A 105,207-nucleotide genomic window follows, 5' to 3' on the forward strand; every position below is an offset into this window, starting at 1 on the left:
CAGTCTGCTCTGCTGTTATTTTTTGTGGTAGAAGTGACTCATTTTACCTTTTGTGAGAGGCCGCTAGAGACTTGTTCAGGTTAAAAAGAGACCAAAGAGTCAAGCTTGTCAAATAAAGCAGAAACATATAGGAAATGTGGAAGGTGTAATTCCTTACAGACATACTTACTGTCAGTCCAGTTTTGTATTTCATTCTTGGTAAAAGAGGTGTTTGAATATAGATAGACAAGTAAGGATTAGCAGATGCAGTGCAGAAATGAACATGATCTGAAACTGTCTGGTTTTATAGCCTTGAGCAAATCATATAATCTCTCTGCTACTGTTTTCTGATCTATAATCCAAGGGCAGTAGTGCTTTCTTGCTTCTCAGTGGTGAATTAACAAATGCTTCCACAGTGTTTTACTGTGCCATATAAAAATATTACAATTACAAGGAAGCAAGCAGCATATGATATTAATGTCAAGCAGATACAGGGTAAACTTGGGACACTGGATAGCAGTGCACTGAGATACAACTGTAATGAGTTCATTAGTAATGCACGACTGGACTGATTAAGTAGTTGCCACTGTGTAAAGCCTTGTCTAGAGCTGATAGTTGATATATTGTTTTGACCTGTGACAGATGCTCAATGATCTTGCCTCTTAAGTTTTGGCAATGCCTGTCATGTCAATACAAATTATCGAGCCGAACTGCAAGAAAGAAGCTGTAGTTGCCACATGGATACCTTTTCTATATTCTCCTATATATAAAAACTGCAGCTTCCCAAACTGGATTTTTTATATAACCTTTCAGAAGCTCAGTTTGAAATAGCTTGTCTTCTTTTTTTCTTTCTTCCTGAGAATGTTTCTTCTTGCCATCATGATAAAAATGTACTGCTGTGACAAAACAACCATGTCCCACAATTTATCCTTTCCTATCACAATGGCAGCACATCCTGTATGGTTATGACACAGCACAGATATATCACCACATTGAGGTTACTTTTACATTGCCTGATACTGATAACTGTCATGTGAAGTGTTAGAAGATATAACATTTTTCTACACAAAAGAGTCACAGGAGGACTCAAACAGTCTTTGAGGATCTGGATATCCCACTGAGATTAGAGGTCTGGATGAGTCAGGGTAGTTGCATGCAGAAGCCTTTCAGCTCTAGGCTGGGGATGTGAAGGTGAACAGGATCTAGAAGAGGTTACCTATTCCTGCAGGTTTTGTTAGCTTATTTGAACTGGGATTCAACTGGGGATCCAGAGCCTTTTACTAGTAGGCTGATTATTACAGACTGGGAAGTTGGCACCAGCAGTGGTGGTAACTAATGCAGCACACCCCTCCATTCATCCAACCAGCCAGCCAGCCAGCCATCCGTCCATCCATTCACCCATTTTCCTTGCTGAAGTCTCCCTTCAGCCTTGTGTCCTTCCTAATTCCAAACTCCTTCTCATGGCTCCTGGGCTGTGCCTCGTGTGCTTTCACTGTCATTTTAGTGTGAGCTGAGGATTGCTAACCCCGTTTTAAGGCAGACTAACTGAGGCCTTCTGCAAATGGGAAGTGAGGCATAGCACTGTGAAATGATTTGCTAAAGGTTATCCAGCTGTGACTGAGAAAGTGCGCTCCGGTTCTGCCGCAAAAGATGCCACAAAAGTGTAAATGTTAATAGTAATAACTTTCTCTGTATGTGTTTCTGCTTTGCAAAATTATATCTCCACCAGGGGACTTGTTAATGTCAACGTCATTCAGTTTTCATGATCACCACTTGAAGTGATCAGTCAGCTGTGTGGATCTACAAATTGCTCCCTTGCAGCCAGCCTCTTAGTCTAATGCTCGGGTGACAGTCAGCTGTAAGGATCAGACTCGAAAAGATGCCTTTGATTTTCCTTTGATGTTTCTGAGCCAATGAAGAATTTCACACAGCCACTGGGTGGTAGGTGAAGATCCCTTCTGTTTGTGGGAAGCCAATTATAACGCGGCTGACCCGCTTTGACCTTAACATGACTGGCAGGACATCTGGGATGTCCTTGCGAGGCAGAGCTGGCTCACTGGATGTACCTAACTAAGGGCACAGACCGATTTGTTTGTCTGGATACAGCAAACATTCCAATACTATGATTATAATGGAGGCTGCACAAATTGATCCTGGTTGGACAGGGCGTATTTATTTGCTTGCACTTCGGTATCATCGCTGACATGTGAGGATGAACAGAGTTCACCTTTAGGATTTAATGATAATGAGTGGGAACAACTTACAAGAAAAACAGGTGCTAGTTTCTGAGCCTCTCTACCGGTTCACTCTTTCTCCTCTTTCATTATTTGTTGTGGTGAATAAGGGTATTCACCTCTTACTTCAGATGTGAGACCAGCTAAAGCTTTTAAAAACCTTGACAAACAAGCGTCGAGAAGGAGGCTATTTGCCATAACGCTTTCTGGAGTAAGGCACACGCTGGGAGAGAAGGAGAGAGGCACAAAGAACTAACCCCGGAGGGGAGGCCAGTGGGACGTGAGAGGAGAGCTGCAACTTTTTAACCTCTATTAAAACGAATTGGGCGGAGATTGCTTTGCGATTGCCGGCAGTAGTTTGGCGGGTTGATGGAGGGGTTTGCCGCCATGCGCGGGCTCCCTGTGCGAGCCGCACACTGCTCGGGAGGGAGGGATGAGCATCCCGCGGGCCGGACGGCCGGACTACAGCCCCCGTCATGCCGCGGCGCGGGCGGGCGGTGGCGGCGGAGCGCGCGTGCGCCGCCAGACGTGGCAGCAGCCGCAGCGGCGGCGGGTCCGGAGCGGTGCGGGCGGCGGCGGGATGGCACAGCCGGGGCAGGGCGCGGGGACTGCGCGGCGCCGCGGGCGCCTCCCGCCGCTGCTGCTGCTGCTGCTCGGCCTGGCGGTGAGTGGCGCCGGGGGGCGGCGGGGGCGGCGCGGGGTGTCCCCCCGTTCCCCGGGCCGGGGCGGGGGCGCGGCGCGGCCGCCGGAGTTGGGCGAAAAGTTGGGAGCGGGACGGGCCCCCCCCGGGCCGGGCGCGGAGGCTGCGCCCGCCGCCCGCACCCGCCGCCGCCGCGGGCGAGCTCGGCTGGGCTCGGCACAGCCCGGCATGGCCGGGCTCCGGCAGCGCTCCGCCCGGGTGTCTCCGCAGCCCTCAGCCCGCGTGCTGCGCTCCGGCTTCCCCGTCTCCCTTTCCCTCCGTCTCCCAAAAAGCCGCCCGGAGGAAGCGCACCCCGGCGTGCGGCGGTGTCTCCCCGAGCGGCTGCGGGCGGGGGCCCCCCGGCTGCCCCGGCCCCGGGGGCTCCGGCCGGCGGGCGCTTCGCTCCCAAGTTTCGCGTGGAAGGCTTGTGCGGCGGCAGAGGGTTTCCCGAGGGTTTCCCCGGCGGCGGCTGTGCCGCAGCGGAGCCGCCTCGCTCGGCTTTGTGCACCTGTGCGCCCCCCGCCCCCGGCACCCCCCCGCCCCTGCGCCCCTCGCATGTGGCGCTCTCCATCTCGGCGCATTCCGGAGGACCGGGGTATGTTCCATTGACATTACACTAAGTAGAGCACTGCTTACCTCAGGGAGGCTCCTCGACTTCCAGAAATATTTTAAAGTCTGATTTTTTTTTTTTTTTTTTAATCCACAGAATTTAGCATAAATAACTCAAAAGATTGGCGAAGCCGTGCTTTAAAGCGCTGCTTTATTCACATTATTGTCATGGACTACAGTTCATCCTTCTACCTGGACAAATGGAGTTAATAATTAATGAAAAATTACGATAATTTTTTTTAACGTGCAAGTGATTTGAAATGTATTTGGAAATGCATGACCGAGGAGTGCTCATCTAATTCATACAAATCAAGTGTGGAATTGCTAATTGTCCTATGCTTATTCTGTACTAATATTAGAATTGCCATTGTGGGACAGAAAGTACCAGCCCTGTCTGATGTAGCCTTTTGCCCCTGTCAGCTGTCGGCTACTTCAGGAGGAGGGAAAAGAAATGCTGTGCATCCTGAACAATTTTTGTTTTGTTTTAAGCTTCATCTAGAAGCACAGACCTCTGCTATATGCACATTATTGATTTTAAGTGAAACTGAAGTCAGGCTGAACTCTCCCTAAAATGTTGGAGAGGTCTTAGTGTAGCTTTTTTCCCCCATGGCTCATCGTTAATATACACAGTACTTTTCTCAATGGTACTTGTGGCAGTGCATTCCTCAGATTAAGTATATACTGTGGACCAAGCAGAGTTACAAGTAGACTGAATTTTCCCTTCATTCAAAATAACTAAACACATGGAGCTATTTCTGGTATTTCCTACCATAGCCACTGTGACTGTCAGACCTTATCTTACTGTAGCATTCATTTTATGTTCATGTAAATATTTTTCTGGTATTTCTTTTTGTAGATTAAAAGATTTTTTTTTCCCCAGCTTTCTTCATACAAATCTGTTGTTCCTAACTATTCCAGTTGCCCTCTTTGGACCTGTCATGTTGCAGAGCTGGTATCTTTGAGATGAGCAGAGCGGGCCTGCCGTTGTCAGTGAAATTATACAAAGCCATTTTAATTTATCCACGTTATTCTCTCTTACCTTTCTTAATTTGCCACAGCATTTTATTTGCTCTGTGATGCTGCATGCTGAGCAGATGTCTTCATTGAGCTGTTGATTCAGCTAATTCTTTCCCCTTTGCTGTGTACGAGTAGTTTAAATTATTTCTTCCAATTTGCATTATCTTGCACTTGAAGGTGCGATTTTTCATCTTGAAATATGTAACTTGCTGTACTCCAGGACTGAAAAACTAGCCTACAGCCGTGACATTGCAAAACCTGCTTTTAAATTTTTCTTGAGTCAATGTTTAAAAAGTCATAGAGGCTGTTAAATGAGGACATTTTCAGTGTGTAAAGTTAAAGTGAAGGTAATGCCAGCTGCTTGGTAGGTCAGTGAGAACATTCTTTCCTTCCAGCCGGTCCTTTTTCATGCACCCAAATGTGTTTTGTTTTTTGTTTGTTTGGGGTTTTTTCTGGAAGTGCTGAATACTTGCGGTGTACCTGAGACAGCAGCTAGAGTTGTGCAAGCATAGCACTCCTGAAAAATAGGGCTCATTTTTTGAAGCAAAATTGGAGGTAGCTTCGAAGAATTGAAATCCTTATCTCTGTAAGACTTCCTGCATATGGAAAAGGAAACCTACAAGGCTGGATGAAGAAAACATTTTGGTATCTTCTAATGGAAGATGTTTATTTGTTATCTGTAGCATCACTGTGGATATGTGACACACACATGAGGAAGAGGCTGCAGTGATCTCTGCCTGCTGTAACGTCTTATTTCTTGAATGAGTTGGAGAGTCACAAGGAAGTTGAAGGTTAACTTTACAGATACTTCCTTGTTTGGTATATCAAGTGGTTGACTGTATTTCATGCTCAAAGGACTGAATTTACTGTTCAAGGCATTGCGAAGGAGTTTTACGCCGCGGCAGATTTGCATTTCCTCTGATATATCAGGTACTGTCCTTTCCCTAGCAGAAAGCAGCCACTGCTTCCATCAGGATCATGCATCTAGGGTACGTTTGCTTTGCAAACACCGGTGAATATTATCTCATGCCAGCGTGGCAAAGATCAGTTTGTCTTCCGAGTGTTGGCTTAATGACAGAGAAACTGAGTCAAGAGTCTGACCGACAGCCTTTGGGAAGCAGGCTTCTTGACCTGCTGCCAGTCAAACCCAGTGCCTCCAAAGAAGGGCTTGGAGGGAACATTTGAGGCTTCCAGCTCCTCAAGTACTTCCTCTCTCCTTGCCAGTAAGGTACAGGAATGCAGTGGTGAGCACTGACACTGACTTGTGAACCCAGGCCTGCAGGGAGGGCTGAGGCACGATTCACTCTGTGTTGCAGGTGGCTCTGCAGCGTGGCAGCAGTGGCTTTGCCTCCAGTGGGTTTGCAGGCAGGGCGTGAGCACTGCTTCTCCACTGCAGTGCTCAGGTGTTGTTTCTCATGGTGACTTTTGGGCTTGAATTCAGGAGTGTCTCTTCCCATCCAGTTACTGTTTGAATCACAGGAGCCTCTTTGGAAAGTGTTTTGTGGCAGTCAGAGGGAGGGTATTGCAGAGAGAAATCCCTTACTTGCTGTCTTCTTGCCCCCTTCCTACTTTGTCTGTTCCTTCTTCAAAATACTAATTTGTAAAACGGTGACATGGGATATACTCTATCTCCTCAGATGCCCTTCCCAAATTAAACATTGGCTTTGTTACTCAACTCCATACCTTATGGAGTGATGTTTTCAATCCATTGACTTTTGTGCCGAAGTGCCTGTTTACTTCAGAGGCCCTGGGATATTGCCACAAGGGTGGTATGGTCATCAGAAATGGTCTTTCTGCCCAGCAGTGAGTTCATGGTGTCACAAGCAATTGGTGATGGAAGAGGTGCTTGTTCTATTGTTGACCATTTCTTTTGCTTTTTGGTGATGCAGTTCCTCTGTTTCAGTAAAACAGAGGTAGTGCGGCCTTTCTTCAAAGTTGTGGTTGGAGGTCTGAATGGAGAAGCTTGGTGATTCTGGTTCCAAATTACATTACACAAACTAGCATTGCCTTAAATTTCTTCATGCAGACAGGGTCACTTTGGAAGTAAGTTATTGTTTATCTTGATTCTACCACTTTTTCAAGCTTGTGAATGGCCAAAAGTTGTGATGACAGAGAAAGTGTTTAGTTCTGGCATTGTGCTAGCTGGTAGCATTGGTGGAGGGTGCTGTGACTTGTACACTGCAGAACACAGATAACAAAGGTAATCTCATTTGTGACTGCCTTGATGATGTCCTGTCTGTTGTCTGTGGGTTTAGAGTCATGCAGCCTGTTTGCTGGGTGACTGCAAATAGACTCTTTCTCTCCCCCTCCTCACTTTTGCAGGATATGGCACTCCATGACTGTGTGGTTGTGAGCTGCTCTAGGATCAGCTGTGTGCCAGTTCTGATGCTGCCTCCCTTTTGCCTCTTGCAGATCACTTCCTTTCTGTGTGAATCTCGCTCCAACTATTAAAATTAAGCTTCGTCTCCTAGCACCTGGCAGAAAAATGTGAGGATTAATTAGGTAACATTCGTGCAATGCTTTGAAGATAACAAGTGCCATATAAAATGCTAGGGGTTTTCAGGTGTCATTTTTTGCCCTCTCTTCCTTATAAGTCCCATTAATAGTGTTTTTGTCTTCTTTTTATAGTACCTCCTACGTGCTTCTTGAGTAGGTGGTACTTCTTTAAACTTCTTGAAAACCTAATTTTTAGTGGGGGATTATGTAGCATACGCTTTGCTCATGCCCTTAACTTCTGCAGTCAAATGTGCTCATTCAGAAGTGATATCTGAAACATTATTTCATCAACAGCTGGTTTAATATATGTATATTGCGCCAGTGCCTGGCTTGAAGAGAGAGCTTAACATTCATAATAAGGAGAAAGTTCTTTGTCAGCATTAGTAATTGACCCTATTACAGTCAGTTGTTACTTAGTAAATAGTTGCACGGGTTTTCCTTCACAGAGCATTTGAAATCCAGTGATAAACCATACAATTAATTTGCTACACAGAGCTCTTAAGAACATCCTTTAGTATAGACTATTATGCCCGTAGCTTAAAAGCCAGTGTTTAAGAACAATATGAACGGTAGAGTCTAGTCAAATCTTGACGTCTCCATGGTATTTTTCACTATCTTCTATATTTGGAAAGTGAACATAGCAGGCACCACGTTAAGTGGAATGCCTTATTTGTAGCAGTCTTCAGCCTAAGTTAAAGAGTACCAAGACACTGTTTCAGGGTTTTAATTTGCCTTTCTTTGAAAACAAAAGAAAATATGGCACTTGGCTCTTGGAGATATGACCCCCCACAACAAAATGTCAGTAGCGCTTCAGGTTTTTTGTTCCTGGAGTGGCTTGAGGTGAGAATTAACCGATCTGGGTTATGTACAGAATAGGACTGTTTCTTCCACAGAGCTTGTGGGAAATGAAAAAACTCAAGAAGTATCTGGTGGGCGTGTCTGCAAATGTAAATCTGTTGGGCAAAACCATGGTTTTCAAATGCTGTCAGTCTTCCAGTGCAGGAGTTGTTGATCTTCCGGTGTGTCTGCTAGAGTGCTCCTCACCTGGCCATCCCATGCTGCTGTAGGCATGGAAGTTACTGCTCCCCACTGAGACCGTGTATGGCTTTTTGGATCTGTGACACACAGCGCTCTGCAACCTTTGTGCTGGGGGTCCTCAGTGGGTTGCAGTTTGGGAACTCCTGCACAGGTGGCTGGGAGATGATGGTTTTGTGGTTTCAGTGGGATTGCAGAGGTTACTGCAGGGGCCACCTCAGTTGTGACCCCTGAAGTCTGAGACCCAAATGCTACCCTTTCTCTTCCCCCCTCCTTCAAATAATAATTTCTTACGAGGCTTCCTTGAGGTACCTTTGGGTAACAGAGATAACCCTCATCTGATTTGATTAAAACGTTTCTACAGCTATTTCAGATATTAATCATGAATGAAAAAAGGGGACTGTCCTACTTATCACTATCCATCTCGGAAAGCATTTGTTACAAATGGCTCAGTGATCAAAGCAGTACAACCCTGAATGTAAATAGCAGCAGAGGGAGGGCTTCTGAGTGAAAAGCAAGCAATTATGGCACAAGGTCAAGAGTGGTTTGTATGATGAACAAGGAAGATAAAACATCTGCAGTCAAACTGTGATTGTTGTAAACAAGGGGGCTTTGGATTTGAACATCTTGTATTTTTAAGTGAGAACGAATTGGGGGGAGGGAAGCAACGGGTCAGTTTCTCCTTGCGCTTGCCTGGAGATGACTTAGACCTGGTATTTTCAGTATGTGAATGCTGTCTGCACCACGGGACCTGGCTGTGCCACCGGCTGATCTGCAGGTTTACAAACTTCCATCACCACAAACAGACATGTTCTTTCAAATCTGCCTTCTGAAGTTAAGTCTGCATTCCACCACAGGGCTCATTTTGGGAACTGAGTAGGAAAGAGGAGGTGAGATTCTGTCTTCTTGTTGGGATTTCTTTCCTGTTCCTTCCCCCCTCATTTTAATGTGGCGGATGAGACCCTTGTTTAGAATGTGAACTAGTCCCCTCCTAAAGAAGTTAAGAATGAAATTAAATTCAGTCATCTCCATTACTGTTTGGAATTTTGAGCCAGGTTTCCTCTTCAACTATAGTCCTATAAAATACCTTGTCAGACACAATCTGTTTCATGTGCACAGGGTTGCTCATTGATCGTATTTACGGTGGGTTGAATGCTGTTGTCCCAAAATGAGAATGACACCAGTGGGCGGCAAAGCTAAGACAGAAATCAAAGTCAATGTCTTGTTTAAAAGTGGGCTTTCAAAATTGTGGTCGAGTGTAAGACTGCGTCCCTGCCAAGCAGCAGGTGTTCTGGAAACAGCGTTGTGTGCAAGTCAGCCCCAGCTATTCTTGATGAATAGCGTGCAAATTGTCTGCCTAATTATACATGTGTTAGTGTGCACATAAAAATTGTATGTTGACATATGGATTCGGGCACCTAAGCACTGTGTCAGCAGCATAAGCATTTGTATTTTTCATGCATAATTTGTGTCCAGGGAAATGTATATTTCATGCGCTTGAGCTGGAAGTAGGAGAAATAGGAAATAGTTTTTTCTGTCCGGTGTATAATGCTATGCTTCTGATAGTTCTTCCTTATTTAATTTTGATTTTTATTTTCTTTTTTTTTAAAAAATGTGTGTTTTCATTGCCCTTGATGTAAAATAAATAAATAAGCAATTCTCCAGACATGCTGCTTATCCTTAGCAAAAGACCATGCTGTCCTGAAGCCTTTGTGGGGAGCAACTCATAAATTGAACTGGGTTTCTGTGGGAACAGCAGTTAAGCATTTATCACATTTAATTTGAATAATAAATGTAAAATATGAAAATACATTCTTGTGGCTGTTTGAAAGATATTCCCTTTTTTCGTTCTAAAATGAGATTCAGAGAAGAGTAAAATTTGAAAAATAAACTCTGCTTTCTCAGATCCTCAATGATTTTGAGAAAACACAGCCTGAGGGATGACCACATTTTTCAATAGTGTCAGTCCTGGAAGTATAATTAGCAAATAGTTATTTGCCTGTAACTCTTTGCCTCTGGGTTTCTGAAAGCTCAGATGTTTCTTGGGTACCAGTTCTAAAGGATTAGGGTTGTGGGGTGTTTACTGCTCTTTAGCACTTGCATATGTTCAGCAACTCTGCAAGGAATTGTTAGAGAATAGTGAAAAAAAAGAAAATTAAACCTTTTTGACTGATCAGACTTCTCCCACCTAGCTTGCAAGATCATATATTTAAATACATACTTTGAAGAGCAGAGGCAGAGCTAGAACATGGGGGGGTTTGTACCTTCTACTTGAATAGCAGTGTCTCAGCAGTTTTGAATTGACTGTCTTGAGAGTTTGGATTCACTTATGTTTTACTTGAGAATCTTTCATGCATCTTAGACACTACAGTCACATGACTGATGTGTGACCAACACCATAAAAAATTCTGTGAAAATAAATTCAGATTGCAATCTTGAGCTGGGGGAAATCTACATACTGGAATTGCTATGAGATTTGCATTTCATAGTCTGCCACATGTAGTTTGCCTTTTTTCTGAATGTCTTTACCAAAGTTTTCTGTATCCAAGGACACCAGGTGACAGTCATGTTTGTTCCAGCTTACCAAGCCAGCCATGGATGAGGACCTGTTTTGCTAGGCACTGTGCACACACAGCATGAAATAAAATAGACCTTCCTTTAGTTCTATTGCAATTTCTCATTGGCATAACTGGCAAGGGTGACACAGATGTTGTACATGATTGTGTTAATATGCCTTATACTTTAGCAGGTACTGAGGTGGGCAGCTTCTTGAAAAAAATATTTCGAGTGTTTCTTAACTTTTCAACAGTGGTTGTGAATAGATTTTAAAGCTTTAGGATGCTCAAGTGACAAGAGAGTTTAGCTTGTTTCTTATTTATAGACTTCCATATGTGTGAATGTAGCACTTCCTGACGCATATGAAAAGAGGCTTCCTGCCCAGGAGGGACTGTCACCTTTCTTGACCTTTTCTTTTTTTAATATATGCTCGTCTCCTCTTGTGCCCTGGATTTAAACAAGAAGCAGTGTGCTCGATTGGGCAGTGCCTGGCTGGTGAGCTCTCCTGCAAAATGTCTGGAGTAAATCTACCTGACTCATATCTTAAAATTAAATTCATATAGCACAGTAGCTGCCAATTAGCTTCACCTTTACTGCTGCTTTACCTGTGGGCTGTGCAGGAATATGAGCCTGTTTTTCTGTGGAGAAGAAGAGTATAACTGCTTCTATAGGATTCTTTTTTCCCATGCTCTTAGTTTCATGTTGTAGACCCAACTAGTAGCTGTAGCCCTTGTGAGGCTGTAGCTGCTGGTACAGTCATGACAGCTTTGACTGTGGAGCAGGGCAAAGCAGCCCTGTGGCTGGGACTGGCATCTGGTGGAAATGACCGCTTGGCATCACTTGCCTTCAACGGAGCTGGTTCTTCTGGGGGTTTAACAATAAACCGGCCTCTCGTTTATTCCTGGATAGGGTCTTGATTAATTTCAGCAGGAGAAAGCTTTAGAGTTCGGAACTACTTAATTCTTATCAGTTTGCAAACACCATGTAGTGCAAATGCAAACTGGGAGGTGATGAACTTTCCTACTCAGCCAATATCCTCCCACTACTGCTGCGGCTGCCTTAGATGTGCAGGCAGGGCGTTTTTGTCCAGTTCTACCTTTGGCTTGGACCTTTTGGGTTTTATAACCAGGAAAGGCTGCCACATTAATCTTAATTAAAGGGAGATGATGATTTATTCGGCAGGGCTGACTGGCCTGCTCATATGCACAATGCCTTTCCCAGTGGGTTTTGGTCTAAACCATAGGAACAGAGAGAGCTGCTGTAGTAAAACTGTGGGAAAATGGGTAACATGTATTGATTTGATACCTGGAGAGGAATTGGGCAGAGTAGCAGTGGATATGTGCAATGTGACATGTGTCTCCCTCCAAGCACCTACTGTTCCACCAGCGCAGCAAGTTTTCTGTTAGTGACAACACTGACAAGGCAGTAGTTACAGCTGTCATTGTTTCCAGAATCCAATTTTTTGAGAAGTTTATAGCTCTGCCATTATAAGGAAAGGGGGAGGAAAAAAAAAAGAATAAAGAAAGTCACTGAAATTGGCAGAACAGCCTTTCCATCTGGAAAATGCCTGTACTTAGAACTGTAGAATGGTTTGGATTGGAAAGGGCCTTAAAGACCATCTAGTTCCAACGCCCCTCTTCTGACCTATCATTAAAAACTGGACAGATGCTTTAATTAAAGTTCATAATACCGTTTGGTGTCATGTTGAAAGTGGCTTTTGTGGCTTTTTTTACTCCAATTATTTCTTTTTAGCAGAGTTCATAAACTAGAGTATCCTTAATTGAGTCCAGTTCCTTAAACTACAGGCAACCTGTGTTCAGCCTTAGTTCAGTTAAGTCAAGGCATAAATAAAAATCTAATTTTTGTAACTATTCACTTGAATAGTTACAAAAAATTGAGGCAAAGGAAGAAGTTTTTAAATAAAGATTAAATTTATTATTATATAAATTATTTAGAATTAAATAGATCTGCCCATAAGTCAAAGTTAGATTAATTCCTCATATGGCTGAAGAAGGAAGGCTGAGCTCTGGACATCTGGAGTTAGAAGAATGTGAGTCTTCTGGTCAAAGTAAAGCATCAAGGATGTTTATGCTGAAAGTAGGGGCTGACTTGCAATTGTGTACTTTTCCTTCTCCCAGTTAGACCGTTTGGTCAGCAAGGCTCAGTGGTGGGAATCCTGCCTGTGGAGTGGGGTAACTTGTTCACTCCTAAATTTTATGTTACGGGTGTATTTTCTAGTAAATTTAAATAACCACATATGTCCTGGCTGTTTTGAGGATGACCTCCATTTCAGCTCAGCATCTTTGCATTGCCATGTGTGTCCCAGGACTCCCCTCACCCTGCTCTCTTTTCCACATGTAAAAACTTCTGGCACTTATAAAGTCTGTTTCGTAGGTGCAGGTTTTGTTTCTGTGCCTCAGTGATTGTGGTGTTTGCAAGTAGCTGTATTTGTAATGAAGTCTGTGCCTGGGGCTGCACTGTCCTGACTTTGATTGGCTTCGTCCCTTCTTTGAATGCTGCATATTGTAATATATGGGATGCAAGGAAAACAGCCTCTTACTTCTTCACATCCACCCTGGACACATTTTCCAGCCCATCTGGAGTGAGGCACGATCAAAATGAGTTCTGTAATTAAGAAAACCTTGAACCTCTTGTGTGTGTTAGGCAAATGAGCTAAAGCTTTTAGCCAAGCAATTAAGTGTTAAGGTTTTACTGTAAGGTGAATGGAAACTAGATAATTTCTCCAGCTAAGCTTCCCATAATCATTCCATTAGCATGACTTCAGTACAGTGTGGAACGGAGGCAGCATAGCCTGATGGATAAGATTATTAGTATTATTGTTATTATTTAATGTTATTGCAGTACGAATGAGCAGTAGAAGCCCCAGCTGACATTATGGTCATAATTTGATAGGAGTTTTACTTTATGACAGACAAACTTTGCTCTGGAAGAGTCGTGATTTAAATAGACCAAAAGATACAGTAAAAAATAATTTCTTTGCATAGATACAGAACTGAGATGCAGAGAGATTAAATGCCGTGTCTTCCATGTGGCCAGCGGAAGCCAAAGTTGATCTTGTGGCAAAGACACTGCTCTGTGTGTGTGATACAAGATGGACACTGGGAAACATAAGCCCCATTCCAGTTTGGGAGGGTGTGTGGGAGAGGGTTGTGCTTAGTGCTGTAATGTGGATGCTGGATTACTTGCATATTCTGTTCTTATTTCCTTTGTCTGCTCTGTGTCAGTGTGGGTTATTTTAGCTTCTTGGCTCTCACTGTCTTTAGTGGGATATCAAAGTACTCCACTGAGTTTGCAGTGTATTTTGAGATCTAGGGACAACAGTGCTCTTGAAGTGGCAATTTGCTACTTCTCTTGTTAGAGTATATTAAATTTATATAAGAATTTTTATCTGATTATCTGACTAGGGAAGAAACTTCTAAAGGGGATGGCATCAACTAAAACTGTATTTCTTGATGTTGTGTTTATCTCTCCACTTAAGGATGTGTGTTTGGAATGGTATTGGTCTAGTTTCAATAAATCATGTGCATGGCTCTTTTTTTTTTTGGCTTTTGCTGATCAAATCAATATGATAGTTTATTTAAGGCAGCGTGCCTCAAGATTATAGAAAAATGTTGAAGCAATTTGCAAAAGCAGTTTGTCTTTGTGTTTTGTTTCTTTGCATGGGAGCTGTTACTGATGTTTCTGGCTTTGTGTTTCTGTAGGCATTCTTGCCAGCATTCGTGTACTCCTTGAAGGTGTCTCCACTCATTGAAAAAATAAGTGATCACAAGGATTTTAAGAAGCTTCTCAGGACACGGAATAATGTACTAGTGCTGTATTCCAAATCTGGTAAGTCCTCTTCCTTTTTTGTTTTCTGTTTTGTTTTGTTTATTTTTTATGTCACAGCTTGTTGTGATACAAGCAAGGTGTGCACCAAGGGGCTTCTACGTGACTACAAGGGCTTCTTCAGGAATAGTGTCCTTTGTTTTAACTCAGAGGCTCCTGGTGTTTCAAGATTGGAGTCACCTTGATTCGGCCCTCTAATTGCTCTGTCACATTGGCAAAAATGTCCTTTATTCTGGCTTTGTCTCCAGAAATGGCTCCCTGTAATAAGAGCTTCCTAGTGTGTTTATCACAGTAGTTTGCAAGTTTTGATTTCCTGGTGACACTGAAAGGCTTAATGAATAGTTACAGTACTGAAATCAATCCATCTTTGCTTCTGACAGCTTTGAGTGTCCCATGGTTGTCTTTCAGCTTTAATTAACAAAATATAAAAATAAAAAATGAACTGTTGTGTAAGAGGGAGAAATGACTCATCTCCATGTTATGCCACCTGTCCCCTTGAATCTTTTGGTTGTCTTGTCTTTCCTTCAGGCTTTCCTTTCTGGCTGTTTACTTACTTGTTTGCTCTTCCTTTTGCTCTGCTCTGGCTATACTGTTGCCTTGTTTGTTTTGGTGTGTTGTTTTGTGTGACACCATGTAAAATAAATAAACTATCTTTAAACTTCATACACAAGTGCAGAATGGTATTGTGAATGTGGAAGTCATTGGAGAGCAAGAAGTAAAATGTGTCACTATGATTATTTTCTTTATTGTTTTTGTTGTTGCTTCCTTTTCCTTCCTGTAGGCAAGCTGTAGAAGATAATGCTTTGTTTGGGTATTGTGTCCTCCTTTTCTGACCTGTTGCAAAGGTCTTATCTAAATTAAACACAATGATGGTAGAGTTGCTCTGGGTTTATAGCGTATCAAATGGGAGCAGTATATGGTGACTAATATCCTCTTGTCCCCATTGCCCCAGTATCAGAGAATTTTGCAGACAAAGAGGTGCAGGAGCTGCAATAATTAACTTTGTTTCCTAAAGATTATTCTGAAACAGTTAAAATTATATGTGTGACTTATTATTTTGTTAAAAAATTGTGTTTTGCTATAGTGGGGAACTTTGAGCGCTTGAACTTGGCCAAATGGTTTTGTAGTAACAGGTTCAAAGTAAAAACCATAAAAGAGTTTCTAATACCTTTTGATTTTGAAAGGAACACTTTAGATAAAAAGACATCTGTATTATTCAGCTTCTTAAAGGGAAAATTTTCTTTTTACGCTTAATATTTTAAGTGGTGGTTGCTTTCATTTTTAGTAGCACAACCAGAACACTTCAGCTGTGACACTCATCTAATAAATGTTGCCCTATGGGCATTGTTCAAAAGCCATGTTATAGAGATTTCTTTTTTTTCTGTTTTTGTTATTTAATTGGTTGGTTTTAGCAATCTAAAGCATTGCATGCAGAGCTGACTGTGGGATTAATGTTCCTTCCTAGAACAGTGATCCTTGTACAATTAGAATTCTGTCACCCAGAAAGAGAGGAGAGGAAAAAAAGAGAGAGGAATTTGGAGGTGCAATTCTAATCCCAGATATGCATCCCCCAGCTGCAATGAGATGTTGGCCAGCATCTGATCATGCTACTGGAACAAAGTCTTTGCTTCCCAGCTGAGCAGAACTAGGTGACACTTTTTATCTCATTCAGAGAACTCATTGGTTAGGAGGTGTCCTCATCTGTAAATGTTTGGTTCACCTTACCAGCCAGGTGTCCTGCCAGGGCTGCTCAGCTACTGAGTTTTCTGGGACAAATGGGTCCCTGAATGCTTTTATTTTTAAAAGTATGTTTGAGGGGATATCCCTCAAATATCCCAATGTCTCTGCTTGTCTACTCTGGTATCTACAGGCCATCACTTTCTCAAATGCTGGAGGCAAGATATTGGTCTATAGGATCATTCGGCTTGACTCAATGTAGACATTCTTACATTCAGATTGTTGAAATAGTTATGGAGATCTGAAAGAGACTCTGGGTTTCTATTTTTTGTTCATCAAGGAAGGAAACAGTTCCTATTAGATTTTTGGGGGGACTGATACTTCTTTCTACCACTATATTTTTCTCTCTTCTGTATATTTTTAATACCATTTATAAGACTTCTATGGAATGGAAGTGTTTTGCAAAATCTACAAATGTGGCATGGCATTATAAAAATCTCTGTTGGGTATCTATAATACAGCCAGTTCTTGGAAGTACCTTTTCAGGGTGCTCCTCAGGACTGTTGTTTTGGGTGTCTCCAAGGGTTATTTGAGAATAAAGTGTGTTATTTTCTGTGTATGACAGGGGTAGAATTAGGGAGAGTTAGGCTGAATGCCTTGCCCTTACAGCTGATGAAAGTCCTAAATGAAATTGCTCTAATTAGCAGGCAGTGGCACAAACTGGTTCATGCCCAGCCACAGGGAAAAGGCAATGCTGGAATAGAAACTGGTTTGCAGGAGAAGACACAGTATAGCTCCATAAATGTAGCTCAGGGAGCATGCCTGGAGGTATGAATTTCTGTGTTGTTTTAAGGGGAGAGAGGAAAGGAGCCATGCAGCTTCAGCTGCAGCCAGCTTTCCTTCTAGTTTACAGAAGATTTTACTGATCCCTGTCATACTGGTTTCTTCAAATTAGATAAAGTGTTCTTCTGGTGCTTCAGAACAAAAAAGCACACCATTGTGTTCTACTATGTGGAGTAGTAATGCTGTTGTTCATTTATTTTTATTCTTTTATTTTGTCTTCCAGCTGCTGCTGCGGAAAGCTCACTCAGGTTATTGTCCAGCGTGGCCCAGGAGGTGAAAGGACGAGGTACTATAGGCTGGATAGACTGTGGGTATGTGTCACATTAGTTTTCTTCTTTTTTTCCCCTCTATCCTTTTGGCTTTTATTGCTGACTTAATGTTTTTGATGTCTCTGAAACTTTTTCCCTTTAACTGAACCCACATCATTCCGTGCAGTTTCTTCTGTAGGGAGCCTATATCTTATTCCCCTCTCTTCCTTTGGACTCGTGGTGGGGAATAATTCTTTTCCTTATGGCTGTTGTCACTTCTCTGACAGGATGTTTTTCACCCTGAAGCTGGAGACCCCAGCTAGCATCGCCTTTCATAGGGGACACTGTGGAAACACTGACTGCCCTGGCTTTTCCACAAGCAAAGGCAGGAGGAATCCCACATGTTGTGCCTCAGCTAGAGAGCGATGCAGTTCTGCTCCAACAGCAAATGTTGCATGAGCAGTAAGGCTGTTTGCTTGGTTTTGAAGCGTCCACTCCTTTGTGTTTCACAACAAGATGTGCTTTCTTTTAAAGACTTTCCTCTGTGCTTTCATAAGTTCCTGGCAGTTTTTAATGTGAAGGCAGGGAAACTTGTTTTTGTAAGTGGTTGTGTCTGTGGGGAGGAATGAACAGGTGTCTGCTTTCTGGCTTGCAGATGTGAAAGCCTCCACTGTGGTTCAGCCCAATAACACGTTGCTTTTGGTTTTAGCTTGTGTATCATAGTGCCTCTGCAGCTTTGAGAGATTTGCCTGCAGGTGGCAAGTTCCCCTTCCTGCACTGCAGAGGAACAGCTTGCTGCCTACCTGTGTGTTTGGGTGGATTGCCGTGATATGAACAGACTGTACACTGTACACAAATGTAAAGTCAGCTGTGTACATCATGTGGCTCCCTTAAAATTGTGCTTTGAAACTAACCCTCATCCATCAAGCAGTGACCCAGAATAAGTCATTGGTAAATCAAAGTTAACGTGTTTTTGTGCTTGGCTAACCTGTGTTGCTCTCCTCCTGCCACCAGGCAGGTATCTCTCCTGTGGAGTCCTCCGCTTCGGCCTTCTGTTTGCGTTCTGCTGGGCTCGTCCAAGTGCACACACACTTTCATCTCTGTCCAACTGATGGGCAAAGTGTTCCAAGTTATCCTCTGGCAGAAAGCAGGACTGTTCCTTGGAGGTCAGTGAAGCCTGTACCACTTCCCACCTGCTGAAAAGCCAGCAGGTAAATTGTATTGATCCTGATGAGGTGAAGGTTGTGTGGAGATCTGGCATACCTCTGAAATCCATGAAAGCCAATCTCCTTTTCTGACAAAAGCAGTGATTAATAATTTTTGGTTGTCAATAGTGAGGGCTAACAAATAGGATACTGAGCCAGCCTCTCGACTTCAGTTTCTAATCAGCCCCATTTCTGACTATGGAGTGGTCACCACCTTTTTGTGTCTTTGGTTTTAGGCTACTCTCTGTTGGCGGAGTTACTGTTCGCCATGTGTGTGTACCTGACGTGTATACAAGTGCTGGAATGATGAGGCTGTTCATCTGGCCCTTCAAAATGCTGCTCTAATATAACTAAGCAGTAACCATCTCCAGAATTTATTTTAGTTCTGAGTTGGAGAAGGAAAGGTTCTGTGTTTAGGACTTCAGTTTTAAATCTGTGGAAGTTTTGGCACTTAGTTCCATGGGCCAGTCTCCACTCCTGAGTTTGTTAGTGATGGTGATGGGGAGAGAAATGTATTGTTTGGTTTTACTGTAAAATGAACTTCAATTCATCAAACCCTAATATGCTCTAAATTTCCAAATGTTGACACCTAGACCAAACTTTTGTTATGGAAGTTACTTGCAAGAAATACATTTTCAAGTCTCCTCAGGTAGTGCTTTAATACATTTCATAGGAAGCTTGGTATCTGCAGTGCCTTTCCTCGGACCACAGTGGGGAAATATTTAAGTTAAGCTTCCTGTGTTTAATGAAAGGTGAGTTAATCCCACTCCTGCCAGAGTGGCTCAAGCTATTCTCCATCTGCAAGTGTGCTGGGAAGTTTATTTGCAAGCCTTCATGCCGAAACAAGCAGCCTGGTGAGTGTCATGTCCTAAGAGGATGGGAGACTAGAGAATAGATTAGTAGGTTCCCAAAATTGGCTTTGATGCTGGTACAATCAGATTGCTACTTGCTGAGTGGCAGGCAATGGCCAGTATGCTGTAACATGGCAGTAGGTGTAGTTCTCTGTTGGAGGGTGAAGCAGTGCTTTCTTTCAGACCACTTGTTTGGGAAGAACCTGGAAAAAATAGCTGGGCATTTTTCAGAGATGCCGTTCTATTCTTTTTATCATTCCTGCGAAGGGATGTTATAACAGAGTTTGTGAACTTGCCTCATGGTGCAAGGTGAGCTGGAAGACTGGCTTGCTGTGGTGAAGGAGGTCTTAGCGGATGCAAAGAAACCCCTCAAACAAATAGTTTGAGCCTGAACCAAGTTTTATGGTCGATTTGCTTGCTGAGCTTTTGAAGCATTCTGAAATGAATCTCAAAGCGTTGAGGTAACTTTTAAACAATTTTTTTTTTCTTGAAAGGTTTTTTCCTTTGCTTATTGATTTTTTTTTTTTTTAATTGTATACAGGTGGCTGCAAACTGCTGCCCACCTCGTTGCAGTGGTAATACCAGAGAGTGCTGTCTGTCCCAGGTCACAAAGGGCCAGTTGTATGGCCTGAACAGCTGAGTCCTGCCAGAGTGGCTCAAGCTATTCTCCTGCTGCAAGTGTGCTGGGAAGCTTATTTGCAAGCCTTCATGGCGAAACAAACAGCACACAGATGCAGGGATATTTACAGCACAGGCTCAATTTGTTTTACAAATACTGACAAGAAATGTCTTGTTTGGCAGCAATATTTAGCAGGAAATTTTGGCTTTGCTTTCCGCATCCCGCTGTACTGGGCTTCTTTGCCTTCAGATCCAAGCATTGGCAAGGCTGGCATACATGCAGAGCTGTGGTTTGTGTCTCTGCTTCCCTGTGGCGATGACGGCAGTCCATGCCTTTTCTTTCTTCATCGATGGTGCTTTTTTTGTTTCTTGTCATTCTCCTTCCCATCAGGAGAAAGCAAGAGCACACTGCTCCACTGACGGAGATCATTATGGATTGCTAAGTCTCTGCAGTCTGTTCTGTATTTCATACAGCAGAGAGGAGTGTGCAGGTTTGTGGCCGGAAGGGGCTGCCTGAATGGCTGGTTTGCATGGAAACTGTGCTCCTTGGCTTTGGCTTCTCTCAAGTCTGTGGTATGAGACAGAGGTTAGATCTGAGGTTTCAGTTCCAGGTTGAGTGGTCTCAAGGAGACCAGGGAAGTTAGTTTTTCAGCATAATGTAGCAGAATACTTGGGTTTCTTGCTGATACAGTTAGTGTGGACTAGAGCAGGTTGCCGCTTATCTTGTCACTTTGAGGCAGGGTCGCCGAGTTCCCCGGAGTGCCTGGGCTTGGGAGATGTGGGGCTGGGAATGCCAGGTGCCTGCCTTTCCTGCTCAGTTGGGCTCACTGGTGCTAATGGCACGCTGGAGCAGGGCCATGTGAGCACGTGCCCAGGGACACCTCTGCATGTGGCACTGCAGATAAGGTCCTTGTTCAGGAGATTTCAGTCCTTTCGACACCTCCTTCTAGACATGAAGGGGCAGCACAAGAATTGCTTGCAGTGTTGAAGTGGTCACTGCTCGCTGCTGTGTTCTGAGATAGCATATGTGGCTCTGTACACAGTTAGACATGAAGCTATTTCAGTTGTGAATAAAAGACCCACCAGTAAAGTACAAAAATACATTTTATTTTAGCCTTTCCATGTTTTAATTAGGAACTTCTTGCTGAGGCGTTTGATGTTCAATGAATGGCGGTGTGAGAGACAAAGGAATTTTGAATTAATCATGCCTGGTAAATTGCCTGGTGTTGGGGATAGAGCACAGTGTTGCAGGTTGCTAAATCTTCAGTGTTCCACAGATGGATCAGTCATCTTGGGAGCGGGAGTTTTGGGACTTGCGTCTGGGGAGGCACCACGTTAATAGGCGCTGAGAGTTACAACCTCTGTTCCTGGCGCTGTGAATGAGTCACTTCTTGTTACTTTGTGCTGTTACAAAAGGTGTTTCTGTTTTCCAGGCAACTGGGTAAATATTGCCTGATTCATTAGTCGATGTTTAGGAAGAGTTTGGAGAACTTTGAAAGGAAAAATTCTGCAGCAGCATGAAAGAGTGCTCTGTAGGGCGTTCAGATACTATTGGAATGGGCATGTAAAAAAGCAAAGGGTTGGGCTATTTACTGAGTTATTTTTTTAGTTGTAGGTTGATAGAAATTTGGAAAAATTAAGGGCATCGTTAAGGGCATCATAAGGAGTTGAAAGCTTAAGATGTCTGCAAAAAAGAAAATGTCATGTCCTTTTGTGAGAGAGTGGCTGCTGCTAACTCTAACAGCAGGTTGGAGTTCGTGCTGCATCCCCCCACATCTCCCAAAACATTTGTGCATCATTTATCTTTTGAGGCGTGGTACAGCTGAGGGTAAAGCATTGATGTGGTCAAGTAAAAGAGGAGTTTTGAGAAAAATAAAAACTCCTGGCAAGTCCTTATGGTGGCAAGTAAAAGGTACAAAGTGATGTGCCTGGGAACACAAAAAGATGGAATTGCCTCTTGAGTGAAAGCCAAAGGTTTTGTTGCTTGTCTTTAAAGCGGACAAAGCTCAAGTCCCAATTTATGATGTCCTGAGGTCTGGTTTTGAAGAATAATCCTTATAAAGTTACTCTCTAGCCTTCTTGAGTGGGTTTTGTGATAGGCAATGGTATGACTAAGGACTGATGTTACCTGGAAGAGTGTAACTAGTTTGGATGAAGTGGAAAGAAAGTAAAATGGCTTTTTTTAAGAGAGGAAAATGTGCTTGGCAGGTTATAAAGCGCACTGTGGTCGGATGCAGCTTTGAAGAGGTTGAAAGTAGCTCTTTCCATCCTGAGTATGATTTAGTGAACACTTGTGGGTTTTCTTGTTAGTGAATTGTTTCGAGTTTTTTATTAACTCTAACTCCTGCCCAATTGTGGATTGGTATTTTCAATAAAACACCCATTTCTTTGGCTCTGGGTAATTATTCTCTGCTCAAACTTGCATGATTCCCTTTGCTGTAGGTCCCAAACATAAACAAAGCTGTGTGATTTCCATCTGCTGTCATAACGCGTGTGCTTGGCTTTAGCACATCAGACTGCTAGGAAGAGGAAATGCCATCTGGTTAAAATGTCTGACTAATTTTCGTTTGGTTTTAGTCCCACTTTTTCTGCTTTAGTGTGTCATTCTTTTAGTCCCTTTTGTGTGTCATGTGCCTCATTCTTGTAGTCCTCATCCCCAATAATTGTTGCTGTAGCAGTCCCATGACACTTAACATAAAGGTAAGACCATAATTTGGCTGGTAAAGAAGTCCTTTCAAGGCTACACAGCTAAACGTGCTGGTTCACTAGAGAGCCAAATCTCACGAGTAGTTGTCCTTTCTGGGATAACCCCCAATATCTGTGTTTATCTGCCTTTTAGATGAAATCTTGACAAATTTCTAATTTCCTAATGCATTGATACGGAAAGGCTTTACCCATACACACAATCATAGAAGAATGTGTTTAATGCTTTGACATAGCGAGGAGAAATTTCAGAAATAAGGCTGCTAGTACAGATGGTGTAAAGTGTCATTTTGCTCTCTAGTTTTTACCTTCACTCCTATGAAGCCACTCAGAAGTAGGATTTAAGAGAATAAGTCTACTCATCTGCCTTACTTGTAGCTGAACTTTAAAGCTGATGAAAAGCTTTGAAATTGCGAATAAAAATGACCAGATCTAATTGAGAGGAAAAAAAAAAGGAGTGCTGCTCTTGCCCTGATGCAGTGCTTTCCATCCAAGTAGATTTGCAGTGTCTGGGATTTCTGCCTTTTTCTACAGTAGCTTTGAAGGCAAAGGGCAGTGTCAGCTCCAGAGTGGATGGCACTTAGTTTTAGGTGCCAGCCTGAGGGAGGTAGCAGGGACTCCATTTGCAGCTGGTCCAGGGGAGGAATGCAAGTGTTCCTCAGGAATATTTTGCAAGTGAGTTATACTGACAGTATGGTCCTTGTGTGGATGCAATTTATATGGCAAACTGTGCATTTACAGCATAGATTTTCGATGCCTTCCTCTTCTCTCTGTCATAACCCATCTGCGTGGTTAATGCTCATTCACATTAAAACCCTTTTATTTTCCTGTAAGAGTGACCATGCAGGAAGTGTTATGCCAGTCTGAAAAAGGTTCCTTTTTTAAGTAGGCTCTCAGTTCCTAACATAGACCCATTCAGTTTGGTGCATTGCATTAGTTGAGAAATGCAGATAATTTAACTAAAATCCACGGTAGTGGCTGGATGTATGAGTGTGGGCTCATGTCTAAGTTTCATCGTAACCGTGAGTATTCCATGTGTTTTGCGTAGAATTGCTCATTAACTGAATCTTCAATGTTGCTGCTTTTCAGACCAAAAGAAGAGTAAGCAAGCTAAGATTTAATGTAAAGAAAGTTTCCTCCATTTTCCTGCATCCGGTACTTTATTTAAAGCATCCTTCAGCATCCATCCTCTCCGGGCTTATAGTGCAGCTAAAAGTCATAAAACGGGCACCAAAGGAACAGTACAATGTGCTGCAGTATCTGTGTATCTGTAGGTGACATGTTCAAAACCTGCTTTTGTCAAGTTCTTAGATTAATGTGAACTCAAAGACAGTGGCAGTCACCTTGTGTCCCGGTTTAGGGCAGTGTTCCCCTGTGCCAGGTTGTGTGAGTTAGTGGAGGCCTGATGAGGAAAGCTGCTGCTTTGCAAACGGTTTGAGTGTTCAGTTGTTTTAGAAGTATGCAAAGCCTTTGGTGGCTCCTGTGAATGTGTTCACCTTATTTCTGTGCAGGTGTGTGGGCTGCCAAGTGCCTCTTGCTAATTTGTATTTCCATGGAAAGTACCATTCATTAATAACTTCTTGACTTTCTGCAGGGCTGGAGCTTATAATTTTTCCCCTTAATTGTTTTTGCTTGACGTTATGACGATACCTGTTACCTTTTTGTCTTGGTTTTCTTTCAGCTTTTTGGCTTGCTCTTGCTTGGCAGTGAGAATTCATCTCATGGGTTTTAATTTTCAGAAAATACTTCTTTTTAATCTCATTCCTATAGATTTGTGGCCTCTCTAATTGACTAATGGGCACAGGGAGTTATTTGTATTGGGTGACAAGTGGTGCTGGGTCTCCACAGCGCATGGATTATTCTGTTTGCATTCCTGGCACGTTCCAGGGGAGCATTTGGAGAAGTCTGCAATCACCTTGCAGGTCACAGGGGGAATTTTTGCTGTATTCTAGGGGGTAAAATCAGCCCTAAATTCAGATGAGAGTCTGTCCTGTTTGTGTGCTAATCCTTATCTTTAATTCTTTCAAGCAGTATGTTTTCTGGTTTTGGTTTTCATGCTCCCCCATCCCTTAAAAGATTCAAGCTTTTCATCTCCCGCGCTGTTTGAGTGGCTCCTTTGTTCTGTGCTATGGAAACCTGTTGCTATTGTTACTCCCTTTATAAGATAATTTCCATCAGGAACCTAGAACGGGAGCAAAATGTTGCTTTGTATTCCAAGACAAATCTTGTATTTAAGCTTCCTATGCTGATTACTTTTGCATCCATTTCTCCTGGGTCCTGTTCCTATTTTGATGCCTGCAGGTTCTTAAACCTCACTCAGGAGTGGAGTATCAAAGTGCCTGTCTGCACCAGTAGCTGACTATGGGTTTTCTGTTCGAGTAGATGGAAGCCATTACCATTCAGCTCTTTGGAGAAGTGCTTTTGCAAGCCAGGCTGATGGTTTGAGAAGTGATTTTTTTTTTTTTCATTTCTAATTTCAGATCTGTCTCAAGGGAGTGAGTACAGAAAGGTCTGGGATCATTACAGAGTATGAGGAGTCTTACAGATCTTACGTACTGTCAGCAGCAGTAGCTGTGGCAGCTGCTGTCCTGGGATGGGAGGGAGGAGTGAGGCTGATGGGGAGACAGGCAATGCCTGCAGTCTGAGAGGAGGGGAGTTGTGCAAGAGTCGATATTTTTTTGTTTGGTCAGCAAAGTACACAAACTGCTGTATTGTAAATGGATCACACAGTCTTTGTTGGAGGGTGGGATCGATGACTACAAGGAGCGTAGTCAAAATCCTATATTGTCCTCAACAATAGCTAATGAATTGCATTTTTGATTCTGAAACCTTGCAGGAGGACATCTGACTACAACTGACTGATTTCCTCTTTCAGATTAGGTTTGCAAGTGCAAATGTGTTTTTTATTTTTAGGTGGCTTGAGGACATTTTTGCTGCTGACACTCCTTTTGCTGCTTTTTTTGGGTCACAAGCTCAATTAGTTGTTTGGCAGGATCTCAACTCCATGCTTTTTCAGGATGTTCATCAGTCTGTTGTCTAGAAAGGGTATTCTATGGAAGGTGGCCAGAGGGTATTGCAGAGACTGTGCATTGGGCTGGGAAACCCTCTTTGATAATTCACTTCTCATGGCTGGGCTGAAATTGCAGTTGAAATTCCCTGAAGTTATAACTGGAGTTGTTCTCTGTAAGATGGTTTTCACTGTGACATAAAAGAATGAAAGCACTTAAATGATAGAGAGAAGAATGAGAGATTGTGCTGGTAACAAGATGACAGCTTTGACTAGTACCTTCCAAGGCTTTTCCAATGTTGGGAGGCTTACTGGGTAAGCAGTCCTGTTTCTGCTCTGCCGTATTACCATGCTCTTGAAGCCTGTTCGTCTTCCTTACCTGCTCAGTTTTGTCTCTTCCAGCTGTTGGGACAGTGACAGCGTTTGTCTGTTCAGCCACTGATACAACAGAGCCTCCGTTGCATTAGAGTCTACAGGCACAACCGTGATACAAGGGACTGCTAAAGCATAATCTACATGGGTTTTGAGCCCTGTTTCAGATGGGCAGATGTACAGATAAAAGAGAAAATCTGTTTCGAGATTGTGAGGTCTGTGGTTCGCATGTGGTTACATGATATGCTGATAGAGGAATGAGATAGTTCTTGTGCAGGCAGATTTACTGACCTCGTTGCTTAAATTGGTTCTGTCAGCGTTTTTATTATTACTTCTCTTGTGCCTGGAAATACTGTAGGTGTGGATGAAAAAGAAAGCTGGGTGCAGTCTGCATTGCAAAGTGTTGGAGATGCCAGCACAGTGGCAGTGAAGTGACATGGCCACACAGCACGTGCACACGCTGCTGTTATGTTGGCAACTGGAGACCTGGACGTTTTTCCAAAGAGGGGATTTGACAGTCATTCCAGATCCTTCCTCCCCAGGGGCTGATGTGGTCATGGGGCTGTTTTCCCTTCTTCATGAGAAGCCAGTGGGCAGCATTACGTGGTAAGGGAAATAATTAGGAAGCTGCAAAAGGTTTTATCTGTGCTCACGAAAGAGAATGTTGCTGAGGTTGTTTGGTCTTACCATGCTCCTTCAGGACCTATCAGGACCTATCTGAATTTGCACCAGGGAAGGGTTTTTGCACTGCCACCTCCATGCACCATTTCTTACTTGGGATCCATCCAGCTTGGACTTGTTTTATTTTTAGAAACCACTGTGGACTTAAACTGCAGCCAAACTCCTGGGTCTTATTTTGTGTTCCTCCTGTCTAGTTTTATCCTCTGTTCTTTCTCTCTCCAAATTACCTTGACACATTGCTGCAAAAGCCTTTTTCTGTGTTGCTCCTGCCACCGGGGACTGCCATCAGTATCTGATCTGCTTCTCCATCCTTATGACCATGAGCTTCCAGGCTTGTGGGCAGCCCTGCACAGGCAGAGCATCTTGTGCTGCTCCTAAGGAATACCTGTGACACATCCCCTTCAGGTGCTGGTGAGCCAAAGGAAGCCAGATCTCCTTCACAAGTCCCTCACCCTCCTCCTGCCCTGTTAACAGCTGGCTGCCTGTGCTAAGGGATTATTCATGCATGCTAATGCTGACAAGGGACCCCAGAGGTTTACAGAGAGTGCTCCAGTTGGGCTTCCTGCCAGCTCCATCGTAACCCCAAATGACAGAAATGTGTCCCAGTAGAGGAGATGGGCATGTGAATGGAAAGGGATGAAGTAGCATGCGATGCACGCTGTCTTTGCTGTTATTTAGACTTCTTGCTTAGTTAGGTCGACTTGGATCTTTCATTTTATTGTTCTCTTTACCAAGCTGCCGTATGTCTTCGCTTCTCCAGCAAAGGCACATTTTGGAGCCCCGCTTTGGTTTTGTGGGAAGGGAAGTGTGGAGAACATGCCTGTGGGAGTGGAAAGAAGCCGTGCTATCGTGCCACTTAAGGTTTGACCTTATTACCACATAGACAGCTGCTGGTTAGGTCCTTTGTGGTATTGAAAATAGGTTGATGCTTTGGATGATTTTCCAGGGAGGTAATGCTGGATGATTGTAGGGCTGCCTGCAGGGGTCCCTTCAGCAATAGCACAGCAGGGACTTGCAAAGGTTAGAATTGCTCTGGACGGAAACAGCATGGGATGGCTTCTGGGGATATATTACTGACCTCATCCTCAAACCAGTATTTCCTGAGCCTGGTGCCTTGTCTGGAGTGGCTTGGCCTGGGTGGTACAGTGATGATTTTGGGGGTCTTTTTTGGGTCGTGGGGGGTTTTCTTTTTTTTTTTCTTTCTTTCTTTTTTTTTTTTTACTTTTAGTCATTATAACAAACTCTTACACTGCCTCTTCAAGTGATATAATTAAATTGTGAGAACTGGAGTCCTAATTACCCTCTCCCATGTGAGAGTTGAAGAGCTCATCTTCAGAGAGAGGCTGTTGGCTGAGATTCAAAAGAGACAAATCTCTGAGCAGGCTGCATCTGTGTTGATATTTACTCTTATTAAGAATAATGGTCATTAGCAAGTGATATCAGAGCAGGTTGCTCTTTGCAGGTTATTTTTGTCTGTCTAGAAGGGAAGGCAGAAGGGAAAGCAGAATGAGTCCATCTCTGCCATTTCTGTACATCTCCTTTTCTGCTTTTTCAAAAGAGTTGTTAGTATAGCATCTGAACTGGTGGATCTGGCACGTGCAAAAATCTGCACTGATGCATGAAAAAATTACTGATGTGTATTTAGACATTTCCTATTCTGGGAATTTGCTCCTCATCCATCCCTTGCATCAGTGCAGATAGCTTGCATAAACAGACTAAACTCTCAATGCAGCAGTGCAGAGAATCTGCTTCCTAAATGGTAGGAGATATACTGGAGCAAACTGCTGCTTTCTTTCCTGTGATAATGGCTGAGCATTCAGGCAGCTGTGTGAATCTCTGCAAAAGTAGAAATCCTGAAAGCAGGGCAGACTTAGATTCCAATGAAACAGCTATTCTTATCAGTTTTTTTTTAATAGAAACTCGTGCAAACAGAAGATGAATTGTTAGGAGTTAGAGTGGTAGGAGTTGCTATCTGCTTGCTTGCACATGTAGCTCAGTAATAATGTTTTGTAGCCTTTTTCCAGTATAAACCATGCAGAACTTTCCTAACACAACTATCCATCCAGATCTCTAATGATATATAAGGGAAAATTACACTTTCTTGACCATATGGTTTGAAGTTGCAGTGAATAGGTGGTAGAACTGGCAACAGAATTCTCTTGATACCCACTTTAATCCTCTGCTGATGACAGAACAATTGGTCTGCACATCTTGGGGGTTGACAGACCCTGTTGCCTGAAGTGGGTTTCAGCATTACACTTGTTCACATCAGCCACCTCACATTTGTCTGGGCAAAGCTGAGATAGCCACAAATACATGTGTATACTGGAAACATTTGGAAGTGTCTAGAAGAGCATTTACCAAAGTTGACTATGGTGCGGGCTGACTTCAGTTAACTGTCTGGCAGTGAGCTGCAGCAGGGCCGCAAGAGTTCTCTGTGCCTCTAAATCTGTCTGGGGTAACACGAGAGGATGATCTGAAAATAGTGTTTCCTCCAGAGATGCCCTGACCTTTGAGTCATTTAGGTTTAGCCCGTGGGACCACTGGAGGACTGGAGGTGAGAGAAGGCAGGATGTTTCTGACCCTTGGGTTTGAGGTTGCTGCTAAGTTTCAGTACGAACTCCATGTGGCAAACATGTTCTTTGGCATAACTCCAAATCCAGGGTATTTGTTCTGTAATCTAGTTTTGTTACAAGGAGACATGGTCGTATTTTTCAGTTCTCAGGCTCAGATCTCCAGCCTCCTGGAGAAGCAAAAGGAGTGTTTACAGGTTACAGTGACTAGCTTTGACTATGATCCGAAAATGCAAAACTTGTATGAATCCAGTAGGACTCTTCAGATAAACATGCTTCTATACAAGTGCTCATTCCAGGTGTGGTAGTTGCTTTGTTAGTTCCTTAAAATGCTCATTTCCATCTTCAGCATAATATTCTGATTTTGCTGCATGTGTCCATAGCACACCCTTCCTCATTTCCATCTACCATAAACGTTCGGGAAGTTTCCCATAAGGTGCACTCTCACCTGCAGCATACTCTGAATTTAGTGTTCCTTGTTCCTCACATTTGTAGAAAGGCAGCTGGAGAACATGAGGAGAATTAGCACCAGTTCTGGCAGCAGCACTTAATTTGGTGGGGCTCTTGCAAGCCCTGCATCTTGTTGTCTCTAATCAGTTTAAAACTGATTAGAGTTTTCAGTGTTTTCATTTTCTAAATTGATTTATCTGTGTAAAAGGTACAAGTTGTCCTCTGTGGGAACAAGTTTCCAAGCTGTTTAATTTTGCTGTTTGTCAATGCAAAGAATAGTCTTGTCAATGTGAATCATCCTCTTTTCTTTGTACTTGTACTGTTTCACTCTTCTCCCCAGGTCTTCAATGAACTATTCATTCACTTCAGCTTGAAGTCTCCTTATGGCTTCACTTCACTTTGCTTAGATCAGTAGCTAGGCCACAAAGACCCTTTACTTGGCCACCAAAACAAATGTATATGCAGTTTTCTCCCGTGACTTTCTCTGTTCTTAAACTCAGCCTAATCTGGTGCTGAAAGTGATTAGTTCTCGTTCAGTTTGAAGACCACCTGCACCAGGTCTGTCTGCTGTTATATCTTCCTTCAGGAGCTGTGGCAGATGGTCTTTACCTCTACTTGCCAGGTGTGGCTCCAGGACACATCCTTCATACCTAAAATGAATGGGGTTGCTGGGCCTGGGGCTCCAGAATTTCAACTGGTTTTTGTTTTCTGCCTTTTTAAGGCTAAACACTTGTGATTTGGGCTTGGACATACCAGGAACATGTTTTTTTTTGGTTTTGTATTATCTTCTGCCAGATGTAAAAGCTGACCTACTTTTTCCCTTTGAATCTTTTCACAAATAGTGCTCTTTGACCATCACCCTAACAGTAGCATGGGCTTATTGGAAACTTGACTTCCTAAATTTTGTGTTAATCCCATGGACAGAAGATCTGCTGAGGTACTTCGACATGTTGGAATGAGCTGCTTTTCTCTTGGTTAGGGCATGGCTTTGGAATGTGATTTTAAAACAGTTCACTGTGTTCTGACCAAGCAAACAGAGAAATTAAATTGACTAATGCAGCTTTTCACAATGCTTGTTCTACAAACTTAGCTAAACAGCTTCCAAATTACTGTTAGTTGGAATTAATTGCTGATAAGGAAGCACAGCAATAAGTTCTCAGAACTGAATGCATTTGATTTTCTTTTCTGGTAACCTTTCTTCCAATATATGTTTTTTGCAGTGATACTGAAAGCCGAAAATTATGCAAGAAGATGAAGGTAGATCCTAATACAAAGGAGAAGGGAGTGGATTTACTCCATTATAAGTGAGTTCTGGGATGGGGTTTGTAGTTCCGAATTGTTGATTCCCCCATTAGAACTGTTCATTCTCCTTTCAGCTCCATGTTGCTGCAGCATTAAGATGACTTATTTTTTATCCTTTGATGTGGGAAATTAGTTGCCATTTCTTCAGTTTGCAAGTGTGTGTTGTGACAGAAGTTGAGATAAATTTATTCTTTGTTGAATAGAGTCCACTAAAACCACAAGCAGAGTCACGGAGAGATGTCCAGTGGACTAAAAGTGCCCAGTGCACAGGACTGATGCCTGAGATTTGATCCGTGTTGTTTTCTCTGTCACTTAGCTGCTGGCAGGGCCTGCTTGGCCTTGGACAAGTCGTTTCACCTCTCTGTGCTTTTCTGACTTGAGGTAGTGCTTCGTAAACTAAGTGGAGAAAGACAAGTATAGTGAGACAGCAAGAGATTTTCCTCCTGAAAATAATAGGAATAGGAATACAGTTAGGTACACCAAGAAGCTGCATCTCCATCTCCAAAAATCATGCCTTGGTAACTATTCTTGTTAAAGTGTCAGGGAGGAAATGGTTTACTAGGAACCTGTTTGCTTTACACTCTCTTTTGCGCCCTTCCTTTTCCCTTACTCTTGTTTTTTGCCACCCTTAAATTGCTGTACTGTAAATTCTGCTTAGTTCTGTGGCTTGGGTGGGATAATTTTGTTCTGGTTAGTGGGAAGTGAGGAAGAGCAGCTAGTAACGTTCCTGTAAGTTAACACTATTCCCCACTCCTTGTTCAACAGGGACGGTGCATTTCATACTCCATATAACAGAGCAGTCACATTGAAGGTAAATTTAAATATTTCCTTATTATTCTTTTGCTTTTGCTAGATATGGGTGAGACATTTGTGGATTAAAAAAAACAGGTGTTGGTATGTTTTCATGGTGAAAAGGGAGGGGGTTAATCTTCATAAACAGCTGTCAGAATGGCCTAAGGGTTTTCATGTGTAAACATGTCTGCCAACCACAGATCTGGGAAAATTGTGGATGATTTGAAAGACTGAGCCCATGTTGAACTGTAAGATAAATTGTAAGTTTACCTGCACTCTGGTAACAAATAAGGATTTTCTTGTTTTGATTACAAGGTGCTCTTAGTGGTAGTATAACTAAAAGTATTAGCTGATACTGCATTTTGATAAGGAATTCTCCGGGATTCTTAGATTGTGTGTTTATAAACTTTAAAGAGTGCTGAGTGGCCTTATCTTTGATTGGATTGTGGAACTGCAGTTCCTGTGGATGTGCTCTGAGTGCATCAGGGATAAAATGACCTTTCTTCTTCTCCAGTGAATCTTGACATAAAGCAACAGAAAGCAACGTTCTCTGGGCAAGGCAGGAGAGAAGACATGAAACATGAAATGAATGCGTAGATATTGATGATTGCGGAAATAGTGAACTAAAAGCACAGTGAGCAGGCCAAAAGTGTGCAGCTTTCCTTTGCAAAGCCCTGGTGAAGCACTGAGACTGTACTTACGTGAGGCTACAGCCCTGCAATGACTTGGCTTCCAGAAATCATTGCTGTCCAGCTCTGATGCCCGATTCCCATTTCTCTTCCTCCTCCAGCAAACCCAAGCTCTGCACCATCATGGGTCTTGTGGAGGCTTGATGACATCACCCCATGTTGACATAGTTCCATGTATATCCCCTTTCTGGTTTTGTTCAGGGGGTTGCCCTGGGATGGAGGAAAGCCTTTATGAGATGCTGCATGAACCTGAGTCTGCCAGAGAGGCTGTTCCTATGCGTGCTTGCTCTCGACCTTGGTTTTACAGCCAGAGTTGTAGGGTAGCTAATGGGGGACTGTCTCGGAAGTGTGCTCTGGCTTGAATTAATTCTACCTTCACTTGGAGCTGTCAGGCAGGATTTGCCTGAGGTGGGGAGAATGGGGCTGTATATATTCCCATCTTCTGCAGTAGAAATCTTGCCTGGAACTAGGAAGGGCAATGTTAGATACCCAGCCTAGTCAGCAACTGCCTGAAGCTGCTTCTGTACTTAGTGAGAAAATGCAGCTGGTGATTTGTTTTTTTTATCTTGGTGAGTGGTGGGCAGAGAGAGACTTGCTAGTTGCCTAAATTTGGGTGGTTTGAACAATACATGACATGTCTTTCCTGCCCTCCATAAAGTGCTGCAACCAAGGCTTAGTGCTGTGACTCTTCCCTACAGATCAGATCAAGTGGAAAGCACCTGCAGCACTCCAGGGAGTGATGGGCTGAGAGGCAATCATAGCACAACAGGAATCTGATTGTTTATTTCTTCAGTTGCTGTTTTGTGATGAGCATTTCCCCTCTCCCTTTTGCCCAGCCTGCTGGGGAGAAGGAAGCAGCATCCCATGGACAGGGAATAGGGGATTCTGTTGGGCGTTGAAGAGGGATTTTGCAGCTTCCTCGCTCTAGAGACTGTAGTCTTTCTTAATTTAATTGCCCCTGTGAAACCAGCCACTAATGATTTACAGGTTGGGCAGTGGGTCAGAGCTGGGCAGTGGTCATATAACTCAGCTGAGTGTTTACTTGTTCCACTGCTGGCAGCTGCCTGAATATTTTCTGTATTTCTCCCTCTATTCCACTTCTCCATGTTTTCTTCTGTTGAGCCAGTGACCTTTGTTTCTCTCTCTCAGCTGTGTTTGTCAGGAATCTCCCAGTACATACAAACAGCGAGAAGCAGAGCGACACAGTTACTTAGGGTATCATACTCATTTTACAGACGGGTGGACAGACTGAAGAACAGGGAGATTAAAGGATTTGTTTCACTTCATTCAACAAATGTGTGGCAATAAAACTTAGATCTTCTTTCCAGGCATCCAGTAGACATATTACTATATGTATGACATTTTGGAGAATGATGGACACAGCCCTGAAGAACTGTAAAAGGATTCTTCTGAAGTAATCAGCAGTTTCATACATGTGGCTGATCCAGCTGATAGCGTACTCAGGTTTTTAAGAAAAGCTTTTCATTTCTTAAAGTAACTAAATTCTTATGTAATTAGCAGAGATACCCTTGTGGGTTTACTGTTAGAAAAATGAGGAATAAAGAATAGCTCAGTGTTCACAGTGGGGGGAAGCTACTTAGCAGTCAGAACCTCCTGCTTCTGAGACATATGTTAGGATCTGAGCTATTTTGGATATCTAGTAAAGGGGGATGGAATGCAAGAGAACAAAGTTCAGTGATTCAGAATTATTAGGAATAGTTTTAAAAAATATCTCCAGTTCTTTGCAGAAGGGCTTAGGTTCTCACCGTACTAAGTGGCTTGTCAGTGTGAAAGTTGGAACTTGTGGGGGGCAATGAACAAGACGGGGAAAGAAACTCCAGCTATGCTGGAGTAATGTAGATTGTTGTAATGGGCTTTGAATTGCCAGCTGGACAGTGATTGGCTTGAAAATATAGGCCCTGTGCTTAACAGTACTTTCTGTCAAATGATTAGGAACAAAAAAGGAAATGGTATTTCACCTTGAGTCTTGAGTCCGTTTGGTTCCTTCATCTTTTATCTTATGTGAGATTCTGGTTGCCACATCAAGCGAAAGGTGTAGAAGTACTGCAGAAGGACAGAGAGGCTGATGAGAGGCACAAACAGCTTGAATACTTCTGTGAAGATCCTTGCGCTTGCAAAAAAAGGAGGAGATTCTGATCGATGTTTGTGTAACTGGGTAGCTTAAAAAAGGCAGTGATTACCTCTTTTTTCTCTAAACTTGTGTGCAAACAATGGCATTTGGGAAAAGTCTTGGAACTTGTAGCTGCATATTGCAAGAATTAGGAGTCTTAAAAACAGTTGTATGTAGTCATAAGAGATAGATCCATTGATAGTTAGCAAGCACAGAGGTCCATATACAATAGCTGGTGCAGAGTCTATAAATTTAATCACTTTTGGCCAGAAATTGAGAACATATACCAGTGTATGCTATATAAGAATGGTACTAGTATGTCTTCTCCCCAAGTATCTGCAGGCATCTGCTGTTGGAAACCTAAGCTTAGATCAGTCTTTGATGTAACCTGGAACGTCTGTTCATATATTGCTTTAGCCACACCATATCCTAATCCTCAATAGTGCCATAAGGCCAGAATCCAGGCTATGTTTATTACATGATGAAACCTTTTCTGGATTACAAACTACAGGGAGAGTTTTACCCTCCTCCTAAAATGGAGAAAACTCATTAAAGTATGAATCTGCTCAGGACTAGCAAAGGGAATAGACTAACCCAATAAATTGGTCCTGCTCTAAACTCTGAATCTGTTTCAAGTTTGCTGTTGTAAGGAGTGTGTGTCTGAAATCGAGGCAAGTCTTCTTATTAGCATCCCTACTGCATGACACTTCAAAGGAGTGAAGAGTACAGGGATGTGTTTCTGTATACTTTTCTTTCAGGTTAAAACTTAGGTCTGTGTATGTGATCACCAGTTCTCCTGTTAAAACTTGCTTGCTTGTAGCAGCCGTGTCCTGTATTCTGCTGAATTGATGTTTAAGATTCAAAGCTGTCACAGCGGTTCGGGCAGCAGGTTACAGCCCATTGTGGCTCTGTGGGGTCAAAACAAGTCCTGACCATATCACTGCAGGACAGGAAGGTAGCTGGTTCTCCAGCACTAGGGTTGCTGTGCCCTGGACCTTGCTGTGGTCTCTAACCCAGCAGCCTGGGGAGCAGTGCTTTTCTGTGATTAGAAAGTGCTGTGGTTTGTTTGGGTGTTGTTATTCCCTATTTAAAGCAATATGGGAAGTTCTCTTCGCCACATGGAGAAATGAGGGCAAGGCAATGCACTGCCTGCTCCTGCCAGAAGACATTACACATCTAATTTTTTCTGTCTTGGCTGAGAGGGAGAGGCTGGATGAATTAAATCTCTTTAATCCCCCATCCTCTAACCGCATCTGTTTCTACATGACTGAGCTTGGCATACAGGAATTCTTGAAACTAGCAGAGTCAATTACACTCATTAACTGTTTAAAATGTTGACCCCCCTCTCCTCCCTTCCACTGTGTAGCTGAGGTCTGTGCAGACGGAGAGTGAGCAGAACTTGATGCAGCTCTGCATGCTAAAGGTCGCTGTTGTTTTGTCCTCTTCTTTCCTTTCCCCACATATTATTAGTCTTCCTAGGACATCATTTGGGATGTTAATGCCTCTAGGTTTAGAGTTTTTACACTGTAACTCCATTGTAAATTACTTGATTTTATATTTCCCCCCCCCCCCAGCTAGCTCTTCTCTCTGCTAATGCCATTTTAAAACAAATTTCTTCTTGAAGTGTTTGTGGCCCTAACACTACTACCTCGCCCCTTAGGTCTTCTAACTGTGTACATTAAGTGCTTTGCATGCTGTCTGGTGACTGATGTATGCTGCCTCTTTTGATAAGACAAATCTCTTCAATATTAGCTCTACAAGTAGACAGAAATAAAAATGCAATAAATGGATCCTGCCGTAAGCTCCGAATCCTCATGAGCCTTGCAGTACCGAGATGCAGGAAAATGAGCTGAACTCCCCTCCCTGTTGATAAGCTGGTGGGATGTTGTACCAGAACAGCCCCACCAAAGGCAGAGAGGCAGCAAAAGTGTCTCTGAGACTGTTCCAGCAAGTGGCATGTGTCACCAGGAGTGCTGTTCACCTGCTCTTAGGAAGGCGGAATACCACACTTAGGCTTTTAGGCAGATATTTTTGGTGTGCGTTAGTATGTGCTCAGCTCTGCTTTTCAATCATGGGCTGTTTTGGCAAATTATCACATGGGCTGAAAAAGCTTTAATGAAGCTTTTCTTTGCTCCAGCTCTGTGTGAGCTTCCTTAGTGCTGTGGCAGCATCGTCCACTCACTCTTACACTGAAGGAAGCTCCTCAGAGACCTCACTACGTTACTGGTGTGGCAGAGATCCTGTCTGGGAGTGGATACACACCTAGAATCAATGCCATAGAGGAAGAAATGGGGTCAATATGAGTGGTGGATGAACATGGAAAACCCGGTATTGTTTCCTAGAGCAGAGACACCAGAAGATAACAGTGATAACCCTGTGCTTCCATGTACAGCTGAAAATGGGGGGCAGTGTGACTGCCAGAATCCATGGAGAGCATCTCATTGACTTAGGACTGGAGTTTCCTTCAGGCTCAGGCTGAAATCAGAGCCATCAGAGCTAATTTCTGTATGATAAAGAGGGTATCTGTGGTCTTGTTGGTTGCATGTCAGTCAGGTAAAGCAATCACAAAGTACATGTGCAAATGTACTCAGCTTGTTGGATGTCGGAGCTGCAAAATCATAGAGTCTGGTACTTCCTAATTCTCCTGTCACATTTGCTTCTTACTCTCCTACTTAAAAAAATCCATTGAGTTCACTTTCTAGGTAGATGGGTCACAGAGGGAACTATTGGTGGATTATTCTTCCTTTGACCAAATAAACAGTTTGATCTGTAAGTATGGAGTTCATTACTTTTGCTCACAGCAAGTATCAGTGTGCCCTCCAGCTACTCCTGTTGGATTCAAAGGTTACTTGGATATGGTGAAGGGCATGGGAATCTGACCTCTGCATAAAGAGAAATCTTTCCTGCTAACCCAGGGAGTAGCTGTGGAAGATCCAGTACCATTGAAAGAGCTCTCTGAAGGATGCTTGAAGCTACTCTCTGTGTTTTGGTCCACTGCCACGCTGTTTTCCTCATTTTTATAGTGGAAGTGGGAACTGATAAGTTGGAATATCAGTTATGAGGAAGGTACGCACCCACGTATCACTTGGTTCTGCAACCAACTGGAGATTTGTGCTAATCTGCATTAGAGCAGATGAGAATATGAGCAGAAAAGCAAAGGCACTGATTGGATGGGGTTTGCATGACAGCGTGGATTTGAGATTGGATGTCTCATGGTTTCCATTAGTTTTTCTTTAAAAGCTTTTTTCCCTATTTATTACAGTCTATGGTGGCCTTTCTCAAGGATCCAGAAGGTGCTCCACTATGGGAGGAAGATCCTGAAGCCAAAGATATTGTGCATGTTGACAGTGAAAAGGTACATTAGCTGGATACTCTGTTGTTTTATAAATATATGGGATGAAGGGAGTGTGTGTGTTTGTATTAACTCATAGTGAAACACCATTATTTCTTTTCTTTGGAAGGGAGGTTTAAAGCACTCAAACTGTTTTAAGTGATTTGACAAAGTTTGTGGGTTGTGGTATCTGTAAAGTCCTCTGCTTCCCTCCTTCCTCTCCCCTGCATGTGGTCATGATATCAGTCTACCAGCCACGCAGCAAGTACCAGAGCTTGTGAATGGTGTGGTGGAAGAGCCCTGTTTGTCTCAGGGAAGTGTAGCAGCTTGCAAGATGCAGTCACTGCAGAGTGCAAGCAGGAGGTAAAACGCTGCTCTTAAAACTGCAGGTTGTCGTTAAACCTTGGGTTCCCTCCTGTGCCTGAGGTCAGGAAGCGTGGAGCAGGAAGCAAAATAAGATCCAGATCTTGAGGGATTTAACTTTATACAGTAACTGTCCTCTCTTAATGTTAAGTGGGAAAGCAGCGAATATGATGAAACTACCTAAAAAAGCCAGTGCCACCACAGAGTTACCCATTATATTCTTTCTAATATAATCAGCTTGGTCTTTTGTAATACTTTTCTAGTTTATGGATTTTTTAAACTTTAATTGATTGGACTCTAGCTGGTATTTTGTAAAGGGCTTTTTCAATTTCCTAGCTTTCATTTTTAATATTAGAAATGGTTATTTTGACATTCAGTTTTTGTAGGAAGATTAATTTTTAATGTTCACCCTCTGTACTCTATTACAAGGCTTCCAAGGGTTGCATTCAATTTGAAAACTTCATCTAGTTTCTCTATCATGCTGGTACTGAAAAATCTTTTTGTCATGGCATCTCATAGCTTTGGCAAGGTTTCATAGTGTGAAAACTGAACTTGTTTTGTTATTATTGAGTCTGACTTTTTGAATTACAGTATGGATTTTTGGATGTGTCAGCGAAGAAAGAGTTTCCAGTCAGAGATTCTGCAGTGAGAGCGAACTAAAACATACAGCTTCCACTGGTCTGGGATATTCAGCAGATATTTGAATCTATAATACATTTTGTAATCTTCTTTCAAGTAAAAATTGAGTAAGGGAAAAAAAAATTGAGTCTTGTCTGTTAGGAAAGATGATCCCTTTTCCCTCAGATAAATGAGCCTGTGTTCTAAGAATACATATATTAATTTTTTGAAGTTGTAATATAAATAATAAGAGGTGTCATTTGGTGTAGGTCTGGTTTTTATTTTCTTTGGTTCATTCACTAGGAATTGAGAAGGCTTCTGAAGAAGGAAGATAAACCCCTTCTGATGATGTTCTATGCCCCATGTAAGTAATGCAGCACGTCCTGTCACCTCTCTCTCCCTTCTCCACTGAGAGATGTCTAGAAGTCTGTCTAGAAGCTTCACCTGTGCTTCACTAATATAATCTTGTGCTATCTTTGTCATTCAACTTCTTGTGTTGTTCTGCCTGTTTGTCCTCAGCTTTTTCCCTGGTTGTCCATTGCCTCTATCCTAGTCTTGTCTCTTTCTCCTGTGATGATGACTCTTGCTCAATGTTCTTTTAAGCAGTTGCTTTCTGTAATTTTGTTGCCCATTGTCCTTTCTAGATTTGTGTTGTACAAAACAGAAATACTGTATGCTGCAGGCAGAGGGAACAGTGCAGTGGTTGGGAGCAGGACTGGCCTATTCCATGCAGGAGGCACCCTGTGTGTTCCTACCTACCTTGGCAGCAATAACTGAAATACAAGTGGGGTTTCAGGAAGAAAAGAGAAGAGCACGTTGGAGTCACTCATTTCTTTTGTGAACTTGACCTTGTATTGCTGCTATCTTGTCATTTCATTGGCTGCTTGTTCCTTAATTTTGTTCATTTACAACTGCCTTTTTGTGTTCCCTGGTGACTGCTATGTGACAGGCTTTCCAGCTCCTAAAGGAAAGACAGTGTTGCACTGGAGTTGTTGCTCAGCTGGAAAGTAGGGGAGCCATGAGAAGGGAGTAAATGTGTGACCTAAGCTAGAAAAGCCTCACAGCACTGCCCTAATAGGGAAGTTGTTGTTAGGTACTATAAGCAATTCACTGTCTGATTCTGTTTAAAACTGTGTCCCATGGCAGCATTATCTGGTGTTTCTCGGTGTGTTTTCTCTTTAATTACTGCCTGAAATGCCAGTCTGCCTTTTTTGTCTCATCTGAGTACTGCCAAGATGGCCAGGATTGCCCCAGACTTACTTTGATTCATCACTAAGAGAATGGTTTTTCTTTTAATTAAATCACTTGTAGCTCTGTGCCCTCAGACTCTGCAGTGGTGGGGTTCTGTGTGTCCTGGTTTAGTGTGTGGTTGTTCCCAGTCGCTGCTGCTGCCTTGGCACCAGCAGGAGACGACACGCCTGCTCTGCTGTAAATCACCCCTCTGGGGAGAGTTCAGCTGCAGATGTTTTCACAGTTTACCTGTATCAGAAATAATTGTTGTCCACAACTGAGTCTGTTCCTGAAATGTGCCTTATCTAACCCTTCGTTCTCTTTGAACCGTTCCCCGAGAAACCCTCCTCCTTCCGGTTTCTCTTCTTTTGAAGTGGCAAAACACCTGCTAGTTTTCAGTGCTGTAATACTTCTGCTGCTTTCTAAACTGCTCTGAAGGAAGTCTACTTGTAAGGTTTTTTTCCTCCCCTCTGATTTCTCAGTTTGTAACTCTCTCATCTTTTATTTAACACACAAGACCTTCTGGCTTGGTTTTTGTCCATTTTTTTTTCTTACTCCTTTTGCTGGAGACAGAATACATCCAGCAGTTGCATTAAAATGAGGGCTTCAGGTAGCTGAAGTTATTGCTTACATACAGGTGTTACCTTTCATAACTGGGAGCAGCAAATCAAGACTGGTCACTAAAAGAAATTCTGCTTTTCTTTACTTGTAAGGGGTGGCTCGGGGAGGTCTTTGGCACGAGACGACATCAGAGGCTTTGTCTGGGAAGCTATGGAGAAGACAGCTGCCTTATTTCTCTGCTTTGTTGGAAGCAGGGGCTTTAGATTAATTGTGGCAGATTCATAGGAAACGGGCCCTTTCATTACGTACCAGTGCAGAGGGAAATGAAAGGGACTGCAGACTTAAATGTAGTTTCTTTAATATTTCAGGAATGCCTGGTCTGGGCAAAACGACTCAGAGCAAAGGCATGCTTTCCTCAGAAGATATTACCTGCCATTTGGAGACCATTCACTGTACTTTCAGACCTATATTACGAAGTCAGACAGCACTAAAGATGAAAAATTAGGTATACTTATAGGCATTCAGATTTATTTGTAGTTAACTCTATCAAAGAAGACTCCTGCAGGAAACTCTGGATTTGGTGACAACAAGGAGCTGTTTATAACATCATTAAAACAAGGACTTTAAAAATTAAGGTGTTAAGTAGTGGAAAAACTAATGTGTGTTTAATTAAGCTCTTCCTTTTGAGACAAAACACAAGAAGAAAGAAGAAAATGAGTTTCTTGAGGTTACCCTTTTTATACCTGTTGAGTGGTATATGTGGCTTGGCAGTATCCTGAACAATATAACCCAGAAATAGGTGGACAGGAGAGGGTGTAGTGAAGTGTATTTGGGAGCAGCAAGTTCGAGGCAGCAGCAGAGCTGGGAACAGAAGGGTGATAGGAATGATGGCTGGATAGAGGAGACTAGTATGTGCATGTGCTCCAGAAGGCATTCCAGGGAGCAGAAAGAGCGTGAAGAGGGGAAGGTAGGGAAATCTGCTTTGTGAGTTTAGGGTCTGAGGCTGCTGAGGAGAGAAGTAGGGTATCCAGCAGATGATGTTAACAACTCACATATTATGATGTCTGTCCAGTGGTTTGGATGAAGCTGTAAAACCTCAGTGGGCCTTTAAATGAGTGGTCTGTGCCCACCAACAAATTGTCATTTTGACCAGCACTAATTTAACAACCTCACTGTCAGTTTGAGCAGAGAGACCAAAGGTGGAAAGACTACAGAAACAAGAAGTCTCTTTCCTCTGGTTAAAGAATGTTCTTTCAGGCACGCTGATGTGATTCTAAACTGGTGGTTGCAAAATCTGTTCCTCCTTTCTGGAAGATATTTTCAAAACTCTTGTAATCTTCACCAGAACAAGACAGTTGACTGCTGTCCTATGGTGGACCCAAGAGTTTCCACAATAAGCGTCTGGAGGGCTTGGCTCCAGCTTCCTTTCTTTCATGCTGTCTGCACTCCTGTCCCTTCCTATCTGCATGCAAGGATTTTACTTGGCAGGAGTGAAAACTGCTGCTTACAAGGTGATTTACTGCTAATCTGCTTAGCACTGCACAGCATCATCAAGCAGCTCTCAGCACACTCCAGCTATACATTGGTGGTCTTCCTCACGCCCAGTTTGTCTTTTCCACAGCTCATTATTGTATCTTACAAGGGCTGTTGCTTTTGAGTTATGTCTTCTCAATTAACAGAGCACTGTTTAACATTTGATGCCTGTGTAATGTGTTTAGGAAACGCATCTCAAATTAATTTCAAAGCCTTGTTAAGCTGGGATGAATCCCGGTACCTCCCCCTGTCCCTTAAAACACCAGAAATGCATGAAGCTTTTTGTTTGAGTTCACAATTATGACATCTTCTGTTGACTTTTGATATGTGTGTTTCATCTTATGTTCTCTTCTGGGCTCAGCTCAGAGCCTGATGAATGTAAGACGTTGTTACTCTTTTCAAACTGGGATGAGAAATGAATATGAAAATGAAAAGCATGAAAAATGTGCAAAAATAAAGGCTTGTAAGAAGAAGTAACATCCTTAGAAACTAATAATCTAATAATGTTTTAGTGAAGCAGATAAAGAATTTTGATTTAAATTTTTTAAATATAAAATACTATTTCATATGCTTTGGAACATAGATACTGTATAACAGGCTGAATAGAGTTGCTGACATGTTACTTACTTATGCAATTTCTTTTTTATCAGGGTGTGGTGTTTGTAAGAGAATGATGCCATCTTATCAGCAGGCAGCCACAGAACTGAAGGGTAAATATGTAAGTGAGAAGATTTATATGAGATTTCAAAAATCCTTTTAACACTTTTTTTTTTTGGTATTTAAACACGCAGATATTTATCAAATTCAAGAACTTTTAAGCAAGTGAAAACAGAACAGAAATGAATGACTCTGTTCCAGATCCCTTGAGGATTCTCTCTCTTGGTTTTTATTCTTTTAAAACTTTGGAAAATGAAGTGTTAACTTGCGCTTTAGATCCAGTGTCGCTTTTGCCGTGGAGAAACAGGCTCTGACACTATATAGATTTATGTTTAGCCTCTAATTTGTGAGTTTGTAGGCCTTTTGGGCTCATTTTGTTAAAGAAAATTTTGCCATAATGGGTTTCATATGATGTTTCATAGCAAGGTCAGGGATGGATGCCCTTATAGCAATTATTAATCCATTTTTTTAGTGGAGAATTACAGTGTTACGAGAAGGGGATTCTCTGCACAAGCTACTGGTCACCCTCTTTGCCACTAAGCATTAATAGAGTCTTACAGTTTAACTATAGCTCTGTCAAAGTTAGCACTGATACCAGGTTGATATGAAAGTCAGTTTTGACTGTAATAAAGTCCATCAACAGCAGTCACAATAATTTAGTTGCCCCTTTGTACTAGTGAGACATATTGATCTCTCTAAACAACTCAAAGGCACTTCTCTAGTCGAGGCTTTTTGTGCTTAACGTATAATTTGTATGATGCCAATAATACATGAAGGACAAAGAAACAGGATCGTTGCTCTATGGCTTTAGCAGGATTTGGTCTGATCCTACTTGTTGGATCATTCACTGTTGAGTTTATAGGTTTCCTTTGGAGAAAAAGATGAAGCTCATTGCTAGAGCAGCCCTGGCCGTTCCTGCTCATGACAGCCTAGTGCTGTCAGACTTCCCGACATTCTCCAAACTAGTTGTTTTTCCGAAGTGTTTTCTCTAAATCCTTGTTTGCTTAGGACTGAAATGAGTGGGAGTTATTCAGGTTTATTTAGGACACAGTACAACCCTTGAAGATATTTTCAAGAGTGTTTTTGTCTATCCAGGCAGCCCTCTAATGCCATCTCCTCTAGTGGAATGTGTGCTGCAGTCCTTGGGGAGGCACTTCTGCCTTGCGTGGGGGTACATCATGAGGTGTGGAGTGAACAGGAATTAGCAGTGTAAAGATCACCTACAGGGACAGTGCCAGTGCTAGGCATGGTGCAGAGCGCTGTGTTCTCCTACAGTTGTCCCTTCCTTGTCCGTGTGCAGCTCATTTTATTAAATTCAGACCAGAGAATTAAAACTCTAGATCTATTCTAGTTTGAGTATTTCCTTCCTCATTGGAAATTGTTTCTGTAGATCCAGGCTAATCCTGCACGGTGGAGGACAGGGCTGGGACACAACTTTTTGCAGTGGAGTGCTGTGGTGCAGAATTAGTTCAGAGAAAAGTCCAGTTATGGCACTGCCACCTGCGTCTTTCACAAAAATCAGTCTGTGTATCAAAATTTGACCTAATTAGCTTCCTGAGTGGGATGTGTACACAACTTGCCGTTTCTAAAGTTAAGTGTGCCGTACCCATCATAAATTATTTATGGAGTACCTTAGAGTGATGTTGACTTCCAGATCAGACTTTGCTAGAAAGTTTATGATTAGTTTGGATGAGCTGAAGGTTTGGCCTTTTAATCTGACCTGTCATTAGTTGTCAGGGTGTACCAGGCTCAAAAGCGATTATGGCTGTTATATAGCAGGAAAATTAAGCGCAGTATTGCCTATCTAAGAGGTTGTAAAAATGAAAAGGTGAACTGTACCTCTCGCTGTTTTCCCTTGGGACTAGTTGTTTCTTGTCCCAGGACTGTTACTGAGAGGAGGGCACAGAGGTATTTTCAGTTTATATTCTGGTTAGATCTTGCAATTCCGTTGCACCCAGTGCAGAAGGAAAAAGGGCGCCAAATCAGAAGAAGTGGGCTTATTTCGTCATTGGCGTGAGGTGTTCCTGTGGTTAGAGGGTTGGGTGGGCTCTGGTGAGTGACTGTGACCAATGCACTGTGGCCCCAGAGCAGGGAGAAACTGGTGGTCAGCAGAGCACTTCAGCATCTTCTTAATGCCCATGGACTTCATGAGTGTGCCAGTTCTGCTCAGTAAAGACCAGCTTGAGAATATGCTTAAGAGCTTTCCTCCTTTGGTGCTTGTCTTTTTTTTTTTTTTTTTTTTGAATAATTCCATGAAGAAAACTGTGAAGCAAAGTAGAGGGTCACAGTCAAGCAGGAATGGTCAGAAGCTGTGAAGACATGGGGAGGGAGCTAGGAAAGGTTCAGAGCTGGTTTAGGTTATAGGTGGCTTGGTGGAGAGCAGGTAAGTGTTGAAATATGTCAAATGTCACTGCAGAGGTGAAAGGAATAATCTGATCTTCATTTCTGCAGTGGCTATTACAAGTGGTAATGGTCTCAAATTGAAGCTGGAGTCATTCAGTCATTTGCTAAAAGCAGATTAGCTGAACATCTGGCAGGAGGATCCTGGCTTTGGGTAGTAGGTGTGTTTTGGTGGTCTCTGACAGCCTGATATTGCATAATTCTGTGATTATAGGCCAGCTATAGCTGTTACTTTTGTCATTAAAAATGAATCCCATTGCAATAGTTTTTTTGCTAATTATGCTTCATAAAGTGTATGAACACCAGAATGAATCCAAGTTATTGACTTATATCAATCACCATTGGATGGACACAGTGAAATTGTAGCAGAGTATATGAAATGGCTGGGAATGCCTATTTAAGACCTTGGGAATCCTCTGAAAGTTCACAGCAAATGTGAAATCTGGTAGACTGGTGTTTATTAGGGAATTAGTTAAGAAACCTTGTTCTTGCTTTATAAAACAACCACTGTATCTTGATCCTATTGCATTTACCTGCCCTTAGGTGTAGCATAGAGGACAAGGAAAAGGGAGAATTGGGTCTAGATAATCTCATATGAATTAAATCAGTCTGGTTCTTGGAACTACAAGGAAAATTCAAAGTGAGAGACTTGGCCAGCAAGTATAAACCCTATTACTGTACTCTTCTCTGTTAACTTTATCCTTTCTCAGGATAGGGAAGAGAAAACAAAGTATCTTTTTGTGACTTTCCAGCACATTCTTAGAAAAGGCTGACCTTCAAATGAGGATTTTCTGCTTTAAGATTTATTTCATGCTGGCTCTGAGCACATTTGGTTGGTCTGTGCAGTTTGCTGCAGTCGGGAACATGGTATTAAATTCTGATGTGGCATTTCAGCTGGAAGGAGAAAATCCTGGTTTTGGAGAGGGAAGGAGGAGGGGTTTGGATTAAGACCCTGCTGCTAAAATGATTTAAGCCATCAATGCCATTAAACTAAGTTAATCAGGAAGTGGTATCTCAGCAACTCTCTGGTTGCAGGTTTGACAGTAGAACAACCTCTGTGTGAATTGCACACCCACAAAAGCTCAGAATCAGTCCCATCTTCCAATTTTCAAGTAAAAAATATTTGGAAGACATTTAGAAAGGGCACAGAGTAAGTCACAGGACACAATATAAATCACAGGAGCCCTGAACCTGAAGCTCAGGATGAAGGGCTGTTGAGGTGGAGGATGGGTTGGGGTAGAGGTAAGGAAAGGGTAAGAGAGGGGTTTTGTTTCACATGCTAATCTGAAAAGCTACTATGCTTCTGTGCCCCTCTTTTGATATCTCTAGGACAAGGTTAATTCTTAACTTTCATTATACCCTACCAGTCACGTAAGTTAACATATTTAAAGCATATAAATGCCATGTGATATTTCCTGAGCTCATGGAAATAGGGCATGCTTTATTTTCACATCAAAGTAATGCTGATTTCCCCTTGCCATTCAGTAAGTGCATTTTTGAGCTGGGATAATGCCAGTGCTTGGTTGGTTAGAGCTTCTGGACATAAGCTGAGATTGTAAATTCATTGCTGTAGTGGAAACTAGAGAGCTGAGGGTGGAACTTCTTGTGTCCTAGCTAATGTTTGGATGTGAACTAAGAAGTGTTTTTTCCTGCTTGCAGAGGAAGAAAAGAAAAAAAAGTGGTTACACTTGTAGCTTAAAAGCCAAATGCACAGAGTACAAATAGTGCAATTGAGAGAATCCCTTTAGGTGTTTCTCTTAGTGGGTGAATAAAAAGAAACAGAGATGCTTCCAGAGCAAGGAGGAGGTGACATGCTGACCGGTGTGTGTTTCCTCTGGATTAGACTCAAGTATTGTTCTGTTCCCCTTGCACAAAACCAGAAAAGCTTCAGTGCCTTTTACAGAGATCCTCTTGCTTGACAGCTGTATGAATGAAATCAGAATCCGTCCAGATCTTATTTATTTTTACTTAAACCTTCAAACAAATGTTGTGATATTCCTGCTGTATTGTAAGAATCTGTAAGATTATGCTCTGTTTTTCCAGGTTCTTGCGGGAATGAATGTTTACTCTGCCGAATTTGAAAGGATAAAGGAAGAATTCAATGTCCGGGGATATCCTACAATCTGCTATTTTGAGTCAGTTATGTTTTGCTACTACTTTAGAGATCATACGCTCTTCTATAATTGCATGTTTTTATTTTCCAGGGCAAGGACTGAACCTTGTTTTGTTGCTTTAACAGGAAAGGAAAGTTCCTGTTCAACTTTGAGAACTTTGGTGCTACTGCAGCAGATATAGCAGAGTGGCTGAAAAAGTAAGGCATTGAACTTCATGCACTCCACCTTTTATGTACTCTTCATTATTTACAGAATGTAATGGTTTAGGAACAGACATCTCTCCCTTGTTCCCTCCGCTCAGAAGAGCAAACAAAACTACCCCGCTGAGATCAGCTAAACTCATACAGAGAGATTGCCTAATGTTTGGTTTTTAGCATGCATGCCTTTCATTTCACAATTGCATTTTGTCTATAATGGGAGACTGACGGTGGACCAAAATAAATGCAGATGCACAGATCTCAGCTTCGTTAAAAATGCCAGTGATCTTGGGTGCCTGAACTTAATACCTCGCAAAGCGTTTGACTTCTGTTGTTTTATTAAAAATGTATATACCAAGTGCGCAGCTCTTGTTGGTTCCTCAGCCTTTAGCTGAAGCCTTTAAAGTGTCTTGCAGAGACAAACTGAATCAAGACACCTCAGACAGGTAGTCATTTTTACGTCTTTGTTTCCTGTCATGGGGCGAAGTATCGAAAGCATCTTGTTCTACCTAAAGATCACTATTTGCAGTCATAAACATTTGGGGGGTTGAATGAGCCTGTGGGACTAGCAACTGAGAGACAGAGACACAGGAAGAGTGTGCAAGTGTGTGTACAGCTGCTCTTTAACTGGTGCTGATCACCACATTGTCAGTGAAGCTGAGAGAGCTAAGATAGCCTGGTGTTGGAGAAATCCCGTTAGCAGTGAGCCCTGGGCATGATGTCATCTTTGTAACCCTCCCTTGTTTGCTGCAGTCACGGAAACAATACTGAAATGAAGCTAATAAAAGGAAACAAACACATGGGAAGGAACAGACTGTTGCAAACTATTGTAATAATACAGCTTAGCAAAATTGGCTCAGAATAAATGTATCTTACTTTACCAGTGGGACTATGATGGGGATGTCCGTATGGTTAGCAGGTAGCCCAGGGTCTTCAGCAGCAGTAGACTGAGTGCTTCAGGATTTGGAACCCACAAATGAAGTGACAGCATCATTCCTGTTTGCATCAGGAGGCATGTGTACTGCCCAGAGGATCAAAGAGGAGGAATTTAGCCAAAGTCTTTAAGCCTCATGTAGTCGATTAAATCTTCAGATGTGAGAGATCAAGATGGCAACTCCAGCAACACTAAGGAGATGATCAGCCCTGGGAGCAAGGATATGCCTTCATCACCTGCACTTTGTTATGCTTCTCAGTTCTGCAAGGATGTGGTTATCTCTTGGCTACCATATGTGAAACATTAGATGTTTGGGGTGTTTTTTTCCCCTGTCTGCCCGCATAATATCCAGATAATCCCGGTAATGTGCAGTGCCTTTATATCATTGCTGTGACAGCAAGTGAACACAGCTACTGGAGGCAAAGCAGAACAGCTGCAAGCTCTTTCCAATGATAATCTCTGCTAACAAGCCACTGTGGGCTTTGGCTGATATTTCAGCAGTCCAGAGCTAAAGACAGCTGTTTGTCCTCACTTAGTGTATGCTTATTAGTTTCCCAAACGATGATCTGAGCAGTAGCCTTGTGCCTCTATTTTGTATAATAAGTACAACTTTTAAGGAAACTGCATTGAGAAATTATGTGTACTTATGTTTTGCCAGTAATTGATGCTGCAGTTAAAACCATATATGGGGTAAATCTGCTACATACATAATATTATATTACTCTGAGGAAGCTGCAGTACAAGTAGTCAAATGGTATGGCAAGGGATTTAGGAAAGCCAAGGAGTGTAGTTAGAGAGCTACAGGGTGTATAGGCTGCGTTTCAGAATAGTGTAATATTAAAATCATATAAGGAGGTCACACTGATGCAAGATATTGCTCTGGAGCAGGGGCAAGGCAGGGCCATGGCAAGGACAGCCAGTGCATTTTTATACTCTGCATGCATGTGCTGTCATCATGGATTCTCCAAAGCAAATCCAGCAGACATTGAGCCATATGAAATGGCCTATTTATTGTGGACACTAGGTACACTGCAGAAAAGCAGCTCTTTTCCTTCTCCCCCTTCTTGCTTTTTTTCTTTCTAAATGTTACTGGCAAGGTCCTGAAAGTACTTGATCTTATGCTGATTTTGGGGGGAGGACGTGATATGACTTAGTGAAAGTTAGAATTATTTAAATTATTGAAAGGATGTTGTCCATGCCTTTTCCTCTCAGGACAAGAACTGATAGTTCGGAGGGCTCCAACTCCTTTTTTTTTTTTTTAATCTACTTATTGAAGGTGCTTCTTTCTTGTGCTGAAGTGTGCTAATGCATCAGTCTTACAGACACTTAACCTCTCTCTTCTTTCTAATAGGCACTGGCTACTGTTATGTAGTTTCAGATGTTTTCATGAGATGTTAGAGACAAACCATCATACAGCCTTAATCTGACACACAGTAACAGTAGAGGTGCTATCTTGTACATACCGCTGTTCTTTTTGTTAAATCTGATACACAGCTGTATCAGCCGAATGGTAGGTAAGAGAGACAACTTCTTGCTGCCTTCAAGAGCTGCTTAGTTTGTCTTGCTGTTTTTATAGATTCCTCTCAGGTCCTTCTTTAGCATCAGCTACTCTGTTAAATCAAGAACTTGTTCTGTGCTTTTAATTGAATTAGCTTTTGATAACTCTTCCGGACTTCTGTCATCCTAATCAGGTGTTGGATGTGCCTTGTGTCAGTTTTAAATAACATTTTACATTTTGCTTGTTGCTTCTTCCAGGCCTTGAGGTGTTTCTTACCCACTCCGCTGTAGGCTTATTAGCATGCGTAGCATTTTAAATTGGGCCATTTGAATAAACGTCCAGTGCCCTGCTTTTCTAATTGCTGACTGAAATAGGTCATGCCAGGTCGTGCTAAACACCACATTCTCCCAGTGCTTTGTAGACACTGTGTCCATGTTCATCATACTCTGCCTACTCAGCCCAGCTCCCAAATCTGCGGTCGTGCCGTGATGTTTTCTGGAAAGCCTTCACTCTCCCAGGATACCTGGAGATTATTGGTCTCTTACAGGCTTGGCAACAAGCAAACTGATTATCTGCTAAGCTTTTAGAGAGTAAACTCCTGTGGACGGGGACCCGCCTCTTTGTCTCTCTCCCCTGCTTGGTCAGGTGCAGCTCCAGTCTTTGCTTTGATGTTTGCTTCTCACTATATTTATCATATAAGCAGCAGTTTAAGTGTGCATCACAGTTTTGCATGGATTGCTTAATATCCTTGGATCATACCCATTGCTTACGTCAACAGAATTTGCTGTCTGAATCTGTGTATCTCTCCACTGCTTTTTTTATCAAACTAGACTTTCAGCCTAGAAATGAGCAGGGTGGGATAAATGAGTTATCATCTGTTTGCCATTCCTTGTTCCAGGCAGATAACACAATAATACATTTTAATCAAAAATAGTAAATCTGTTTTCACCAGAGGTGGGGTCATATCCAGACCTGTACTTTGCCAGAGAATTGGGGAATTTGAGGGGTATTTGGAACTCATTACTGCAACTGCAACGATAAAATAGCTTCAAAGTCTGGCACCCAATGTTGGTGTGTTTGGGTATCCTTTCTGTGAACATTGCTTTATTAAATAAAATGTCAATTACCATAGTTTAGTTCACAGCTGCCAAATTATCTTTTTCTTGTACATTAATAAAAGCCAAACCCAATTGTTCAGTGGGATGGTGAGCACTGAACTGGTCCAGAGGAGCTCAGGTTCAGTTTCCAGACTTGCCACTGTGTCTTTGAGTAGTCTCTGTGGCTCTGATCCATCAAAGACAGTTAAACTCATGTGCAATCATACTGAAGTTGGTAGAACATAACACCTTTTATGTTAAGTGTGCAATTGAGTAGGTTTGCTGAGTTAGGCCTACAAGCCCACTGAGAGGGAGGACAGAGCGATGCTTCTCTGGGCCACAAGAGCTGTTCAGGGTAAAACCACATATTCCTGGGGAAATGGTGTGTGTAGCTGGCTCATGGTCCCAGCACTGCACCTCCTTCCTTCTCTCTCGGCCCTAATCATGCTGTCAGTATCCAAGGTGACGGGTTAAATTGGCTGTTTCTGCTCACTACTCTTTTCTTTCGTTTGCAATGACTTCTGTGAACTACAAAGTACGAATGCTGTGAGAAAGGGAGCATCCTGCTGAGAAGGGTGAAAGAGTGATAGAAAATGCATCTGATTTCTGTAATGTAATAACTAAGCAGTCTGGTTATCTCCTGTCTCCATCCCCTTCCATTGCTGATCTGTCCTCATGAGCTTCTTGTGGGTTTTTTTATTCCTCCTTCAGTTTTATCTGCATTTCAGTGCTTGTGATTTCTGGGTGGGTACAATTAGAGAAGCTGTTCAGTAGGGTTGGTGTGTCACACATGTGTGAATATCTGCACAAAGTGGTTCCTTACAGTCTGACCTGCCAAAATGACTGCTTAGCACCAGAAAGCTGCTTTTAAGCTCTGTCTGTTTGTCTTGTAGCCCACAGGCACCTCAGCCACAGCCTCCAGAGACTCCCTGGGCAGATGAAGAAAATGTAGTTTATCACCTGACTGATGAGGACTTCGACAAGTTTATAAAAGACCATTCATCTGTGCTAGTGATGTTCCATGCACCATGTGAGTTTGTTTTCTATTCTGTACTCTGAGCCAAATGCTTGCTGACAAAATCAGTGATGATTTTCCTTGGAAGTTTCACAGAACCTTGAACTCAGAGTCCAGGCTTTTCTTGTTTGTGATGATTGTTAAATACAAAAGGCATGAAATGTTTGTGAAGTTGCTGACTTCACATTTAGGATGGAGATGTGCTGCTGGGAGAGGGACACTTTGTAGGCTGAGTCAAAACATAATTGAAGAATGTAATGATGCTTAAATAGTTAGAGGACTCATCACTTTACAGCATGATTTCCCATTTTCAGCTTCTCTTCAGTATTGTTTGCTTTCAAAGCACAACTCTGGTTGATTGAACAACTTGAGAACCATGAGCTCCTGAGTTCTTGTTCTTGGCTGCTGTTGTGTTGTTTTGAGCATTTTCACTCCTCTGCCGCAGTTTTTCTGGCGATGCTAGAAAACTAGGTCTAAGTTCAGAAAGTCCCCAGGCCTTTTTAAAACTAATGCAGATTTGGTGGTGATACTACTTACTATTCTGGTGAGAATGCACTGGGCTGATCTTTTTCATTGCTTGAAGTTTTAGCTTGACCAATAAAATGCAGTGGGTTGCTTTCAGAAAGCTGCTCCAACCACATTGTCCTGTATGGTGTTGGGTGGAAGAGTTCATTAACCTCTTTGTTCACTGTGGATGTAACTTGTTTCAGCTACATAGCTGGTTCTACCAATTGACTGTGTCTGCGATGGACAGTTCAGGTCAAATATGCTATGCTGGGTAATACACAGCTTCTGCCTCCCCTTACTGCTGTGCTGGCAGTGGCACTTGGGTGAGATGTTCATTTTCAGGGGCACGGATTTAAAGGTTAGAACTCTGGAGGCAGCCTGTGTGCTCACAGCTGAGGGTCTTGGCACAGAGGCTGAAATCCTGTTTCCCTTTAAGCCAGCGGGAGTTAGCTCCAAAATGCCTTTTTGAAGGTCTGCTCATAAGACTCATTTGAAAAACATACCATAATGAGTTTCCTTTGCCCAATGAAATGTCTGAGAATTTGATCCTCTGAAGCAGGTGACTGCTATTTTGTCGCTGTGTTCACTGGATTATTTGTACTAATGAAAGTGGGACCGGAGATTAATGCATGGTCTGAAAAACAAAACACAAGTAGCAGAACTGATGGAGCCTGGTTTGCTCAGGAGTTATCCTTCATTACCCAAATCCTTCCTTCCCTAGATTTCCATGCACCCCGGTGTGCAAGTGACAGCATGGATTGCTGCTCCTCAGGAGCTGTGCGCTTGCTGGTTTGGCTGAACAACTGCTGCCAAAAAGACATGTAATTCCTAAATGTCTCTCCTTTCCCTCTCTCTGCACAGTAGTATGGGGTGTGTCCCCTCTCTCTAGCCCTGAATCTCTGTATGTTTACAGAAATTCAGTAGTATTTAAAAGCTTTACCTTTTTTTGAGTTTGTAAATGGGCAAAGGAATCCAGTCATGTATTTGGGAGGAGGAAGAAGGGGAAGAAATAGACAGTTGGCCCTGCAAACCTTATTCCTTTAGGAAGCCAGATGAAAAATAGGTTAATGTATACAATTACAATCAGATTTTCTAGTAAGTTCAACTTAGTTATAAACCTTAACAGGATTCTGTTTGGTTTTTAGGTTTTTTTTAATATTTTATAGAACACAAATAATACAGTTTTAGGAATAATGATATTACATGACCTATTTTGAAGGAGGGGCACTTCCAGCTAGGTATGTTTTGTACTAGGTGGCATTCTGTACCAAGGTACAGCAGTACTTTGGCAAATGCTGTTTTAAAAGTAAATCAAATGCCTAAATTGGGCTTTTGCAGTCTTCTGATAACATTTTCCAGCTTCTCAGAATTGGGATAAAGAATATTCCTCGCCAGAACAACTCAATTTTAAATGTAGCTTGAATGTTTGGGGCATTTTATTTACATTCAGGTGGTAATCGTATTGTCTATGTGCAGAATCCAGCTTGATCATGTGTAAAAGATCTGTGTTTGTAAGAATCCTCTCTGGGCATCCTCAGCAGAGTGTGTAAGGCTTGCAAACTAATTAATGACAGACAACTATCATAAACAGTTATCTCCATGATTAAAAGCTCTTCTCTTAGCACTTCGTAAATGTGTTAATGGAGTCACCTTATGAATATTAGGAGATAAATTACTCCAGTAAAAGAAGCAGACCAGCAAACATCTTACTTGTTTTAACCTTGGTAGCTCAGGATGAGAGAGTTTTTTCTAAAAATTATGTATTAATAAAAAAAAATGTGGAAACAGATGTGCAAAATAGCCCATAACACAGGATATACTTCTATGTAACTAAGAATAAGCAAGGGGATTTCTATACTGGCCTGGAATTAGCACGTACTTAAAACCCTGTGTCACTATACAGCATACATGTGACTGGGAGTTTTTCTAGCAGACTGTTGGGTTTAGCCCCAGCTGCAACTCAGCCCCACACAGCCACTTACTTGCTCCCTTGTGGTGGGATGGGAGAGAGAACTGGAAAAATAAAGGTGACAAAACTCATGGGTTGAGATAAAGAATAAGTAAAAGCCATGCACAGGCAAAACAAAGCAAAGAATTTGTTCACTACTTTGCATTGACTGGCAGGTTTTTGACCATTCCCATGAAAGCAGAGCTCCATCACACATAATGGGGACTTGGGAAGAGAAATGCCATCACTCCAAATGTCCGCCCCTTCCTTTTTCTTCCCCCAGCTCTGTGTGCTGAGCACGGCACCGTATGGTCTGGGATATCCCTGTAGTCAGCTGGGGTCAGCTGTTCTGGCTGTGTCCCCTCCAACTCCTTGTGCACCCCCTGCCTCCTCACTGGTGGGGTGGGGTGAGGAGCAGAAGAAGCCTGGACTCTCTAAGTGCTGCTCAGCAATAGCTGAAACATCCCTGAATTACCAACGCCGTTTCCAGAATAAGTCCAAATCATAGCTCTGTACCAGATACTGTGAAGAAAATGAACTCTATCCCAGCCCAAACCAGCACACATACACTCAATCTTGTGTTCATGAGAAGCTATTTCATTAGAGGAGAATTATTTCAGTGATGCTTTAATTGCATATTCAGGTGGCCAGTACATTAATAGAGTGTAGTATGAAAAGGTGTGCAGGAAATTGGCAGCTTTTTATCCGCACCGTGCCCCTCAAGTGCTGAAGAGACAGCTGAACCAAACAGAACCAGGTAAATACCTGTGAACTGCACAATTAGACACTGTGATGAATGTGGCCAATTGGGTCTCCGTGCCTGTGGCTACTAATGATCATCCCTGAGGACCACGCTATAATTATTTACAATCAGTTGCACTTACTGACCCAATCAAAGGCATCGCAGCATTTTGTGGTTTCTACCTGGCATAACTAAGTTCACGAGAGCAGCTACGTGTGATTTGAACACATCAGGAAGGTCTGCAGCATGCAACTTTCACCTCTTGAGATCAGAGGCCTCATACATTTTGTGCAATAATGTATCACAACCATTAAACAGAAGCTGGGCTGCTTCGGGTCGTTACTGCCGGCCCTGAGATAACGTGGGCGAGCGTGGGTGGGCAGGATGAGTTCATCCTGCTTTCGTTTTGCAGGTCAGTAGGGACACGAAGCAGGATTTTTAACCTTCTGAAACTCCTTTGTAAAGCCCTTAAGAGGATGTTCAATAAATCTGAATATTTAGCATAGGTAAAAAGCGACCCAGACAGTCAGGCTCTGAAGAAGCTCTCCCTCCCCAGCCATCTGTGAGGGGTGTGCAGTGTTGTGCTCCTTACTTAAGCATTTTGCTGAAATTTCATAATTTCTGGTGGTGAGCTTAGTGTTATCCTGGATTTATCCAGACTGGAGTTTTGCAGGCATCTGAAGTGTTTTTTCATTGTGGTGAAATGAAAACAGAGTTCTCCTGCACTATACAAGAGAACAAAGAAACGTCCCTCTCTCCCTAAGGATTTGGAGTTTCTGCTTGGATTGATCATATTTGGTAACATGAGATAGCAGAGCTACATTAGCAGGCCTATTTCCAAGCCTTTAACAGAGGATTTTTTGCACCAACTAAAGCTATTTCTGTACCATAACATAGCTAAAGGCACCCATGCAGCTTATGATAGGCTTCTATTAGCAATGACAGTAAGGGCTCCATGTCTGTATGTGCTTCTCGAATAACTGTGCCTACAGCTGATCAATTTATTTAGATGCCCAAGATGACAGCTGGGTTCTGAATGTCTCTAAATATGGGTTATGCTGCCAGTCAAGTGTTGTTAAATGCTTCAAGTGACATGGGGACTCACTGGGACTTTAAATGCTCCCGAGTCACTTGAGCACAAGAAAAGCTCCCTGTTTGTGTTTTCAGTTTCCCCATCAAACTGTTTGCTGAGTCAAATGCAATTTTTAAAATAATTCTGTCCAAAATATTTGCTAAATTAGTGAGTGTTGTAGTCTTTCTGACTCTGTTGTGTCAAAGGGATAAAAACCCCACACACTTGCCTTTCTACATTTTTCTTAGCATTTTCTCTACCCAACCAAGTCACTCATAAGTCAATTCAAATGCTACTGAATGGTGATTAAAGTCCAGAATTGGAAGTCAATTCAGGAATGGATTCTAAAAGTGTCTGATTTTCATGCACAGGCGTTACTTTCATTATGTTTTGTTAACACGAGTGACATTGCCGACACTTTAAAACGTACCTGTTCTTGCAGCCTGATGCAGAATAATGTCCTGGCACCACTACAAGCTGTAGCCTCCCTGTGTGCCTTCAGCAAGCACAGATCTGAGTAGTCTCTGATGCTAATTGGTAGTTGTAGTCAGTCACCCCTGTTTGCTTGGGGTTGCTTTGCCCCCCTCTCATACCCCATCAGCCAGAGCGAAGTTTGTGGTCCAGTACTGATGCCAGAGGTAACAGAGGAGAAAAAGGTGCTTTGGCTGTACTGTTAGTGTGAGTGTGCATTTGCTTTTTAAAGGATTAAAGTATTAAAATCTTTTTCCTGCAATGTTTTTCCTTGTATGTGAGCTTAAATTCATGTTAAACCTGTGCTCTTCCCAGGCCTCTTCATAGGCTACATAAGCTGATTGCAGGACTTAAGGTTAGAAAAAATGTCAATATCCTTAGTAGGATATTGGAACCATCATGGTTTTTCCTACCTTGATAAGGAGGGAAGGCAGAGAAAATGCAGCCTAATAGACCTTTGCTTGCTTCTTCCCAGTGGAAGGGAGGGCAAAAATAAATCTTGAAATTATAAAATGCACCATAGTTTTGACGTGTTGTTGAAATGTCTGTGAAATTCCTTTCCTATCCTCAGATATTTTCACTCCCTTTAAAAACGAACCCTGTAAATTATGCAGTTGGTGCTTTCCAAAGTCAGCTATTCAACTGTGCAGGTTTTTAATTGCCCGGGGAGTGGTTTTATCAGTTTGTCTTTGAAAAACAGCTTTTCACACCCTTCAGTCCTTCCCCCCTCCTTCCTTTGCATTAAACCCCAAGGTTTTAAGCCACTTTGTGAACTCTTTATTAAGAATCCCAACCAATTAGCCTAGTACAAGATGAAGGCCTCCAGCTTCTAACTAAGCAGTGGACTTGGATCTCTCCCTGCCAGCACACCATCATTGGTTACAGTGGCCTGGTTTTTGTTTCTTACTGCTGCATGTGGTGAGATTAGGATGTGGGAATCCATTGCTTGCTTTAATTATGAAGTAAAGCAAACCCAAAATCTGCACGTGAAATCAAATCTATTTCTTTCAAACCATGTTTTGCAACTATAAATAAATGAGTTTCCTTTTCAGACCCCCACTGGTTCCTTATGAAAGCAAAGTACATTGCAGCAAGCACTAATTGGGATGTATGTTGGCAGCATCAACTGAAAGACCACGAGTTGAAAAGGCTGAAGAATAATCTACTCTGCAGCCTGAAAAAAATAGCCTTTCTAGCACAGGTCAGCAGCAGCCTAACATTGCCAGCCTTTGATAAAGAAAAAAATGAAATTATTTGTAAATAAATACAGGTTTTCCATGCTAATTCATTATTCAATCAAAGGTTTTTTTTAATATCATCCAGTGCAATTGCACCAGTAGAGGTTAAAGGCTTGCGGGTTATCCAAATATCAAGCAGCACTTGAACGTAGAATGGATGGAAATATCCTTTAATTTTTATTTGTCCCTGTCGTATATGACATCTGTCATTTTTAAAATAAAACGTTGGCTGTGTTCAGTGACTACATAGAGAGCTTTTGGCATCTGCCTTCAGATGTAAAGCCTCTGGGATAAAGAGAAATGGTAGGTGGCTGGGAAGCTGTTCTTGTTAGACCTGTGCAGGTCTGGATTACTGGGAGTTTGTAGTGTGTAAGGCAGGTTATGTATTTGGAATCTTGTCAGATGCCGTATCCTTGTGATGCAGCTGTGTATTCCACTCCATGGGATGATACTCAAGGAGACATTTATGTGTCAAGGTACTCAATCCTGTTCCCACTAGACCCTGCGAAAATGTTCTCCTTGCTTCAGAGTAATTACAGAAAGCTTTGAACAAGGCAGGCTTTCTGGACTGTGATGTAGGTCATAGGCAGCATCTGTCTCTGGTGGGTTTCTTGGTGAAGCAGTGCAGATGTGAGGATGGGCTATTGCGGTGCCCTGATCACCGAAAAAACGGAAGAGTTGTGTAAGGGCACTTGGATGATGAGTGTTGCTGTTTAAGAGTCTGGACAGATCTATGAAGAGAAGAGATCTGCTTCAGTTTCATAATTGTGCTTCCTGACTCTCTACATCCCATAGGTTCCTAATTTTAATGTTGCCTTAGTGTATTTTTAATGGGATGTATAATAAAATGCTTCCCTGTGCAAGCATAAATTATGCCAACTTTCTGTTCATTGTATGTATGTACATCTTAGCTGAATGTTACTCTCAGGCTCTTGGAGCAGATATATTCTTCATGTAAACCAGTTAGAAATGGGTAAATTCTTGCCTTCTGAATCTGCTTCCAATAAAGTGAGCGAGTTCTGACTGTTGATTTCAGAGAGAGGAGGTCGGAGACACTGACTAGGTTCTTCAGTATTTAAAAGCATGTAAGTCTACAGTAGGATGTTGCTTGATATTTGAATATCACCAAAAATCTTAGGGACTATAAACAGTTCAGTGCAGTGACCTGCCGGTGCCGTGACCCACCTCATTAAACTAATTACAGGAATGATTTTCAGGGAGATTTAATCACACATTAAAACAGAAGTTCTTGAAAAGGCAGCAAATCAGGAAGATGAAGAACCCAACATGGATTTTTCCTTTAATGACAATCCCATTTATGTTTCTCGAGGATTTAAAAATAAAAATCAATACAGATTTTTAGTGGTATTTAGTATAAATAGGAATGTGAAGAGTATAAAAACCCTAATAACTAGCTTGTGCAGTAAAACTTGACCGGATACCTAATGAAAGGGGTGAAGCCAGAAATGACTGAGTCCGTTGTCTCTTTTGTGTTGGTCTTTTGATGCTGGAGCACACATTTCATATGAGATTATTGTCTTTTTGAAGCAGTTTGTGCTCTTTGAGCAGAGTAAGATCATAAAAAAAAGGATGATCCAGTGATAAAAGTGATAGTCTTGGCCTGGAGATGTGAAAGTTTAGTTCTTGCCTTGCTTTGATTTGTACAGTCATGACCCAAGTCACTAAATATTTGTCTCAGTTTCCAATCTGTGAAGTGGAGATAACATTTCACCTTGCGTGGGAGTTTTATCTAGCGAGCCATGCCCAGACTGCAAGCTGCTCCAGTATTGCAACAGTTGAGGTATGGAAGGCATGTGAACATTGCAAAGTGAAGGAAGTATTCCCTGGCTTGTGGCAGATGTCCATTTTTTGGGCCCCCAAGTCTAGGAAATCCCATCTGCTACTGGGTAAGCACACAGCTCAGATAAGATTATCAAAGCTCGAGCTGATGACTGGTTACAGCCCATGCCAAGACTTGAAGGGAGGGGCCTTGGCTTGCTCTGGTTCATTTTCACAACAGGAAGAGTGGCAAACCCAGGCTTTTGTGGTGTTTTGGGCTGCCCTACCTTTGGGCTGGATCTTGACTTGCCTTGTGGCATGGTGCTGTTCTGGGGACACAGCGTGTACGTTGAATCACTTACTTGGGCATCGAGGGCAGAATGCAGGGTAGTAGGAAAGGAGCTGAGCTGCATATACTTGGGTTTTGTGAAATTTGGTAGATTTGTTCAAATGCATTGCTGTATGCTCGCCTCCAGTAGGGAGCAATTAGTTTCTCTATTAAAGAAGACATTTGCAAAGGCTATTCCAAGCAGGAAAAAAATCTTCCTGTGAATGCGTGGCAGGTGGTGTAAAGGGAACATTAGTTTCTTTGGGGATTTGCTGCCTCATTTCTCACATTGGTACTGCTTTCCCTCTCTCCTAACAAGTCCTTACCGCTTGAGATGATTACAAAGGTGTAGCTACGGCCAAGGGATAGCTGAGAGGCGACAGCTGAAGGGAGAGTCCTCCCAATCTCTGGGTATTTGTTATAGATTATTTAGGTGTTCAGAGTGGTCTTTTAGAGGACTTAGGTAATTTTAGCTGTTAAAAGTCTGCATTTGAATGTGTGAATTGGGTCACTGTCCTCCTGCAAGCTTGACCCCAGTGTACATATAAGCCTTTAATGCTCTTGTGGTGAGTTCTGATAGGAATGAAGCATAACTTATTTTTATGGATTTACTTTGCTTACCTCTAATGATGGGTTAACAGTGGGAATTAGCTTTAAGAATTAACCACTGGGTTGTTTCTTTTTTCTGAAATAATTTAATTTCCTTGCTTGGATAAGCTCAATATACAGTGCAGGGCTCTCATTTGGAAGTTGCCTTACAGTATCTCTGCTACTTGAATCATTACCATTAGAGTTTTCATTGTCAAGTTTATCTTCCTAAATACTTTATGGCTTCAATTTTTATTCTGTGGAAGGTAGAGTAGAGAACTTATGTAAAGAATAAATAATGAACAGAGAAACGTACAGTGAAAGATTGCTTGCCTGCCTGTCTACTCCTTGTGCCCTTTCAGATGGTGGGTTGGCAAATGATGCTGTCTTTCTGAGCTACTAATAAATGAATCCATTGCTTTGATACTGAGGCATTGTGCTGATGGAGGAGCTGTGTTTTTTGGGGTCCTGACTGCTTGTGGTTGGCCGACCATCCCAGCATGCTTCTCCTAAGTAGGTGAGTAGATCTCAGTTGATAGGCACTTCTGCTCTGATTTTGGACAAAAAGTGTGCATTCTTCATAGTATCTCTTCTTGATACTTGACTTTTACAGATATCTTCACAGTAATAGCCAGTGTCAGTATTGCTTTTAACGCCTGTGCACCATAAGCTTGAATGCTTTGGGATGTACTTTTCTTAGGAAGATTTCTTTGCATTGCATCCATTTTGCTGATGTCTTATACAAATTGCATCCTAGGAAGTAATTTGCTTGTTATGCTGTTTTTGTGAGCTGAACATCCAAAGCTATTTCATCTAACCTCTGCTCTCTGGCATTTTCATTGCTAAATCCAAAGCTTAAAGTCTTCCATAGTGGGATAAGAGTGTGAGGAAAAGCAGTGCAACTTCTCTTGCCTCCCCAAGGCAAAATTTTTTTGTTCACCTGGCAGTGGAGAAGGTGTGGGGGGAAGTCTTTTTTGGATGCAGAATAATTCTGGTTTTACTGAGAAGGAAACCTTGTGGTGGTATTTTTCATAAACTCTCAATAAGTTCACCTTAAGGCAACTCTCTTTCACATTTCAATAAGGGAAGATTAATTTTCAACACCTACTCAGGGCCATGTTCCTCAAAGCTGGTGTAGGAAGTGTAATTCATATCTCCCAATGCCAGCTGATGCACCTTCCTTCTCTTCTTTTCCCTCCCAGGAGGGATGATAGGAGGCATCATCGTCTCCCAACACTGATTTCTACCAATTGCACCATGTAGTCTTGACTAAGAGGGTATATATACATGCAGTGTAATCTCCAATAGCTGGAAGCTGAAACCACATTAGGAATGAGAATGAGGAACCGTGTGATTTTTTGGGGTTTAGTTTGTTTTACATAAAGATGTTGATTAGCTTAAAGATTGTTCCTGGATGCATGCTGGACTCTGTGCTGTGCAGATGGAGGTATATTTTTTCAAAGACTGCTTTCAGGAGCCTGGCACAGCCAGGATTCCCTGTGAGCACACACTCTGAGGGTGAGATGGAGCAGAAATATCTCTCCCTGCTTGGCTCTCAGGAATCCCTGGGAGGCAGAAGCCTGTGGCTGATATTAGCCTTGGAGCATATTCACCCTTTTGTCTGAGCCCTTTACATCAGAAGAAGATATGCTTCAGTGTGACGAGAAATGAAGGCAGAAGCATGTGTTATGCAGTTCATCAGAGCTGTTGTCTTGTAAATCCCATAGAATCATAGAATCAGCTGGGTTGGAAGGGACCTTCAAGATCATCAAGTCCAACCCTTGATCCACTACCGCTGCAGTTACTAGACCATGGCACTAAGTGCCACATCCAGTCTCTTTTTAAAAATCTCCAGGGACAGAGAATCCACTACTTCCCTGGGCATCCCATTCCAATGTCTGACCACCCTCTCTGTAAAGAAATTCTTTCTAATATCTAACCTAAACCTCCCCTGGCACAGCTTGGGACCATGCCCTCTTGTCTTGCCAATAGTTGCCTGGCTGTCCTGCAGAACCTGCCCCATGTTTGTTCCCTCTGTGGTGAGCCTTCCCCTCCCAAGGTCTGTTGCTGGCTGAAGGTGACCCTTCTGCCAGAGCTGTGAACACAGCATGGATGCAGACAGGGTTCCTGGAGGATACATTTAGTTAAGCTCTCTTCTCAGTTTGATCTGATTTAGGTAATGCAGTGATCCAACTGTCTTTTTTAAAAATAAGTAGTTTTAACTCATACTGTTGCTGTCTAAAGCTGTTGTGACCCTTCTGCCGAGCACTTTCAGTGATGCTAGGAGTAAAACAGTGATGCCAGTATAGAAAATATGAGATGGTGTCTGGGGTGGGGCCACTACCACCTCAGCAAGTCAGAGGGATAGGAGAAGGGATGACCAGTTTGTAATCATTTTGTGCCCCAACTTCACACTGAAGAGCTGCTGGAAACAGGCAGGGACTTTTCTTCTGTGTGCCCATGCTGGGATTGGATTTGCACAGCTCATTGCATGCACAGATTGAATGCACTACGAGGCTGTGGCAGTGCCAGTGAGGTGGTGATAATGATGTGGACGAGACACTGCACTGCTCTCCTGTCTCTGGGATGAACTGAGCAGCCCACGCAGCCGAGGCGTTAGGCTGCGACTGCATCAATGTAGCATGACTGCAATAATCCGAACTGCTTAAGTGTTTTCCTTCTAATTCTGTATTTCTAGTTCCCCAGAGTCTTTCCCAGGCTTTCACAGGCTTTGTCTTTTGTAAAACCATAAAGCTGTTTGCTTGTCACTGATCCCTAAGCAATGTAATACCTGGTCAAATCAAACCTACCTTTAAAAGTACAATGGTGAGGTGGGGGAATCTGAATTTGTGCACGTATGCCAACATTTCTAGCTGTTGGAAATTTGAATTCAATATCATGTTAAGGACGTTGAAGATGCTCCTCTTAATCTTATAAGAAAGCATCAAGTCTTGAAACACTGTTGTCTTTAAGTATCTGGAATTATACCTGGGTGGGAAGTGCTGCTGGTGAGGAGGAGATGAACAGTTTGGTGGGAGTAAGTACCCAGAGGGAAAAGGATGCACAAAATTCTTTCAGCTCCTGATCCTTCACAAGGTGATTTGTTTTAATTGTAAAATTTTTTTTAAAGCAGAAACGTGGAGATCTGGGCATGGCCTGGTGGCTCTGACCATTATGAGTATTAAGTGAACGTGCAACCAACACAGTTGCAAATTTGTACCTGTGACTGCGGGGAGAAACAGCTGCTTTTGTCATCCTCCCTCCCTGCCAAATTTGGGGATGATTTTCCATCAGATGTCTGCAATGCAGATGGCTAAATTATGCAAGGGAATCTGCAGCTGTTGCAGTTTATGCTCTTCTATACCAGTGAAGGAACTGTAAGCTGCCTCATTGCAAACCTGAGAGCTACTCTTTTACATGATGCATAAGAAGTCTTTGCATGTTAAAGGCTTCCATAGCAGAAGAGAACATATTTGTATTCTTGCATGGGTGATAAGAAGGCTGGGATTTGTGTGTATCCTTGCCCTGGCTGCAAGGACTGTGTTTCCCGCCCCTCCATGTACATACTCTTGTTTTTGTATGTACAGGTGTATGTTCAAAGTTAACAATGGGACACACATAAGAACAGGCTGCTCTGCTGTGTTGCGAGATCACTGCTCCTCTGGGATTAAGAATGGAGATACCAAAGATGTTATCCCCAGGTATTAAATGTTTAGAGAGTAAAGGCTATCTGAACTTTTTGAGATTTTTTTTTTCTTTCTTGAAGTTGTCTGTAAATCTTCTGTGAGTGTAGTCTGAACTGCCAGTGGCCTATTTGCTGAAAGCAGGACATGCTTTGTGCTTCAAATTTGTTTTCTCATCAGGGTAATAGAGGTATTTTTGGTATGCAGCTATAGATGGATGTAGAGCTGGCATGATACAATAAATAGCTGGTACATGATAACAGTATTCAGGAAGTCTGTTGATGACAGAAATGTAATGGTTCTTCAAAATCTTTATTTGCAATTTATTTTACCTCTAGGGTTCTTCATGTCAGAAATTGCTTCTTCACAACTGCCTGGATGTTATCTTTTATCTCTTGCTTGTCACACACACTTCAGATCCTCAGACAATGTTGTCTTGAAATGAGAGGACATGACCAAAAGCGTGGTGTTTGTTTATATAGTCCTAAAATGACAGAGAAACAGAGATTTATATCCTTGGGACAGCACTCTGACAGAATATTCAGGAGCTTAGCTAGAGCTACTTGACTGGTTTTCTGGTTGTCTTCTGCAGGCAAAACTTGGTTTTAGCAGTAGAAATACTTGCATTAGTTCACTTCTGAAAACATTTAGAGCAACTGTGTGTTGTGAGTCTTTGCCAAGGTGCCAAACAGGCTGCTGTAAACAAATATAGATATTTCCACAGAAGAACAGTTGCTTGATGAATTTGTTAGCCTCTCCTATGTCCATTTGCTCCTCGCCCTTTCAGTTTAGCATTGCTGTCTCCACACGTGGCTTTTGCCTCTGCACTTGCATGTGGTCACACTGGGTAAAGGACAAAGTGCTGAGTGAGTGTTGTCCTATGGCCTATGGTGGGATTCAGGAGGGAAGGGACTTGTTGTCTGCCACATCTGTCCCCAGGGTGATGTGGGGACCTTTGATTGCCCTTGTCTGAGGGTGCAACTGAGCTAGGCTGTGTGACAGTGACTACACTGAAGGAAGAAGCTGCTTATCTGCCTGTCTGCACAGTGCAAATGAGAAGATTGGTTATAAATAAACTAGGATAGCAGAATTCTCTCTTCATTTAGACATCTGTTTTAGAAATGGTTACCCAGGGTGCATACCAGATGCCCTAGCACTGATTGTTGTAAGCTTTGACTTCTTTTTCCTGTCTCGTAACACTTCTTCTTTACGCTTAATCCATGGGCTCTTTTCTGTTGGAGCCTTGGGCCTTGCAGCCTGAGGTCCTTTTGTGCAAGAGGAGTAGGATGATATGTGGAGAGGTCAGAGGAGTTGTCAGGAACTGTTCAGTAGAGCCAGGCACTAAATCCTGACTGGTTTTGGGCTGCTGTATGGAGAGTAAGTCTGACTTGCACCTCCAGGGCAGCTACTTGTCTTCTGAGACAAAAGACCGAGGCTGTGAGAGTCCCCTTGGATAAACACCTACAAGTCCCTTGGGTGTTCTCACTAGCCATGACCCCCAGAAGCTCAGAGGATGTCAGTGCTTGGAGTAGGCTCGGGGCATCCTTGGGTTGACTGTTGACTGCAACCTTTCTCTTCTCACCTGGGGTTGAACGAGTTGCTTCCCTTGCTCAGTCTTTTAGTTTTAATGTCAGTATACACTTAACACAACTGTGCATCTGCTAAAAGCACATCTATCACAGGTGCCCACTGCAGACCTGTGGGCTTCCTTCCCTGTCCCAACAGCACACAGGAGCATCTGGGCTAAGGGCCTGGAGGGTTGTTGTTATTTACCCATTCATTTTATGAACAGAAAACGTCTAAAACTAGAAGAGCTTAGCACAGAGGGATGCAGCTGCTGCTGAACAACCTAATGTAGTAATCAAAGTTGAGGCAGTGACCTTGGAATTCATTTAAATAACTTTTTCATCGGCCTCGAAAATTTAATGGCAATCCTCACAGGATTATTCAAAGATAGGATAAATAATCATAAAAGAGATTAATTGATTTCCAGTTTGAAGGTTTGACTTCTGATTTGTATCTCTCCCTTTCTGCAATGGTAGATGGAAGCAGGCTGTAGCACATAATAGCAAAATTCTCATAAAGATGGCCAGGGAAGCATTGTTTATTGTGGGAGAAGCTCTTAAGATTTCTTGTCCCTCTTTCAGGTTCAGTTTAATGTGGTGCCTGTTTTTCCAGGCTGATATATCGTGCTATCCTCTGTCAGGGGTAGAACAAGCATTACACAATAAAGATTTGAAGACTTCAGTTTTCATTTAAGTGCCTTTTAAAGACCTGATGCTGCTTCCCCTTTATTTTAAGCATGAGTGAGTTAGCTTTGTGGCAGTCAGTAGCACTGTGTCTCTGTGATGTTCACAAAAGAACACAGAACAGTGACATTTCATGGTCTTGGTCTCTTTATCCAAAATATTACTTACATGAATTTCAGATGCTTTGGATATTTTTTTTTTATTTCCTAGGCAAAGTACACCTGGGTTGTTGTTTTGTTTTTTTTCTTCTCTGCAGAGCTTTGTGAAAAACTCCGGTTGTTTAATGCCTTTGGTTGATCAGATCTAATTAATGGTTGTGGAATATTGTGTGGATACCGTAGCTAGAGCACAGTACGAACCTTGCTGTGGCTGAAGGATACACTGTGTAAAGCCCACCAAGGTGAAGTTAGCCCTGCAGAAAAGTATTGTTTGTACAAATTTGAGCAAGCTAAATTCAGAGAGGTTCCCCGGTATCTGAGCTGGCACTCGAGATACCCTTTGTTTAGAAGTGAGGAAGAGCACAAAATAAATAAAGTTCCCTGTTCCTAAAAAGAGAAATAAATCAACTTGGGCAGGTGTCAAAGAGATCTGTCAGCCCCTTCCACAAAGCCATATGCCTGCAAGTTTTCTGTGGGTGGCAAATAAATCATTTTGCCAGCCTCTTTTGTGCTCTTAACCAAGACAAGCAGTGCTGAGACAGTAACTTTTCCTCAGCCTTTTCCAGTTTCTTCCTGAATTCACCTCTGAAGCTGTTGCATCAGGTTCCCGTTGTGGTGGCACATGATCACACCACTGTGTAAAACTAAAGCAAAGCTTTCTCCTCCAACTGAGATCCCCTTGCTCTGCTGCTCCTACCATAGTATTGTTTTTTGCATAAAAGAATGATGTGGGGCTCATTAATGCTGTGGACACTGTGCAGATGACCAAGCAGAATGGACTGTAGGTGGTGTTTGAACTGGAGTTTGGTCTGCGATCAACTGCTTGGGTATTTGCTGTAATTCTCAGGTGGGATTTGCAGTTTTTATTAAAATGTACACCCTGTTCTATAAACACACCCTGAAAGTGTTTCATGGTGTGGTGTTTGGTGCTCTGCCGAGGTCCCTGTTTGCTCTGGTGAAGTTACACCTGGATGTCCTATCACTTCGCAGCTCTTTAACTTGTGCTACATGAAACATGCTTGTCTGGTTGAGTTCAGGCTCAGGTTTGTGTCTGCTGGCTTCAGCAGTCATCCCATTAGAGGGAAACAAAGCAGCGCTGAGATTCAGAGTCCTTGGTTTATTTTCTTTTAGACAGTGGTGTAAAAATAGCCCCAGCCGTGTTCCCTGTACACCTCAGAGATGGCTTTTGCTGGAGCCACATTGAAACGCATTTCTCACCATATCTTCTGATACAACTTTCAAAAGCTCAGCAAAGTCTGGGCTTTCAAGTGCCCGTTCCAACAATAATAGCTAAGGAAAGCAAGCTGGCTGCTGCTGCAAACAAGAGGGAGAAGTGCAGCGAGGCATTGCATTGGGATTACAGTGCACTGGGCAGGCGAGTGCGGTGTCAGGGCTGTGCCAGGCGCCTTGTTACAGCTCACTGCGTCTCTGTCTGCTGGAGGAGCCGGCCCTCGCCCTGCCCGGGTGTCTGTCTTGCCCACTCAGTCCGTGTGCAGTGTCCCTGCAGGGGCTGTGGTGGTGCTTGGTCCCTTGACCCCTGGGGATGATGAAGGGGCTGCCACCAAGGCCCAGCATCGCGCTGGAGGTGCTGAAGCGCAGCGTCACAGCTCGGCACGAGTTCCACCTGGTCCTGAAAGTTCAGCTTGCCTGGAAGCAACTGCAGCGGCTGAAAGCAGTTTAATTTACACCCAAATAATTTATTTTAAGTCTGCTTTTCTCGCCCATGCATTCATTTTACTTTACTGTGATGTCAGCACTTAGCAGTGAAGTAATGGCAGATCTCTGGAGAACTTCGCACAAGCGAGAAAGCACCATTATCTCGGTTTTACAGACCCTGCTTATGTTGGGAACATATGTGGTGGTGTAATTACACTGATGTGATTAAATCAGTGCAAGTCCTTGCTAAAGGGACATGCTGCACCACTGTAAAATGGGGCTTATTATCAGTGCAGTTAAATTCAAATTACATTGGTCTGTTAAGCTGTGCTAGTGTAAGCCTCTGCTGAAAGTCACTAAATCACGTGAGGAACTGTGTTGTTTCTTTTTAAAGCAGATAAAGATTTGGAAACTGAAATGGGTGAGGTTGTGCCTTGACCAAGAGCATGTTAGAAGCAATGGGCTTGACAAATTTCTGTAAGGAGAGAGGTGTGGGTGTGAAATTAGGGTGTTTATTGTTATTTTTAATTGATTAAATTCTTTGTTTAAACTATTGTGGCCATTTTGGAAAAGATCCTAAGTCATACTAAGGCTTTACAAATAATGTAAGTAAAATGCATACAGAATTCTAGTAAATCTCTACTGCATGGTTTTGGATTTTGATAATGGCTAGATGGGTCAATGAATAACCATGGCGTATACAACTTAATTGGATTTTTTTTTTTTTGGCAGGGTGTGGACACTGTAAGAAAATGAAGCCAGAATATGAGAAGGCTGCAGAGTTTCTTCATGTAGCCAGTGACGTAAGCTAATTTCCCTTATTATATCCTTCAAATAATCAGTAATAAATAACTGGAGTAATAAAAGTGACTTTTCTCCCTACAACAAATTCAGCTGTTCTCATCCTCCCACAGGACCTTTCAAAATGTGCTTCCAAAGTACAGTCTCATCGCTAATGCATGAACCCTGCCAAAGTCTGAGAAAGAACATTCTGTCTTGAACGAAAACAAAATCGAAAAATGTTTATGTATTGTGCTGTAGGCCTTACACATAATATGATCAAATCCAAAAATGGATTTTTTCCCCTTTACTTAAAGGCATTGAATGTGAAGAAACATAGGCTTTTATTTATGAATTAGATTTGGAAAAAAACAAAAGGGGTTTGATCCCTCTTTCAAATACCCTGTTTTTATGGTTGCATCACTCCATTAGTTTCATTTTAAGTGTTCCATCAGCTTGGCTGGAGAAGAGAGATCCAATAGTACAAGTATTAGTGTTATTGATTCAGTCTCATACTGTGTATGCCATGCAAGAGGAGAAATACAATTAGTCTCCCACATTTAAGCATCTTCAGTGGAGACATCCAGAGTCCCTTTGTAGTTGTCAGAGAAGGAGGAGATGAGAAAAGCGAAGATCCGATGAATCACACTATACAAGTGCCTGCTCTCCTTTGACTCTAAAGGTGGTCCTTGCAAAGATGCCCACAAGTTAGAAAAACATGGATTTGCCTTGAAGAAAACTTGTCTTTAACAGTGCTTGTTTCTTCTCTGCGAAATTTGGAATTGTGGGAGGAAATGCCATTCCTGGGAACAGCCCTTAAGCATTATAAAGTGAATTATATACAGAGAATTCTGTCAGAAATGGTAGTAGTCCATAAGATGTCCCTTTCTGGTTTCGCATCAGTCCTCTGTGTCTTTCTGTCAGTCTGTGCTGAGTCCCTGAGACAGTGAAGGCACCTAAATAACGAGTGGTTGCCCCCAAGCCCACTGTGTCCTGCCAGAGGGAGTGTGTGTGTGGCTGGGATTTACAGTGAGTGATCTCTATTTTAGAGCCCAGGTGTCCTTGCAGCAGTTGATGCTACGGTCAACAAGGCACTGGCAGAAAGATTCCACATCTCAGGGTTTCCTACTTTGAAGTATTTTAAGGATGGAGAGGAGAAATATACTCTGCCACACCTCAGAACAAAGAAGAAGATCATTGACTGGCTGCAAAAGTAAGTTTTGAGGGTTTTGAGATGGTATTCGGGTTCCTGGTTAGTGACTCCTGCAGACTGCTTTGGTGAGGAGCTAAGCCTAGCTTTATCCACTGCCTAAATCCCTTGCTAACAAAACTAGACTGAACTCCCAGTATTCAGACACATAAAAACATGTATGTTAATTATGGTCTCCAATAAAACGCATCCTTTATTTGCTGTGGGTTTTTTCATAGTTGTCCCAGTATTTCTTTCCCAAAATATTTTTCAAATATACCTTAAGCCTCTCACCAGAGGGGGAATAGCAATGGCTCTGAAAAATAAATAGAACATTTGTTGTTCCCTCTTTATAAAAAGCAGCAGATTTCACTGTTAGTAACTGAATTTCTACAGTCATACTTTTACCTTTCCAGCATTTCGGGGCCAATGCCTAGAATTCCATCTATGTAGGGCTGAAGGAAAGCCAGTGAGACCAACAAAACCAGACCTTTGACTGCACTAACCAGCTTTTCTTGAGTGGTGTGCTAAAGTGTGCAGAATTAAGTTTGATATGAAAATGATGACAATAGTTTCATTTCAAAATAAATTGTAGGTACAATTCTCACTTAAAGTATGAATTATATATGCATATATGTAAAAGTATGCATATATATATATGTATATATAGAATATGCATTTTCTTTAGGTACTGTAAGCCTAATGTATTTTCTGCATTATTCAAGGGGAAAAAAACCTGCCAGAGTTTTGTGAAGTTTTTTAATCATTTAACTGTTAATACAGTTGGCATGAGGAATGCGATATTAATTTTTCCCCTCTTATTTGGTGTGGAGTGGATTATGTGAAGTTTTTTGGTTTGGCTTTTTATTTTCTTTTTATGTTACATCTCTGACTGGTTCAAATCACGTAATAGATACAGTCTGGCAGCATCTCTGTAGCATGTTGAGAAGCTTTATCTGTATTTTACATTTAGACACGGTACTCCCTTGGCCTCCCTGCACTCGCAGGCTCCAGGCTGCTGTATCCATTTTAGATGTTGTCACTGTCCTTGTTTCACCAGTTTGCTCGAGTGTTTTGAGCTCTATGTCATTTGTATTGAGTTAAACAGTCAGGTTGATGCTGCCTGCACATACTGGCAGGTGAATAAGCAACAAGGAAGAGGGAAGGGTTGTTGATCACTTCTGGATCCTGCTGTTCCTCTGGAATACTTTTGCTTGCAGCCTCAGGTAGTCAGCAATACAGGTGAAGCCCAGACAACTTATCTCCTACTCGTTGCTCCTGGATGTTCTCCCAACTAGAGATGCAATAGAATAACATCCTTGTTTTCTGATGAGGGATAGAATTGTCACAGCTGCACTGAAGGTGGTGGAGATAGGGATGCATCTGGGGTGTAGGCTGGAGGTAAAAGTACAGCTTGTTCCCCTGTCCCAGTGGGTGGTCCAGTTGCAGCCACAGAGGTTTTGGCTCTGGTTCCTCTCTGGTGACTGTGCTGCCACACCTATAAGCTCGGTATCTTATTTCAGGTCAGCATGGAAAAGTTTGTGTGATAATAAGTCACCCTTCTGTAACTGTAATCAGTGGTAGCTCACACCGACTGTTCGTGTGAAAATTCAGACCACCTGTCCTAATTCTTTACCAACTGGAAAATCAGTATCGATGGAAATAGGATGGATGTCCACCAAATGACCTTGAGTAGGACTTTAAAAATTGAGGTTTTTTTGACTTGGTTTTTATGTATCTGATATAACTTAAAATGGTGTCATTCAAAGTGACAGGAAAGTCTGAAAAGCTAATTTATTACCAAGGCGACATATGAAGGTCTTTATACCGTGGCACCATTCTGATGATTTTATATAAGTGATCACTATTTAAGATACAGCAGGAGTGAATTTAATGAGTCTCAGAGAAGTCTGTGAGCTGGTGAATAGCAGAAGTTTTGTTAGAGGCGCTCTAGGTGTGCAGGATTGCTCTGATCTAGCCAGTATGTGCAGTCATAATTGAAACCTGACATTCTCTTTATCAAGGTAAAATATTCCAGTTCAGTCACCCCCAGTCTTCCAAGTGGAACGATGCTGATTATTGCATCCTGGCTTTAATATCATATGTATTCAAGAGAAGGTCATGAAATTCTTTGTAGAAGTTTGCATGGTAGCGATAAAGAGTACAAAAAGGATGTTTGAATGGAAGATGCTGTTCTATATCGGTTGTCTTTTGATTCCACCTGCTTGCTGTTCTTCTCAATTTATGCCTATGGATGACACAGTGATACAGGAGCAATGTTTTTTCCACCCAGATGTTGAATGCAACGTAGGAAATCTTTATTCTTCATTTCTACTCATATGCCTGAGTACAGTCACTTAAATTACATTTTTATTGAGTTCCAGAAATTAACTTACATCTTTTTTGCTCTTATCTGGTGTTGAAAATACTGAGCATGTTTTTCTACTGCACATATACCCTGAGGGATTTTTGTACCTCGGTTGCCTCATGGTAGTTATGACCAGGACGATGCTCCTCCTTTTCCTGCTTCCAGAAACATTTTCAAACCAATCTGATTGTCTTTCTTTTCTAGTCCTGAAGCACCACCTCCACCTGAGCCTGCATGGGAAGAAAAACAGACTAGTGTTGTCCACCTTGCTGGTGAAGACTTCAGAGAGTCCTTGAAGAAGAAGAAGCACACTCTTGTCATGTTCTATGCACCATGTGAGTAAAAACCTCTCTGCATGGATGGGTTTTATAAGCCCTACAGTTTATGAAATCTGAATTAATTCCCTCAGTGTCCCCAGACTTTTAAGGGTAAAGACCTGATTCTGAATAGAAGTGCATGGGAACATCATTGTATCTTTATAAATGGAAACAAAACAGTTTATAGTGGTTATTTAAAGAGTTATTGAGTTATTGCATTAATGCAGACACCAAAGCAGCCTGCAGTACAACAACAAACCAGATTTATTTTTCTCTGCTGCATTTTATGGTCCATATAACAAAATGTGTTCCTTTATAGTAGCACAATAGACATGGAGAGCCTGACTCATTAGTGCAGCACTTCAGTAATGAAATCGATACAGTGGTGTAGGAGAACAAATTTTGATGGAATAAATTTTGTCAGTAATAAATCTACATTTAAGTCTCCACTGGGATAGCTCCTTTCTCCCAAATTGGTTTGCGTGCATCACACACACACTTTCTTTTTGAAACTCGTGAGAATATTTCTAGAGAAGTTTTGAATCAGGCTCTTTATAAATAAGGTGAAATGGAGAGACCTCTTCTGTTTTCCTGTGCCATCCCAGAGACAAGCAGTCTATGCACAAGTTCTTAGTTTTTGAGGGGTTTATCAAATGGAAAAGATATTCCAGGCATTTAATATTATATAGAATTAACTTGCCTTTATAGCACCATGGCTCAGCCCCCTAGATGCTAAAAAATTTCTTCCCTATGACATGGCCAGCAATTAATGGATAACCTTCAGATAAACAGTTACTAACTTGTTCCCATTAAACTGAAGGTATTTTCCATAAAGAGAGAAAAAGGTCCTCAATGTTTAATCAGGCAACCCCTTATTTTGCTTTTCTGTTAGAGAATTAAACATGAATGCTCTGGGGCTCCCATGAAGGGATGTGGGAGAAGGAGGGGTGCAATTCAGAAGGGAGATTTCTGGAAGGTTGTAAAAGAAAAAGGAAGGGGATGTAATCCCTTCTCAACTCCAGTTCCCACCACCTATTGACTAAAAATTGCCCATGTGCCAGGAATTTCTGATTCCTGGATCTCAGCTGGTTAAGAGGAGCAAGTTGTAATTTTAAAATCAAATGATTGCATACAAAATGGTAAGATTTAGGAGTTCACTGTTTCTTGAGTTCTCTTTACCCGATCAGTGACTTTCTGTGGAAGAGAGATTTATTTCCCTTTTGGTTTTTAGCAGCATCTTTTTAAGGCATTTAAATTCCTGGTCTTTTTTTAAGGCCATGTTTAAAGGAGAGACACTATGTGCAATGAGTATACAGCTCCCAGGCTTGAAAGCATGAGGCAGCTTGTCTGATGGGCTAATTGTTTGCAGTTTGACTTCTACCCTTACTTCAGAAGGGGTGAGTAAAGATCAGCCTGGCCCTGGCTATATGAACAGGCTTGCATGATGTAAAACTGTTGGGTCCTTTGAGGCTGCCCTTCAGACACGTTTTTGCACTGCTTTTGACACAGTGCTGCATGAGACCACCTCTATACAGGACAGAAAGGTGTTAACTGGTACCACTTCTGACCTTCCCCTGACTCCTAGGACTGTCAGGGTTGCTGTTGTGGTGTCAGTATGTGGGTCATGCACAGTTTCTGATTTGTCAGATTTATTCTCTCTAAATGTGGAAGTGTTTGTGAGCAAAGCAGAAAGCAGATGCACGCAGGGAGGGCAACAAGCCTGCCCTTTCTTGGGTGCAGGGGAACGTAGCAGATGAATATTTTAAATATCTGGTTTCTGTGAAATAATCATTAATGCAATAGAATGGTACAAATTGTTCTGTTTTTTCAGCTTTTCTGCAGTGATAATGTGCCTCCTGCTAAATTTGATAGATTAGCTTTTGTTTACTGTTTTCTCAATCTTGAGACCTCTTGGAGCTTATATTGTCAATTAGTCTTAACTTGCTTCTTTTAGTGCTGAAGGAACACTGCTAAAATTGCAAGGCCCCATTATCTCAAATAATTTTCTTTTTCTATTCAGATCTTAGGTCAGGGCAGACTCACAGTATGCTACTCCATTCATTTGTGACTCTGTGGCAGTATTTGTTACACTTACACATATGCTGAGATATTTTAAGATTGGGGGTGTGTGTATACATGCATATATAAAATATGTTTATATATAAATATTTATGCTAAGAAATGTATCTCTCATCTGTCATTAGAATTTAAAGTAGAAAGTTGAATATTTTGACCTTTGTCAGGCTTTCAGCTAGAGTGACAAACCTTTAGGCAAAGGCCACAGATATATATCTTAGATGCAAAATAAAATGAGATCTGGCTTTTCTCTGGCAGCTTCCAGTCCAAATTGCTTAATATGTATAGGAGAACCATCAATCTGCTGCAGTGCCGATAACTCTGGACTGAGCTGAGCAGTGCTTTAATGGTACTGAACTGTGCTTCACAGTGATTTAGCTCTGGAAGAGAAGACTGCTGTATCCACGTGGAAAAGATAGGGAACTCATTACTCCATCAACCTGAATATGGTTGAAGCTTAAAGGTTATTCCTGATGCCTGTGGAATATTTTAAGGACTGAGAATCGGAATCAAAACTCTTGAAATTAATGGGGAAAAAAATCCACTCCTGTGGACTTGACACTCGCAGAGAGTCCTGCTCTTGATTTCACATTCCCATTCCTCTCTGGTGGCACCTGTGTGCCCAGTAATGGCTGATTTGTCACGGCAGGATTAGTAGGGGTGTGTCCCCAATACTGATTTGGGACAAAAGTGCCAGCTGCAGAAAACCAAATGCTACTTGTGCCAGTAACTGCCTTGGACGTGATCTTTGTAAATGTCCATTGTGTGGGTCTGTACCACGCCCCCGTTGCACACAGGCTGGGGGCTGGGAGCTGTGGGTTGGCACTTGTTAGAGCTACTCAGGGCTAGCACTTGGAGCAGCCTGCTGGCATCTGTGCTGCACAGCACCTGGCCCAGCAATTCTCTGGACCCCTGTGGGGCTTTTGTGGTCCTAAGATGTAATTGTCATCCCAGACATGTACCTTGAGTTCAAAATGCCTAAAAAAGAGGAGGACAATGATACCATCTGTAAAACTGAAGCATGAAGCCACAGGTGCGTATTACATCCTGGGGAATGCTGTGAGGGATTTGAGGAGTGTTTGAAAGCAGTAGGTTTATTACACCAGCATTTGAGAGGCCTTTGTGGAATATTTGTGTGCCTGTATTCTCTCCATGGATCAGCTCTTAAAGTACTGGATACCATCAACTACTCCAGGTTTCACTTGGCTTTGTCCAGAAATAGGGAGAGACAACTAGTCTGAGTATGGTTTGATATGCACACATAGCCTGGTACATGGATGATCAGGATTTGGGAACTATGGACCATATCAGGAAGTGAGTCAAGTGGACAAGAACAGATCCAGCCTAGTTAGACTGCAGGGCTGAACCAGTCACAGCCAGAAGTGCATTAGGTGCATGTCTGTGCTCTACATCCAGAGCTTGTTTGAGGACTCACAGCATTAAAGCCTGGAATCCTGGGACGATGAGTTTGCATCGGTGCCTCTTCTGGGATCAGCTCACTGACTTTTCTTCCTTCTTTCTCTTACATCCTCACTGTTCATACTGCTTATCTGAAGGTGCTTTATCTGCATTTTTACTTTCATATGCTCTTTCCACTCTGTTATCCCAGATAATTGAGATTTGACTTTGTCAGTGCATTAAATTTTAACCTTCTATTATAGCACTGAAAACTGCAAAACAGAAGCAGTTGGTTGTGATTAGTTGTCAGAATCACAAAGGGTAACAAAGTTCCAGTAAATAACATGTCTTCACAGTTGGAGATGTTTTGCTGCATTACTCAAGCTGAAATTAAGAGACAAAAAGAATGATTGAAGCTACATGAGCATTTTTGAATGAACTGGGGAAATGCAGATAGTTCTTTGTGAGTGTACTGTTTTTTTAACCCAAACTTCTGTGTGGAGATACCCTTGGAATCCTACATGGAATTTCTTGTCAAGCCAATGCCAAGATCCATACCAAATTAATGACCATCCCATTATCTAAATGAAAACTCATGGTTCCCTCTTCCACCTTGTTCATCCCTGGGGTTTAATATACCTTTCTGATGTCATACTTTGGTCACGTGACCATCAAGCCTTAGCTAAACGCTCCCTCAAATTTATGCTGGGTCTTTTCAGCCATTGTAGAAGCAATTCAGAGCCAGGGATGCAGACTCCATAGCTGGGTATCCTCAGTTGCATTAGACAGAGCTTCACCAGCAGGTCAAGACAGCTGATCCTTCCCCTCTACTCACCACTGGTGAGACACAGTTGGATTGCTTTGTCCAGTTCTGGGCTCCCCAGTACAGGAGGAGCACTGACATACCAGAGTAAATCCAGGGAAGGGCCATAATGGTGATTAAGGGTCTGGAGCATCTGACATATGTGAGGAGAAGCTGAGAGAGCTGGAACTATTCAGCCTGAAGAAGAGGAGGCTCGGGAGGAGCTTACCAGTGTGTGCATTAAGTACCTAATGTGGGGGGTAAGGAGAGAAAGCCAGACTCTTCTCTGCAGTGCCCAGGGACAGGACAAGAGGCAATAGGCACAAATTGAAACACAGGACAGTTTGCTTAAGCATTTAACGGAAGTGGTGGGGGTTTTGCTGTGGTGGTGGTTGAACACTGGAATAGATTGACCCAAGAGTCTCCATCCTTGGAGATATTTAAAACCCAACTGGACACAGTGCTGGGCAGTCTGCTGTGATTTGACCCTGTTTCGAGCAGGGGAGTTGGATCTCCAGAAGTGCCTTCCAACCACAGCAATGCTGTATTTTTAGGAATAGTAATACTGGAGTTTGAAATACATTGTCCTAACACCGTGGGGACACATTTGTTGATTTTAGTTTGGCTCCCCCCCCTCCCCCCTTCTCATCAAATTCTGATTTTCTCTAAATAAGAAAGGCTTACTAACACCAACTACTAATTCTTGCACAGAAACAGAAGATGTCCACTTGTGAATTATGAGAGGCCAACACATGAAAACACATTCATGTCGGTTTTTGGTTGAGATTGCTGCTTCCAGAGGAACTACAAATAAATCAACTGTGTCAGAAAGGAATGATATAAAATAGACCAGTCATTAACAGGTCCATATAATGGGGGGAGAGCATTCTATTATGAGATCAGTCACTTGGCACTGAGCAAGTTCATTCAGTGTCTACTTTTGTCAAAACACAAGTTAGTAAGCATTCTTAAAAAATAAAGACTTTCAGCAGCAATGGGAAGTAGTAGGGGCAAAATGCTGCCTTTTAATGGTTCGTAAGGGTGGCAGTTGCCAAAGTTATTAACTTGCCAAATGGCCTCAGTCTGTGGGACTCAACAGGGTTCACAACAATGGGTATTTTTAATAAATACTTTGCTGGGATCTGATTTCCGGTTCTGTGTTCAGCAGTGAAACTTTCACTTTACTGGAAATTATTTTCATCAGGTGGAAAAGGTTATTTTCTGGTGAAGCCTGACCCACAGGGGTTACCCGGAGAACACCTGGAAATAAACCATCTTGAGGATGATTTTAATGAGGTATTTTTGTATTGAGCAAGTGGCTGTACTGCTGCGAGGGATGTGCAATTAAAATACATCAGCCTCCTTGACTGTTCACTTCAACTTTATTGTAGGGTTTTTCTTTCAGGGCTGGAAGAAGTGAATGAAGGTGCCTAATCTGTGTTGTACCTGATAAAATCCCAGAAGACTTTGAGATGGTGTTTGAGGCATTAAAAGGCTATGTGTTGTTCTAAGCTGTTTGTGGGAGATGGTACATGGGTATTGACAAAGAGAGTCAAGCAGGATTATTTGACATCATTGCTGTCTGATGGGTCATCTCCTGGCCATCAGTAAGAAGTGAGAAATCAAATAGGGATTTATTCAGCAGTAAGAAATCAGATAGGGATCTGACTAAGTCAGTCTTACCCATCCCTGTGTGTTTCATTAGCGCTGCATAAAATGTTGAGGGCTAAAGCAAACCTGCATTAATTTTACCCGCAGACATTGTTGAAAATATTAACCATTCTGTATCCTGGTATGCAGTACACGTCAAGGAATATACAACAACAAAAAACACTTGGCTGAGAGTCCTCGACAGAGTGGGTCTCACTGTGTGCACAGAGGGTGCACATGGTGTTTTGGTTATTAGTGCTGACAGCCAGGAGGGCCAGTGTGCTCCTCCAGCCCTGGGACCCAAGCTGTCATCAAAAGCTGTTCTGGAAGAAGCAGTAATGTTTCCTTTTCATCCCTCCTGTTTTTTGAAGTAAGCTCAGAGAAAGCTGGTTGCACCATATCTCAGCCTTTGCATAGGCAGTTTTGGTGAGATAATGCTATGTTTTGGCTAAGCTGGACTGCTGTAGCAAAACATGGCAAATTTGACTGGCTGTGAGGCCTCAGCCAGTGGCTGCTGGGCCTGAGATGAGCAGTCTGGGTCCCTGCTGGATCACTCAGCAGACCTGGGTGGCATAGTTGTGTGTGAAGTGTGCGCAGAGGGGGAGAACATACTGGACAGCTGAGTTAATGAGCCCAGACGTGCAGAGCAAAGCAGCAGCACAGTTGAATTCAGTGTCTCACGATGGCCTCGGATCGGCTCCCACCAAGAGGTTTTCCTGTCGCTTGCAAGCACATCTTGTTAAGTTTTCATTAGCAGGCTGTATCAAAGAGCCTGAACAAAATATGTGTGTTTGTAAATGAAGCTTAAGCTATCAAAAAATTATTAAAAACATGCTGAACAGAAAGAATCCGTTTCAAGGCAAAAACCCTTGCAGGAAGGATTTTCTGGTTGTTGGTTGAGGCAGAGGCGAGGTCTGGACCCTCTGATAATGAGACTTTAAATCCTGCGTGGGCTGGCACTGCAGAATTTTGATATGTTAGCTCTGCCTCTAACTGCTTTCTCTCCTGCATTAGTGGTGCTCTTGCTACAGGCACACGTTAGTGAGGTGCGTTCCTGTCAGTGTAACGTAGTGCTGATGCCACAGAGCCCCTTAACAGGCTGGATTTGATAAAGGATGAATTTTATAGAGTGGTCTCTGCAATCAGGCTGGCAGAACTGCTCTTAGCCCTAGCATTTGTGTCGAAGATAATAATTAGTGCTGAGGGAACAATTTAAACTGCTCTCAGAAGTTGAGCCACTTCCCCACCCTGTGGGTAGTGGTGATGGAAGTGCTCAGAAGTGGCTGTCGTGGAGCTGTAGTGTTGAACTAAAATTTGTTGGGGTGATCCAGCTCCTCTTGTTTTGTAACTCTAAAATGTTACAGTTGCATGATTTGGTGTGCAGAATATTACCTGTATATGAACAGTTCAGGACTGTGAGAAGGGAAGAGGAGGGAAGTGTGTGCTCTTGCCCTGTGAAATTCTCTCCTCACAGACACACAGCTATTGTTGGTGCCATGTCACATAAAGTCTCTGTGGGTACATTAGGAGAAGTTTAACTATGAGTATGCCACCCAACTTTATGCACTGTCATGAAATCCATTTCACATAAGAAACATGCTTTTCCTGGTGATGTGTAACATTGTCATAACAGGGGCTGCTTTTGAGACTCTGTTAGTGCAGATGAAATTCCACAGTGCTCTGCCAGCTGTTGCTGTCTCAGCAGTGTATCTTCTGTTACCAGTTGTGTCCGCTGGCATGTTAGATGGAAAAATTATTTCATTTGCTCTCTAACTGTATTTGCAGTTAACCAAGGCTGATGCTGCTGCTACCAGCTTTGTTTGAGCTGCATAGGCCAGTGACACAGTAGAAAATGCAGCTCTGCTGGAACTGATGCTCAGCTTTGTTCTGGGTGTAACTGTTGCTCTTTAACCCTTTCTTTCTACAAGCGACTTGCTATATAGCTTTCCATCTTAAAGGATTGCTTGCTGCCAAATGCTGAGTGCTCTAATATCATTTGTAATTCACTGCAGTCAGTCATATCCTTGCTTTTCATAGTGTATAAAACAGTCCTGGAGTTCTGTGCCGAGTTTCTTTCCTCACTTTGCAATTTGGCCTGTTCTGATGACTTTGTTGCTGCTGTTGCAATTGCTCATGTCTAAGGCTTTGGTTTGTAAAGATTTGGGTCTGTATCCCTCGTCTCATCTGTATACCTAGTGCTACAAAATAAGAGTTCAGATAGCTTAGAAAAAAACAAAACCCAACAGCAGGCTGTGAAATTGGTAGTAGTTTGTCTGTTGTTAAGAGTAGCAAGACAAGCTATGTTTGACCCCATGCTTAACTGAAAACCTCATAACCTTTTTCAAATCAAAGGACAAATCCCTTTCATTCAATTACTAGTATCTTGTGTCTTGGAAATATTATTAAACTGTGGTGTCAGATCATGTCACAAAGTGAACTTTGGGTCCAGATATTCAATTAAAAGGACCTCCAGTTCTCTACTGGTAGAACAAAAGAGAATTAACCTTTCAGTAACATCTCCAAATGCCTTTCTCAAATCTGCCTGTGGATTCAATAACTTCTGTAGCCACACAAATTGCATTGGTTTAAGCAGTATACCCATTTTCAGCTCTTATCTATGCAATTACTGTCTGTGGCCTGTCTCTCCTTGATTGACCAACTAATATTCTTGTTTTAATTCTAGTTAATCGCTTGGAACTCTTGAAGTGGAAACAGGCTTTGCTTTACTCTGCGGTCTACGAGCTCCCGGGTTTGCTTTGATAGCTGTGCAATGTGCTACTTTCACTTGCTTAGAATTGCACTCATTTAAAAACCAATAACGGAGGGCACTATCTACCCCTGTTATTTAGACGGTGATGATTTCAAGCAGAGATGGGGAATTGGAAAGTCGTTCTCTGCTCTGCACTTTGCACGCTGAGGGCTCCATCCTGCCACGTGCTGGGCCCTCCGAGGCCCTGGTGGTTTTGTAGCTGAACAAATGGAGCCAGCACCTTGCAGCCCTGCTCCCTGTCAAGCAGGATTGTGAACCCTGAGAGTCACTTAACCTCTTCCTGACTCCATTTAACCTTGAGTGTAATGACAGAGGGGGATAATCACGTCTGTCTCTCTTAGGGGCAATTTGAAGTGTAATTAATTGATATTAGTTAAAGCATTTGAGATCACCCGTTGAGAGGTACTAAAGGAAGCTGGGGGCTGAGGGGGGAGCAGAGCCCTTTCTCATGCTGAGGGTAGAGCACAGACAGCACAAATGCCACTGTCTCACAAATCACTGGGCTTTCAGATCCCTTCTAAGGAGTTGGCCAGGACTTTGTTATGAAAATACTGACAGCTTAAGTTAGAGCATTTGATATGAAAACACTCTACATTAAAATGTGTGCATGTTTAAACAGTCTCTTTGAAAAAAAAAACCTCATGTAAAATATATGCACACCACTTTGTTACTTTATTTATCAAGATTTTATTATGTACAAGATGCTAAAAGTGCACACGGAAACAACACGGGTAGGGTCATACATTGTTATTTGTTGATGATGGGCAGAAAGTTCAAGGTTAGTGCTTTCTGAAGTCCAGATGCCTGATCTGCACTTCTGTGGAGCCATTCTGGTTGGGATGCTCAGGTCAGGGTTGGCAGGGGCCACCATCCTCACCTGACTGTGGGGCAGTGCTGGCATTCTGCTTGGAGACAGTGACACGAGGACAGCCAAAACATGTCACTTCTGTAGCAGTTTCAGCTCAGCCATGCAAGTCAAGGACAGCTGCCTTCTGATCAGGTAGAGAACTACTGTGTGAAAGCATCTCTTTCAGAAAACCATTTCCTTTCAGACTAAAAATCACTGGTGATGGGGAATGTGAATTTCCTGTCTGATTTTGACTGGCTTCAGCAGGCAGCCAGCTCTGGAGACTACTTAGCCTTTGGCACCCAGCTTGAATAGCTTGTTATAATGAAAATTAGAGACTGAGTTTTCTCGATTTTTATAATTTCTTAATCTTTGGATTTAAGCTGTTGACACACTGAGCTTCCTGACACCCTTTGCCATGAAACACGTCTTTCAGTCCTGTTGTTTTTCTTATGTGTCTTCTCAGCCCCTTGCAGTTTGAACTCATTCTTGATTTGTGCACCCAGAACTGCAAACAGCACTTTGGAGGTGCCAGGCAGAGAGGCCGTCTCCACACCTACTTAGTATTTTAACTTATATATTCAGTGAAGCTCCTTTTGACAACTCCATCATTTTCTTTCAAAGCTATATTGCTAGCATTGTTTGGATTTCTTTCGGTTCTAATACATTTAAAGCCCCTTATATACTTAAAACATCATTATTACCTCTGCTGACTGTAGATACTGCTTTGATGTCCATTTGCTTCCTTTATCTATTTTGTACAAATTGTTAGCTTTTGATTTATATTCATTAAAAACAGCTTCACCTTTCTTCTATGTGCTATGCTAATACAGCTTCCACTCTTCTAAGGAAACTGAATTAACCTTGTACTGTTCAGCTGTAGAGAGGTTATATTATATCACTAGGCTTTGTAGTTTCAAATTAAAGAAAGCATGAAGTAACTTAAAGGATGTTTTTTCATATTTAAGCAAGTAGAAACCTGTGGTTTTTTGGAAAGAGAACGTGGTTCCTTTAGGCAATTCTGAAAGTTTGATACAATTTTGTTTTAAATGTAATAAGGTGACTATTGTACAACAGGGTGCATCTGTTTCATGCACTACTTTGGAGACATCTTAAATTTGCCATCTGGTCCTAATACTTGTGTACATTGAAGGTTTAAGAATTTTTAGGGGTTTTTTTGACTCGCTATCATCTCTAAACAATTGGTTAAAAAAAAGAAAACCCTGTTCAATGAAAAATTCTCCATTTGAATGTAATAAAGATATGTAAGTTATTCATTAGATTGTCCCATTGCTTTGAAATCCTCTGTGTCCCTTCTGCACCCCATGGGATCCTGCAATTATGGGAAATGTTTACAATTCAGAGAACAGGATATTGTGTCTGTGGATTTATTGAATTGCTACCATATCATATCAGTTTTTGTGTCATTCTTGTCTTACCTGACAAATGGGTTCATATTATTTTTTCCTCAGTCTCTTTTTTGTTTAAAAAAAAATAGTTCACAAGGTGATGTGAGCACTTAGCAAGTTTTTCTGTTTCCCCTTGTGATATCTTTGTTTTACATCATGTCACAACTGCGTTGTGGCATCATTTTGGAAATCACATCCATCTCAACCCTGCAGTTCTTTATTTCTTCAGAAATGCCTCTTTCTTCCTCAAAACAGTGTTTCATCTATGAGGATGAAGCCAGCTTATGTGCTGGGCACTCCAGCACCTTTCTGTGCCCAAACCAGTACTGGCTCATTGGGTCTTTCCTCAAAGACAGCCAGAGAAGATGCTGTACCGTGAGGTTGTTCCTGCTATCAGTAAATTCAGCCCATGAAAAATTAGCTGGGCTATATATTTTTCCATCACTTCATCTCCCAAAAGACCCACTAACTTTCCTTTAAATGCCTCTCTAATTAGAGGAGATTTAATCTGACACCTCCCCCCCAGTGATAATGGGTCTCAATGAAGGCCACTTGTTTGCTTGCTTGATTTCCCTCATCTGCTTTTTACCCACAGAAACCATATTTTTCATATACTGAATCAGTCAAAAGCTACTTTGTTTTCAAGGTGAGGAATGTGACAGTGCCTGCCATGACTGTACCACAATGTGCCTTCCCAGCTCATACCAATTTTACAGCATGAATGGTGTAGAAAAACCATGTAGAAAATACAGGGTTCATGTAAAATGCGAAGGTGGGCCAGAGGGCCAGATTTTGAGCACAGAGGTGAGAATGTCTGGCCAAAGCTGTACTGAAACTGTATCATTTACTGATTTGGAACAGGGAATGGCCTTAACACATGCTACTGCGTGTGCCTTAGATGTCAAGCTCTCTTGTTTTCCTACCAGGTGATGCAACTGTGCTTCTGCATTAGGAAATGGTGTTATCTTGAGATGTGCGGGAGTGATTAGAGGTTTTGAGTGCCAGTATGGGGATCCTGTGGAAATGCTGGATGTTCCAGAAGCGTGTTTCCTTCAGATTTCTCAAGTCAGGCTCAGAAAATGACTGTTCAGTTCACATCTACTCTTAACCCTGTTGAGATCAAATTTGAGACTATTGTAAAAATGAAGAAAGAAAGAAAATTGGTAAAGCAAAGCCGTGCATCTACATTAGAAGTCTCTGCTCCCAGAAGTGCTACTTTCAATGCTGCTCAGTTGAAACTCCACTTCTTGTCCCTGTAGGAAGTCTGTGCGCTTACCACAGCACGCAAATTATTTAACTAAAATGAATTTTCCCACTTGTTTAGTCCATAGTGACTTCCTGTTCTATAAATACTGCCGAGAAGGGTCAGGACCTTTTGGTTCTTGACACATTACCCACACCTTCAGATGCCACCAGTTTAATCTCTTTTCATTGCAGCCCATCTGAAAAATCCTTTCTAAGGAGGCTGCACACTTCCTATCTTCATGTACCGTGCTCAGTACATTTCCTTTCTTTGCACTTTCAAATCTAGAAGATAGTGTTAACACTTAAAATAAACGTGTGATAGTGGGTGCGAAGAGGGAATGGGGAGAACAAGTTTTCCGTCTGTCAAAATGAAGACATCAACCTCTGCTTTTATTTTTTTTGGCATGCGTGCTTTAAATAGAATGACTGGGTTGGGTGACTTCCAAGTGTTTGCTGCATTTGGCAATCCTTCTAAGTTGTAACAGATGAAGTTCTGCTGTTCCATATGATGTGCTCCTTCCCCTTTTTTCAGTGACTCCTTGAAACGCCTTGGGAATTCAGTGTAGCATTCACATCTGTTCCATGGATGGATGTCCAAGGCTAACAAAATGCCTACTGGACTTGGAGGCAGCTCTGCCAAAAACCATATGGTTGTGTTTTAGTTTTGCAAGCAGAGTGCAGTAAAGAAAGGAGGTTGGGCCAAGAGAGGAGTGAGGGGAGGAGGAATGGAGCTTCAAATCGGTAAATGAAGGTAACTTTTTGTGATTAGGTATTAGAGTGAGAAGATGAGAAGATCACAGAGAAGAGGAAATAAAAGGTGTTAGCATAGGTTCCTTTGTCAGTTGCTTTGAATTACACGACTCTCCTCCGTGTAGTGATGTTGGCTGCAGCCTCAAAGCATGTTCAGTTTTGTGTACCTTTTCCAAAATGCTATAACAGTCAGACAATGGGATGCTTCCTTTTGGCCTTGCAGGATGTGTCTCTTTGCTGAGAACCACACTCAGAGCCCTTTTCCATTCACCTGTTGAACGCTGTGCAGCAGCACATGCAGTGTTTGACTCCCTGGGGTGGAGAGGACACAGAGAAGCTGCTGATGCTCCTCTGAGCAGTCACCAGCTAAGGGCTACTTGGGCTGTTTCCTTACCAGCCATCCTAGCCCATGTGAAATGGCAGCTTGCATTTTTAATAGCCATTGGACTTTTTTGTTTGAAAGAATATGCTTGTTACTTGTTGAATCGTGTTCTAATTTTCTTGAGGAGTGTGGCTCATGGAGAGCTCCTACATACTACAACTTTACTAGGGGCTTAGAGGGGGACTATACTGAATGCCCTGTCCTCTGCACATCCAGCACCCCTGAGGTGGAAAACACATAGACTGATGTGTCATAAAGGTGTTAGAGAGGAATACGAAGACACGAAGTATCATGCTTACCCTGAAATATCTTTCACTGAGGATTTAAAATATGCTCTTCAGTGAAATCTTAATTTCAAGCTCAAGATCATAAGCAGAAAAGGGGAACCTGAAGGGTTTAAAGTTTGCAGAAAAGCTACAGTATGTAAGCATGTAGACTAGAGCAAGTGTTCTTGCTTTAAAGGTACCTGATTTTTATCCATTTTTTTGTCTGTGGAATTCTTTTTAGATGTTGTCGCCAGTTCTGATATATTTGTGTAGAGCAGTGTTAACAAGTCAACCAAGGCAGTCACCACATAGTGCAGGAAATTATTCAAAATGTGTTAAGAGGCAGGCTTGATCTGCAGGCTCTTCAGTATCAGGCAGATAGGACAGACAAGTGGTAGGAAAGGAAATAGGTCACCAGTGGGCTGATGGACATGGGAACAGCCTGGAAACCCAGCCTCCTCCTCTTTCTTCTCTTTCTCCTCCTCCTCCTCTTTTTCTTTCTTGACCATTTTCTTCCAGGCAAATGCTGAACAACAAAGTTAATAGTTTGCAGGCTGTAGGGGACCTGCACCATCTCCCACTGAAACACAGCTGCCACCAAGATAACTGCCATTGTGCTCCATAAAGAGTTTGAAGCCACTAAGAGATTTGCAGGAGTGCCTTAGTTTCCCAGGAAACATCCCCTTGACTTTTTGGTATTCTTGGTTACTGCACAGACTCTCAGTGTATTTATACACGTGTGTCATTGCAGTGCTTTCAAAATCCTATTCCAAAATAAAAAACACTCTAAAATTCAAAGTAGTGCATGTAAGCAATGAAATTGCATTTTGGTGAAGCTGAAAGAGGAGTGCAGTGTTTATGCACAGATGCTGTTTTTCTTGTCAGCTGAAAGCGTGCATGTAGTTTATGAGGGTGGCTGCAAGCCTCCTAAGAGGGCATTTGTTCAGTACTGACTTAGAAGTAACACAGACACTTTTTCATCATGTCAAATACAAGTAAACAACAGTAGCATAAGCTGTAATTGGAGCTTGTGAGCAACTCATCTGTGATCTGTTCTGTTCCTATCCAGAAATAATAGCAGGGTGAACTCCTTTGCCTTTGCTAGCACTATACAGGCTTGACTGAAGTGTGTCCATTCCTTTTTTCTCTGCATCTAAGCAAAAACAACTGTCCTCAGTGTTTGCTTGGGATCAACCTCTGTGATGGGTTTGAAAAAAGTAATTTGTTACGCATATGCAGGTACTTTCTTTTTTAAAGTCTTGCTTAGTATTGATGTTTTGAGAGTAGTTTAGATTATTCATAGACAATAAACATTGCTTCTGAATTAAGAGCACTCAGATCTGAACCTTGAATCAAGAGAGCAGTTCTTGTTCCTCATCTGTAGCTTCTTCTGAAATGTTTGAGTAAATTTAGTATATATTTAAGCAAGAGATTAGCAGCCTTTTATGCAATGCTGCAGTGGTACAAAGAAGTATCAGCCCATCTCCAGTACAAAGCTGTGGGGCTTTTGTGTGCTGTGTCTGTATCACTATTCTGTGGTTGCCCATTTATGGTGAACAGGAGGAAGGTCTCCAGGAAGGCCAGCAGCAGTCATCCTGACCTGGGACTGGACTTCTGCTCTCCATCAATGAAAGATGTGTAGCCTGTTGGACTTGCTTCTCTTCCCCTCCTTTGTGTTCCCGGTGGCTTGGCTCTAACACAGGCAATTCCCAAACACTCCTAAATGCTCCCACAATTCCTTTCTAACTTCCAACCTCCTTCTGTTCACAGCTGTGCTGTCTTTATTCCCATGTCCAAGTGTAGCTGGTATTTGTGGCAACAGCACTAATAACCCACATGGCAGCACAAGGGGGTACAGAGCAGGGAAATGGTCTGTCTGTGGCTGCTGATCTCAAAGTGCTCTTAAGGGACTGGCCGTAGGGAAAAGCCCTGTGGTCCCTATATGGGATTTTGTGTAACTCTTAAGTGTACACTTGAACTGCTTGAAGTCAGAGGGATTTTAAACACATGCTTAATTTCATGTAGCTGACACACGGTCTACACATGCCCTGTCCCACTCCTACCAGAACTGGAGAGCTCCTGTCTAGAATGATTTTTAGTACAAAATTTCCACTGATTCACCTTGTGTCTTGAGTTTGTCCCAGTATCTTATTTATAACTAAAGTTTATGATGTCTTTTTCTTCCTGTGTCAAACAGGGTGTCCCCACTGTAAAAATGCCATTCCACATTTCACAACTGCTGCTGAAGTCTTTAAAGAAGATCGCAAGGTAACTTGCTGTTAATTTTTCTGAGATGTTTAAGAATTATTTCCACCATTTGTACTTTATAGGCTTTGCTTATTGATAAGGTGATAGGCTTGTAGATAAAATTGCTGTTACACTAATAGAAACTTATCTGCATCTTAGGGGTTGTATCTTTTTTGGTCAAATTGAGTTACACTTTTAACCTATCCTGTTTTCTTTTATTTGTTGTCTTTTATGTTTAATTTTTTGTGTAAGAGTTCTTTTCTATGAAGTGAGGAACAATTCTTTCTCCCTGAGGGATTAAAAAAAGATAATTTACATAATCTCCATTCCCCTTCAACTTTTATCAGCCATTGGGGCACATGTGGAGAAAACACAAGTTGTGTGATAGTCCTGAAGACCTCAGTCATGTAACTAATCCTTGCTTGCATAGCATAAATATAATTTATTTCTGTAAGTTGGCTGACTTGAGCCCAGGATGTCAGGCCCTTCTAGGACCCTCATGCTTTGGCCTTGAAAATACATCTGATGACTGAAGCACACTGGGTAATTTCATTGCCTCAGCTGAACCATTTTAACTGAGCCAGTGTAGATCTAGGATTTAAAAAAAAACCAACACTGAGCCCCTGGATTTAACCAGATAAGTAGCTAGGAACCTTCTTGCTATCTTTCAGTGAACTGTAGTTCATTCTGACCTCCGAATTTATTGTAACTTCACAGTTGCTTTGTGTGTAGGTATGGCGTGGAAAAGATTTGGCAGTTTAATAGGGAACTTGTTCTCTCAGGCTTGCTGAGGAGGGAAAACAGAGATGGAGGTGCTGAGCTCTTCTTCCTGGATCCAGTGATAGGACACAAGGGAATGATTTGAAGCTGTGCCAGGGGAGGTTCTCACTGGACATTAGGAAGCATTTCTTTACCAAGAGGGTGATTAAACCCTGGAACAAGTGACCTAGAGAGGTGGTCAATGCCCCCCAAGCCTGTTAGTGTTTAAGGGGCATTTGGGCATAAGCCCTTAACAAAAAGTTTTAACCTTTTTTCAGCCCTGAATGGACCAGGCAGCTAAACTAGAGGATCCTTGTGGGTCCCATCCAGCTGAAATAGTCTATTCAATTCCATATTCTATTCTAAATGAAGAGGTAATTTTGTAACAGTTATACTCCATAGCAGAAGGATTTTTGTAATTTTTTTTCCCTCTCATCTGTCCTGTAACTCACAGAAAAGGCATCAGATTGACAAGAAACAAATCATCTTGTATCACTGACTGCATAAAATTAGGAGTCCATCACTTCTGCCCTCTGGCACACAGAAAATTCAGAGGCATGCAGCTTTTAGTTCTCTTACTGCTGTAAATTAGTTTGCTCAGATGCCTTTTGGTTACTTTTTTGTTTCCAAGATCTCTGAGAAAGTATCCTTGTTTTCCCACTCTTCTGGTAGTTCCCAATGAAGCCTCTCTTTCTTAAACTCATTAAAATTTCAGTCAGAGGAGATGAAACAAATGTACCAAACAATGGGAAACTTGCTTATTAGAGCCTCAGGATGTATTAACAAGCAATCTGAATGATGGCACAGTTAGCTGGACATGGTGGTGGTGTGAAATGCAGGCCTGGGAAGCTTTTCCTTCAGACTGCAGGTTATGAAAGGGCTCCAAGAGCAGAGCAGTGATTGACAGTTACAACTCTTGACTTCGGTTTAAGGCTGAAGTGGGGAGATATAAAATGTAATGAGTTGGAACATGAGAGCCAGGGGGGAATATTAAGGCTGGTACAGTTTTAAAGAGGTGTGTGCAGTTAGGGAAAATGACGTTATTCCACCCCAATGACTTATGAAAGTGCCAGGGATTGATTATCTCAGGAGCCCTATTTAATTGTGTACAGCTATAACCTGCCAAGGTGCTTCTTTCTGCCAGTTTGTGCCATTGTGGAAAAGAAAACAAACCTGTTTAAGACTTTAGAAGGGCACATTGCTGTTCCCACAAGCAGCATAGGGCATATTCCCATGTTTCAAACTGGACTGAGCCTTCAAGGTAATTTGTAGTTCTGTAGGGTTTCAAACTTCTGTAAAATCACTGCTTAAAAGGAAGGAAGTGTTTCTTCTTTCTAAAACGGGACAAGATTACTAATTTTCATTTTTAGTAGTAGTGTTTTTGCTACTTCATTTCTGTAGTAGCGTCTTGTCTTTTCCCCCAGAGAAAGGTTTTTCACTTTAAGAGAGTATGGTAGCACTTAAACTGTATCTTCTTTTCAATAAGGGTGGTCTTTTAATTAAACATTTAATTTTGCAGAAGCCAAAGTACAATCAAAAACATTCCAGCCTTGAATTGATTATAAGTCGTATCTTAAAAGGTATCCTTTGGGAGACTTGGATTCTTTACATTGGAAGTTCGAAGATGAGCAGAGCTTGGAGCTGTTAAATACGTGTCTTTGGCTCTGCAGATTGACTGTAGGGGGGTGGTTTTGGCGCAGAAGCCCCCCTCCCCTGGGGCTGTGTGTAATGCTCTGTACTTTTTCATCATCTGCGCTGCCGGAGTCAGAGTTTCAAAAAGCACTGCTCGGAACATTGGCCCCAAATGTCAGCTCTCGTTGGCTGAATCACTGCTGGTGGTTTTAGCAGGAATCCCGGGCCTGCTCACAGGCCTGGGGCACAACACAGCTCAGGGTGTGACCCACAAACCACAGCCTCGGGGGTGTGACCAACAAACCAAAGCCTCCTCGTCTTTCCATCTGCCTGGAGAAATTCAGTGCCAGTAATACCAAATCAGTGGAGAGGCCAGTCCAATGGCAGTTAGCCTATTGTTTCAGTAATTTAAAAGGAAAAAGGAAGGGAAAAAAAATCCAGCTGGAGCATTCCTGCCTTGGGGCACTGTGGTCTTTGCATACAGCTGCCATGGGAGAGCCTTTGGCCTGTGCTCCACAGAGTGAGTTCTGGCAGTGACCAGTGCAGGTCAGAAAATGCAAATGTGAGGATTGTCACTTTGCTGAACAGATTGAAGAGCAGGAAGGCATGTTCAGTAACTGCTCCACAGTCTCTTGAACACTAAATCTTTAAAAATCTACATTCTGCCTTTTGGCTGATGATAAAGTTCAGCTTGAAGGAACTGATTTGTGATGTTCCAGCTTGGATTTGCTGAAGGAAAGCTCTTGACTGCTCAAGGCCTCTCAGTAACAAATCTCTGGCACTCCCCCATGGGGGCTGCTTTTTGACCAGTCTTCTCCATTTTCACAGAAGACTGTTCCTGTACAAATGCACCACAGCTGGATTCTAGTGAATTTGTACAGGAACAGCTGTGGCAGAGATTGCTGGAAAGGGTGCAGCAAATGGGGTGAGCTGGGGTGTTAGTGGGGGGCTGCCAGACAGCAGTGAAACTGGTGGGTCTCCAGTGTGTATTGTGAACCATAGTTTAAAATTATTATACCAACCAAATGACTGTACAGAGTTATCCAAGTGAGTTAATATTTTAGTTTGGCCAAGAATTTGACCTCTATTTGCTTAAAAAAGCATGTGTTGAATTTCTTTTTAATTACACTCATTAAATATGGTGATGTGAGCACTGTACATCATAGTGCCTACTAATGGTTCTTCGCTTTGCAAATAGCCCTGCTTTGAGAACAGCTGATGAACTGCAGCTCTGGTAATGCTGCCATGGCACATCTGGGCAACTAGTAATGAATCTCCCATTTGCAAGGCCTTTCACTTTGAGAACTGACTTGAGCAGTTGAATTGCAACAAGCCTTAGCAGACCAGCCCCTAACTGCTGTTAGGATCCAGAACAGGTGATATAAATAGAAAACTATGGAGCAATCATAGGGAAAAAAAGTGCATCTGTCTTATTTATGGGTGCTTTTAAGACATTTGACAACAACAGGCGCTTTTTTTCTAGTAATCAGGTAATTGTCATCTGGAATTGACTATACTTTAAAAATGTTGGTTTGAAGCATTTATTTCCATGCTGCAATTTTATTTTTACCTTTTTTTTAAGCTTATCAAATATCATTCCTCTCTCCAATCAATATTCAGTTAGTTATTCACTTCCATTTTTATAACAAAAGTCAATATTAGCTCTAGCAGATATTTATTTCCTTGAATCAATAAACCAGTGTGTGGCAGTACATATTTTAAGAGGAGAGCAACTAGGACTGCAGGGGGTATTTTTACTTTATTATCACGTGGTGACTGGGAGACAAGCTGTTAAAAAGAAAGAGTTTAAAGAACAGAAAGGAGGAGTTACCTGGAAGGTCAAGGGATCCCACTTTCAATTTTCTACACATTTATTTAAACTATCGGATGTAATTTTGTTTCTTACCTGTAAGATCTCTCCAGAGAAAAAAGTTGTTTCGTAATTCTGCTGGAAGGGAACTGTGATTCCTGATGTATGATTGGATTAGACTGCCAGTACTTATTTTTCTCTCTAACACTTAGTAACAAAATAAGGCATCATCCTTCTATTACAGTTGAGGCACATGGAGATCAGTGCTCACGTTTTCAGCATAGCTCCACTCCTATTTAAGCACCGAAATGAAAAGTTCTGATTTTTGCAACAGCTCAGCATCTGTGATCAGAACACTTCATCTGAAAAATATGCCTTGCTCTTATTTCCTGTAAGAGCTCTTCAGAGCTGGTCACGCAGTGCTCACGCTCTAATGGCATGCAGGGTTAAGTTTGCAACTCTGTAGTTAAGCTCTCATTTTTTTGATAAAACCATGAAACATTGTTGTGGGACTTCCCTCTTCAGGTAGACATATTTTCCTGTCTCAGATATTTCTAGAGTGATATTCAACTATACTGCCTATGGAGAAATGCATACTTACCTGGTGGGGTTATTATTGTTGCTGTTGTTATTATTATTACGCATTATTATACATACTCACCCGATAATACTAATTACTGTAGGCTGCATACCAGTTGTGAGGAACTACCAGTAACACTAAGAAAGTTGAATGTACTCCAGGAAACTTATTCTGGGGTCAACAATCTCTGATTGATTATCTTTTCATTTGATAACTATTCTGTTCCTGCTACAGCTACTGAACAGCACTGGCTCTGGAGAGAGAGCTTGTATATAATGATGTATTGTCAATATTTAAGGCAATGAAGCTTTAGGTTATAGAGAATCCATAATCCCTTGGAGTTTTGTGCATGTTGCAGATACAGCACTTACGTTTTTTTCTTCCTGAAATGTTTTTTCAGTGGATTTTTCTCTCCAGTTAGAGGAAAGCTCAAGAAATTAAATTTTAGCCCTAACAATCAAAATCCGCATAAAATCAATCTTGTCTTCTGAAAGCTGTTACACTGGCTTTTTCCATAATGGACACACACACGCACAAGTGTTGGACCAGTGTTAGCAGAGTTTCTTCCTCTCACAGATTTTTAGAGGGTTTTTTCCCCTCTTGATGAGAGGGAATTCATGAGAGGTGATGCCAAGTGTCTTGGCTCCTGGGTATGTATCAGGGATGTCTTATGTTTAATCTGTTTGCAATTTCTGGTTGAATAAAGTTTGTGGGTTTATAGGTCAAAGCATGTGGGTCTTGCTAACCTGTGCTTTCCAGTGAACCTCTCTGTAAATTCTTGTTGGTAGTTGAAATTAAGATAATTCTGAGAGTAATATTCTCCAGAAGTCTTTAACCACATTTTGATAAAGATTCTTCGGGTTGTTATTTTTTCCCAACTTAGTTTTCCTCTATAGTGATGCAGAAAAACTAATTGTTGCTAAGAGGATTGAGAACGACAGGAAACTCTCCCTACAGTGGATCAAGCAAAGCCTTTCTTTTTGTGGGCTGCATCTTTTCATGTGCAGCCTTTCAGTGTAGCCATGTAGTAATTCACTCTGTTGAAAACTGCAGCAGGAGACACCTCTACCAGCAGTGGAGTTTAATACTCACTGTCCGTGAAAACACAAACAGAAAGAAGCAAAGGACATGGGTGCTGTTCGCTGAAATTCTGGTGTGTCTGAGAGTTCAGCTGTCTGGAGTTGATAGAACTGAGATAAGAGTTGGTCCTCAGTCCAGAAGTGTGTTTTGCTACAAGTGTTTTCCAGCATTACTTTTTTCTTCTTACAGTGCACTATATTTAATCTTCCGCTGTGAGACAGGCAAGACAATTAGGACTGTGATGCTATGATAATGAGTGCATAGAGATGGTAGCAACCTCTATATTTAGGCTGCCTTAACATTTCCACTCTAAAGTAATCACTCAAGCTCTCCTAAGTACTCTTACTCAGCCACTGTTGGCAGCAGGCATTGAAATGCAGTCTCAGATACAGTCTTGGGAATTAGACGTCTCTGTGAAATTTTGCTCACGTCCGTATGAGTTAGAAGGCTTTTGGAAGTTGCCATTTCTCTCCTCTCGCTGGCTGTAAAAATAACCAAACAGGCATGTTCTGAGGAGCTGGGCTCCAAATGGTGTTTGCAGGAGCAGCAGTGGGTCCGTGGGGCTGTGTGGGAGCTTGCATTGGGAGTATTGCAGAGAAACAGCTCATGAACATGTCCTCCAAACACTACTCCAGATGTACATGTCCCATTAGACCTGCTAGATTAGACATAGCATTAGGCTAATGTTGCTGTTGTGGACAGACTTAGAATGGGATCTGTGTTACTTCAGTGCACAAATAACACACAGATGGACCAGCTTAGGTTTCCGTGTGCTGTAGAGGAGATCTGTATTTCAAGCAGGCTACTAAGCATTTCTGCCAGAAGCCACCTCCTTAAAGTCCCTCAGTCATCTGTTTTGAGGCAACAGGTAAAGGATGTGTTGAACAAGGTTAACAGTGACTTACAGCATTGCATTCTTGCACTCTACCCTCTCCTCACTGGGAGCTGTTCTCACAGAAGCCTTTTGTAAATGAAATTGGACTCTTTGCTCCAACCAATGCCATTTTAGATGTTTACAGATAGGTAAACATCCATTTACAGATAAAGGGGGCTTCTCTTTCTTCCAGTGTACTAAAAACTAATTTTCCTCATCTCCAAGACACTAAGAACAGATAGGTCATCACTCACAACAGTTTCATGCCTCACACCAGCTACTAAGATCTGGATGAGTCCATGTATGCCTTCCCCTTCTTCTGGCTGTAATCACTCCCTGTGTGATATTTACAGCAGTAAGAAAAAATGATTTTATTTATTCTTCCAGTTTTTAGGGAATCAGGACTTCTAGTATTCTTTCTACATTAGTGCTGTGTCATGAAAATAAATATTTGTCTCCGTTGTAAGCTATCCTTTACACAGAAGTAGTCAACAGAGCTCTAAATTTTGGCTGGCCGCTAAGGTCAGGAAGGCATAAATACTTAGATGAAGCTCTTTTACAGTTTATTATGCATAACCTTTCATTTTAACTGGCCCTGAATAAGTAGGAGTTTTTGTATTTACAAAAAGAAAAAAAAAAGTGGGATCATACATGTTTTTAACAGCTCTCAAGAGTCCTGGTTCTGTAATAGCCTTATTAATGTTTAAAATGAGAAAACAGAAACCAAATATTTAAGGTAAGAGCACTGATCACTTTATCTAGTGCTTTCCATCTGAAGATAGACCCAAGCAAGATCTTACTGAGTATTGTCTTGTCAGGCTTTCAAAGCCAAAACAAAACAAGCAAATTAACTGAAGTTGGCCTTGCCAATCTCTTTAATTACTGCTAGGATAATGAGATCAGGTTTTCTCGTTTTGACAGTGTCACCATGAAACAGGAGGGCATTGTGGAATATTAAGTGATCTTTTAATTATGGAAGAGCAGTTTAACCACAACCCTAAAGTCATGCAAGCAAAAGGTATTTTGATCAGATTGTTTGAAGGAGGCTCCTGGAACGGAAATTTCAAGTTAAGATGTGTCTGCTATGAAATTAGCACTTGATAAATTGTAACCCACAATTGCAAAAAGTCGTTCCTCTAATTTGGTGGGGTTTTTTACATAGCTTGTACTTTAACCTGCTTGCTGTTCAGCAGAGCCTGTCCCAGGCTGTGAAGGCAAGTCTGCGTGAGCAGTGAATGTCCAGAGCCAGAACTGCTGCTCGCAGGAACAGTCAAGGTGAAGTCACAGCACAGGGCCCAGTTGCTTTGAGTAGAAGCCTGTGAATTACATTTTATTTCAGCACTGGAAATGTTAAGGGCAGGCAGCCCCTCCCCAATACTTCACAGAGTCAGGTTTCCAATGTCCAGTGCTCTAAACTAGAGTTGCCCTGAGCTGACGCTCTGAGGCTGTGCTTCCTCGCCCTGCCCTGTGTGGAAGCAGGCAGGGATGGAGGGTGTTGCTCTGCTGCCAACAGCCTGAGCTCTTTCCTGCTCAGGGTTTGTCTGTGTGACAGTAGCATCTAGAGGTTTCAGAAGGAATTAAAGCCCACTTTGCTAATGGCTGCACAGAACTACAGTCCCCTCCTTAACGGATAGATGGAAAAAAGACAGGAAAGGAAACAGGCTGAGATTGCAAGCAAGCAGCCTTCCTCCCCATGTGCACTGCTTCGTAGGCAACACACTGGCTCTGACCCATCCCCGTTTGACCTTGGAAGAAGTGCATGGAGTTTACAAAAGCTATTCGGGGTAGAAATCATTAATCTATTAATAGCCTGCATAAGTGACCCGCCATGTTTGGTAACTTTTCCAAGCATTAGCCATGCCACAGGAAGGAGTTTGGGTTAGGTGGGTCATTACTGTTACCAAAGTCACCCTATCACCGTTCATCACTTAAAACCAAAGTGGAGGAAGAATATTGCAGTGTGACAGAGCTGTGACCACTGTGCTTGTATTTGGTTTCAGTAACACAGCCTCTGGATTTCCTGTTTGGAGTCTACTGCAGAGCTCAGTGGGGAGGCTGGGAAGCTGGTTTTCTGCTCTGTAGGTTGAACGTGCCGTGCAGCTGCATAGGCCAGGTGATGACCACCCTGTGATCCCCCTCCACAGCTGAGCCCTTACTGAAACCGTTGTGTGCTTGGCAGAAGACTTGGGTCTCGCTCAGTGTTAAGGCTAAGTTGCAGCAGCATCACCATGAAGTAGTTTTGCTTTGTCTTCTCCTGCCTCAAGCTGATCTCTTGTGTTTCAGATCGCCTACGCTGCAGTGGACTGTGCCAAAGGACAGAATCACGACCTGTGTAAGCAGGAGGGGGTTGATGGCTACCCTACCTTCAACTATTACAACTACGGGAAGTTTGTAGAAAAATATACTGGAGAAAGAGGGGTAAGTGAAAGCAAGAGTCATCACCTGGTGCAGGGAGGAAAGTCTCCTTTGCCTGCACTGCCTTACTCCTTACTATGGAGTAAATTTGCACCATGCTGGAAGAATGTTTAGCTGCTTCTGTTACTGTCTCACATGGATGAATCACTGTGTACCACACCTCTGTACATCTCTGCATTAGGAACATACTTGGTCTATTTTTAGGAACATGAGAAGAGGAAAAAAGGATTAGATTTGGTAATGCTTTTAGTATATTTCATTCTTTAAGCTGAAATCTGCAAGTGAATTTGGACCAAGTGAAAGTGGAGGGTTTATTGCATGGGCTGCTGCTGAGTGCAGAAATGCCAGAAATTACAGGACCTACTCTTGTCCATTCTGGATCGTGCAAACACTGCAAACGTTTTACAGGTCCACCAGGTTGCCAAATGGTGACAGACCATTGGTTTTATAGCCAGGACAAAGCTGTCCTTTGGAGTACAGGGGAAACTAAATATCTCATTTGCCCTGAATCAGATTCACTCCTCGCACTCAGGATGGGAAGACAAATTGTGCCTTCTACCCCTGGGCTGAAGTTTCATTCTTTTGTCCTGCTGTGGCCAGCTAATTACATGCAAGAAACGGGGGCAGAAATGGCATAATGTCTTCTGTGGTTGTAAAGTGCCTGAAAATAGGGGAGCAATTCAGTCATTTGTGGGCCTTCTTTGTCATAACCTCCTAGAGGGAGGTTACTTCTCAAGCAGCAGTTGATTGCCTGAAAAAGCTGGGTTATGCAAGAAAAACATGGGGTCTTCGAGCCATCCAGTGATTTTGATAAAAGATTCTTCACTGGAAGTTATTGCTGCTGTTACAGCTCACCAAATTATATAGAAGCTTGAAGATAAAAGCCAAATTCTGAGATTCTCTCTTAGTCAGGATCTTAGGGAAGTCTTGATGGAGCTTCGCCTCCTAGGTTTTCTTCAGCATACTTGGACCCCAGTAATTACCTTTTCATGGTGCTGATCCGGGCGTTGTTATGGATACTGCGCTTAGTTCCAATTCTGGATCTTTTCTCAAAAGTAAAGATGGGTGCAGTAGCCAACAATTAAGTAAAATTTCAGCCTCAATTTTTGCATCTAACCCATACTTAGAGAAATTATATATGAAAGGAAGGCTCTGTGGTGGCTGATAAAGAATTTATATACAATACAGGAGTGCTCTGAGGCCACAGCAGTTGGGAGATGTTTATCCATATGCTGGAAAGTGGGCTAACTAATCCCCTACGTGCAGCCAACCCTTTCTTGGGTAGAATTAAATTACCCAACAGGAACATCACAGTCTCTCTGCTGCTGGCAGCTGTGTTTCCCCTCCACCTCTCTGGGGACCTATGGTCTTCTGCTTGTGCAGCACTGAATTAGGGTTTGTTTCGCTTATCATGGCAATGCTGGAGGCAGTGCTTAGCACAATGCCTTCCATGGCTTCCAGGTCTGTTCACAAATCTCTTTCAGTGACAAGGGATTTTGATTTTAAAGGACTTCTCATCAGCATGACAGCAACTTTTGAACCACCTTGTCCAACCATCTTGTGCTTTAAAAAATGAAGAGCAGTTGAACCAGGAGACCTGCTTTCTGCTCCTGATTCTGGCACTAAATCAGGTGTCCATGCACATTTGGTTCAGTGGTCCAGCTGGTGCATAATTATTTCTTGTGGGCAGTAAAGAAGAGGGGTGATGTCAGCTGCTTTAGGGGCAAGAAGGGGGGTGATGTCAGCTGCTTTGGGGGCAACATGACATGCCACAGCAGGAGTCACGGCCCATAGAAGAGGAGCTCTCAGCTGTTTCCCACCCCACACTGGAACACTGGTTGTGGGGAAGAGCATGACCCCCAGTCGTAGCCTGTCAAGGGAACTGCAGTTCTGGAGTAGAGATTTTAGGGCATTTCACCCCAAGCAACCAAAGCAAGGAAGAGTCAGGACACCCTCTGACCCAAGTGTATTTTAAATGACTTCCAGATGCACAGCTTTGAAAACAAGGCTCCTTTCATGGGGGCCCGTGATTGCCAGGCATCTCCAGGTGACATATGGCCAAAACTTGTCACTTCATTTATTTCGGTGGAAGAACAGTGAATGGTTTTAGAAGAGTGTTTTGTTGTTCAGCCTTCTAAAAGCATCCCAGCCTTGTGGCTTGGTTTTGTTTTCTTTGTTTTGTTTTGTTGTTCCCCAGCATTGTTTTAAGTCAAACTTTGACTTCTGTTTGACTTTCTCTACCTCTCTGTATCTCCCCTCTTTATCACCAGTTTTGACTGGTGTGTTTCAGGATTACTTAGAAGTAAAAATGGTCACATTGGGTGGGAACAGTGCTACGAGCCCAGACAGCTGTAGTGCTGGGGTACCAGTAGACAGTGTTCACACCTCCACCCATCTGAGCCTTTTGAAATGCCTGTGAGCTGTGTTCAGAGCTTTCCTTGGAAAAGGAAACTGCTGGCATCCAACAGCCTTTGATAACCAGAAATCCTAAGTTGTTGGAATACAGAGGTTGGCTATGTAGGCATCCAGGTTTGAAATTTTTTACCATAATTTTAATAACTTGAAAATAATGTGATTTCCATCATTGGAATGTTTGGAAAAGGAGGAAAATCATCATCAAAGCTGTTATGGGATGAGGAACAGTGGCAAATATGTGTGTATAGCCAACAAATGACCCAATGACTGCTTTCAAAATTACACAAGTAGCATACAAATGCGGCTCAAGAATGTCTTTGAATGTCTTCAACAAAAAGGCATCAATGGCACTTCTAGTGACAGATTTTACTTTGTCCTGTGAGTTTTGGGGCCTTTTTCTCTGCGTCCCACTTCTTCAAAGTTTGACATGTGGAATGTGCATGGATATTTTCCCCTTGCATTGCAGCAGAGCGGCACTGGAACCACAGCATGGCACGATGAGGGAACACAGAAGCAGTAACCATTCCTTAGTTTATATTCTGCCGTGGGGTACAGAAACTAAAACAACTGCTCCTTAGTTTATATTCTGCTGGGAAACTGAAACTCAAAGTGTTCTTAATGCATTGTTTTGGTTTGTGTGCAAAAATATGACACTTATTTTTCTTCCTTCAAAACCAGGAGTCTGGATTCACCACTTTCATGCGAACCCTGAGAGAAAGAGACCATGAAAGAGTAGGAAAGAAGAAGGATGAATTGTAGTTTCTGCCTCAAAAGAAGCTTTCCGCTGCACTGTGAATGGTTCCAGGTCTTTTGTTGACGCACCTGAGACTTCACATATTCTCAAGACAGAGACTTTTTTTTATAAACAGCCATGGCCATTTTGTACAATTTTGAAATAAAGTGAAACCACTTGATTTTTAAAAGGAAAATAAATTAGAATGTTGCCATAACATTTTAAAGAAAACTTAGCATTTTCTCTCATGTTGGGAGACTATGCCCACTGACACTCCTATGCAATATTTTTGTAGTCTGTAGTGTGTCCGTAGGTGATGTTGTTTGTTAGGGTGAATTTTTTTGTTAAGGTATTGCAGTACATGTAAAAAACAAAGGGTTTGATTTTGTTTTGTTTAAATCAGTGAAGGAAAATGGGATTTGTAAGACAGAGATTTATCAAAATGCAGTTTTACGTTCTTCTGAAATAGTTACATGTTCTTGACTGAGATTTGGGGGGAACAATTTTAAGGTGCTCAGGGATAAATAAGATATCTGAGTTAACGAAGACATTAACATTGACCAGTCCAGATCTGTTAATGTCATTTAAACATCTCTGGTCTTTAAATCAGAACTGTTTACATACCTTTATAAAATGTATTGAGTGAATTAAGCCAAGCATCAAAAATAGCAGAGCATGGGTAAAATTAAACTAAACCCTCCTTTTTTGACATCAGTATTGTCAAATGCATCTGTAAGTTATGGCAGGAATTATTATCTTATAGGGGTACATGATTACCCTTATAGGGTACACAGTTTCTCTTCAAATTCTGATTGGGTCATATTAAATGTGTGTTGGAAAGTGTAATGTTCAACTGTTTTGATAAATGCATAGTACTTCTGATAATGCAGTAATTGTGTGTGTTACATGTTTACATTCCAAAAGTTTATCTGCATTTGTAGGAGGGATTTTTTCCTTTTTGCTCTTTAAAGAGTTGCACAAACAATCTCTCTGACAGTCATCACTGTAAAACCTGTATCAGCAGCAGTTGAAATGTGTTACACTCTTGATGCTTAAACAACAAAAAAGTTTATCTGGAGGTACTTGTGTCTCCACAGGAAGGGAGAGAGAGGGGCAGGAAGTTGTGATTCACATTGAACTGAAAATAAATTTTAAAAAATACAAGTATTTTTATCATTAATCAGCCTTGTTCAGCTTCTTCCCCACTGGAAATGATTTGGGAAGAACCAGGATGTGCAGGATGAGTTCTCAGCACCCACTGGCTGGGGACAGCCCGGTGTGGGTGTGCTGGGCAGCACGGGAGGGGTGTGAGGTCAGCCTCCCTCTGCCCTGGTACTCAGCAGGGGGACAAACAGCTTTTTACAGCAGACAGCTGTGCCTTGGGTCTGAAACCTTCCTCTTGCTCCTCAGTCTGCCCATCTCATTTTCTTCTGCTAGTTTGGCTCCTCAGTGCTGGGCTGCTCAGGAGGTGAACAGGCATCTCACCTCCTTCCTGGGTGTTTTTTCCTCCTCTCTCTTGCCTAAATAATGGCACTGTATGTTTGGCTGCTGAAGCCATTAGTGAGTATTGTGGAATACCAGTAGCCTAATTGGCCTTGTATGGTAGCCAGCTTTTTAACCATGACATCAGTTGGAATGGCCATGGAGCTGTGCCAACTGTCTTCTCTTACTAGGCACCTGATGAGTCTCTTCACTCAAAAAATCAGCTGCCTGGTAGTACATAATGTCATAAAGTAAAAGTAGCTTAATTTATTAAGTCTCTTACTGTGGGTTTTTTTCCTTTCGGTTAGCACGTTACTTCGTGTTGTTTATAGCACTTTTGCAGAAGATCATGGTAATTCTTTATTTCAAGCTATCCTTGCATTAGTAGCAGGCATTCTGCCCTGCATTTAGGAAACAATACATACTGATGCAATTTGATCTCTAACAGGAATTCTTTTGCTTACCAGCAAACTATCGAGTGTGTTCAGTCCAGAACTTAGTGCGTCTTTTTTGATCTCAGAGCAGCTGGCACTAAAGAAATAGTCTCCAGAAAACATTGAGCATTTCTGTACATAGGCTGTGCCTATGTTTGTGCTAATTGCTGAGAAATGTAGACTTACAAGAAAAAAATGATAGCTTGCCAATGGTGATATCACTAGTCAGGATCATTCTAAATTATAGGCTTTAGTAAATGTTTAGGATAAAACAATTGCACACTGTGCTTCAGACCAGTAATTCCTTACAGCTGGTTACACCATAATAAAATTAAAGATTCTTGGTTTTTTCCCTTCAGTCTTTTGTCAGCTACTTCTTGGATTTGGGCATTCATTTTTTCTTGGCTAATTGTGTGTTAATGCACAAATATAAAATATTTGAGAATAATTTACCTTCTGTTACAGGGTCACGACTCATCTGGTTTATGGTGTGAATGGTTTTTGAATAATACAGTTTTGAACACCATAAATGATTACATCAAATGGCTGACAAAAGCCTTAGTTACTGTGAACTAGAGTGTACCAGGAGCTCGGAGCTTTGCTTCCAAGCCTTTTTAATTAGTAGACCAGGTCTGGATATCAGTCACACTGTTGTAATTCTGTTGCCTCCAGTAAAGAAAAAGTTGGTGTTTATATTTGCTAGTTGAGTCAGTTTATGTTTATATTTGCATCAGTCACATTGAAATTTAAATACTTCATTTTTTTCTACAAATGGTGAATGGAAAGTATCTTATATGTACAAGCTCTTTATTTTCTGTAATTAAATGGTTGGCCATTTCACACATTCAGACTTTACAGCCCATCCCAGTAGATGCATAGCCCAGGCGTTCATAATCACGCAGGAATTTCTGCCATGGTTAAAAGTGAGTAATCTGGGCTTTCAAGTCATGAATCATTTATCAGCAAGAAACTTAATTGCTGATAACAAATGGTTTGCAGTGAATCAGAAATTCTGCTCTTGCAATTATGGGTTTGGTCTTTCAGCCTTTTTAAGGTGTGATTCAAAGGTCTCGGACATCCGCTATTCAGTTAACCCTAAGCAGATTAAATCTTGTCAAGGAAGGGTAAAACGTGTACACAGCAGAGAGGCTGAGCAAGGATTGTGCATCACTTTGTTCCTCAGCATTGGCTTAAACAAGATATAAATAGCCCACAGGGCTGTGCTAGTCCTGCTGTGTGGTTGGACCAAGAGACGAAGGGCAGCAGGACCAAGCGTTTTGTGCAGACTAGAAGCAGCTGGATAGGAAATGGTTCCCCCATCTAATAAAAGAGGCTGATATGTTGGATTTTTTTCATCCACCAAAAGGAGGGAAAAGGGAGCCTGGACAAGATCCGGGGAAAGTGAATGCTCTGGGATGTGGGAAACACAGGTTAGAGTTTCAAGATGAGCATAAGCTTGTATCCCAGCCTCTGCAACCCGAGCGGATAATTTGGCTCTGTTGTAAAGGGGTTTTTCCATCTATCTCTGACCCAATAACCATGTCCTTACTTGTTCAAACTAGAGCAACTCCTACAAGAGGGACTGGAGACAAGAAGAGACTTGCTTTCCAGTCTGAATCAAGAAAAGCAACCTAGCAGATCTCCATTTCTTCTTTCCTCCCCCTGTAAAATTGCATTTTGGATCTGACAGCCCCACTGACCCCCAAGCCCCTCCTAAATAGTTGCAGTTGGGTGAAACAGCCTTGAGAATTTTTCTAAACTCCCACTCAGAACACATTAGATCCCCAAATCCTGCTGCCTTAAAATTCTCTCAATAGTCATCCACAGAGATAGATTGATATTAATGGTGAGAAAAGATTAGAGGTAAGGTCTATGTTCTTGCAGCATTTAATTTGGGAGTAAAAAAGCAGATACAACTCCCATTATGAGTAAGCTCT

The 105,207-nt window shown here is 42.2% G+C and overlaps 1 protein-coding gene across 1 annotated transcript; it reads left to right on the forward strand.

Moving 5' to 3' along the window:
* Nucleotides 1-2,646: 2,646 nt before the first annotated feature.
* On the forward strand, nt 2,647-103,628 carry PDIA5 (protein disulfide isomerase family A member 5). The gene is made up of 17 exons (XM_039382183.1): nt 2,647-2,877; nt 14,328-14,454; nt 17,195-17,282; nt 30,900-30,983; nt 31,747-31,792; nt 37,856-37,948; nt 39,209-39,269; nt 42,880-42,947; nt 47,330-47,421; nt 47,526-47,597; nt 52,020-52,156; nt 69,293-69,363; nt 70,390-70,553; nt 73,102-73,232; nt 89,007-89,077; nt 98,075-98,209; nt 101,300-103,628. The coding sequence occupies exons 1-17, from the start codon at nt 2,647-2,649 to the stop codon at nt 101,378-101,380; spliced, it is 1,752 nt and encodes a 583-aa protein (XP_039238117.1). The 3' UTR covers nt 101,381-103,628.
* Nucleotides 103,629-105,207: the final 1,579 nt, after the last annotated feature.

Source organism: Pipra filicauda, unplaced genomic scaffold, assembly GCF_003945595.2.
Source record: "Pipra filicauda isolate LSUMZ 115617 unplaced genomic scaffold, ASM394559v2 scaffold10_size6260569_pilon, whole genome shotgun sequence".
Taxonomy (NCBI): Eukaryota; Metazoa; Chordata; class Aves; order Passeriformes; family Pipridae; genus Pipra; species Pipra filicauda.

Excerpts from the sequence above, each read along its gene's own strand:
- PDIA5 (XM_039382183.1), top strand. The coding sequence starts at position 2,647 with ATGAGCATCCCGCGGGCCGGACGGCCGGACTACAGCCCCCGTCATGCC. Across the intron at positions 69,364-70,389 it reads TTCTTCATGTAGCCAGTGAC|AGCCCAGGTGTCCTTGCAGC; the intron begins GTAAGCTAATTT and ends TCTCTATTTTAG. Across the intron at positions 98,210-101,299 it reads AATATACTGGAGAAAGAGGG|GAGTCTGGATTCACCACTTT; the intron begins GTAAGTGAAAGC and ends CTTCAAAACCAG.